The sequence below is a fragment of the Acipenser ruthenus genome, chromosome 25 (assembly GCF_902713425.1).
Source record: "Acipenser ruthenus chromosome 25, fAciRut3.2 maternal haplotype, whole genome shotgun sequence".
Taxonomy (NCBI): Eukaryota; Metazoa; Chordata; class Actinopteri; order Acipenseriformes; family Acipenseridae; genus Acipenser; species Acipenser ruthenus.
This window is the reverse complement of record NC_081213.1, coordinates 3,973,693-4,117,871: the sequence shown is the minus strand read 5'-3', so window position 1 is coordinate 4,117,871 and position 144,179 is coordinate 3,973,693. Positions and strand designations below refer to the sequence as shown.

Sequence of the window (144,179 nt, the reverse complement as noted above, 5' to 3'; positions counted from 1 at the left end):
CATTGATATTGATTGCATTCATCAGGGGAGATTTTTTTGTGACTTGTTCTTTTTTTTCTGTTTTAAGATCTGTTTAAATTTCCACATAGTAGTCACAGGGATATTTTTCCATATGTACTACTTTTTATGGAAAACTTCAAATTCACAATCCATGTACTGAATCTGTCTGTATGTATATCTGTATGTATGTAAGGTGTCTTTATATTGAGCTCTTTTGCAAAGGATCATTTTATTTCAGCATTGCAACATTGAACGAGAAACATGGAACTAGATGTCCAGACAACCGATAGCTTTGGGGCAGGGCCCCAATGGCAAGCAGGTTTTAAAATTAAGGCAGTGTATATATATATATATATATATATATATATATATATATATATATATATATATATATATATACATATATAACAATCCAGAAGCAGGGTTCGATTTTCAGCTATCAATTATCGATTATCAATTATCGGTTTAATTACAGCATTCATGATTTACTCAATGTGTTTATTAGCGTTTCTCTGCCTAATGGATGTAACTATTGTGTTCGAGTCTGTACTAGGTCCATTTACAGAACCATTTAGATTATTAAAGAAAACTCAATAAATATATTTCTCCTATATTTCACAACAGCAACAATTAAAGAGTAAAAATGAACAACAGGGTTTGTTTTTTTTCAGCTTGAGCGATTACCAAAATTAGGCCACTTAAAACAAGTATTCAATTAAAAAGTGAGACTCTAAAAATACACGACATATGTAAATTACCCCATAGGACATCAAATCCCATGTGTTTGGTTATTAATAAATGACTTGAGCATTTTTCTATCTAGGCTGCCCACCCTCCCATCCATTTAGCAAATACAAATCTAATTAAGGACAAAGAGAACACACAATGTTGTGAGGAAGCAAATGCTAATGTTGTCAGCTCAGCAAATATCAGGACTATGAGTAAAAACAGTAAATGTTAGAAATGGGATTCATTTTTGTAGGCATGGTTTTAGTATTGGTAGTACATTGTATAATATCACTAGCAAACTCAACTCTGCTATACACCAGGAGCGGTGATACTTGATACTGCCATCTAGTTGGAGTCAAGGGAAATACATCATTGTGCATCAACTGTGTTGCATAGTAACATTCATTAATGGAAAATGGGTAATGTTATTTAAAAGCAGCATCATTTAGTACCACGGAGTTAATCCACATGATATTATTGACACAAATCTAATTTACATACATTTCCTTGTATTTTTGGCCACCAATCTAAGCACCCATGGAAAAGAGGAAAGAGAAGATTTGTATTCTCTGGCGTTCGTTCATAACAGCATTTTTTTGTAATATAAATACACACTTTCTGGTGAAAGAAATGTGCGCTGTGGATTGGCAAGGTCAGTGACCTTATCTCTCTACACTAAAGAATTGCTACCCCTGTCATGCATAGCCAGCTGGGCCCATCACTGTACATTTATTAATCCAAGGAATTGTCTGGTAACAAAAGCAATGGAACTGAGAACTGATCTTCTTTTAAAGGGAAGACCGGAATTAGAATTGTGAAATGGAGAGATAGGCTGCAGCTTTGCTGATGCTAGTGTATCGTTTTGTATTGCTTTAATGTTTTAAAGCTGTGTTTGATAGTTGACATAGTCAGATCATCTTGCGCTCATACACTACATTAGCAGGAAAATTCATAATTTTTCAACCTACTGTATATGCGGGATACATTTAGAGCTCAAAAATATAAACTTCCAGTTGGATTGAAGTAGAAAAGCAGGAGAAAGTGATATAAGAGAGAAATATAATTAGCCTCTGTCAAGATGTTTAAGACTGCCAGCGATTATAAAGGAGAACTCATTAGAGCAACGAAATGGCATTATCTACCTGCATCTTTCTTTCCTATTAAAGGCCTTTTAATGTGTTACTGGTAATAATGACAGCAATGCTGGACCAAGGTTGAATTTAATTGTGTTCAATTGCTAGGTTTTAAATGCATAAACAGTCTATATAAAACCAAGTGTATCTTTATATATATATATATATATATATATATATATATATATATATATATATATATATATATATATACTATAAAAAACCGTTGTATAAGTATATTTTCTAGGTATTTTTAGGGGGTCCTAAAAAGGGGGGAGCGACTTATACACCAGTGTGACCTATAGGCTTTTTCCTGAAATTGTTGTCTCAAAAACGGTGCTACATTTTTTACAAACCAGTTATTCATAAGCAAAAGTCCTTCTCCCGTTGCTGCCTATCAAGTTGGTCTATAGTGCTTCAATGCCTTTTCACATCTGTAATGTCTGACATTACCTTTTTACTGTATATCATTTCCAGTATAATTTACTGTGAGAACAACGAGTTGGAAGTGCTCAGGACTGCACAGAACCCAAAGGATTTATGGCAGAAAAAATTCCATTTAGTGTGCGAGTCCATAGGAAAGCAAATGAGGAACTTAACATTAATTCAACGTGTCATATACTGATGAATATTCAATAAATAATGCACAGATACAAGTGCTTCTTTTGTTCTTTAAGGATTTTTTTCCCCAGCTTGCTTTCCTTTTATTTGCATGACTTGTCTGCTTTTACCATGTGTCATTCCAAAAGCTCAACTCTACATTGAAAGTAATATGCCAACCCACCCCACACACACAGCCAGACGTAAACCTATGTTAAGACTGTTTACTAAATTGGTTTGGAAGCCTCACCCCAAGAGGTTGCCAAAAACTATTCCAGTCTTTCTTTGCCGAGTGTTATAGTAAAAAGTTCACTTCAGTTCACCTTGCCTTGACTTTCCTATCTGAAATGCCATGGGCTCTATTTTTACTTGTAATTATATCTTGAAATTGTAATGCTACTTCAGGAGTAAATGCAATATGATTTTTTTTTAAGCAAAAGCAGGTATTCTCCAGCAGATGGCGACACGGAGTAAAGGATGGTTAATACTTCCGTCTTGTGACCACTGGGAAACGGCCACCAGTTGCCTTTTGATCTCCAAACAGCCACAGGGCTGGAGGGACTAGAAGTCTATCTCAGCCTCTGTGGCACAATTGAAGTAAGGACCAGACTTTAAGGTTAAAGTCACTGTGGTACCTGATCAAACAGAAAATCTGAACCAGCAATGCATTACAGTAAATGTGTTAGCAAATAAGCTGTTAAAGCATATAATAATGCATTAAAAGAATAATAATAATACATGTTTTAGACCTGGAATACTGAAAAAAAGGCAAACGACCTTGCTGAAAACAGGCTGGAGTACAAGGTGATACTTCTGTGAATGGTGCTCCCTCTGGATCTTTGCTGAGACACGTGTACAAGGCAGTGTTTGTGGACTTCTTCCTAATAAGGAGCAGATTGCAGCCAAGAAAAGCAAGATTGCCTTTGTTAAGAGTAAAATTGAAACAGCTGGAAAGACACTGAAAGACAACAACTCAAGGTCTTAAACTATCACTGAATATAGATCCACCTCCCAGGTGGTTTTCTGAAGCATTATAGAAAGAGCTTGACTATTCTGACAAAGACTTTACTGAGATCACATTTTCAACATTGTCAGATATAGGGTGTGTAAACCTAAATCCCACTACATCACCAGATTACCCAAGCAACTGTGTTAATGCATTATAAAACGGCCCGTGACTTTTATAACATTCACTCTTCTTACTGACGCTGTCTCCAATATCTCATGCTTTATTGAATGTTTTCATTTAGTTGTATGTATAAATATATATTTGTATTCAAGTATCATTACCCTCCATGGATCTTATTTGGTGAAATTTCCCACTGTTCCCTGGACTTTAACACACTTTTGTCTAACTATAACACCCTCTGTTTCAACACTAGCAGCGAGGGAAACACAAAGTCAAAATGTTCTCCAGTTACAGTTCAAATTGGTAGTGATATTGGTTCACAATTGCATTTACAAATTGAATTGACTAATTACCATGCAGTTACTATGTTACATGCACATGTATTTACTGTACAGTGTAAAAAAGCGGATCCCCACTTCAAATAAAGTCTTGCTGTGAACCCCATCAATCCCTTGCCGTCACGTAGTGAAATCGCGTAGAGATCTCGATCTCCGGTTTGTTATTAAACACAATTCTTCAACAAAGACTCAAAACAAATACACCCTTCTAGCAGGTGAGGGATTTAGAATGGCATTTTAGGCACTTGTCAAAAATATACACTGAAAAGTTCAAGCCCTATTTATATTTTCCATTAGGGTTGTGCTGAGACAAAATTATATCCTTACTAAACATAATACAATATTCATAGTCTATTTACAACTGTTCAGAGCACTGTGAAACGACTAAGGGCCCATTCACACAGTCTTTACATACAGTACATCTAAATTAGTTAAAGTTACAGCCAATTTGTAGTATTGCGCCACTGTGTGTACTTTCATATCCCATAGGTCCTTTAAAATATTTGAAATATGAAAAAAGCAAAACTGTGACTTGAAATACGTAAAATAGAGTTTGGCTTTGTGGTGTCTTCATAAGCTGAGGGTATTTCCATGTTAAGCACAGAATATTTTACCAGTGTAAGTAGCTTCTGCAGTAAAAAATATACAAAACCAACGTTATTGGTGTCAGGTTTGAATGGAACTACTGTACTATAAAATCAGGAGCAGGAGACTACTGAATACTATTGCAACAACTGTGGCGATTTGAAAGTATAAAAAACATGACCTACTGTTTGCATGCATATTTCTGTCTAATAAAATCCTGAAAGTCATGAATAACGTATGTGTTTGTTATAGATTGTGTCATGCTCCCCCAAGATTCCTCTAAAACTCAGCCAGCACTGCTCAGCATTCTCCAGCTCCAACAGCACCACACCAAACTGATGCCTAGCAGCTCTCAGTCCTGCCTCTCAATGGAAATTCTGCCACACCTCTCATAAAGCACACAGCTTTGGAACCTATGTGCTGGGTTCAGCACCCTCGATGGCTAAAGCCAGTAATATATTCACTACCCAGAAAGCATGAGACTAACACCATGAGGACCGACTGGTCTCTAACTGGCTTTCAGCTTGCTTGGTCATGGGTCTGTTATTTGTGAATTACTGTACTATGTCATAGACCAGGTCCTAGAGATTGAGGGAGAATGCTAGGTCTATGCAAGAGAATGTAACAAGTATAAAAAACTAATAGGATTAAGTCCCTACCTGACAACCTATTCCCAGCAGACATTTACACAATACTGCATTTTTCAAGTTGGATGCAAATAAAAAAAGCTGTTTTGTCTTGCAAGACGTCATTCTTCAAGTTAGACAGCCAACCTGTCATCCTGTGTGTACTGGTAAACATCTGATGGATAGAAAAGTGCAAGAACAGATTGCTAGTTGAGTTAAATGAATGTACAGTGCAACAACAACATGCCTGTCAACCTTTATGCAGTGTACGATCAAGCTGCCTTGTCATGGTCACAGAAATGCATTGCTTCAGAGGTACAAAGTTGTGTATCATTAAAACTAGAGCGCAAACTATTATATATATATATATATATAGTATACACATATCAATATATATGATTACTAATAATATTTTTAGTAATATTAGCATACTGTATAAGCTTCATGGAGAAAGAATATAGGCTTCATGGAGAAAGAAAGCCTGGAAGAAAGAAACTGGACAGCCAACAACGTCTTAAGGTAAACAATGGACGAATGGAATCACCAGGGAATCACATCTGAGTTTAAAACTGAACATGATTGCACCTGAATACCAACAGAGCACTTGAGCAGAGCTTAACCTCACAGCATTAGGGGTGGTTTTGAAGTACACAGGGGAGTCCTCTTACCAGTCATGAGCAGCATGGCAAGAGGATTGTTATTTTGCATCTCTGCACTTTATCTGACCTTGCTTGGGCTGAATTTAATGCAATAACAATGGCAATCATGTAAATCAGACATAAAATATAGAAATCAATTGCAGGCAAGCAGCTTGAACCTTATTAGCTATAGAACAGATGGGACCAGGAGAGATGTCTGTATGAAACACTGCATATTAAAAACTGGCTGCTGTGAGTCGGAGGGCATTACTATCGTAAATATAGCTGTAAGTACTTAGAATGATACTATGGCAATGATTTTTTTTATATATATACTCTGCTGTTCTTATAAGTGCTCTTGTTTCAGTTTTTAAATAGCATTTAAATACTGCAGTAACAGACATGGGCAGCGGTGCACAGTTTTGACTATTTGTACCTCAGCTATTCGATTCAATGGTCATTTTACCCCGAGAAGACAGTGAACCGTGTTGGTATGAGGAGGACTTGATGCTGTTCATCTACTTCCTTTTATTATTTTTTTTTAATATGGTAGATTTGTTTTTTTGGTAATCTAATGATACATGTTTGCAGGCCGCTGATTTTATGTATGTTAAAATATCCAAAATGCCTTTTAGTTTTTTTACCTTATATAACACCATTTACAAATATATGTTTAATTGTATAGCACTTATAGACAAAGTGGTAAAAACAGCCAAACGATGCTTGGCTGTGGGGTGACAACTATGACATAAATGCTTGGTTGTAAAACCTGTGAAAGCCTATCATATGGAAACACATCGAAACATATAAAGAAGTCAGTAGTTCTGGGCACCACTTCAGTGACAGTGGATCAATTACTCTTATATTGATTCTGAACTTAACCTATAAAATCCCCCAGTTTATTTAACCATGTGTAATAATCCTGTTAGTCTGGTGTTTGTCTTTCAGCTTCATCACTGGAGTTGGTTCCAGTTTACCTTGGCTCAGATTCCCCTTCTAACAACAGGGCCCTCTTCCATCCTCTTTAATCAGTGCATGCACATGCAGTCTCATCACCTGCATTCAGTCACTTCAGATTCACATTTTCTCTCTTTCACTGTGGCCCTGGCTTGACTGGCATGTCATCTGAAACTGTGACGCGGTTTGCACATTTTTGTTTAGGCTCAATAAGAGACCAAAGGTTCTCTTGGTAGGACCCCCAAGCCTTGCTACTGAATACATTCAAATTCGGTAGGGTTTGGGAAGCGGGGTTAAGATTCATGCACATGACTAATATCTGGAATGTGGTCCAAAGGTTTGTTCTTTTAGAATTTTAATTTGTAATAATGTACTTGTGGGGGATACCTGGTAAAGGCACAACCATGTGGTGTGCAGGGTGAGGTAAAATTAGCATGACCTCACAGCGGCTCGGCTTGGTGGTGGGATCAGAGGTCACACACTGACCTTCATTTCTCCTGAGCTGCTGTGGGGAGTTGCTGTGGTAAGGCAACTTAATTGGATTATTATAATAATCACACTGTACAGTTGACATCCATTATTGTCCCTCAATCCACTTGCCTGTCCTCCAACAATATTTGGCCCAGGAATTACCTGCTGGACAATAGACCTACAGCTATGGCCAAAGGTTTTGCATCACCCTGTAGAATTAACATCAAGTCGAATGAAACCTGCTGACATATTAACATATTGAATTACATACCGCTTTGTAGTTTTCCATATACTTAACAAAAACATTTAAAAATGTGACATTTCGAAATCTAACATGAAACACTGTGCTACTATTCTGGCTTCCAGTTTTGCGATATCATTCTGTAATTTATTTGATTACATGATGTTTTATAAAAGATCTACATTAAAATTCTAGGTGATGCAAAACTTTTGGCCATAGCTATAGGCAGTCCTGAAACCAAAATTTACTTCATGGACATTTAATTCAAGCATCTAGTGAACAAATACACCCTGTTGGCAGCTGCCAATATATATATTGTTACAAGAATAAAAAACAAACAGAATACAATCAAAGTTGGCAATACTGAGCCGAATGAAAAATCTGACTAACAACCTTAGCAGATAAGCCTAGTCCTTCAGGCTGGAGGACAAAGATGGTACAAAGGCATTTAAATGCCTGAGGTCAGGAGATAAGATGTTCCTGGGCAGCACCTCACCATACTGTGTAAGCAAATTAACATTTACCAAAATCAGGTTTTATAATAGCATAGGGGATCAAAGCCGAATATATTGAAGCCCATGCAGACAAAAGATTTGACATGTCATCCAAAGGTCTGGACTGATCAACAGTACAGTACAGCATCCCTACTCCCGAGGGCAATATAAACAGTTCACTGAAATAAATGGCAGGATTAACAGTGAAATAGGGTAATGCAGTCTCTTACCAGTTTTCTGCTGTGCATAGTTCAATTACATTGGCATTGATCAGGCAACCTGAGCTCCTCACAGGAGTATACCAAGGTTTGAATTAATTGTTAATAGCTTAACAGTGCCAGCTTGATACAATATTCATGGACATATACTGTATAGGATACAACTGACTTGACAGGGTTTGGCCCAAGACTACATGAAACAGATCTACTCTATGCAATATTCCATTTTGGAAGCTTTGTAAGCCTTTTACTGGTCTGTTTAATCCAAGGACACAAATAGCTAAGGAACAATTAATCGGTTTAATAAGCTGGGGACGGGATGTATTTTCATAGTGATTAAGTCACGCAGCTTGGATCCAATGCACATGTATATTCGTTTTTGTCTTCTCATTCCTTGACATATCCATGAACCCCCTTGGCTGGATCTCTCTGTGTTGTTTTCCTCTGAGACCTCTCCTGTTCTTTTAGAAGCTTGACTTGCGGCAGCTCTCTCTCACAGCCAAGGCTTATCATTTAGGACTTGGGGACTGGCAGTGAATGCTGAGATGAATTGGGTGTAAAGCCAGATTGCTGTGCTTTTGCCCTCCAGTGGCAGACGGCCACTTATCCGCTGCCATGTGCAATTGAAATCCGCAAACCAAGCACAATGCCGAGGGTTCAGGGTTCAAATCCCACTGCAGAACACTGCACTGGATAAACATGTTCTGCAGTACAGTTTAGTACACGGAGAATAGGAGAGAGAATGGGAAGATGAGAAGTCATTTAGAGGTTATTTAAAGCTTTACTCCTTTAATAGCGTATTTAAATGTTATATTAAAATATTATTTTCAATACTTCTTTATAGTATAATTTTGTTTTTAAAGGAGTGTAACAAAACATGTAACAAAACATATTCAGTCTCTAATTTTGAGTATCTGTAGTTTTATATAATTTAATTGCAAAAAAACACATTTCCCTTTTTTGTAGCCTGCATTTACTGTTTCTCTTGTCTAATCCAGTATACATGTTTGCCTTTTGACATTGCTAATACTAACATATTGAAACATTATAAATAGATATAGCTATTATTCAATTGACACAAATTAGTTTAATTAGCATCACCGCTTTAGGTATGCCTGTCTAAACTGTCAGAATGATTTTTTTGTTACATTTTGTTTCTCCTAATTATATTAAATTAATTATATTATTTTTTGTCTTCAATACGGCTACATGTGTTTTTGTTTTTTTTGGGTTTTTTTTAACATTTCGATTTAAATGATATACTTTTCTAAAATACATTTTTTTAACTATACCCTAAAACTATGTAAATTGCAATGTCAAGAAAATGACCTGTGTCTTCATGTTATCTTGTAACTACATCAGGTAACAAAATGTTTGCAAGGCCATTTCTATGTTGTTACATACTAGTTTTCAGCTAATATCAGGAATCATTGGTAATTCCCCAAATATAACTGTTTGGCTTTTCATGTTTTGTGCTACTACATTTTCCCTTAAAAAATGAGTTGGGTATATCCTTTCCTTGCATGATACATATTTCTAATAATTATACTTTCTGGAATAAATATGGTTTAACTAGGACAAGTATAATGAATTGGAAACAAGGAAACTTGATTTTGTGAACGAATAAGTGGGATTACATTTTGCTAATCTCTAATTTTCCAAACTGAATGCTGAATGCATGTAATCAGGAAGACAAAGCAAAGTTAGTTGACTTTTTAATTGAAAAAAAAAACCCACAACAAGTTAAACTGACATTCTGGCAATCCTCTGCTTAGCTCTGAAAATGCAACATAATCACCTCTATCTAATATTCACAAGCAACAAAAGGATCCTCACTATAAACTAGCTGCACTGCGAGGCTGCCAAGAAAAGCTCCTTTTTAACCAAGCACACTGCACAGCTCTTGTCAACTCAACACAGCAAAGCAATTTCATTAGAAATTAGCAAACTCTAATTCCATTTAAGCTCTTAAGGTTCTAATTCTAGTGCCTTTGTTACCTTGTTATTCACAAACAGTATGGCACCTCGGAAGAGGCTCCCAGTAGCTGAAACAATAGCACACGACCTGGCTTTCTCTCTTTCATGCAATCATCACATGGGAACGCATTGGGGAACATAAACCTCTTATATAAGATTCTAATATCCTTCTAAATCAATTTGGATGACAGCCAATGTGAGAGCCAATGTTCCTAATTGGTAAAGTCCTTGCTCTTCACCAGCAGATGGTTAGAGACCCTGGTTGACACTCCAAGCTTAAACTCCATGAGCAAAGTTTCAATATCAGCAAAAAGCAAGCAAGGCTTTTGTATGAATGCACAGATATCTCTTTAATTTGAGGATCTTTTAAAGTGTACTTATCAAAGTCAAAACTCTGGCAGCCTAGGATTAGCACAGAAACACTGTTGACAGCACCCTGTGATTACTAGCTGTTTTTTTACAAAGTCATATAGTGATGAAGTTGATTTGCTTGAGAACAAAAATGTTTTTAATGCCTTAAATATGCTGGTTTTTGTGGTTTTGGTGAGTAGACTTTTGGTCTTGCCTGCCTGTGCTTGAATACTCTATAGAGTTAATATCCATACCTAACCCAGGTATTTTATCTATTGGGTTTAAATACACATATTTAAATATTTACAGGAAGATATTCATTCATCACTGTTTTGTCCTGGTGTCTGTGGTTTACTCTGTCAAGTGCCAGTTATTACAGTTTTCTAACAAGGCTGACTAATTAGAAAAGAAGATGAATAGATCTACAGTAAAAGCACCACTGGAACAGTTACGTCTTGTAAATAGCTCCACCCCCCAAAAAAGACCAATGTAAAATGCTAATGGTTGCAGTGAGTGTGTCTTAGGTTGTAAAATACTGCATGTTTTTTTGTTTTTTCTTTCGGGTTCCCGTTTTGCCAGCGCACTGTATTTTATCATTTATTTAAGTGACCGGTTCCATCCCCTTAATATTCACACGTTCACATTGGGAGTGATTGGCTTTCATTTTAAAACATGAACGGATAGCTTTGAAAACTTTGCACTTTGTCCTGGTGGTCCTGAAAATATTCAGGAAACAAAATGAGGAATATAATACAGTATTTACTAGGGCAGCAGTGTGGAGTAGTGGTTAAGACGCTAAACTCTTGACCGGAGGGTCGTGGGTTCAGTCCCAGGTGGGGGACACTGCTGCTGTACCCTTGAGCAAGGTACTTTACCTAGATTGCTCCAGTAAAAACCCAACTGTATACATGGGTAATTGTATGTAAAAATAATGTGATGTCTTGTAACAATTGTAAGTTGCCCTGGATAAGGGCGTCTGCTAAGAAATAAATAATAATATTTAGTTGTGGATTTGTATGTTTTGTTTTTAAGAACAATATTATCCACATACATGGATTGGATTGGGCAACCGCTGCTCATTGAATTGCAAAGATTTTTCGTTTTGAATTCAAAGCTTGGAAAGCAGTAACAGTAATTAGGTATTGACTGTTAACATCCTAAGTGATCTCTGTGCACATTACATTGTGTTCAACTCACTAATGATGTGTTATGCCTGCTCTCCACCCAATCTCTATTAAACCATAGGTCTATAATCAGTTCCTTAACTAAAGAGTTAGGATTGAATTAATTTATCTGAGCTTTTCATTAGTAGCACTGTTACGCTGTGTATTCTCAACTCCCGTTATGTATTTTTGTAATGATTTTTTTCATCAGTTTGCAGCAGTAGTATGTAGGCTGCTTAATTTAGGGAGAGTTATGCTCTGCTCCTGTTGGTATTGTAATAAAGCTGCTTGTCTTTGCCAGGGGGGTTAGGCCTCATTGGGTCTCCCTTTTGTTTCTACAAGTACTGCTGCCCTGCCACCCTCAGAGCGTGGTTTAATTATACCTAAACAAAGCTGTTTCTAGACAAAAAAAGTTATTGTATGCAAAGATTTGGATCTCAGTAAAGAAGTGAATCCCCATTTCAAGCACAATGTTTTCTAATCCTGTTGTGTTGCCATGGTTGGCAATACTGTGATCTGCTGACAGTTCTGTTCGGGTAGTTTTCAAACTACTTGGTAAGGGAGTACAACATGTAGTGACTTGTGAGGTAAAAACCAAAAAAAAAAAAGACTAAATATTAAATATAGACAAACTGTCATTACAAAAGGTTTTAGAAAAATAGACCATATGAGAAAATGTGAACATAACCAGAACTGACACACAGCAGAAACTGTGTAATTAATCGCTAAGATTACACTGTAATATTTTAAATACAGGTATAATTTCCTAAATATATAATAATATATTACCATCTGCTATAGCTCATAGGTTACCCATGTTGACATTAATTAGAATAAATGATTACATTACCATCAGTACCTAACACTAAGATTAAATACTGTCTGATTTTTTTAAATTTATTTTATTTATTTATTTTTGCTTTGTTTAGGTGACAGGCAAAAGATGTATTGCCAAAGTTTTAAATACCCACGGCATTATTCATTTTTAATTGCTGTTAGCAATTTACAAACAACGATGTATGATATGGTTGATGATATATGGTTCTTACAAATCAGATACAAAACTGTTTCACAAGCACACACACACACACACGCACACACACACACACACACACACACACACACACACTCTTAATTAATGGTGGCTTTAATCAGAAGCTAGGGAAAGCTGGATATTTGTAGCTTCACTAGACCTGCAACTTCAAGATAACGATATGTTTGTCATTCAGTTTTAAGAAAAGCATTAGTAAATTTAAAGATTGACATTTTTTAAATAACAGTACAGGGCATTATTTATCGGTTTCTTCTCAACACGATAATAACATGGTTATTGGGCATTACTTTGGTAGTTGACTTTGTCTGTATGGCGCTGTCGACCATCATACAGTAATGTCCTCTAAGAAGGTTCAATTGCTTAATTAAAGACTGGACTAAACACAGGTTGTCGATTTGTCCAGAGCCAAATGCTCCAGGAACATACACTCCTCCAGGTGCATCCACATGTAAACCTAATCCTAGCCTTTAACCACAATTTTACATCTAACATTTAAGTTAATCCCAATGTTAAAGTCACTATTAGTCACTATAATTGCTATTTGATCCCCTTGGTAGATGGTAGAAATATTATACATCTTCACAACAGATGCTCTTCAAGGTGTTCGATGTGCCAGGAGCATTTGCCATCCGAACAAATTGATAACGTGCGACAACGCTTTGAGAATACAATCCGTTCAACACAAGACATGTGCTTTAAACATCTTTCAGATTTGTACAGTAGACAATAGCTGACGTTGATTTGTAGTTTTACGATCAAGTTTTGATAGAGCCCAAAGTCCTTTTATTTTCATTAATGGTTTCATATTTTTCACAAACTGCAGGAGTTGACATGGCATCCTTGGCCTTTTTGCTTCTATCAATAGATATAAGTCGGTATCCTGTATATGTCAAAAAACACACTAGTTTATGCTGTTGTACTCCCTACATTATTCATTAAAATTAATCGAGGTGCTTACATCTGAGGGAAAGCGACTAGAGAAAATACTCTTGTTCTTTTGAAAGATGGTTTCAAAGGTGACCTTTCAAAATCTGAAGGAAAAATATAAAACCCAAATCCTGCTGTGCTGTCTCCACGATCCATTATTAAAGCACTTTTAAATAGCATTAGCAGGAGCCCCTGTTTTTACTGTATAATACAGGATGAAAACTCTTTAATTAGTTCACTTTATTATTGTGGTTTATGCCACAACGATATAAAACCCAACAATAAGCCGATATAGTCTTATTTTTGGACATGTACTGCCAGTTTTAATGTTTCCCTTTTCAATTTTACACTGAAATATACTTCAATATATTCTCCCCGGTGTCTGTTCTTTGTATTTGTCTTCTAAACACCCTTTCAGAAAACACGCCTTGATGTGTAAAAAAACGTTTAAAATGTTTAACTTGCAAGGCTACAACATTTTTTTTATTATTATTCTGCTGCATTTTAATCTCTATCTTTAACAGTTATACATGATTCAAACCCCTATTATTCTCAATTTATAAAATCTCTTGTTATAGCAATCTGGTCATGAATTTGCAATAATTAGTCCCGTTGGCTCCATAAAGCCAACACAGAACAAATGGAACAAAAACAAAAGAAAACCCAGCTGTTCAGAGTGTTTGTTCTATAGTGAAAATGTCTCTTATGACCACTAAACACCCAAAACTAAGCTGAGCCGAATGGTTGTTTTTATCATGTTAATCACTGCTCAAACCACCAAACTAATTTAATCTGGATTCCTTGCTCATTCTGATTTCTAGGCCTCACAAGATAAGGCAAGGTCCAAAGCGTGTGTACTGATATAGTTTTCTAATTTATTATTTACCTCTTTCTCCTTTCTAATATGTATGTTTTTTCACTTTCAGTGTTTTTTGTGATTTTTCGTGGATTCAGGATGCGATGAGAACTGTTCCTCTGGTGTTTGGTCAGTGGAGTCCACTGTAGCATGGTGAGGAGAAAACAGTCCTTGCCAATTCTGTCTCCCTAATCATTGGGAGCGCCAGAGCCAATGCAGCTCCCTCTGTAGAAGCTCCAGCAAAGATCCCAACTTCACACAGCCAGGAGGTGAACCTGCACTCCCCTGACTGAATAACACACCACACAGAACTTTTACTGATAGCAAACTTTATTTTTTTAAACTGAGTTAGAGCTTTGTGAACAGTGCCTCCTGCTAATGTTAATTTTGCTCAGAAGAAACTCCTTGGTGTTTTTTTTTTAACCTCATACAAGGTGACATTTCCACCAACTTCATTTCCTCGACTGTAGATATGAACTGCTGCCCGTGCCAACGGGAGTTTGCTGTCGCCGAAACTTGTGAAAAAGTTCTCCCTGCGCGTGGATACTTTATAATCACCTGACAAAACTGACAGGAAAGTCAGTGGAGCAGCTCATGCAGTTGATTAAACTAAGTCTGCATACTTTATTTAACACCCAGTCCTCTGCACCAATAATTACTAAACATACTCAGTCCCTGGTGTTATATCCAAGTCTAATTGGTAATTAGTCAATTGTAATACACATTACTGGCAGGACACCAAGCAAAGTTTAGCTTAAAATGTGGAATACATTTGGGAAGTTTTTTTTTCTCTGTATCATGTTGCCTATGTACTATATGTGTTACTACAGCAGTGCATCATATGCAGACAGTATTATCCGATATTGGCCTGGCCCATAGTATTCTGAACAAACATTTGCAACTACTGTGCATAGGACACTGTTGTGTGACTTGGCTTTGGACTGTTTGGATACTTTTCATAGAAGGCCTCTGCTTCACCACCAACACTTTTCCAGAGACTTATGAACACTGAAATTGTTCCTGTTATGACAAACCACCAGTAAACCTTACCAGCTGGTTTCACAGACCTCGATTAGCCCTGTCCTTGGACTACTTTATCTAAATTAACATTGAGTAGTTTACAAGATGAGCGCTAATCTGGGTCTATGAAACCAGCCATACATGTCCACTGGTCATTCATATGGCTGGTTTAACCAAATACATGGTAAAGTTCACGCTTACTGCATTACTAGCGAGCCATCCCATATGAGATTCAATTTAACTTATTTAGTCAATTGCATTGATGTTCTGTTTTAACAATGGAGGCGATTTAAGTGGTTTCTATTTCTACAACATCTGTAATATTACTTTCACAAGCCAAATGGGGATTCTTTCAAAATACAGCATGAATGATGAAAACAGTTTTTTTTTCAATATGCAGTACGCAGGAGTCAATAAGTTGTGGGAGTATTAGAAATGTCAAAGGGGTGTTCCACAGTATATGGTTTGAACACATATTGCACTGAAGTTAAATGGCATTTGCTTTCAAATGGGGTAGCATTTATTGAGAGATGTGATTTTTCAAAGATTCAGTTCAGTAAAATGCTAGCTCTTCTGAGATGAAGACTGCAGACATGCTGGAAGACTGAGTCCACATCTCAATGAAGTACATGTACAGCTGATGACTGAAACACTTTCCAGATTCCTTTATATTCAGCTGTTGTTTGGTTTGAGTTGTGGGTCACGGACTGTTCTGAACTGGTACGTGAGCTGGCAGGCAAGTTACCATATATCATGCACTTAGCTAAAGCTTTCCAAAGAGATTCATACTTCATACATGAGATTATCAAAGATAAAATAAATAAACTTCTATATGAAAGATCTGTCAGGAAGGTATGGAATGCTGATCATTTCCTCATTGATATTTATACAACAAACCCGTTTTTAACATGTTATACCATGGCCCAAGAATAAAAGGGCCTTATTAACACAGTTGCAGCATAGCTGACAGTTAATCATTATTTAATTTAAAGAGTACCCCTGAGATACCTTTAATTTCCAAGGAGTCCCCAAGCACAGGCATCAAGCAGCGATAATCAAAGGTTTAAAATTAGTTTTCTTACTGTATTAGCACCTGCAGCATTATCACTAGTATCCTTGCTTAATATGTATATTTGAATGATAACAATGATGATTAACAGGTTCAATAGAGTCAATAGTGTATCGGCATTCAGACCATGTGACCTACAACATAGGATGCGATCAGGTGCCAGGGATTTTAATTGGGTTATAAAAATCTGAATACCTCGACTACAAATAAATAATAATAATAAAAAGCAAAGAACCAGAATACCAGAATAAAACAGGCTCCAGTGATAACGCTGTTTATGCTAATAATAATCTCTTCTAAGAAAGTAGATTCATGCCTCCCCAGCCCATTACTTCTGATGTTATGCGAATAGAGCCACAGAGTGTACATTTTATCTTAAACAAACAGAACAGCCTTTAAATTCCCACCACTGTGCCAGACAGTATTATCAGTACTAACGCCCTGAAACACTGTCCTTGTAACATTAGGTCTGTACGCAATGCTTACACTGCCACACAAATCTTACTATGACAGGATGCTTTTGCTGCTTCTTAAATACCACACATACCAGGGTAGAGCAGCCGAGTTTCTAATGTTGGCTTTGTAACACTGCCGTGTCTTGGTCTACATGATCCTCAACAGAATGCAAAACAATTCAAAATAAAACTATTATGTGCTGCAACCAGTAGATGGAGATATATCAATTGCCTGTCTCCCGATAGCTCTGTGCTAGAGACATAGGAGGATGTCTAGACCTGACGCTGTTCTCGTTTTTATCCACAACGTGCAAACAGGCAATTTTCATTAAAAAGAAATGACACAAAAAAAACAGGTGGATCAGTTTTTCAACAAAATCCATTTTCACTGTGAAATTTAAAGTGGTATAACATACATGTAAAACATATACGCATTGTAAATATGTACAGGGGAAATTGAAGTAAAAATAGGTCTAGTGGTTATCACATGAATTTTCTTTCTTTCTTTCTTTCTTTCTTTCTTTCTTTCTTTCTTTCTTTCTTTCTATTCAAACTGCCCAGTCTCATTATGCAGTGTTATCCATATGGTGACCATGTGTAACTACTCTCACATCAAACACTTGGCCTGTGACCTGTGAAACATCATGCTTCATAATGCAATGTAGTGTTATGGGCTGGCATATTGCAGGCTATTATCATCAGTCACTATGAGACATAGTTCAGGTTACTGCAGATCTAGGCATCTAGGCCAGCAGCTTTCTAGACCACCATTGCAACCATATGCAGCTCAACCACATGGTGTTTTAAATACACAGTGCAAATAACCCGAATCCCACCACGATAATGACATTAATGTAATACAGCACAGAACAAAAACTGCCTGAAATTAATCAAGTGCACTGTGAAGACTGTTCCAGGTTATACAGGAAATGAAGACCATAATTGAAATTACAATAGTTGACAAACATTTGGCCACTGATGGCACTATATGCAGTGTAGAAATAGCACTTGAAGTGAAGATATATTTCAATACACACTATATAATACCACATGAATTTTTGTAATATGTTCTGTATGCATTATCCAAAGCATGTGCATGATGTAGAGAGAATTGATTTGCAAAGAGACTGACCCACTTTTTAAATATTTCCCAATAGGTCCAGAAAATCCAGACTCTCCCAAAGCCAACAGACCTCTCTCTTATTATTATAGACAGGATTTACTAATTTCAAGAAATTGCGTAATAACTTATTGGTAAAAGTGGGACAATTCATCAGAGTAAATAGTTCAAAGTTTAACTTTAAGATCTGCAACCTCGTTGTAACTGCAGGTATAGTGGTATAAGATGTATAGTTACAGATTGGTTAAATGTCTGTCTACACTTTGCAGGTTTTTGTAACAATTGCATGCACTGTACAATAAATTGAGTTATTAATCAGGGGATCTTGACAGTGATACAACATTTACAGAGAATAAAATCAGCATGACCAAAAATGACATGATGTGAATAATGTACCGGTGATATAACAGTGACTTAATAGTGCATAACCAGACACACTTAATAAAACAAAACTTTGACAGACCAAAGATAGCTGAAACGTGTTCTCATTTGCTGCCTGTTAATGCAATATACTGTTGATTTAGCAATTCTGTATTCTTCCTATACAGCCAAATAGTCTACTGCCAGTGCTAACCTATTTTTCTTTCCACGTTCACAGTGTGTAATAATTCTTATAATGTTCTTTGTTTTTCAACACTGATGCAATATCTTAGACACTATAGCAACTACACTTACTTACATACAACTACATACTGGTCACATAAATACAAACAGGAAAATGTTAACATACTGTAACTATGGTAACCTGTAAACCAAAAGACAGTTTTCATTCAGAATTTTACCTGTTGCATTAGCTTTTTAAACATTTTTCTTTACTGTCAACGTTTATTTAGTAAAATGCCTACTATGTTTATGTGTGTAGCAGGGCTACCTATTGTCCTTATAAGAAATCTGTCACAATGATTATATGAATGTAAGGCCTGCGACACATATAAAGCTGCCATGAAATGAATCTTATTTCATTTTCAATTGTGAAGCGCCATACAATACTCCCCTTATACAGCATGTACCCTAGAGTCTGAGGCATAATCATTCCTTTCAGCTGTATTTACACTTTACAGATTATTTAGGTGTTAAGATTATGGGGAAGCGTTAGTCATGCTAGGTGCCATTTATTCATGAGAGCCTTTGAGATGTGTTCTGAACATAATATGCTTTAATACTTTCCTAATTATTCAATATGTAGTTTGCATAGATGAAAGAAAGAAGGGATTCTTCCACGCTTAGTTGGAAAGGTGTAATTCAGGACGACACATATTTATAAAAGCTTTTTGCAATTATGCCGACTATTCTGCATAATACTTCTTCTGACTAGTTGCCATTAATGGAATGTATTACCATATCCTTGAAGTCAAAGCTAGACTGATTTATTGTCCTAACAGTAGCTCAGCACTTTAATAGGGAAATATATTTGAACCAATTGATTCATCCCCTGTCAATATTAGCCGGTTCTTACCATAATTCATGAAAGGACTTTTTGTTACTCCAATACATCACAATGACACAGCATTATAATATTAATTAAAATGCGCGCTCATAGTGAGCTTGCTATGATGATGTTATAAATATTAACAAATGCGTTTTGGGAAAGCTGTATTATTTAATTTAATTTTGTTTTTTTTTAAAGTCTGAAATATAAAATACAGTTTAGCAGTCATAAAGGCTGTTTGTGGTTTTGTTAACAATAGTATAGTTACATTTTAGGAATATCAAACTGTTTAAAAATGGTGTTCATCATTTAAAATTGCTAAAAAGAGGATAAGGGGGACAAACTACTCCCTCTTACAACACTTTCCAGATCTAGCAGCTTTTTGTTCTTACCAAAATCAAACTCTTCCTAACACATCATTCTGGCCACATTGTATCTGATATTAGTACACAAAAAAAAGCATTTTTGCTTAAAGAAAACCATATGCAGTATATAATGTAGTTTATTATGTCCCAATAACATTTTAGGCCATACTGGACTGTATTCTCAGATAAAAGATGGCAAAAGAGTCAATGTTTGATGATTTTATCAATTTTCCCAATTTTCATATGCTCCTGTGAATACTTTAATGTAAACTAGAAATGCTTGAAAATTATTCCTATTGATTTAAAACATGAAACTGATGAATGGCTTACAAACACAGTGCCTGAATAATTTTGCATTGCCATTGATTTGCAAAAGGGCAGTGCAAATACTTCTTTGTACATGACAGCCATACAATAAATTGCTGGAAGTTGTACTGTTGAATAAGAATAAATTGTCATCTTTACATCCTGTTTGCCTGTGTTGTTTACTTATACACTTTAGTCGGATGCAAATGACAGATGCTGCCTCACTGTACTTATGCTCCAGGAAAATGTATTCTGAATGGCTATTGAAATAAAATATAAACAGTCCCCAGTGGCTCAGCTAGTAAAAGCACTCCTGTGTAAAGTGCATGGTGAGTCATACGATCAGGAGATCGGCACGTTGCCAGACTGCTGGTCAGACCCATGAACAGTGGGTATATCATTAGTCTCTGAAAAAATACCAGCCTGTCTGCTGCATAGGTGCCATGGCTCAGATGCTCATATTGCCCTGCGAGGTCTGTCAAGGGGAGCTTGAAACCAGCTGTCCCCTGGGAATTCCTCAATCACAAATCATTCTGCATCTCTATATCCAATATAGCCAAGTTGGGTCTTTGTCCTGTTTGAACTGGGTGTGAACTTTTCCTATGTGATCCAATGATAAACAGTACACATCGCTGAGGTATGTAATATCAATGTTAAAAAGCTCATTTAGGGTTTTCTATAAAACACACATCATGTTGTGCTTCATAAGATACTGTAGGGCCGTAAATATCAATAAGGTTGGGATTTGATTTGCTATTATTCATATAGAGTTTTATAGTGACCTTGTAGATGGGAACTGTTAATTGTGAGTGTGAAGTGATCCAATTGTTAAATTAAAATATTGACGTTAATATAAAACTCACTGGAGCAATAGTTATTGATTAGTCTATGCAGAATAATAACTTCACTCCACACCTGGAATTGATTGACCTAATAACAAAAACATTATTACCTGTAAGACTTTAATACATGGATACCAGCTGCATCCCTAGGCTGACTTTGGAACTTGATGAGTTTTATGGACTGTTTTTCATTGTGCAGATTTTCAAAATGGAATAAGGCATTTTCACAATGGCAGCACAGTGTTAACATTTTCATATTTCGACATCCATTGCAGTATCATATCTAACTCACCTCTCACGACCACTGTATAATATTTCAAAATCCATTGTGTGATGGTATTGTTGGTAATGTGGTGGTCTGTTAATGATGTGGCTTCTTCAAGGCAATGCTCCGATATTGTAACGGTCTCCCAATGGTCTAAGAGCCAGGTCAGAAGTCCTTTCTGGGTCAGTTGTTCCATCACTGATAGGATGACCCTGTGTAATTACTGACAGCAAGGTTCAGTTCAGCTGAATAACCTGGGTCTAGTCTTGACTCTTGAGGTGCCATTAAGTATTCTAACATGTATTGGATGCTTGAACAATTATTGTAGACAGAGAACATAGACAGGTTCATTAAATAATAATGTGGAAATGTGAATTTAGGCTGTATTAAGAAAGTACTATCAGTTATAATCTTATATATTGTATGCTTTATGCTAATTACAATGTACACGGGCAGCAGTGTGGAGTAGTGGTTAGGGCTCTGGACTCTTGACTGGAGGGTTGTGGGTTCAATCCCCGGTTGGGGACACTGCTGCTGTACCCTTGAGCAAGGTACTTTACCTAGATTGCTCCAGTAAAAATCCAACTGTATAAATGGGTAATTGTATGTAAAAAAAAAAAATGTAATATCTTGTAACAATTGTAAGTCGCCCTGGATAAGGGCGTCTGCTAAGAAATAAATAATAATAATAATAATAATAATGGTCACAACCGTCTTACACTGTAAATACATGCCTTACTTTCATGGTTGTACCAAAAAAACTACAGTTACCAAGTAATGTTAAAATAATGACTGTACTAATTACTTTGTAATTACTATGTTACATAGGCCCTGTATAACCATGAACAATTTTCCTTTGAAGAGGGAGACCCGATTTGTTTTTACATGCTGAGCAAAAATGAATTGGTCAAGCGCCGAAGTAGGACTCATACATTTATTTATTTTGTATCTGATTTATTTATTTATTTATTTATTTTTTACATTCAGATCATGATCATTTTGTGTCAATTCTAAACAAAGTCCACAATTTGGAGCCTAGACCTCAATATGAACTCTCTAAGCCTCAGACAATTATATCTGTCTACCAGGGATTTACTGTACATGCAAAATAGAAAGTAAATAGGAGTGCCTTCATAAGCCAACACAGATAGACTCAAGTATGTGAGCTCTGAATCTAAGAGCCTCCCACACATAAAATCAGGTTAGGAGAGATGATTCTTTTAAAAAAACGCAACACTTCCAAACCTGTAAAAGGAACAATGGAATTTAGCTTTGAAAATGCCCTTGAGTCCTTGCAAGCCTGCATATCAGTTTTTATAACTTAGGACATATTAAGTCCCAGCAAAGAATTAGAGTTCTAAGGAGTACAATAAATCATTGTCCTAATATATCTTTTCTTAACTGATGAATATCCTATTATGTTAGCTCTGCATGATTCTAGTTTCTGCTTAGATCGTTATTTGTATAGTTTTAACAAACATTCCAGTGGCAATTGCTTCTGAAAAGACCCCTCAATGCTGATTGTGGGGGGGAAGGCAGGGGTGAAAGTATATCAGTGAATAATTCTTTACCTATGGGATTCGGTTCTCAGCGCAACACCGACATACAATATTCACCAACATTATAATGTACTTTGGGAAAAAAATATATGTAACACCTTCAATAATTTATAAGTACTAAATTCAATGACAAGTCTTTTTCAAAGTGTGAATGATCTTTTAATGCAGTGGTTCTCAATCTGTGGTCCGCCGGCTCCCTTCAGGTGGTCCGTGGAAAGGTTACATAATTAAGGAAAGGAAGCGGCAGCATAGTTTATAAATCCCATTGCAAACACAAAATTTGAGACCTTAAAAACGGAAAGAAAAAAAGTGTTTTCATTTTTCAAAAAAACATTTTATTTTATATCCTTCCCTCAAACAAGGTTCTATTTTTTGTAATTAATCAAATGAATGAAGCCGGTGTGCTGGTCTCAATTGCTCCATAAACAGAGCTGACATAACCCGCAATGTTTGCCTTGTTAGTGACCAAGCATTTAAAAATGCCAAACATGTATTTTTGTTGATAATGAAAAGATACAGACAAGGAGGCAAAGACAAAGTTCAGTGTCCATGCATTATAAAAATACATTATTGGCATTTTTAAATGCTTCCACTAACAGGCTATCATTGCGGTATATGTCAGCACTGTTTACGGAGTGATTGAGACCAGCACAGAGGCTAACATAACAACATTGAGTAGCTTACTCTTGACCAGCTGAATTACGCACGGAAGCATAGAATCTTCCTGTTATGAAAAATAAATGTGTGTTATGAAAAGCAAACTTGAACCGTTCTTTAAAACTCCAATTTGCTCACAGAAACAGGCCCACCATTGCGTTAAAACAAAGAAAGATAAGTCTATGGTTATTCTTAATATTATAGTGATTTTTTTTATGTGCTTATTTTTCAGTAAGATGTACTGTTTATTGTGTGGTCTGCCGAGATAAAAAAAAAAATAATAATTGAGAACCACTGTCTTAATGGATCCGTTAAGGGGAATGTATATGCTGATTTTGAACGTTTGAGACATTAACTTTAGAGTAGTGTAATTGCCGCTAGTTACAACAGGTCACGTAGGCAATGAAAAAATCTGGTGAGAATGTTTGCTTGTAAAGCTGCAGTTGTTGCTGTATAGCTACAGCTGCCTACAACAGCTGTTATAAAAAACAAATTCATCAGTTTTACTTGTAATCCTGATTGAAACGCTGATTTTGCAGAACTGTCTGGAAGAATAAAACATGACTTGATCTGGATATACAGTATGTTCTATAATTACAGATAATGGTATTGCTGTGGCGTGCTACACGGTAATTATGGAACTCCCTAATCGATGATGTCAGAGATCAAAGGTTATGGCTGTTAAATGAGGGAGATATGTTATTACCATGGAACACACCACAGCAATAGCATTAACTTGTTTCAGAGATGTGTTATGCTTCGTCTGATTTAGGAGCGAGGTAAGTGCAGTGTTCTGAGCAGGCTTCACAATGTATCTTTGAATCTACACGTTTGAACAGAGAACACACAGGGTCTGATTTACGACATCTATGGTCTTGAAAGACAAACACTTGACCCCTAAATTAATCATTTTAATAGGAAGAAGACCAGAATGTGATCTTGAGTACCTATGATGACATACCAGCATACTGTTCTAGAACAAATCAACTGTTCATGCACCTGTTATGTCTATTGACCAGGTGCATAGCCCTGTGAAATCATTAAAAAAAACGTGGGTATTATAATAATGGACAGGCTGAATTTGAGGTATAAATTATGGTGCTGAAGTGCCACACAGCAGTTGGCTTTCCACAATGACAAAATGACAAATGGCACATTGCATTATAAGCCCATTAAAGGTTGAAATCAAAGTTAGCATTTACACCTAGCATTTATCAAACCTTACAACGTATTGTTTTACAAGTTTTAAATGTAATTGCATTGTATGCAATATCAGTTCTATCATACCAAAATGTCAAGTTCAACAAAGTGAGGAGAGTTGACAGGGCTGATAGTCTTGACTCAATGGATCCTCGTAGGTGAGTAGTTCAAACCAAATAAATTTCAAACTTTTGCACATACATGTTTTTCAATCCCAAAATGATAAAAGATGGCACTTAAATGTACTGTTATTTCAATGGTTTCTGTCAAGCCATTTAGACTTCTACACAGTATTGTAACCCATGTGCTGTTACCACAAGTCACCTGATGAGCTTCTAAATATTCTTGACTGCTTAAATGCAATGATAATAGATGTATGCGGTATAACCTTACAGTCTTTTACAAACACGCGGCTTACTGACAGGATGAGAAGTTTCTTTAGGAGACACATGCATGTTAGCGTCATTTTATTTTCAACGGATGTTCCTTACAGCATCCGAACAATTTTATAAAACTGGGATAAGTTGAATTCTCCTGTGTCCAGGTGTTCTATTCCTGTTCTACCCGAGGTTTATAAGCAAAAAGATGCTTTTTTTAAAGTCCGTGCTCCGACCAATTCATGACAGCACAGGCATCGCATCAGAATGCCAGGCGCAGTCATAAAACAGATAAATACCGGCTCTCCCTTGTGCTTTGCTAGCCTGGAGCCCAACTATTCCTCCCATCCACGCTGCTTTACAGCCCTTTTAGTTCCTTGTTGTGTCAATGATGTTTCCCCTGGGTCAAACTACCAGTATGGCTGGAAGGATATCATTTAACATGGCTTTGCACAAAGGGCAGACTTGTCATAATCTCTTTACCCTCCCTTGCCCAGTCTCACTAAATTGGCTGATTTTGGTTTATAATCTGTAGAGAACACAGTACATGCACACACCTGTTATCAAAAGACTTCCTTTTCACTCTTTTTTATTTTAACTTTTTTCATTCCCACTGGTGTTTGCACTCCTCCTTGCATTTCTGAGCCTTTTTCTTTTTGATATTCATATCTGCTCATTCATAGTGGCATTCTTAAAGCATGCTGTCTGTACTGGCAACTACAGTGTGTCTACAGGCCCCTTTTTCCTAATGTATTCCCCTTCATTGTAAGACTGACAAGCAAGTTGAAAAAAAGTCCAAGTCTATTGTTCTGGCATATTTATAGGGGTTCTGTTATAGGATGAAACCTGATTTTTTTTTTTTTTTGTTCATATGAAAATTATGTGAAAATAATGTGGCTATTAACAGGTAGTTTAATTAATGTCATGCAGCTGTTATAAACCAAAAGACACTTCTTAACCAACCTACAGGTATTTCTTATTTTATTGAGTGTGTTTGCGAAGAAATGTATTTAAATTATGTTTTAATTGTCAAGAAACCAAAAATATTTCTCTCAACCTTGATGCTGAATTAAAGTGTTTTTTTTGTTGTTGTTTTTTTTTTTTTTTTAAGTTTAAAAATCAGAGCCCATTCTTTTTATAGATTCTGTATAGATCCACTTGAACTTAATTCTATGTTTTAGGAACCTGTTCCAGGGTTTAACCTCTGGTAAATGATACAAATCCTATTATGATTATTATTTTTGTACTGCACACGTCACAAGGCTAGTGATGTAAAAAGAATCAGATAAGGGAAATGGCAACCTATTTTATAAAAAAGTGTTTGCTCAATCGTACATGTTAATCTAGGGCTTTCATTTCGGAGAGATCTGACTGATTAAGATACAGTACATGGAAAGGTTAGCTTTTGATCCTAGGTCGCCCCCCCCCCCCCCCCCCCCCCCAATTTGTCTCAGTTGTTAACCATTAGCCAGTTAATCTTCTTTTGCTGAGTGTGGTTTGCCAGGACAGCCATTTCAAACTCAATCCCTTTTGAAAGGCCTATTGAGGTATACCATACTGTGTCTTAGCATGCTGTGTTGCCCAGATACCTCTGATTGTTTCTCACCTTATATTACACAGCTGAATTGCAACAGCATGCTGCTTCTAACAATAAAATTACCTGCTAAGCTTCAGATGTCCTCTTTTCATCACTATACAGTCTGTTTTATCCATCCGTCATTCTTTTCCTGCTCGCAGTGTCCTGTAGGGAAAAGGAACAATAAACCATAGCTAGGAGTGCATCTATTCTGTGCGGTATGCTGGAGTGTCAAATAGCCCACCTCTGAGAGTCTTAACAGGATACCATCTGCCTTTATATATACCTTGTCCCCAATCTCAGCTGGCAGCCACCAATTGGAGTCAGTGAAAGACCTGAGAAACAATGCACACCATATGCTTCCAAGGCATTTTAACCAAACATCTTGACAGATATCTGCATTTATTTTTAATATACATTCTAACACAATTTCACGCCAAAGTTACACCATTGTAAACCGCAATTGACATTTACTGATAGTTTTTTGTGACTTTTTCTGAAGCTTTTGTTCCACTCCACTCGGCAAAAGAAGTACAATGAATTACATTTGAAGATATTACTATTTACGATATTAAAATAAATAACTAGCATCTTTGCTCTATGGTTCACTTATTTTATAAGAATTAAGATTAAATCCTCAGCTGTCCAAAGTTTACGCAAACCGTCCAGTGCAGTGCCAATTAGGGCTTCTTCATTGCATTATTTTGTAATTTAATTATTTTAACTAATAAGCTTTTCATGTACTTTATATCCCTTTGGGAGAGACTTCTGAGTTCTGGAGGTTGGTTCAATTAAAACCAGCAGCTATACGTATAATGTGCCTGTGTCCTAGATTACTAGTTAGCAGAACTGAAAGACTCAAAAGTTCTATAATTGATTGTTAGATCTTTATGAATTCAAAGTAGACAGCAAACTTTTTTTTTCATCTTATATTCAAAGATGAAAGTGACAACTAGCAGTATTCCCAGGTTATGAATATTTAACTCCAGCATTTGTTTATTAAAAAGCCTTTGAAGATATGCATTTTTTAACCAGTAGACCTTCACTTATGTCTTTTACAGTGTTTATTAGTGCCAAAGAGGCTTAGATTTTCTTTTGTGTTTTATACATTTTTTTCTTTCTCTTTGTTTATTAGCAAGAGCCTTTGCCTAGTTTGAAAATACAGAAATCATAAAAACACGCAACAGAAATGGTGTGTCACACTGATGTGTCCCTGCAGTGTAGCTGCAGGGACTAAACATATACTCAACTTACCTGGCTGTTCTTAAATTAAAATATAAATATCTTTTATCTATGTCATTTGTTTTGCGATTTTGAGGAAATTCAAACTCAGATGTCATATATTTTAGTTAGAAACCATTAAAGTCTAATAAACAGACAGTATCTAAAATGATAACACAAATTAATAAATGAAGGTTTACTGTAAATACTGTATAGAAATAACTAACATAAACCAGTATACTGTATATAAATTCAGCTATAAAGGGAAGATACAAACATAATACATTAAAAATGACATTAGCGCTAACGCCTGAAACTCTGTCTCATCAAACAATACGTTGCTTATCAAAAACTCTAAGCAATAGAGGGCCAAGATAAAGACAATCATGGCGTAAAAGCAGTGATGAGATTTTCTGTAAACAACCATTTTGCCAAACGAATCAGCATGGTTAAAATATGTGGCTGTTGAACGTTTAATACATTTTTTTTACATTAACCGAGAAAACTTTCCTTGTTGACTTTCAGATAAATTGGCAGGTGTCTTTTGAGTTGGGAGAACAGCACACATCAATCCTCTGGAAAAGAGTCTGGCTTCCTGATAGAACACTGTTTGAGGCCCTCAAATTTATAGGGGCAGTAAATATGCTTTCCTAGAGATTCTTCAGAGCTACCTGTCACTGTGTCTTCCTTATCTAGTGGGAGGCTGATAGATTTAATTCCAGGCTCTTTGATATAAAGTCACAGGTCAACCCTCCAGGCAATTTGTGTCTTCCCCCTCAGGTGAATGTAACGTTTCCCATTAAAATGCAAATTCAAATTCTTTCTGTTATATTGAATTCCCCTCTAAAGTTAAGCCAAACTGTGCTTCTTTTTATGTTCTTTATTTATATATTTATTTATTTTATTCCTGTTTCTTTCTTGTTTATATGTTAAATGCAAAGGCAGGAACCTTAGGTATTGTGGTCTGTTTTTAGTTTCTGGGAATTAATTTATGTAGGCAGATGTTTGTCAGGGAATGTCAACTTATAGTGTGCCTGCTCCTTCCCTGTAAACCGAGCGTATCAAGCAAGGTAAAGCATTATCACACAGGGGAAACTGAAACTAATGAACCAGTAGATTGCAGACACAGGCTGATAATATATAAAAACTCATAACTATGCGAGTTATGAGTCACATCCTAGCATTATTTGTAATCGCTGTTACTGACTCTATGGGTAAAGGGCTGCATAGATGAAAAATAATCAACATTCTTGAATAATCGGCCTCTATCATATTTTGTAGGTATTTCTTGTTTTTCCATTCTGTTGTTTTACAAACTTTCTCTTCCTGTTTCCTTTTTTAATATGAAATGTCAAAATTGATAGTAGCTGATGCACAGTAGTGTCAGCTGGATATGGAAGAAGACCGAACAGAGATTCTTCTAAGTCAAGAGCTTTGTGGACTACACACTATTTACTGAGAGTGAATGAAGATGCTTGAAATACCAGATTTAGTAAGTTTTTTTTAGTGCACAGTGTGCATTTTTTTTCTAACATGGATAAAATAAAAAAAAACTAAAAACATTGGTTCAATGACAAAAACAACTTACAGGACTGCTAGCCAATGCTTTAAAATCTATCCTCTTATTACAGTATTAGTGAACCCCGGTCAAGCCAGCATATTTCGTCAAGTTTCTCTCAAAGTCAGACAGTGAGCAGTCCTGGTTTGGGATACAGGGTATTATCCACATATCAAAATCTCCATAGGATTCTGAGGAGAGGCATGGGACTATTACACATGCCAGCAAACAGGACCTCATTAACTGAAAATGAATATAAAAATATGAGACTTCCCCTTTAATATGAAAAAGACATATACTTAAGTGTGGCAACAGGGGATTAACTAATATGCCTAATCTTATGAAGGCTCTCATTGTAAGACTACAAGTCTGTAAAATGCATAACATACTGGTGTCTGACATACTTCCCGATGGAAAAAGAATATTTAAGTGATACAGACTGCAGAGACTGTTGTCTTGAGGATGTCTGATGCATATTTAATTAGGAACGGCTCACACTGGTGTTTTCAGCTATTAATTGAAGATCTACTGTACCATCCACACATTTCTATTTATAAAGCATATAGATTCAGCTCCTGGGTATCTTTATAACCAGATACTGTAGCACTAGCAAGAACATTCTTTTTTAGTTTTGCTGATCTGCAGAGAGGGTCAGTAAAAGGGAGATATTTCACATCATAACAGAAAGCAGGGGCTGTAACCTTTTTTTCTAGACTAGTGGGAAGTCTTTAAAACATTTAACATCAATGGAAAACTACGGCAGGCAGTCATGAGATGGACACATTGAAAATGATTGCAAATTATAATTTGTTTAAGTTTCGGGTAAACGGTATTCAGATGTAATTCATGTGGTATTCAATGTAAGGTCTATATCTTAATGTTAAATAAACTATAATCTGAAGGTACGTCCACCTTGAGGCAGATATCAGCGACACCAGGTGGATTATGACTTAAAGATTTAGGCAGTTTTGGACATCATGTTGTTCTCCATGGCATGGCAGTACCACAATTATGCACTTTCTGTTACAGAATGTGTGGATATACCAAATTTAGGCTAGTCCTGTATACAACACTACATCCCTTGTAGTCAATTTTCTCAAAACTCCAGAAACGTTTCCACTGCTTCTCATAGTTACCCAAAATATGATCTTACTTCATCTTTTGCAAGGCTTCAGTTTCTTCTTTGTGTTCCACTCCAATGTGTTTTAAAGGCTCTACAGAGGCTGGTCTTAAGAGGCTACAACAGTGCCTGTGCTGCCAGCTGTCCCCTGAAGTGTACGTCTGTGCTGGCATACATTTAGTGAAGTTGGAAGCACACTCCTTGATTCGTTTGCAATCCGCAGGGCCCAGTGAGCTTTCTGTCATAATCCAAGATCACTTTTTTTTACGTGGCCTTACACCACAGGGTTGACTGAAATCCAGTCCAGTTGTTACTGTTTTTGCAAAGCTCCACTGGTTTCCAGTCAGGTATAGAATGGGTTTTAAAAAACAGTTATTCTGCGATAAAGCTGTAAACGGCCTTAGGGTTTATTATCTTCTATTGTTCAGTGGTTGCAGTCAGGTCTTATATTCATAATCCAAGCTAACAATTGAATTGCACCAAGATGTAAAATTGAAACTGCAAATTTGACTTAGCATATACACCCAACCAAGCTTTATATGCAGAATTACATCTACAGCAATGTATTGGCATCATGATCTGCCTCCATAAAATGTATGTGCAGAAATATATGTGACATACAGACAAACAAAAGGACAAGTTTCTCCATATTCCTAGAAAAACATATTTAACTGCACTGTAATAACAGAGTAATTACATAGTGCGAGTATAATGCAACCACTATCAGTTACACAATAGGCACAAATACATCAACTAGAAAGAGCATTTTGTGTTTGAATCACAGCCCTATACGATTGCACTGTAACAACACAGTCAATACAAATATGATTCTGTAGTTGCCATGCAACGCTTTTCTAGTAAATAAGTCAAATAACAGGGAAAAATAAACTATACTTATGAGTTACAGAAAGGCTTCTACCATGAGATGACCAATCTTTCATCCTATGCTTTCAAAACAAAAAGTTGAAAACGTGCTGCTAAGCACAACAAAAGCAGAAGTATGCCATCCTGGATAATGTCTCCTCCAATATGCCTGTCATGAAACCATGTATAAGAGCAAAAAACATCTTTCTACATGTACCCAGCCTGACCAAATTGCACTTGAGTGACGCATTGCTCCTAAGAGAAGCAGTTTGCGAATGCTTGCAAAAAAAGAAAGAAAAAGTAATGCTTGGAAAGTGAAGGGTAATGAAAGGGTATCACAAGAGACTATGAAAAAAAATGTAATAGTGATAAATAGGAAATTAACATCCTTGGATGGTCACCTACATGGAAATGAATAAAGATCCATGATAACCATTCTAATTCCTTTGCATGAGAAATTCCAATTGACATGGCTTGTCAAAGGCATTCTGTGAGCGGACCTCTGCAGAATTAATCTTTGCATTAGAATGAAAAATTAATAGCTGGAATACCTCTGAGAATAAAGAAGAGGTACGAAGGTGTAAAGGTGTGGGTGACACTGTTTTAAAGAGTATTCTTGAGAGCCACTTAGCAACCCAAAGGTTAGCCAAGTTAATTTCTCCTCCAACACCCTGACACATCAGTATAATTGCTTTTTTGTAGCCATGTAACACAATACCACAAATGAAATCAAATCAGTGTCTCTTATTACACTGTTATAACACTGTAGTAACATGATACTTACACATATGGTTGTGTTATATATTTAGAATACAGTTTTACCACACATGCAATTACTATGGAATTACAGTGTAATTAGAGACAATGTAAAGGATAGTCAATTTATAGGCACACGTTGTTGAAACATATTACTAGTGGCTGTACAGGTAGTAAAGCATTTACTTAATCAGTGACCCACAGTTTACAGATTAATTAATTTCATTGGTGTACATGAAAGCAAAGGCTGAAATGTATTGCGTTTACATATGTCGTGTAATGAAATGACAAGACAGTTACCAAAACATATTTAACTTAAATAATACAGGCTGTGTTCTTTCCATGAATTGGTGGGTACCAATATTCTTTTAACAACCATCATTATATATGGTGGTTAACATACTAAATGAAAAGCTATTTTCAGGTGTGAAAAGGCATTTACTGGAATAGGTTAATAGACATGCTCACCTGGTATTCCAGGGCTTGACTAATTAAGGCTATGAAGAGTAATGCCCATAGTAGAGACATGAAAGATCTGAGGGCTCAGAACTAGTTTTGCTGAGATGAAAGGCTTATAAGATGAAATGGGAAGCCCTTTGCTCTTCATGGAGTTAAAACAGTAAGCCTCTGGATTCCAGTGGAGTAAAGCTACATGTGTTGCTACTCATGTTAATACTTTATAAATCATGGCTGGGCTGCACAGTTTGGGTTCTATTTCTATTTCCTTTCCGAGAGGAATACATTAACCGTAAAGGTCTAAAGATTTCCAACACTTCATTCTGCAATCGTGAAAAGTCATTGTCAGTTGTTTTGTGTGTGTTGATCCTGAGATTCCTCAAAATGGCTGTGCTCATAGTGTGAAGATAAAGAACAAAAGAGTAACATACGATTGAGCATTGGTAACACTTTACATGAAGTGTCTCTAATTACTGTGTATTTACATAGTAGTTACTTAGTAAATACATGTGTACTTACACAATTACAATGTTATTGTGCATAGTTACAATGTTCTGCTGTTGCTTTATCTGAAGCCAGATTGCTCAAGGGGCATCTACCCTTTCTGGAGCATCTACACATAAACCAAACCCTAACCATGAAAATTACAGTTCTACCTCAAACCTTTCATTGTGTCCTAAACATTAAAGCCACACCAGATTACACAATTTGCCTTCAGTTCCCCAGCTGGACGATTGAAATAATATGTTCTGTACAATATGTGGGAGTTGTATCAAACTGGAAATGAAATGATTTTAAGTATCATGGTTCACTGGCATAGTAGACTGTGGGTCATATATAAAGGTCTCATAAGCACTTTAAAGTTGTTTTGTTTCCCAGTTTTGTATCATTAAGATTTTTTCCTATCAAAACATAGGAGGTAAAAAATAAAGACATAACTGTGCTACATACAACATTGCTATAATCTGTTACATCGGTATTGACAGGTTCATAATGATCTTAGATGGCCTTCAAAACCATTGACTTTCTGTCACTATGTTTAAAAGTTATTTAGTTATCCAGCGTGCAAGTGAATCTCCAAACCAGATTACGAGCCACATTTATGGCACTATTGGCGACACAATCATCTTGTGCCTTTCTCTAAAGGGCCATTAAAAATCATAGCCCATCTGGAAGTTTTTTTATAGTTCTGTTTTAATCCCTCAGGTTCTCTTCTACTGCATCTGTAGTTAAAGAATAACGAAAAGTCACGTCTAAAACATCTGAGCTACACCAGGTAGTGTAGAAAATGGGGTAGATTTCTCAAGCATTTACTCCTGGGCAGCATTTAGGGAAAACAAATGGTAATATGCCAGATAAATCAAGAAAGAACAAAACTATCAGTTAACTTACTGAAATACTTTAATATATTTGTCATTTGTTTGTTTTTTTCCATTTGGAATAAAAAAAATGGTGCAATTACAGCATCAGATTATCGATTAATATATTTGGACCAATGTATAACAGCATGAAAGCTAAAAACGTACTCAAACACACATTCCTAAAATAATCCACAATTGTTACTATCAAAATGTTTGCTTGTTTGACTTGAACTGTATTTGTAGTTACCCATCTTAAGAGCCCAACACACAGATTGCCAAAAAGACACCAGGAGTAATCAGTAAAATGCTAACCTATGCTGTCTTTGTCTTTTCTCAGCTGGAGCCTTAGCTTTCTGTTCTCTCTGCTACCAGCAGAACCTCTATTAATATAGCTTGTACTATAGTGTCTGCAGAGGTAAACTTACAGCATCTAACAATGTATTTAAAAAAACCTGTGAGAAACAAACGGAGCACATCCCACTATGACATAACTGTCCCAGTTATCATTAAACACAAGCCAGGACTCTCAAAGTGATACCCGAATGACTTGCCAAACACTTTTCCTCGATCCATTTTCTCAAAGAAAATGATCCAGCGAGATGCCAGGCAAGGAATGGCTTTTTGTGTACTGAAGTGCTTTCAAATCACTACCATCATCATCATCCCTGTTGGGGATCAAGAAGTGTGCACAAGTGCATTAAAAAAAAAAAAAGAATTCTGTTCTGCAATTAAGAACTGATCCTGTTAAAAAGTGCCAGCAGCAGCAGCTCTTGTGACCGCAAGCTAGCCTTAAGGCTAGTTATTATTTCTTGGATTTGACAAGTATTTCAAAGCTCATCAACAACATATTGATTTTTCTTCAGATCAATGTTGGGGGCTCCTGCTGTTGGCCACTCGGTGCTTGAATAAAAAAGGAAAGTCAAAAATAGAAATCTCGCACGCTTTTTGAATTCTCAATACTGTACAAAAATGCATAAGGGCAGAGGTGGTAGGTGTGGGTCTTGACCTTCGTTCAAATTAAAATACCTTGAAGGCAGACCTCGCGTTTTGTAAGTTATGGTATGCAGCTCGGCAGGAACATAAAACACAACTTACAGTTTTGGATTCTATTTCGTAATTTGTATAAAATAACAATTCTGTAAATGTATGATCTTGTGTAACTGGCAAATGCAAAATGAAACCTATTTTAAATTGCATTTGCACATGAGACTATGAATTCACAGTGTATCACTATGTTACCACAGATGCAATTACACAATTTGACACAATGTAATTTGAAGTTCAATTAAATTGAATTCAGTTTGAACCAGCTGTTTGTCAGTGGGCTGTATTCATAAAGCATAGGGTGCTGCTAAACTTAAAAGACTGCAATGCATTTATAGTGCACTGAACACTAATGATTACAAATCTTTTAGTTACCTGATTAATTACTAGACTTGCTGCCTTTTCGCACATATAGCTGATAAAAACTTAAATATTCTGACGTTGTCGAGAATGTTTGACTGCAATGCGATACAGACTGCAGGAAACTTGTTTTAAAAAAAATTGACTGGCATGCTTGTTCACTGGCCTACCTTTAAAACCCATCAGAAGATCAAAAGGTGTTTAAAGAAGCTCTCCACTTCTTTATTTGAATATGTTTCAATAAAAAACTTGCAGCTTCTCAAGGGCAGTGCTATGAAGTGTCAACAGTGAAGAAGCAGCTCAGGTTGAAAGTGGTTGACTCTTAAATGGCTGGGTCCAATGGGAAATAGTTTTAATAGGAAAAAGTACTGAAACTCTTAAATGTCATTAGAATTTAACCCATAGATTCAAGATGAGCCAAATGTCATTCAAAGTTTTAAAATCCCTTGTATTACAAGGAGATAAAGAGGTCTGCAATTCAGTTAATATAATTTTTCTCTAAATCAGCCTTTATCTGGCTTTAAGCTTGCCCATAGAATCCTAAGTGCCAGGACTAAATAGCCTACCCCATTCCTCTCAAATCATGTGACAATGTGACTTTTTACCCATCACTCACATTGACTGTCTTTATATATGCATAGTAGGTGGGGCTTGCAGAGTTAAAAGGTCAAATTTTCACATGATTTGAATGAAATGACAAAGGTTGTTCAGTCATGGCAGGTAACGGCAGATTTAGAGAAAAATAGAATTATCTGAATATAGGATTAACAGATCCCGGAACCACTCAATTGCAAACATCATAAACGGTAAAGGCATATGGGGGAAAAACTGTTAAATAACATTGGAAGACACTTACTCTTTAAGTAAGCCTTGTGCGCTAAATGGAGCAAGAAAATGCTGAGGCTTGCACAGCTACTTCCCCTGTTTCATGACCTTTAAAAACTCCTCTAGTAAGACATCAGGCCTTTTTTTTTTAATTAGCGTAACAACATTATTACACTGTCATCATCCATGTGTTGATATTATTAAAGTACACAAGGGATCATTTTTAACTGCCTTGGAGAATGATGAAACTGACACAGATGACCTTATTATACCCTGCTAAGGCATCAGCAACCCATATTTGAACAGGGAAAGCATCATGGCAAATATATATGGAGATTAGAAAGCCTACAGGATATACCAAACTAAATTCAATGAATTTATACCAAATCAAACTTAAACACTTTATTTAAAACCGAGTGGCAGCTAAATTACTAGCTTAAATATGTATTTGGTTTCTATATTTTTATATATAGTCAAATCCTACCGAAATATACGGTAGTATGCCGCTGAACTGCCAAAATTAATATTTATTCTAATTTAAAAGACATACAAGCACTACAGGGTTTTGATAATACTAGCATGGTGTCAAAAACCCTGTACTATTGTTTCACATGAGGTGACAGAAATGGAAATCCTAATTTTGCTGAACCGTTTATCTCCAGATCAAGTTTCTTTTACATTCAATTCAGTTAAAGTGTTTACACGTGTTGGCTGAATATGTGAAAACAATCTTGTTCTGTGTAGTAAAAGACTAAAGAATGTGGTTTTGTCGTTCATATTCCTGATACATAGAGCCCCGTGAAATTATTTTTAATTTTTATAATTTTTCGTTTTATTTTTCACAAATGTCGTTTTATTTCGTTTTATTACAGATATTAATAAAACAACTCAAATAGATGTATATCAATAATAGTATAGTATACATCATGTTTTAACTACATACATTTTTTTATTAAACATTATCTGCTTTTTTTAATTCATTTTTTTAATTTTTGACATAAACAGGCCTCGCACAGAAAAATAATTTAGTTACCATAATTTCTCATTAGTGGCAGTAACGGCAACGTACAGTCAGTCCCCCACTCTCATACACTTGGGATGTGGTCTTCACTGAGTTGTATACAAAATACAAACACTTAATATTAATTACTCTTGTCACATTATTTACCCAGAATCTTTCAGATTCTATTGGTTCAGAGAGAGGACAGAATCCAGAGGAGTTTATTTGCAGTAAAGCAGCTTCAATGCCTCTCTTGGGATTTTTTTCTCTTTCTTTTATGATTGTTTTCATGTTTTAGTGGGGTGACTCACAAGTATATACAGTACATTTGTACTTGATTAGCCACAAAATGTTATCTAGCACTGGCAGGTGATCCCTTTTGGTTAAGTGGAATAAATGGCTTTAATTAAAAGAGGAAATATGTAATTGATCATAGAATTCTTTTGCAGTACAGTGCTTGTTATTGTGAACACGTTTTGTTTGACATCAAGAGAAGTGGTCTGATGTCCTTTTCTTTAATAATGCACGTGATGCACAGATTTTGGGGCACACCAAGTAATGCCATATAAGTTAGCAAAACAATTGCATTGCATTGGGACAGTAGCTCGAGCTTGTCACTGAGATAGCAAAACATGACCTAACTGAGCTGCTGGACTAGTGATTCCTTTAAAGGGATCTCGCCTCTCTAGTCGCTGTCCATGGTGCTGAAGCACTCTGTCCAAGAACTGTGCATAATGACATGTCCTTTGTTGGGCATGTTTGTGCTGTTTTCCAATAAAGCAACACAGAAGTGACAACGCGCACACTCAGCCTCCTACATGCATTGCACACATTACATTGGCAGCCTTTTAAATTAGCGATTAAACAGTGATTGAGAAATTGGCTTGGATTTTGTCTGCAATGCTCTCTTGCAATCATAAGTTGTTGTTTTTTTTTTATTTCTGTTCAGTATTGCAGTTACTTAATTACTTCGTGAATGCAGGATGTGATTCATAGCCTGGTTTCCTTTGCTCCAAAAGGCTGACTCAGTTTCCTCATTCATTTGACATTCTGGGCCTGGCTGCTATTTTTAAGTTATTTACCCAACACATAATTGAAAGATAGCTGATACTGCAAAATGCACTTCATGCTACATTTATGACAAACCTATGAGTGACAATTTTTTGAAAGTGGAAGGGATTACATTTACGTTGTGCCTTACAGTTCTTGCATGCTTTCTGTTTTTTTTAATAATATTTAATGCATGCTTTATTTTTAACCAATTCCATCTCATGTTTAAAATGGTTTATCATCATTATTTTAAAAACTGTCACCATTTCGGTAGTATATGTATAGATGGAAAAAATACAAAATCTGGAAGCTAGAAAATGCAAAATAAAGGGAAAAGTAAACCAATCAATATATATTTTTATTGGCATGCATTATAGTCACAATAAGAGCCTCCACGGTGGCATTAGCCATCACTGTATTCCATTATTGTTACAGTGTAACACCCCTTTAAAGCCTTTTAGACAGCAACTCAAGCTTTCATTGAATTTAATTTAATGTAAAAGCAATGTGAACGTGCTGTGGCTGAATCAAAAGCCTTTTAAAAGGGTCCTCTAATGTAGCTCATGAAAAGTGTTTTTATTTATTCCTAATGTATTTGTATAGTTCCTCCTACAACCTGTTGAAGACAGCGGGAGGATTTTGCACTGCATTAAAGTTAATATACAGTGGCAAAGAGATTGAGCACACATTCCTACAGTCAAACACATGCCTCCGGTGATAAATCAATGTATAAGAATTTACCTGACATTTAAATGTGTCCCCAGTATTGACAATGTTAAAAAGGCTAACCAAGACTCTATTAGTTTTTGAATCAAGCAGTTTTCTTTGATGGTTATAACTTTCAAAAGGAGGTTAAAGACTGTATATTTAGAATCAGATTTCTTGAAACCTCACCTCCATTTGAAGGCATTCCCCTACTTGCCTGTTTCTAGCTGGTTTCATGAGACAGCTTTAAAAAGTAATAGAGTTTAGTTCTAAAAAATAGATATATCTTAAATTGTGTACTGTGGTATTCTTTGGACCTAAGAAAGATTTATGACATGGTCACAGACTATGGTTTCTCCACGGACCAGTCTTGTACGAGCATGGTTTGTCTTATCACTAAATTGTCAGAAATCACGTCAGTGTCAGCTTAACTTATTGTGAATCTTGCTGAAATTTCAATTGAATGTGTTGCAAATTTAAACATCTGTTAAAATAACTTTAAAGCCCCGAGAGCCCATGTAGAGTAAGCTTACGAGAGGGTTTGCTGTCATAATACGTTTACAGAAAGCTTATCAGTTTTCCAAGCAACAAATTCACAATGAATGTATTTCTCTTTGTGTTTATCTTCACAACAGCTATGTCAAAATGAATATGTTACAAAAAATAAAAAGTGTCTGCTTTAATTTTACATCTGGCTTGATATTTCTGAAAGCCTTGTCAAAATCGTTGTCCAGTCAGATGAAGTTGAAGTTGTTTACTAAAGCAATGCTAGTTTAAAATATAATTAGGTTGATACTCTGAGATTAATATATAGGCAATGTGTTTGCTTTTAAGTAAGTAATGAATTTATAAAGCAGTCATTAGTTTATAGTCCTACAATAACATCAATAGTCGTTAGTAACTGCTTTTCAAACTGTTTGAAAATGTTATCCATGTTTTATTAATATTTGAATGAAGTTATCATGCATAATATTCTTAATATTCTTGTGGGTGGATCTGTAGGTTATGAACTCTCAAAAGCAAACACACAGCTAATTAATAATATATATATATATATATATATATATATATATATATATATATATATATATATATATATATATATATGGAATATTTTAAAATCGAATATGAATATATTAACTCTTAACCTATTAACTTTAAAACAAGACTTTCCAGTAAGAATATTGTTCATCCCATATTGCATTGCACAGTGCAGGCTTAAACATCTGACTCTACAACTTTTTTTGTAACTATGTATTCACAAAATGCATGTGCTTAGAATTACTATACTATAAAATGACTGTATTATGAGGCCCTATTCACAAAACTTCAAGTACAGTTTTAAGAATGTTTTCTACTAGAGTAAATTACAGACACACCTGTATAAGCCGTTTGCTGGTAACAAATTGTCCTGCTAAATTGACTGTGGACCTGGTTTAAGAGTTGTTATCACTCCAGTCAGGCAACCAAATCATGAAGTCTTGTTTTCCATCTTGGTACAGTATGCTGTATCAAGTGACTTAAAAGTGTAGTCTTGCCCAACGACCTCTAATAAAATAGCCCCTTTATTTAAATAACAGACAGGTCCTCAATGTAAATTAATTCATTTAGTTTGAATTTGCATAATAAATATTTATTCCATTACCGAAATAACTCCAGTAGTTTACAATAACAAAGGATGGCATATGCATCTTTGTTTTAACACGATGCCTCTGCGCTGTGTGTTGACTTAAACCCAAAAAATAATGAACAATAAATATTTGATGTTTGTGTTAGATGACGTGTATATATTGACAATCTCTTCTGATGATTCAATACGCTGTTTCAGACGTGGTTAAACATGGCCATAGTGAATCTCACAAGATTGTATAATTGCACTTTGAACATGTTTTGCATTATGTACAGACCAGTAGATACTGTTGCAAGAATAAAGCGAATGATGTGATACCATGGGAAGCTCATGCAGTAGGTGGTTTAGCAGTTCAATTATAATACAGCGGTTGTGTTGGCCAACCATTGCAGGTCTGTATTGGTTGGTTTATCAATCATGGAGGTACACTAATTAGTTTTACTTCAGTATCACACAAGTTAGGTCATAAATGCCATGTAATCTATTTATCTCTACCTGTTTCAAGTACTTGCCCTCAATCTTCCAATCCAATCTTTCTTTTTGTCCCACATGTGGCGAAAGCTAATGACAAACGCCCAATCCTGACGGCAGTATCCTCAAATGTATGGTATTCGTTTCTGTAGTCACCTCGGAATCAAACAACATTCATGTCCTGTTTTGTTTAAAGTAATGGTCGTGTTTCTACAAAGATTTTGATATATTAAGTTTCTGAACCCTGGAGACAAGTTGGAGGATTTTTTTCTTTTTCCCATGCCACCACTTTTGACTTGTTTTGGAATTTTGCCAGAGCACCAGGTAACCGTGCCTGCTCACCTATTTTTTAACTGGTACTTTCATTTGTCCTTGTGACCATCGTCCTTCAAAAAACAGTTCTTGTCAAATCTATAATTCTCAGTATAGAACACGCACCCAGTGTATAACACTTAAGGTTAATCAGCCTTGGGTTTCATCCCTTGTATACAACATAAGACACAGCCTAGCGGTGACAAGTGGCTCACATGGACTGTATTGCAGGGTGAGTCATGCAAGCATGCTTTGAGTTCTGTTCGTGCTGACTTTCGGATCTTGGCTCAGCACCCAATATGGATAATTTTCCATTCCTTCAGTGTTAGGGGGGAAATCATCTGGGCATCATGCTTCCACTTGGCCCCACAAGTCCAGGTGGAGACTCCATAGGCTGGGGCTCACCTCTGGGGGGAGTAACTTGGTAACATCTGTTACTTTGTAACAATGGGTGTCATTTTCTATAACAACAGGACCCAGTTGACACACAAACACAGAAGTGTTTGTAAAATAGAAGTTTGAATGTTATATTTTTTACTGCAGGTGCAGGTGAAAGAGGTCAATGTTGAGTGAATGTGGAGACAGAACCACCCTCTCAGCAGAATAGGTAAGCTTGCAATGCCTCTGTACCGGCCCTATGGATAAATAGAAGACTTCTGTTTCTAAACCCATAATCCAGTGCCTTTACCAGCACCAAAATCCATAATCCAGTGCCTTTACCAGCGCCAAAATCCATGCATTCCGTTTCTAAACCTATAATCCAGTGCCTTTACCAGCACCAAAATCCATAATCCAGTGCCTTTACCAGCGCCAAAATCCATGCATTCCGTTTCTAAACCCATAATCCAGTGCTTTTACCAGCACCAAAATCCATGCAAAAAAAAACAAACGTTGATAATCATTATCTTGCCTCCCTTCCAAGAGGCTGTAGTTAAAAATCATCAGGGAAAATGGAGAGTAGCAGGGATTAAACCAGCCTGGAGCAAATGCCCTGAACAAGCCTGTGTTGTAGGTGATGTGACAGCAATAGCACCGTGATTATTAGATGCTGAGTTACAATGCATTTCAGGGCATTAAGAATGAGTCACATACTGTAGACCTTGAAAGGAAAAGTTTCATGAATGTCATATAGCTTTACATTTAAAGGGGTAGTTCAGAACGGGTGCCAGTGAAATCGGACCAAAAATAGGTCAGCCTAAGCACTGTAAGAAGTGAAATCGGATGAAAGTCCCCTGGGACCTACGTTAATTAGTATGTAAATCAATTCGGATGACGGTGAAATCAGAGGCTGGTCAGCACATTAATAAATAATGATCAGAATCAAAATCATAATTTCACTAACCTTTACAAAGACAGCGAGCAAATTGAGAGTGAAACAACTGTATAATACTACATATAATACTTCAATAATAATAATGTTTTTTTTTATAAAGTAAAGCTGCATGACTTTAGAATTTCAACATACTGTAAAGTGTCCTCTGTCTGACTTTAGTTAAAAAAAATAATAATAATAATTTGATTTCCATATGCTTGGACCACCAGATCTCCATTGAGCTAACCAGCCATATGCTATCCCATAAAATACTAACTGGCTCATATTGGGTTATCTGAGTCACACTTGTCCTTTTGGAGTCTTTGCAAACATCATAACATGAAAATAAAATAATATGAAATAATAATTATTTGAACTCGTTTCTTTGATGAGTGCAGACATCCAGTGTGAGGGAGATATAGTTTATTACTGTGAAGTCTACGCACCGGCTTTTGGATTTTATGAAGAAACTTGCTGTGACTTGAGCACAAGGGGTAAAGAACAAACATTCTAAACATCCACTTCTCAAATGCAATATTTTCTATTTACGTTGATCCTAGATACACATTGCTGGCCAGTACAACATCTAGTATTAGGATAGCTGCTGTGGGTCATTGAACCTGTGCTCGTTGTCATAACAAATGACCAGACACCCTGTGCTCGTTGTCATCGTAGTGTTTTTTTATTTGTCCAACCCCTGTATATACAAGATTACAAAAAAGACAGTGATGTTACAGTAAACCTAATTGTGTAAATCCCACAGGCCAGGACCCATTGGTCCGCAGCAGATTGTTTACCACCTGCATCCTGCTTTCCAGTTGAAATATCTTGAATCTACCCCTGGTAATTCCCATTTAAATGAATGGAAATGCAGAATGTAATGATAATGAAGCACATTAGCAGGTAGATTGGGGAATTTTCTAATGATGTGAGGCAATGCCACTCCGAATCCTGTCAAAACCCAGCAGCTGAGAAACAGCTTCTCACAGTTTTTGTATCAATTGGTGGACTTTTAAATGTATTTGAATAAATACCTTAAATTCCGCTTGTTAATGTAAAAGGGTTGGATAATCAACTTAATAAAAAAAAATACATATGTTCATACTGTTCTCAAGGGTAGATGAAACCGTAAATGATACTCAAATAAAAGTCCTTTAAGATACTGAAAATACAGTATTCACTTCAGAGTCTATTTAATTGGTTTTGAAATATTTTTGTGTGCAGGTGAGCTCACTGCTCCCTCTAGTGGAGCAGAAAGAACTTCAGTGTATGGGTTTGCATTGTTTGTTGCATGGTGAATAGCAAGACAGCATTTGCTAAGCATTGCACATTATATTTGCATAAATATTCTCTATTTCATCTTCAGGTAAGACCATAAATTTATTAAAGAAAATCCTATCTGTACTATATATTTGACAGCATTTGAACTCTGGTATACAGACAGCTGCAAGCACGCTGCAAGAACATAATTTGGAACTATTGGAGGGAGATCAATCTCAGATATATGCAAATGTTTTGCCAGCCCAGGGTCTATTCAGCCCCGGCATAATTTACATTCTAATTATCTTTACTAGATTTAAACTATAGATGCTACAATAATACTATTAAGTACAAGGTAGCCTGTTACCAAAGGGACTGAATAAATATAGCTGTTTATTGAAGGTGACACGAATTTACATTGAAAAACCAAATGTGGGGATCACGGGCTCATAAAAATAAGAATAAGTGATGGTTTAGTTCAGGTGAAGGTTCATACAGGTTTTACTTTACACAAATGACAAAAGGTATAGTATAGTACATAAGAGTATAATCATCAAAAAAATCCAAATAAGTGGTAACCTGTGAAACCAGATCACAGTCTTTCTTTTCCCTCTCCACTTTAGAATGTCTAATTATGTTCCCTCACTGCAGAAATCCACACAACAGCTCTGGAGGACTGAAGGTCAGTGGGCATCCTTCCATCCCATGACCAAGCCAACTGCCTCTTTAAAACAGCCAATGTCGACAAGCTACCAGCCCATGGATGTTCCCTCTGTAACCTGCAGGAGCACCAGGGCGACTGCACCTCATTTTATAATCCTCAGTAAAGACCAGCAACTTTGACAGCACCCTGAACCTGCATCCCCCTGGCTGAATGACTCATCCTTCACACCATACGGTCCTGCCTATACCGAGTGAGCCACTTGGAGACCTGGGTTAACTGGTCTATACATTACTTTTTAAATCACTCTTTAAATAACTCTATACTCTAGTTTTGTTTTCATGGTAAACCCTTAGACTTCATGTGATTGTCATTTTCCACTGGAGAAGAGTTATTACAGAGCTGGATGTGTTATAGAAGATTGCCTGGGATGACTTTTCATCTCCAAGGAAAGAATAAAGCATGGCTCTGACAGAGGGTGTCATTCTCAGTATCTATATCTGCAACAAGTGCACAACTAGATGAAAAAATAAATTATGCATGAATAGAGCCAGGTTCTTCTTCAATGCTGTACTAGAAATGGAGAATACCCACTTCGTCATTTATTGCTTTATGTTTTATTTGAACTCTTTTCAGATGGATTTTTTCAGCAGCTACATTTAAAAAAGTTTTGAAATCTTTCACTGAAGTGAAACGTTTGAAAAGTTTTTGAGCATAAATCTCAAGCGTTCATAGTAACAAGTGGCATTAATCAGTGTCATCTCATCCGGGCTGTGTTTAGCATTCCGTTATTGAGTAATACAGATGCAACACCTCATAATCATTTATTTCATCAGATCATTTCCAAGACTGGAAAAGTAAGTGGGAGCTTTTACACTCAAAAACACTACTCTTTCTGCCAGACACTTGCATGCATGTGTTATCACAGCCATACACAGGATGTAATGTAATTTCACATGCCTATTTGTTTTCACTTCAAACCAGAAGTTTTCATTTATAAGTAGCCGCATTCATGTAAACCCTGGGTTTGCTCTATGTGATTGCACTGCCATTGAAATTTAGACCATTTATAATGACTTTCATTAAGTGATACTCAATTATACTCAATTAAAATGAAAATGCACACTACACTAACCAGTCAAAGTTGTAGGATGCTAACTGCAGTTGTAACATTTGGACATTAGGTGGCACTGTATGCTATACAGAAATACTATTTCAAATGTTCGTAATTTTTCAATATATATATATATATATATATATATATATATATATATATATATATATATATATATATATATATTGCACGTTTTGCTTTTCTGTAATCCTTCATACATTAATATTATATATTTAAAAAAAAAAATTAAACTTAAGATGTACGGTTTCTAAATTTAGGAAATGAACTATAGGCATGATTGCATTTATATATATATATTTAACTTCATATTTAGTATTTAATGTATGCATTCATAAAATTATAAAATAATGAATGTTATAATCATCTTGGACTCATTAAAGATTTAGGATTGGAATAGACAGGGCTTGTGACTTGTAACAGAGAGAAGTGTTAAAAACAGCTTGGAATAAAGAAACTATTAGTCATTAAAATGTCTTCAAATCCACAGTGAAATATATTTAAAGTTATTACATTTGTTGAGAAACTTGGAAATACAATTACCTATCTAGAATAGCGCTCTAGAACACTGTATTGCTGACAACTTAAGTAGACAACATGGTGGCTAGTGCCTTCATCAATTTAATATCAATTTCAACATTTACCTCCATAAAAACTCTTTATCAAGATCATTTTCCTCCTGCGTTTTAATTTATTCTGGTGTACAATTATGTAGCCAATAGTTACAGCTGTCATTATCCAAAACAGTAAATCCGATTTTAAAAAATGTATTACAAATATACCGTACTGGTCTCTTAACTGGAATAAATGACTGTGTTTTAAATCCCCATTTTTAGTGAGGAAATTAATTATATCTTTTCATTTTAGCTACCCAGAAACATATTGTCACACGAGCTGTGCCAAATAAATCCTCCCTTCTTTACTATGTTCCTTAAATACTACAGTTAAACTGGTGTGTCTGCAATCCACACAAAGAGGATTAAAGATGGAATTGATGGATCAAGGTTAAAGTTATACAGTATTTAGAGCTGTCACTGTTGTTATAGTTATATTTTAAAAAATGGTCACTTTATTTTAAGGGGCACCTTCTTTAGCTTATTAAAGCTAACATGCAGCTTAGTATTATTATTTGTTTATTTAGCAGACGCCTTTATCCAAGGCAACTTACAGAGACTAGGGTGTGTGAACTATGCATCAGCTGCAGAGTCACTTACAATTACGTCTCCCCCAAAAGACGGAGCACAAGGAGGTTAAGTGACTTGCTCAGGGTCACACAATGAGTCAGTGGCTGAGGTGGGATTTGAACTGGGGACCTCCTGGTTACAAGCCCTTTTCTTTAACCACTGGACCACACAGCCTCCATGTTAACAAAAAAAAGTGTATTATTATATAGGAAACTATTGATAAGGAAATGGAATCGATAGCCCCTTTTTTGGAAAGTAAACCTTTTTTATTTGATACCTCCTTTTTTTGGAAATGAGCCCCTTTTTTGGAATCAGTATCCCTATTTTTGTAAGTAGGCAAACATGGCAGCAACCTTATTTAGCAACATAGCCTTAAACTATCACCATGTCAACATGTGTGGCGTTCATGGGTAAATGTGTACATAGTAAATGTTAAGCAATGGAATTGACACTAAAAGTATAATGATGCAGTCATCTGTTAAACATCAATAACCTGGGATCAGTTTTGTTATTGCTTCCCTGGCTCTCCAGAGGTTGAAGTTATTTCAATATGCTGCTTGCGTACAATGGGACTCTGTCAGAGATATGAATCACTTCTGTCCCCAAGTCATAAAAATAAAAACGTATCTAGACTCCGTGAGAAGGGTGATTTATCTGCTACAGCACAGAACTCCTTTCCTTCGGGTTATCACTGTGTGTACCTTGATTGTAGTAATCTTTTTTGTGCTGCCCAGCATACCAAGATAGTCAGACCGATCAGGGCTACAGGAAATAGTCCTTGTCATTTTGTTAAAGCACTGACAAAATAATCCAGCTCCCCTTTCTGTATTGCAGGTGATTCCAGAGGTGATTTTCCAGTTCTTGAGAGTCAGCACAAAGTTCTATGTCCACTAACACTTTCAGAGATAGCACAGATCTCTTAACCCGAAGCTGATCGGGATGTGGGTTATATTGTAATTTAACAGGTAATGAAGAAATGAATAAGCAATGGTTCAGTAATGATGTATTTGTTATGCATTTTCAGTTACATATACTGCAGATCATTGAGGGAAATGTTCTGTAGTATCTATAAAGGTGGCTTTTTTCTGTCACAATTATTACAGAATGCCATTATGTTATTAAGGATTATACATAATAACTGTTCCATTTTCTCTGTCACAGATCAGTTAGCTCTAATTATAACTCGATTATCACCCACAGATGATTTATAACTTCATGAATAGTATGTTATTTATTGATTGCTGTTTTTAAATGGTGATTGCTACAATATTACCCTCTAATGTTAGTTTAAGCACTGATTGTATGGGGCCATCCTTTTGACAATGTTACAGCAGATTTTTTCCCCCCAATTCCCTGCTTAAATTCTCTAGAAATTACTATCCTTTCTTTACTTTAAAATGGGTAACTTTGGCCTTTAGTTTGCCCAAGTCACTGCCTGTGTTATCTGCCATACAGTATCTCAGTGTACAGAACCACAACAATATAGATGACACCCATTTCCCCCACTTCACACTATCTGGTTTGTGATGGAAGTAATCTGTTATTGGTTGTCAAGAGACAATGGATAGTTCACATAAAAGGATTTAGGAGGGAGGCTGATTTATCTTGAAAGAACAATACCCAGGTGACAGTCATGCTCCAAGGAGAACTTTTGTTTTATTGAAGTCTTTCAAGATGAAATGAGGCTGATGCATAGACATTGTAGCTGTCTTTTCTTTTTAAACACCTCCAGCAGACAGTATCTCCCTGCAGCTGTGCTCACAGTTCTCATACATCAACCACTGAATGTCAACATCCTTTCCATCTATGAGTCCCTGTATTATCTGGGGGGTGGTCTGTGTCACTCTCACCCTCAACGTAAAGCCATTTTAAAACCAAATGTGTCAAAAGAAGATGTGTGTGTCTTTTCTACAAACATGTACTGGTCTGTAAGTAGCAGTCATTGTGGGAAATTCAAAACTGTTAAGACTACAAAAGGAAAATGTTGCTAATAGACTATTAGACTATTAGAAAATGTTTGCTTAGACTATTAGAAAACGTCAAGTAAAACAGTGAAACAAGGACCCCCATTCTATTGGTCCTCATCCAACATGTGTGGGTACTACATGGAAAACATTAAACACACCTACATATTTAATTAATCCTGTGAACGAACATGACGTTGGTTGATGCATTGAAAGCTTGTATCCTCTGCTCTGTGATCATAGTAGCTTCAGTGCCATGGAAACCTTTCCTGACCAAGACACATTTTTATATAGCGGTACCAGCAGTTTCCTGTGTATGGTTGTGATAACACATGCATGCAAGGGTCTGGCAGAAAGAGTAGTGTTTTTGAGTGTAAAAGCTCCCACTTACTTTTCCAATCTTGGAAATGATCTGATGAAATAAATAACTATGAGGTGTTGCATCTGTATTACTCAATAACGGAATGCTAAACGCAGCCGGGATGAGATGACACTGATTAATGCCACTTGTTACTATGAACGCTTGAGATTTCCGCTCAAAAACTTTTTTACTGGACTCCAATAATTATTTCAGACTGTGGCAGAGCAGAAGCCTGCAGTGTTATTTGTGAATGTAAGTTTGGTAGGGATGGGGTTAAATCCATCCTTGCCAACAAGCATAGATGGAATGTGGCCATTCCCTAATTAGGTTATTGGGGAATGACCACATGTATATAAAGGGAGGACAAACCCTTTGTTTGGTGAAGGAATTTGGGGATGAAAGTCCATTGAAGACACTGTGCAGCCTGATCAAAGGAAAGCGAGTATTGTGTTTTGTTTAGCTTTTAATTTTGGCCCCTGTGCCATGTTGTTTATTTGTTCTTCTTTATTTGTGTTTATTAATAAATGTGGGCAACAGCGCTTTCACTGCAGCTAGGGTTGCCACCTGGCCCCATAATTCCAGAACACTTTGGGACAGGGCAGGGTTCTGTCTCGCAGTGTTCCGGAATTATGGGGTCAGGTGGCAACCCTAAATGCAGCTTCCAGCCTCTGAGTCTCATTTCTGATGCTGTCCTGCTACACAGACATACAAAGGTAAATAAATAAACAACTTAAACTTGTTGTATAATAGTGATAATGGTCTTGCATGTACCTCATAACATGCTACAGCAATGCCACTATCCCTTAAATGACAGTTTAATTATTATACACCCTTCAGTTACTGTGTGTATAATTTTACCTTATTAAGTTTCCTATCTATATATCTTTTATAATGCAGATATGTTTTTTTTTTTTTTTTAATTTATTTTCAAAGTTATGGCACAATTTCTTCTTGAACTCCATAGAGTTCACACAAACTGTTTTAACATTTCTAAAACAAATGGATTTAAAACTGAGTGACCGATGGGGATATACTCAAGGCGCTTCATTATGCATGTTCCAAGTTGCTATATTGTGATTTTTGTACCTAAGAACTGCTGGAGTATGGGTACTGTTTCATATGTCAAAGTCTGAAAATGCTTATATCTAAAAACAGAATGACATTTAAAAAAACACCCAATGGAGTGAAGTAAAAAGGCTACTTATACAGCAATAACCTTAGCTGTCCCACGCTTCATAGCAAGTAAAGGTAAAAATGTCCCGGCATGTTATGTTGTTAACAAGATTTACCCGTCTGCCAAATCTGCAAAGGTTGTGAGCAGTCAAAAAAAAAGAACTTCTTCAACTCATGGCGTCACTTTCATTTTGTGCTGACATTGCAGTTACCACGAACCATGAATGGCTAGTGTTCATAAATGCTCAGATAGAAATGTACAAAATCCTGACCTTTTTATAACATTCTCACTACTTTATATATATATATATATATATATAGGTATGTGCTAGGTCTCCAGTAGGAACCGGTAAAAATTGCCTGAGGTAAAGCTTTGTGAATAGGGCCCACGATCGCAGCAGTTTTGCAATGGTCATTCATCAACTGGAGGGTTACTCCAGAAGCAATTTCACCAATTAGTCTTTGTAATCTATCACCATGTCTTGTTCAAAACGTCATATTACCGTACATTTCTGGGTACCGTAATTTGCAGAAAATAACCTGCACTCTATTGCAAATTCCCTGGCTGCTATTTACAGTGTTTTATATGAAATGCACAGAACGCTTGGATTATAGTAGTCTTCTTAGTATAATATGAGTTTGCTAGAGGAAAGAGGTATCCCAAGTTGCCCAGTCATCCAGGGTGTAAGCGATACATAGGGTTAATAAAAGTCTCTCACCCACATTGCTGTGTTCTGTGTTTTAACAATAGCTATGGTTGAGAAGGACTCACTTGCACAGAAGTGTGCAGCAGTACTGTAAGTGTTATGCATAGTACAGTGACACAAAACAATATAGTACTGCTGAGTTGTGCTTTTGCTTTCAGAATTGGGTGCAAGGTGATGCTTTCTAGGTGATCTGAATGCCACAACTGACAGTTTTTGTGAGTGTTGTAGAAGATCACAGGTTTGTTTACAAATTGGATCATGTCAGGGGCATGTCTTACTACGGGGGAATTTCATATTTCTTTCATGAATGAGGAAAGACCTCATTGAGACGCAAACCAAGAGCTGGATACTGTCAACCCCCCCCCCCCCCCCCCTCTACCCACAATGCTTCACAAAAGCAAATCTCACGTTGCAAGGAAAGAAGACACTTCAAGAAGCTTCACTGTCACTTCCTATAACAAGAAGTGCACAGGCATTGCTATTGCCTTTGTGGATTATAAACCGCAGGGCTCCATTTCTTTTGGGTGCTGCAGTGTGAAATACAGAGTGCAGTGGATGTTACAGTATCACGGGTGATAAACTGTCATACTTGATGTCCCATTCTTTGTGAGACATGACATCAAAGGACTGGGAAATAAGTGCAGCACAGACTAGGTGCCGACAGCAGTGATACTGCAGAGAGTGGCTGGTGATCTTTAATGTAAAGATGATACACCAATAAAACAGCTGAAGCTTAAAAAAAAAAAACAGATCCACTGGGGTCTGTATGTGTACATTTAAAATAAAGTATCCAATTTAAAGGTATGAAATAAGGTATCAGATCAGAAAGTACAGACCCTCGTCCTCAATTTCACCTCCTTTCATCCTCCCCTCCCTCCACCCCAGTAACAGGTTCCCTCAGCATGTGCGGTTTGACTGCCCCATAGTGGATGGCATCTATAATTGTATAATCCACCAGCAGAATTTGAGAATCCATTGTAGCGCATTGGTACCATTTTATTAGTGTGTTATTGTACCTGCATTAATTATTCCATATTGTCATAGTTCGGGAAACTAAGATATGTGTAAAAAGAGGTGCTTGGACAGTTTTCAGATAAAATGGGGTATTGATGATGCATGGTTATAATGGAAGTGTAACCCTCTCCACCCTTTCCAGTGATTGGTTGTACTGGTTATACTAATGTATAAATTCAAGACTTTCCCATCTCTTCGTGTTTGGAAGTTTTCACTGACCAGAGGTGTCACCTAAATTGACAGTGGTTTCCGTTGTGTAAAACTTGCACTGTGAAAGTTATTTTAATGTATTATCCCTATGGGGAATTCACCCTCGTAACAATATCTTATCTAATCATTTCTACAAACCCCTAAACAGATGGCCAGCAAGCCTCTGCTTTACATGTATCTCTTTATGTAAGCCGACTCCAGCGTGGTCAAGGATCCATGGCTTTGCATTTCACAAGCTATTCCTCTCTGCTACGCCACAAAGAGAGGTAAACAACATGAAAACTGCCAGTGGCCAAATCTTCTTAATGTATTAAATTATAAGATCAATGTATTTGTTTAAAGGTGGATCAATTGAACAATACTTCTCAGTTATGTATTAGACAGGGATGTCAATAATTTATGTATGCTGTTAGTAAAAAATAAAACAAGGCAAGATTCTTCATCCTATTTGCTTTCTGCTGCACGCTTTGCTCTGCATGCAGGTTTGACCTTTGCAGATCATTTAAATTAGACACTGAGGCGACCAGTTTATTGTGCAGTGAAGGTTTCAAGATATGAATTTATGATGAGGACTATAACATTTCTGTTTGCATCAAGAGACACGTGCCACTTTTATCAGCAACATAAAACAGTTTGTTATCACAAATGTAGCTTTGTGACACTGATATACTGGTAACATGGGCCGTTTTCAATAATATTCATGCTGTAAAAGGTACCGTTTTAAACCTTAGTCATCTGTAATCCTGGTATTCTTTTGCAAAGTGTGAGAAACAGTGTTTGATAATAATTGATATGTTTTTTTTGTTCCTCATTTTGGGAAGTTCTATTGCGCTGTTTACATTTTCTGTCACACACAAATTGTACGCAAGCTTGTCCCTTTATCCACATCATTTGTTGTGCTTGCTTATATGAACAAGATGCATTGGGTTTGATGAGTCTGACATGGTCTTGCAGAATGTATATTATTATATGAGATTATCACTTTGGGTTTTTGAAGTGCACATTCTAAATGGGTCTGGAAAACTACTTTGGAGATAATTGTTTTAGAAAGTTTCAAATTGCTGTTTTTTTGTTTTTTTTTTTAATCTGTCATATTTAATTGACCTGCTTTTTTTATATATAGTGTATTTACAACAAATAAGTCTTAACTATAATTACGGTGCCTGGCCTGATTAAATCTCTTTCTGGGATAAAATTATGAGAAACAAATAAAGTATACAATCATTTTGGCTTCATCAGTGCACATCTCTGTTACTGGAATTCTCAATAAGGAGGGTCTTATATAAGTTAACAGATCATGTGTAGGCTGTATTGTTATAGATGCAGTTTTGTGCAGTTACGAAGTGAAGCTGAGGTTTTCCTTATTTTTATATAAAGAGCTACATGGTGAGCATTTCAGCTTCCATTACCTGATATCATCGAAAGTTGTATCTAACTCTCTTGGGGCTGCCCATCTGTTATTTACTAGTCACGGTTACCATAGTGATTTTCAAAGTACCTACATCCATGCCCAAAATCATACCAGTGTTGTGTAACTACTTAAAAAAAAACAAAAAAACCTTTCTCATACAACCATTTACGAATGTATTATATATTCTTCAGCTTCTAATAGTTAATGATACCACATTTTGGGAGGGTAAATTGGCCAATTATTCAAAATTCAAAGCAAAGGTATCATTTTGTACAAAAGCACACCTCTAAAGTAATATGGGGGAGTAATAATAATGATAATAGCAATATGCACCTGTGATTTCATAAAATTGAAAATTGAAAAATCCAATATGGCAGCAGGAAATCAAATGAGATCCTGCAAAAGCAAGACTGGCACTGTGCAGATGAAAAGATTTGCTGTGTAAGTTAGTGTTTTTTTTTTAACATTGATAAAGGGGCTTAGGTAGCACAGCACAGATGTCTGAGCGTGTGGGGGAAAGCTTGAAGCTTACACTTAGTAGAGCACCAAACATTGGCAGTCAAATCAGACCAGATCCAGAGAAGACAGATGCATCTTAATTCAGGACACTATAGCTTCATTTCTGAAAGTCTTTGCAGGGCTGTTTAAGGTGACAGCAACCCCGTGTGTACAAATGCAACTGTTTTTATGAATGTGTTCATCTGTAGAGGTTGGTTCACGGAGATAGAATAACATGTTTACAGAAATGGGCTGCCTGGACCAATGATAAGTGGTTAGAAGCCTATACATGTAAGTTATTTCTACTAGTAAACAATAAACAGTGTATGACAGAGTGTTTACCACAGTATTTAACTATCATGTTACAAAACAAAAATCTGATGATGATAATGATAATTACAAACCACAGCAAATGCTTTGAAGATCTGACCCCTATCACTCCACCCGCACCACCCATGTCGCAATACAATAATGTGCTAAGGCTTGTTAGAAGCCAGTTTACTCTAAGAAATAAAACCATGACACTGCAAATGAAAACTGCAGATTTGTCAAGCGGAGGGTGGTCATTTACAAGGCTGGAAAACAGTTTCTGTTTTCAGCGTTAAATCACCATTTATTATATTCTAAGGTGCACAAACAACTCAAGATGTTCAATCAATATCAGGCCCTGTACAGTATATAAAATGTAGAGATTCATCAGATTTCAATGTTTTACTGACCAGAACACCTATAAACTATATCAGAGGTCCGTGCATTAAGGTCAGCAGGCTACATGAAACTCCTGGGTTGCCAAGGTGCAGCCCCCCTGCTATATTCAGCTAGCACATTTATGCCATTATTCATTTTGGTACCAAATGCATATGCATATAATATAATCAAAAGGCAGCCAATAGGCATTATAAATAAACAATAACATATTGCAAATAACCTTTTTTTTAAAAATTTAAACTAATTATTCTTCATTTGTCTTTTTCCCCTTCTATGAACTGTGATGATATTAGAAACAGAACAGGTAAGTTAGATTATTATTTGCTATCACATATTTTTCTTCATTTATTTATTTTACAAATGAGGCAAAGAATACCTGGTATGTTTTTGATGTGCTGAATCTACAAAGTAGGTCTCATTTTGTAGTATGTCTGTGCATCAAAATATTGCAATCCCAACATTGAAACCTCATGGCAGTGGTTGCATTTCCTTCAGAAAGTCACCATGTTAGCATGGTATATATGGTAATATACATTGATTCATCATCATCATCATCATCATCATCATTAGTTGTTGTTCATAAAGTTAACACAAACAGCTGGCTGGAAAAGAAATGGCTTTTTGGATCATAAAAGATGCATCAGTCAATATTTCATTTTTGCAGCTCCATCTGGATATCAGTAGAGTTAATTTTCAGTAGCTCTTGTGAAATTAATGGTAAATGTACAAGCTTGCCCAAACGGAATCCGCACTTCATAAATTGCATTGGACAGCATGTATCTAATGTGTAAGTGTACATGACTGCAGCACAATATGGTGCAGCCCCATGCACATAACATGGCCAGATATATTTGTTGGTTATATATCTAGGAGGTATATTAAAAAATGTAACTACCACCACCTGTCTGAAAACAGAGCAAGCCTTTTTGGCAATATTTTCGAAATTCCGAATTAAAAAATGATAAAGTGGTAGCTTTTTTCTTTGCACAGATGGAATGTATTGAAATATTATTAAAATTCACAAGGCTGTTTCTGCTCTCCGTGGCACAGCACATACTTAACAACCTTTTAATGATCACTGCCAGGAAAATAACACCTGACCCTGAGGGATACTGATTTAGAAATAATAATCATTATCAAATAGAGATGGCTTCAGAAACATACCCATTAGAATATTATGCAAATGTACCTATACCTTGAGAGAGTTCACCTTTATTTAAATGAAATTCGTAAAGAAGAAATATTCATAGAGTACCTTATAAATATTATTATAACAAAAGCACATGAAGAGGAGTCACGCAAACACATGGTAGAGATGATAATGTATTTCACAAAAGAGTAGGAGAAGGGGATTGGTAAGGTTAGCCTACACAATTTAGTGATAGCCACTGTCCTGAATACAGTTGCCACAAATTTTGCTAGAGCAGGATACATGGGATTTTACTCTGTATTCTGCATATTTTGGACAATGCAATAACTATACAAACCACTGACATAGCATTTAGCTATAAAGTCTATTTATTCTGGCACTAAAGAGGTTTGACTTAATTGCGTCTGTCAGCAACTGCATGCTTCGCCCAAAGCCTTTTCATTCACAATGTGGTTTGGTTTTTATTTGTCAAAGAATGCGATTACTGTCTGCAAAGCCTTGGCACATCCAAATGGGAGTCATATAATACAAGATCTGCAATATTAGATTTGCTAAATAGATCAAGTACAATATCCACCATAGTCTAAATGCATCTAACAGCAAATGAGTTTTATTTTCAAGATTGATTAGTACAAAATAAATGATGCAAATCATTATTTCTGAAAAAACAACTGATTACTTACAGTAATGTCGTTTTGGCCCGGTCCCAAATATTAAATTTCTTCCTAAATTCTAGTATTGATTTTCAATGCAATTGTGAATGCATATATATTCCATCAAGGAGAATTAACCACCTTGACTCATTCAGTGGTAAGTAACTTTACAGTCTTTAAAATACTTCATTGTCCAGTGTCATCAATCCAAGAAACGTATTAACCTTTAGACTGGGTTGTAAAGTAAGCAAGAGGTAATTATCTGCAAAACCAGTAATAGATGTAGAAACAAAGATGGGGCAGGCAAGTAACTCCCCTGTACAAGTTTATAATGAATCATCTTGAAGCTAGCTCTACCCAAGCCAAGTAAATATAAACCCGCCTCTCTATGCAGTCTGTGCTGTACTGTCCACCAACTTCTGGTGTCTGGGATTTTATATCCTAAACACCAAATAAGATAGGTCTGATATCAATCCATTTCATGTAGTTTATTGTAAACTGTATACAGTGTGATGCAATTTTAAAGAGTTTACATGGACTGTATGTTTAAAACATGACATGACAGGTGGTAAATTGATGGACGATTATAAAAAGGAATGTGTTAATTTCAGGTTCAGGTCACATTTACATAAAAAAAATATATATTTTCTCAATCCGTTTCCTTAATCATGTAGCTTCAACACAACACGGCAACATCCTCGTTGTGTATTCAGATTCATTAATTTCCTTTAAGAGCCTACCATGTGAAGTATATGTGTTCTTATTGCTGTCTTTAATTATTCTCTAACTATTACAAAAAAAACTCTAAGTACAGTAATAAAGCTCCATTGGGTACTATAAAATATAGAATATTAGCACTTGGATGGATGAGATGAGATGTTTAAATATAACGTCACCTAATTACCTCAAAGACAGATTCAACATGATTTTCATGTGGCGTTGATAACTGGACCATATTAATAGGTTGAAAAGCAACTTTGATGGATGGCACTACAGAAATAATAATTTGACAAAGTCATTGCAAAAGCCTGATTAAAAATTAATCATAAATGCACGGAGCCCATTTCGCAGGAAACAATTAGTTCTTTTTATTAAAATAAGAATGCTGAAAAATGAGCCTGACGTGAAAAGCCAGCAACACATCTATAGTTTGTAATTAGGTCATAATGAAACTTTTAACACTGGATTAAATGTGGTGCTTCACAGGAAGATTTAATGGGGGTATTATTCATTCATTAAAAGCAATGCATAAATCCATTGTTTTCCAATTATTAAATGAAAACAAGAGCCCTCCTATGAATACAAATAAATGTATCTAATGAGCTGTCTGGAAAAATCTGCAGGAACGGAACATTTGATGGACTAATGACATATCTAAACACACTCAGGTCTGACGGTTATGCAAGGTGGTGTTGAGATGTTTGTGTGTATATTTTTTGTATTCATTTACAGTAGTTCTTGGAGAACAAGGCAGTTATACTTTAATACTTTACAATTAATCATAAACGTCCCACTCAATTCAAATCCAGGTCCTTGAAAATGTAAGATTTCCTTTTAGTCAGCGTCCAATACCAACACGGACCTGCCATTTTCTCTTACTCCTACATCCAAATTGCTTTCCCACTCAGAAAATGAAAGATTGATGCATGCTTTTGTATCTTCTAGAATTGGTTATTGTAATGCTCTATTCTCTGGTACTCATAGCCATGTTATATCTCGACTGCAACTTATACAAAATGCTGCTGCTAGAATTGTAACCAGGACTAAGAGACAAGATCACATTACTGCTGTGCTAGCATCTCTGCACTGGCTTTTGGTCCGATTCAGGATAGATTTTAAGGTGTTGCTTTAAACTGATAAGGCATTAAATGGCACCATCGTATTTAAATGATCTTTTAATACCATATATTCCTAGACGCCACTCAGATCACAGAATGCCAGGTTGCTTACTGTCCCATATCAAAAATATCAACACAGCGATTTTACAATATCAGAAAGCAAGCCCTCTGCCCCCCATACTCCGTACCCCCCTGGATTGAAGATTGTGTGTGTATTGTGTCCTCAGAAAAAGGTGTGTTCTTTGTTTCTTATCGACCTGGGTGTCTCCTGGGTTCATTCCTCAGTGTTTGTGTGGATGGAAAATGCCCCTTTGTCTGCAGTTTGTGAGCTCTGCGCTGACGCTGCAAGATTTGTCTGGGTGTGAATGCAGTGCAGGTGTTTTCAAGGTCAATTTGGGCAGCTCTAGTGGTCCTTCTTGAAACACACTTTGCTTCTTAAGCATCACAGACTGCCAAGAAGCCAATTAGTGCTAATTGCATCGATGGTTTTACGTGGAGTCCTGTCCATTTAGAAAAGCAGTAAGACCACTAGAAAACATTCGCTTAAGAAGGGACCAGCTGTCATATACCGCAGAGTTTTCAAACATTGTTCCAAGTAAACGAAAGGTTTAAAAATGATCATTTCCTGGGAGCCATTCCACTAACTTTGGAATGGAATACTCTGTCTGCCAAGTTTTAGGTTTAACTTTGGAATTTGGCATGATTTAGATTCCACTTGAAACTATATTGCAGCTATTTCTTCATAGGATACGTGTACAGCGAAAACCTAATCGTGACCCCGCTGTATATAATATAGCACGCTTAACTGAATCAACTACTTTTTGTAAATGCAAACAAGCAATTAGCAAATTGCATTTCTGTGTAAATACCTTGATAAAGCTGGCCCTTGAACTCTACTCTGATGCATTATATTGCAACCAGCAGATGGGGACACTTCACTCACACAAAGCCAAGAGGAGGGGGGGGGGGGGGGGGGGGGTGGCCCACCCCTGACCCCCCACCCCTGGCTTGGAGGAGAGTGGAAGATGCTGGTGTTGTTGCCAGAGAGAAGAGGAAAGTGTACAAACTGTACTTTTTCTCCAGGCACTAGTCTCTTTTTAAGAAAAAAAAGACTAGTGCGTGCAGAAATTTTTTTACACAATCCTATTGCTTTTTTATTCAATTAGGTTACTTAAATCAACAATAAATAAACATATAGCTGATCACAGACCAGGCAACATAACTCAAGCTCTTTAACTGAATGATGGCAATGAGACACAGTGTCTCCGAGACGCAAACTATATTAATACTGACTACTTGCTGAAGGCGGCGACAGTGACTGAGTCTCCGACACAACAGTAATGGAATTTACTAACACTGAGTGCATCATTGTGACAGATAAAAAAAGCCCCCAGACACCTACAAGAAATTATTTATTGTGGCTTATTTTCCTGGAGGAAACACGGTCACCTGCCTTACTTTGTTATACCGGGGATGTGTCATGCATGGGCAGGGATAGGACAAAGAAATGAAAACACCTGCAGCAAGTATCTTAAGCTTTTGTGTTGATGGGTTGTCCCTCACATGTAATGTATAAAAACTGCATCTCCCTGTGTTCAGATTCACTCAAGAATTGTATGCTAATGCAAGCTCCAGTTCGGAGCTTGCATTCTAAAATTACAAGAAGTTACCCGTGAAGTCGTTTGCATATTTCATTTAGAATTGAAATCTCTAAAGTGTCTAAAAATTCAGGTTTCGTTTGTTTGATTGGTTATTTTTATTTATTTAAATTCAAACCTTAAAAACACGCTGTCAGAAAATAATTTCAGGTATGCGTAAACAGTGCAAAGTGGGTTTGACTGGATTTTCTCTCTGTTTAACGTGTTTTTGCAGAGATATTATGTCTAACTAGGCCCTTTTAAATATATTATTCTGCACCATTATCCTACATACAACAGTAATAAAGTTAGCCTATTATTGCACTGCCATCAAGTGGACTGATTTAAAATTGCATCCGGCATAAATTCGCACCAGTGAAAAGTATACAGTACTGTAAGTTTGCACAGCCGAACCTCACCAAATTCATAAATACAATCTTAGGTTCACGAGGTGGAGTTGGAATGACTGAAATAAATTAAAACAATCTGCTTGTGGTTCAATTTTCTTGTAAGCTACTGTCACCTACTGTAAAATGACCTCCAAGATCTGGAATGGATCCACACTGACTAGTCTAACGCAGGATCGACCCAGATGGAGTTCTGCATTAAAAATCAGGAGCTTGAATGAATACAGACAGAGGGAGTAGGTGAGGCTGACAGATATTAAAGGTCACAGGATTTGAATGGAATTGGAATGGCGGTTCAGTCTAGTTCAAACCCAGCTAAGCCAGGTACAGGAACATATTAAATTGCTAATAACTACTGTACAATTACCCATGAATAGAAGTCTCCTGATCCTTTTTTACACACCCGCATATTGATTTCTAAGAACAGTGACTGTATTTTTGTGGTCCATTATTGTCACAGGAAATGACAGTAGGATGTAACTGTTTATTATGCTTCTATATACAGGTAAAGTCATGTGCACTGAAAATCTCTTTAAAAGTAGTATACAGATTATCCACTAGGTGTCACTCGTGCTCTGCTATAAAAATACGGCTCCCGAAGTGGCAAGGAATTACAACGTACTTAATGTGTAAATCTTTTTGCTCAATACATGTACATAGTTGTATCAGAAAAAGGTTTAGGGTTACATCGTGCATTTATTACACATTAAGTACATTGTAGCTATGCATAATAACACTGTCATTAGGTGTAAGTACACATGTATTTACTAAATAAGTACTATGTAAATACAAAGTGATTAGAGACACAATGTAAAGTGTTAAGCTCTCTGCAGTTTTGGTCAGTCACTAATTAATGACAGTTAAAGTTAAACAACTAATATGAGTATGTTGGACTTCTTAATTACTTTCACAAGGAATACATGCTTTCAAGCAAAAGGCATATTAAACGAGCATTAAAAATTAATATACCAATAATAATAATAATAAAACACACACACACACACACACACACACACACACACACACAAAGGAAATTCAGTTTGTCCGCTGGTCTTGTTGTAAACGTCAATGCTTACACATACAAGTCTATTAAACGATGTGGAAATGATTGCATGCCTCATCACGCGTTCGTTAACTGTCTCTTCAGATAAAGTGTGAGCAGCCTTCTCGTTTCATAACATGACTCTCTTGATGCAGTGAGGCACGACTGAGGATGGTGATGCTGTCGTGTCATGACATACAATGATTCATTATGTTCTCATCACGTGGTGGGGTTTTCACTTGATTACAAGTGTTCTAAATGTAATGATACTGCAGGAATAGAAGTATGCTGCTTTGCTTGCTTTTGAGACATTTTGATGGTGCTGCTCTCAGAGCCTGTGCATTCTGACACACACACAGCACCCTTTATAGCACTAACAACAATGCCAGTACCATGCATCCCTTACCATGGCTGTACAATTCTAATTTTAGCTGTCAGTATGACGATAAAGGACCGTGACTATAAGAGGAATGAGAGGAAAATATATCACTGACTGATGTGGAATAACTTCTTTTGTTCTCAAGATACAGTTAAATGTAAGTGTGACAGATGGCTGTACAAACAGAAGGACAGGTTTATATAGCCCAACAACCTAATACCCCTAATAACCTATTCTATAATGTGAATAGCAAGTTTCATTACAGTTTTAAGTGTGATATACAGATGGTTGAGTATTTAAAGAACAATATTATTTTTGCAGATATTTGCTCGACTACACTAAATGATTAAAGATCAATGCTGTTTTGTTTTATGTATTTATATATATATATATATATATATATATATATATATATATATATATATATATATATGTATATATGTATATATGTATGTATATATATATATATATGTATATATATATATATATATATATATATATATATATATATATATATATATATATATATATGTATGTATGTATTTTTACTTTACTGGTGCAATGTAATTGCATTCTAAGTCCAGTAAGCCCAGACCGTTCTAAATAGGATATGTAACTGCAGTGAATGCACTGTCAGTGGAACCTTTGATTGTTAAAATAGAACAAATAGTGTCGCTCCCGGGGGTAGTACTGAAATAGCACTAAATACTCTGTAAACCTACGCCTGCGCTCCATCGATAAAGGTACCGTCAGTACAGACAGAAATAATTACCAATCTAATCTTATTTCATTTCAGACATGGACATACTGGAAAAATACTTGCTGTTGCCTAGGGCACAGGCAACCCAGATATGTACTACATATCTCTAATGCTTACTTGCAGCATCTCTTAACGAGGAACACATGCTACTGGGGCTCCAAAGAATCTCAGCCTCCTTAAATACATGGTTTATATAAATAACTTAGTTGTTCTAGTTAGAAGGGGTAAGCTGGGTCACTGCCGTCTAAATTATTCACATCACATAACTGCAGTATGTGAGCAAAATCGGCAATGTGACTGTTTTCTTTCTCACATGTTTAATACTTTATACCAAATGTGAATGTCAGTTTACAATGATATAGTCATTCATTTTGTAAATGGAGAACTCTATTTGATTGTAATAGAATATTTGAGGCAGTGGTTCCTATCCTTAGTCCTGGGGACCCCTGCGGAGTCTTCTGGTTTTCAATCCAACTGAGCTCTCAGTTACTTAACTAGACCTTTAATTGAACTAATAATGTGCTTAATTAGACCTTTTTAATTGTTCTCAGCTCCTAAAAAGTTGCAGATTTTAAGTTACTTATCAAATGTTACAGCTAACTTGAAATCTGCAACTGTTTAAGAGCTGAAAACAAGTAAAAAGGTCTAATTAAGCAAATTATTAGTTCAATTAAGGGTTTAATTGAGCAATCAAGCTCAGTTGAGAAGACACATGGGGTCCCCAGGACCAGGGTTGTGAAGCCCTGATTTAAGATGTAGAAAATATTTTGAAAATATATTAATGATATTAACAGTGGGGTGTATAAATATCACAAATATTTAGCTATATACTAATTAATATCTACTGTATGAAAACACTCAAAAGTGTTTGAACATTCACTAGTGCTAAATTATGAAAGACTTCTTGTCGAAACATTTGTCATTGAATGCATTAGCCTTCTTTTAGTATTTTATATATATAAAAAAAACTAAAACAAATACAAGTTTACACATTTTAGGGTGTCTATATTAAAATGGTTGAAAATATCACCTCTATTGCTACAGTATGATATTCATTTTTCAGAATGGGTACACAGTTCCAGATATCTGACCTGTTCTGACCTCTAAATTTCTAAGCAACAGATATTCAGCTACAAAGGAAGAAGAGTTACATGCTAAGTGGCACTGACCTGAAGTTTCAGTATTTATAGAACGGTCAGTTCTAATGGTGTAGAGTGCTTCAATACCACTAGAGGCCTGCTTGAGATTATAGAAGTGCACCTGGTCTGTGGTGATTTGAAAACTGCTTTAACCCTTTCATCCATGAAATATTGAAAACAGCTGAAATAAAAAAGTTGTTTTGGGCACATAAATATATTTTTCATTTTTTTCCCATTGCTTTATAATTTTGATATTTCACACCTGCCTGAATCACTTTCCGGTGGATTCCGCTGCCTTATAATAGCCTGCTTTCATTGATTTACGCAAGAAAGGTGTTTATGAAAGATGAGAAATGGATACAGCTGGTACTGGAGTCCTTGATATTTTCAATCAGCACAGAAAGCAAACCCTGCAGCATATATACAGACAAACCAGTAATAACCAGGAACTGCAATATTGGACCCTAGAATTCATTTTTAACTATGGTGCCTTTATACTTCAAAAAGTACCATACATCAAACACCGTGGTAACTGTTCAATTATGTATTACTATCACCGCATACAATGCACAGACTCACCACTTTATCTTTATCACAGTTTCGTTATTTGGCACTTTTTAAAGGTTCTGTTAAGGAAAGCGTTGCCATAGTTTATAATGTAGTTTTAAAACAATGTTTTAAAATGAACGTTCTTACATATTCTTAGCTTTATTAACAGTATTACTGTTACTGTGAATCTTTACTTTGTTTCACTTACTTACTGTATGTCTATTCATGACTTGAAAATATTTCAGATACAATGCTGTAGATAGAGCTGTAGGTCACATTATTTGACTGCAGCTGTACCACTGGATTGAGATTGACCTACATCCTTTTTCATACTGTACTTTAGTATTGAATGAGTGCCAGCTGAGGATGTGTTTTGATGTGTTTAATGAACTCCAGGGACCATATTTGAATTAACTCCAGACAAGATCTCCGTTAAAGTTGTCTGCATTCAGACACAGGCCTCGGAGGTAAATAGCTCACACACCAATCTGTTGTGTTACATATTCACTCTCAAAGGTATTTCAGTAATTAATTAATTAATTAATTCAATTCCATCACTTCCAAACTGTTCTTGTTCTATTGTTGTTATATTTACATATCATTTCCTTATGTGTTTTAGGTTCTCTAGATATAAATTCTCCCACACAAATGCTTTCCTCTTACACACTCCAAACACTTTACTGTTTTATCTTTAGCTCCGGTACTTTGCTTACATAGCAAAACTTTGTATCGACAGACGAGCTGCTCTGCCTAACTTATCTAACTTGAAAAAAGCTATAAACCTTCTTCTTTGTCGTGGGAGGAACTGCACTTTATAGCTTTGGGCACTCAAGTTACACTCAGCTGCTTTTTGTCTTTAATGAGGGCTTATTAAAATATGCCTTTAGATTTAATATTGTATTTATATTTTCCTAAATTTGTTACCCACCTCTGAATACCAACCAAATGATTCCTTCTAGATCTCCATATCTTTTCAAGTTGCCCTCCTTGTTTAATGACAGCGACAAACAGTATTTAACATGGCGCTTTCTTTTTTTACCATTCCACTCTCCTTGGCTTTCACCTTGACTTTCTGTATAGAAACCAACTCTCAGACAGCAGAGATATCCCCTTACTCTGTAAATGGCTGCATTCCACTTTGTGCTAATTAAGCAATTGGAAGCACTCGCAGTCTCCTGATCTTTGAGTCATAAGATGAATACACTAAGCTTAGGGCTTCTGTATTGCCACTAGTGTTACACTGTGTTTCCAGACACTGTGATTGTGACCTGGTTTTGCATCAGATAGCAGGAGGCGTTCTCATCAGCAAATTAAGGTAGAGTACCTGCTCCATTGCACTGATCTCAAACCTATTCATGTCATGGAGGCGTTTTAAGGAGCTCCTTCATTAAATAGTTATTCATCTCCTGTGTCAAAATCCAACCACACACACAAGGCAAGAAGCCACAACCACTCACATGGAATTCCAATTATTTGTGAGGCTGACAACTTTCATCCTGGCTCATTGTACACGCTGGGAAAGGGAAGGGCTGAATAATACTGAAGTGACAACTAACCGCACCCTTCCCCACTGATAACACTCTCCTTCGTTTACAGCATCTGACTGTGCTGCTCCCTTGGTCTTTTACAGAGAGCTGGATGGGTTAAGCTGTCCATTTTATAAAGCAAATACACTATGGGGTGGATTAATAAAGCATTTACGTGTTCTTTTTTTCCCTATTCCAAAAGGTTTCAAATCCAGAAAGTGGTGTTGGTTGTACACATGGAATCCAGTATGTCAAGAAATTAAGTAGGATTCAATGCATGTTAAAAAAAAAAAAAAAAAACTGGTTTGGACAACGGTAGTGTAATACTGTACTGTATACAATACCACAAATACAATCTAAATTACTCTGTGTAACACAAAGGAAACAAGCAAGCTATACTGTAATTTGGTCTACTTTCCAAAATCACAATTTGGATACAGTTTGAATTCAAAAAGGAGAGTTCAGTAGGCCTTGAATGAACGCTTTTTGACTAAAAAAAAAAAAAAGCTAGTGCATGCAGTAGTTTTATCTTTGCCAGTTGCAAATGTTTCTTTGCTTATTGTAGTTAAGGTACCTTAACCTACAGTATTTCTATAGCAGTATATCATACAGTAGACCTCAGCAGGGTTTAACAATCACGTGAACAATCTGACAGACATTATGAACATCGAAATTCATGCCAGTGCATCACATTCCTACTAAGAACTGAGTACTTTACAATTAAATTGTATTATACTGAAAAAGATGATAACACAAGGACAAAATCATTACATTTGATATGCTAGATAATGAAATTGATTCAGTTTACCATTTATATACGTTTAATGAAGACTGAAACTTTCAATTCTATGGCTAATACAGTGTCACATGACCAAAAATAATAGAGCCAATAGGCATTAGTCAAAGAACTATTGCCCTCTGACATCACAGGCATAATAACACAAATATTGACTGGTTTTCACCTTCTAGTGACCTCAATCTGGTTCTGGCATTCATGCCCACTGCCTGTCTATCAACCCCTGGAGCAACCCCATTCTATATTTCTATAACGTGTAAGGCTGATATTCTAAATATACGTATTGCACTTGATTTCACGGTGCTCTTTGAAAGGCTGTCCGAGATGCTCTGAAGCTTTAGGGATGACTGTCACATAGGATTAATGTTATGCTTTAATTCATTGACCGGCTCAGCGATAGGACTGAAATCTGAATTCACTGCATCATAAACTAGAGGAAAACATAGCTGTTCTGAAGCAGTTCTACATGGCCTGCTGTAGAATGACAGGAGTCCATTAGATGGTACTGAGCCTGTATGCTGTAGAATGACAAGAGTCCATTAGACGGTACTGAGCCTGTATGCTGTATTTCTAGGTTCTGGATTCACCTTAATTACTTGCTCAGGTCATTCTCTACCACTGAATTAGTGCTCCTATAAGTCAGTAGGTTTTGGACAGTGGATATTAATTCTGGAACAATTTAGTTTCACTATCTCAGCATGCAGCTATGGCCAAAAGTTTGGCATCACCTAGAATTTTAGGATTGATACATAATTTATGAACATAATTTAAATCTTTTATTTAACATTATGTCATCCAAGAAACTCCAGAATGATATCGCAAAACTGGAAGCCAGAATAGTAATATGTTAGATTCTGAAATGTCAAATTTTTCAATTAATAATTAAAAACATAAGGATATGGAAAACTACAAAGCGGTATGCAATTCAATATGTTAATGTGACATTATTCGGCAGGTTTCGTTTGACTTTATGAAGCAGAATGAATTAATGCTACAGGGTGATGCAAAACATTTGACCACAGCTGTGCTATAGGAAACTGTTTGAAGACGTGCTATAGTAGATTTATATGTGTTTGTCCAGTACAGAAGGCATTGGGGGACTCATTGGTTACAACAACCAAAATGAGAAATTATTGTGTTTCACTCTGCAGTCTTCTTGTTTGGCTTGTTTTTGTTTTCCATCCAGCTAAAAATAAGTATTGATTCAGCATAGTCTCCAGGGGAATGTACAGACTGGGAAGTCTTGTTAGAACATTTGATTATAGCAGCTCTTACATTTCTCTTATCCTCTCACATGTCTATTTGTCGTCGATGATGTTAGCACCATAGTATCATGGTTCCTCAACTAAAAACAGTAACAATGAATGAGTAGTTTCTATACAGAGCATGAAAAAAACATCAAATATGTCCGAAGAAAACCAGTGGGTAAACATGCAAATAAACAACATGCAGCACATAACCATCACTGCAGTCAATCATTACATGATAGACTGTGTGATTCAGAATCACATCAAATGAAAGAAGAGCATTTACATTTAGATAAAGGATTTTACTCCTGTTTCAGAACGTCCAATCATGTTCCCTCACTGCAGCAATCCTCACAACAGCTCAGTGGAAGTGAAGGCCAATGGGCATAATATCATAAGAGATAAGGACATGTATTCAATTGATTTAAATGATCTTAACATTAAATCCAAACCCAGTCATTATTATTGAAGAAAATATAGAAATAAATATTGCATCTGACTTCTAAAAAGACTTTTACTGTTAGAGATGTTGGGTTTCTCAAAGTCCCCTACTTTTAAACAATAGCAGTATTAGATAACTTGAACAGACTCAAAGGTGCATAACTTATATAATGTGTTCAAAGGATAGTTAGTTAGTCAAGTGCAAGTTTGTGCAGATTTGATAAAATTGGAACAATTCAGAGCATGCATTTTCCAGAAATTAATTGAAAGGATAACAAGCTCTGTAGTGTAATGAGATCATGTTCCAATAGCCTGGTTTAGTCTGGACATTTTTTGTCATTTTTTCTTTTTTTTTCTGTGGTTCTAGAATCCCCTGATACTAAATTAGTATTTAACAGGCACAGTTCACCTGATTTCACCTCTGCATTTACAGAACAACCTCATGTGCCTTTGGAGAATGTTAACAAACTGGAGTGTATACAGAGCCTGCTCCATGATAAAGCAGTTCAAACACACAGGCTTTATACATTAGAGTAAATTTGAGCGTGATTGCAGGAATTAAGGTGCTAACAAAAACAAGTGATTGATATGAAAGAAGCATGCAGTCAGGACATCTGCAGTGTCACAGAGTATTTGCAGCCGACAGATTTGTACACAAGTGCTCCCCATGGGATAATGTGAGTGGTCATTCATTTTTACAACTTTTGCAGCAACATGCTACATACCAATAAATCCTGAATCACTTTTCATGTCAACTTCCCTTGTATTATTCAAACAGCTCAGTGGTATACAGAGATTCTTTCATTGGAAGTATGATTTAGTCCTGCTAAAAATCAATAAGCTGATGTAAAAACAAAATGTGGGTTTAAACGCATTTCATGTTGCCTATAAATAACAGCTTTAGACGTTATATTTATGCATTCTGAGCATCTGTTCGATGGCGATATTAAATATCTAAGCATATGGCTCAGCTTGATTAACTTATCTAATAATTTCAACCTAAATGTTTCACTTCTTAGTTTTACATGTCTAACTATGAACATACTCACAGTAAATATACATGTAAACTGTAAATGTTTAAGCATACCTGATTTTTTTTACTAGTATTTTTATTTTTTTTAACTGCAAAATCACCATGGTAATCTTTTATAAAAACCTTCTCCCCTGTTGTACTTAAACAGCAGACGGGACTCATAAAATCCTTATTGGCACTGACTGCGCTGGCCTGTACAAGACGCTGTGGATATAAAAAATGAAAATGCATAATCTATTTAATTGGAGTTTTAGGAGGAATTCCAAGATTGTTAAACCTTAAATTAAAGAAAGCATCTTAGCTGTCTCCTCAGCACTTTCAGGCTGATTAATTCAGATCTCTAATGTACTGTGTTTAATTCAAGAAAGGGAGAACTGCCTGTTCCTTTCTACTTTGACTCACACTACTAGGATTACTTCCTTATCTTCTACTGCTTGCAAATGATATATAAATTATGCAATATATAAAAGACAAATGTGATGTAACTTGCAGTAGCATGTATAACTTAGATCTCTTCCAGGTATTTTGGCCTAACCAGTATTTAAACCAGAGACACGAGCCCTGGTCTTCTGATTGTCTTAACCACTGTGCAAACGTGCCAGACTGGTTTGCATGAGTATAAAGCGTTTTACTTCATCTACAACTCTGGTCAAAAGTTTTGCATCATGGAATGAACTCATGCAACACTGTACTACTATTATGGCTATTATGCAATATTGACTTCAGGAGGGATTATTATGCAGTGCAATTGCTAACATATGTGTTTTGATTGCTCAGTGAAAGAATCCTTGCATGTTTCCAATGAAGTCAACACAATGCTTCTGTAACCTACATTTCTTGTTGCCTTGAACATGTTCCGTTCTTGTAAACCCTTGTAGTGCTTCAATAATCCCTTGCTGCTTAATTCTAGTCAACTGCTAAAAAAGGGAGCCAGGATCTATAATGACTATGCTTATAATTTCCCTTGGGAAGTCTAATCTTTACTTTAAATCTACTTCTTTGCATGCAGTCATTAGGATACAAATAAATACATCTTTGGTCTCGCTTCGGGGAACCCCTGCCCATAATCTTTTCCGCTGATAAGTGGGGAAGCTGACTGTAGGGAAGCCATGGGCAGACGAAGCCAAAAAACAGGTGGAAGCTGGGGAGGAGGAGGCAAACTAACTTGCTGCAGGAGGTAATGTATCAGTAAGATTGAAATCCCTTCCTTCATAATCATTGGACAGCAATTACGTTGTTAGTGATAAGGTACTGCTATTTCGATTGACAATTTACTGTGATACATTTTTAATGGCGGAGATTTGCTAATAATTGCTAGCCAATGCTTTCAATCCTTTTCCCTACTTCTTCTTAGATTTTTTTAAATATAATTACTGTCCTCCACACCCCCCTTTTATGTGCTAAAAATAGACGTTTTTTTGAAGATTGCATCAGCAGCAAATAAATAAACAGTATTTATTTAAAATATCTCTATATGCTAAATAAAAAGTATAACAAAAAGAACCAAAAGGGGGATAATGTGGCTAGTGCTGAAAAGACATTTGATTCCCTTTAATTACAAAGGCTCCCAGAAGCATTTACAGGCCTGGTATTCTGTCTGTGACCTTGAGATCAGAGGTCACAAAGCTGTCCTTACTTTACATCTACCACCGTGGCTTACGTAGATTGTGAAATAGGAAGCGTGCAGGATGGACGTGTCTGCAGAAAGCAATGCATTAGATCGGCTAGACTGTTTTGGATTCCCAGTGTAATTCCTGGACGTTCTTGCCGCAGAATGCATTTTATGGAGTGTTTATGAAGATGATATGGTTCTTTTAATATTAAATAGTGATTTTGAGAAATGAAAATAATGAATTGGCTTTATGAAAAATAACCCACATATTCCTAATCACAGCTGTAATTTACAGGTTAAATATTGAGATTCATGAAACTGTTCTCAACTTTTGCTGGCTTCTTAATAACAGTCTTTATATTAAACATCCTTTAAATAGTTAAAGTGAATAAGGTCTAACGTGAATAATTATTATAATATTTGTTTTAGTTAATAACTGTCCAGAATTTAATTCTGCGTCTGTTCCAAAATCCAGCTGTATAAAGTACCGTAGATATTGCTACATACGTTAATAACATCCATTATGTATAAATACACAATAATCCATAAATATACTCATATTTATAGTATATATTATATCTATCGTGGTAGGTGTGGGCAAAAAAATACTAAAATTCTCATACATAATGTATATTACTTTTACCCTTTGTGACAGTGAAGACAAAAGCGCTGCCTCTCCACACCCCCTTCCCTGCCTGCATCACACAATGAGCCGGCGAGCTGGAAACGGCTCCACCTCCATTGGAATGGAATGGACAAAAGCCAGTTTGAATACAAAATTGAATACACATTTGGACTGCCATTACCACACACACACACACAGAAAAGAAAAGAAAAGAAGAAAAAAAACACCTCCAATATATAAATATATCTCACGGTTAGAATTAAACTCCCACGGCATAAAGGGAACCGCCGTGCAGTATGCCGAACTGATTGAGTGAACCCAGCTTGTTATAACGAAGCGAGAGATATAGAAACCGCTGTAATAATAATAAGCCATAGGATGGCAATGATGGTATCTTTTCGTGTGATACAAATTGGCGATCAGGAGCCACCGTCCCATGCTTGCAGTTCAGCTAGGTATCAGCCCCGAAGAGTTCAAATTAATAAGGTATCGGTCATTTTTTGTTGAAAGCTCATGCTTTCAGTGTTGATGTAAAGGGGCTATGATGTATACGACCTGACGTAAATGAAAGAAAGCAGGATAACCTGCACTATATGCGCACAAGGAAGACGACCCGTGGATTGAGGTAAAGTAAAATGTATTGTCTGTTTATTCTACGTGTTGTTTAAAACATGCATTGTATTATAAGTTATAAATAACCTACATGACACGGACACGTCGTATGTCATTTAAGTAACATTAATATCACAGTGATACTAGAAACTGCGATAAAAGAAAACAGGGGTTTATTGAAATATAAATATCTGTACATGTATCTGGCCATTAGGGCATTTTGCAATCGGCTACATCCGTTGTTTATTTAATATGTTTAATCATGTGTGTGAAAATGGTTCCTAGACCGTAATGCTTGATGCGGGAACTTATCATAATAAAGAAGTGAACAGATGGGAATTTTGATCTTTTTAATCACAAAATAAAAATAAAAAATCGGATTGTGAAATGAACGTAATGGCTCTTTAACTCAACATTCCTAGACATTCGCGTTTTATATAACTTCATGTTTAAACTTCTATGTTTCAGTGCGCTTGTTTTTCCTATAGCAGCTTGGCTAGATAGTAGACGGTTTAATAAAACCTAGACCAACAAAGATTATTTTTCGACTAAGTCCTATGTTTTCTTAAACAAAACAACACAACAACAAAAAAACATACGATATAGATATTGTATATTGCATATTCAGAGAAATATCCGTTGGACGCATTGATGTTTAGATAAATAGTACACACTATATAAATTGACGTCCTGTGTTCTGGTGTGTAATTAATAGAAATGTAACTCCCCCTCCCGCGTTATTTACTGTACAACCTGTATTCTGTTGATGTAATTCTTCCAGAGAGAAGTGACGCTAACAGGCAGACAGACCATTCTACTGAAAGCTAAGCGTTTGGACGGTCGAGACTGATCATGGCCAGATTGCGCAAGAAAGCTTGCGTTGCCCTGTTTCTGTTTACCTTGTTCATTTTTGGGACCATGATGGGCTTGAGGACATTAAAGCCCAGTGATGGCTTTTCGGATTTAGCTCCGGGACTGAAGTTACTGCCGGTTGCTGCTGAGAGAATGGACAGGCGTTCAGTCTCCAGCGAAGTCGTTGTGTCTCCTATTCATGTTCACGCTATAACTAACAGCAAAGTTGTCTATACGAATTCCAGTCCTGAAGGTGATATTTACTATGACGTCCATATATTTTATTACACGTGGTTTGGCACTCCAAAATTGGACGGGAAATATATACACTGGGACCACGTCTTGGTGCCACATTGGGACCCTAAAATTGCTGCTAGCTACCCCAAAGGAAGACACACGCCTCCAGAAGACATTGGCTCCAGTTTTTACCCCGAACTGGGACCTTACAGCTCCAGAGGTCCAGACATCCTGGAATCGCACATGGAACAGCTTAGAGCTGCTGCAGCAGGTATAGTATAAAGGTGCATTGATACTTCCTTAATGATTGGGTCTAGCACTATCAATAAAGATATATATTCTACAATGAAATCATTCTGTATGAAATAACGACGACTGTATTGTGCGAGTTTTTTGGTTGTTGTTTTTAAATATTACTCAACTATTATTATTATTATTATTATTATTATTATTACGATACGTGCCATGCTTTTACTGTACTTCGTTCCCTACAGGTAGTTTCAGCACTCCCTGATGTGGACAGCTCCATAACATGCAAACGCTTATTACTTCAAAAGCAGTCATGATCCATTATTATTTGAATTATGACAAATAACTACAGTTTACTGTCTCTAGTGACAGTTAGAGACACACGTTTCTAAGATAGCACAACGTTATTGTTCAGGGATATTTTTAAACACGGTTAGATTTTCTTATGCTTTTTAAGCCTATCGTTAACATAACGTGAGCATACTAAAAGACCAGCTATTTAGCACATACAAGATTGTTCTAGTAACTAAAATACAGCTAGGATACATGGATATTTTAAATCTACTCTCATTAATACAGCAAGCCCTGGGAATGAAGTTTAATTTATTTGACTTATCAGTGGCCGCTAGGAAACTTGACCTTCAGTTACATTTTCAACAGACGTTTTAAACTGGTTTTGAAGGATGTGGTGTTTTTTTTTGTTTGTTTTTTGAGAAACAATTTTCAAATCGGCACATACCTTGCCTTAAGCGGCCTGACTTTCAAAACCTGAATACAATGTAGTTCAATTTGAAGTATCAAGGCTACTTGTGAAGAACACCCTTCTGTGTATAATATTACACTACATAGCTTTCTGCCTAGGAAGCATATATCACTTTACCTCAGGAGCAGGACGTATTCGCAGGACATGGTTCTTTTATTACCTCTCCTTATCTGAAGTGATGTATTTGCAGAAGTTTCCAGAAGGTCAGGGCTTTTGCACTTCTTACATTTTTATTGTGTTGGCAGATGGGAATTGGAAGATAGAAGTAAGGTGAAGAGGACAACAAAAAAAGAATATTCTTTTAATTAAAAGCAGACATCAATAATTTAAAGATTCAAACATGCTTCCTGAATACAAATTATTCAGCAGGGATTCAACCACTGTTAAACAAGATAATCAGGCAACAACACATAGGTTTAGTTTCAACACACTGTATCAGGTTGTGCAAGGATTTTGTTTTATTTATTTCTATGTATAAATTACAAGCTGAGAAAAAGAGCAAATACACACTTTGGAAACACAACCTCTCTGTATACCGGTTCCTAGGTGTGTTGGTTCTGAGCTGGTACCCTCCAGGCATGGCTGATGACAACGGAGAGCCGACAGAAGACTTGGTTCCATCCTTATTGAATGCTGCACATCGGCATGGTATCAAGGTAAAACATGCTTCCGTTTTTTAATCAAAGGTCTGATGTGAACAATTTCCTGCAAGGGAAACCTCGAATACTGTTGCCCTTGTTATAACTGTACTGTTGTAAATACAAGGGCATAGCCAGGGACGACAAAAAGCACTCAGCCCTCACCATGGCTGCAGCAAGAACAAGGAATAAAAGCATCCTGCCAAGGTTATAGTTTTTTTTTTTAATTGAGGAAATGGAAGGAACAAAACACACACACAATCTTTCTTGTACTGCCTCAGAAACCCTTCAATTATTACTCATGTGGCAGCCATCAGAGAATGGATCACATTATAAAATGTTAGGATTCTCCTTCTCTTCAAACACATGCTATTTAAAGCTCCTGCAGTACCATTTAATAGCACTTTAAGTTGTAGATCAGCCTGCATATTATACAAATTCACTTCTAGTGCAAATTATGCAACATAGGATGTAGCATCAGCATTAATTATGAAGTAGTTTCTTGTGACCCTATTCTACTAGTCTTGAAAGTCAATTCTTATAATATATATATATATATATATATATATATATATATATATATATATATATATATATATATATATACTGTATATGAATGTATAATGCCAGAGAGAGTTTACTGTACTGTAGATCCAAAAAAATCAATACAGGATTAAAAGTATGCAGACAAAGAGCAATCCAGCTAGGTAATGTTAAAAGGACTGCGGCACAAATGATGATCCACCTTAAAGGTCACAGAGCTGTTATAATGATAAGAAAACTATTTGATAAAGAGGTGCTTTATCATCAAATAACCTGGGCCAAATGGAAGCCAACAATAATGGTTAAAAGATGCAAAAATGAACAAAAAAAGCATTTCATTATTTTTTTTGTTTGCAGGCCGAGACTTTATCTGTAACATCTGGATGTGTGTCTGCCTTCACAGATATCTCAAACGGCTTTTTAAAATTTTGTCTTTTCTCTGCACCTTTTTACACTTATTTTGTTGTTGTTTTTTACCGTAAGCTCATTATTATAAGATCAAAATAATTTAAAGAATAAATACTGGTGCAATTTCTCAGTACAGTGAGCAACCAACACAATTCAAATGGGTTTACTCTGAAGTCAGACAAGCTGAAATAAAAAGACAAATAATGCATAGCATGTGTTCATTCTTTATTGGTAACATGAATGTTCACTGTTTCGTTAGTTGACATTTCTTACAGTGTTACTTGAATTTGATTTGACTGTGATTTATCCCAGGTTATTTAAATTATCTTTACTTCACTGAACATTTTACTTTGGATGGTGACTGGTAGTAACAAGCTATTTCAATGCATGGTTAACACTATATTGAACAAATCAGCCCAGAAAAATGTGGTGCTTTTAATGATCAACCAATACAAAAGCAAGCCAAGCCATGTACAAATTCAGAGAGATATTAGAAGTCTGCAAGGTGTTTAAATTCTTCATTCAGGGTATGTGATCATTCCTCAATAATTATCAACTCCTATATAGATTCATTCTGAGATTTGTTTTACTTTGCATGTAGTGCCACCTGGTGGATAGGCATTGTATATCATTCCAAATTGAAGACCACAGCACAGAATCATAAAGTAGCATTGTAAGATTAATGCATTATTTTCTCCCAGTCACAGCCATTCTAGTTCCCTGTATGGTAAAATATGTTAGAAATATATTAACTGAATAATCCTGACTAAACAAGCTTCTATTCAAGTTATAATGATGCTCACGTGACCTGACATAATTAATGATGAGCTTTTGATCTGAAATTGAAGCTGGCACTAAGAACCATTAAATTCAGACGAGCAGCAGCCTGGATATAAAAATGTATCGCAGTGATTAAAAAAAAAAACCTCCTTGTCTTCTTTTAGCCCTGTTCATATTGAATGATGCAGCAGTGTGGAGTAGTGGTTAGGGCTCTGGACTCTTGACCGGAGGGTCATGGGTTCAATCCCCGATGGAGACACTGCTGCTGTACCCTTGAGCAAGGTACTTTACCTAGATTGCTCCAGTAAAAACCCAACTGTATAAATGGGTAATTGTATGTAAAAATAATGTGATATCTTGTAAGTCGCTCTGGATAAGGGCGTCTGCTAAGAAATAAATTATTTATGATAAAATTCTTTCAAATGTTTCATTCACGGTCGAGAAAAAAAGCCTGGTTTTAACTTTCCTTGAACTTTCCATTTTAAAATGCAAACACAGAACATGCTACTGTTAATAAGTATTTACAGTATCTCCATCAATTTAACAATGGCAAATTAAAGTGTACTCTTCACCCAGAAAGTGTTATGTAAGAGTAAAGATATAAAGATATTAGCAAAGAAGACCCATTGCCTCTGTTTGCGTATTGTAAGAAGACACTGGTGTACATGGTAGATTTGAGGATTATCATCAAGCCTTGCCATTTTGAGAATAGTTTTCATTTTTGCTATTGAAGCTCATTAAAAATCTCTTAGAACTCATGACACAGGAGAGGGCATTGGCTGAAATGTTTTCTTCCTCTCTTTAAATCTTTTTTTGGCTCTAGCCTTGTGTGGATTTTTAAGTCATTACTGGTTATCCGATGAGCGTGACATTGTGCAACTATCACTACAGCTGGCTTTATCTGACATTTGTTTTCATTAAGGATGTGAAGAAAGCACAATATTTCCTGCCTGATACTGGCATTTACTGTTTCCAGGGCCAGTGACAGTTTTATTCAAATTAGATTCTAGCATTGCACAGTGTCACATGTTGGCTTAATTTTCTAATTGCAGCAGGGACCTTAAAGAGAAAGTCTATGTTGAATTGTGAGGCCAGATGCACCATTTATACCAGGCTTCTTTTTTTTTTCAAAGGATGGCTTTAATCTGTCTTTGGTCTTAAAGTAGCATTTTTAGGAAGTGTAAGTAACCCAGCCTTTCGTTTTGCCTACCTGAAGTTAGACCACCTTGGTGTATTGGAAAATGGTATAGCCGTCCTAGCAACAAAGAGCCACGTTATGGGTTAATCCTCCAAGCCTCCAGCTTCAATGTCATAACGCCTCCGTTTCAATGCAACTCAGAACACTACATTTCTCCTCCATATATTTCAACTACAGAAAATACTGACTCAATAGCTTTTCCCTTAGGAGAGAGGTCCCTCCTGGGCAGGATTTAAACCAAAAAGTAGGGCAGACACTGAGTGTATCTATGTGGACTGTTTACCACCTACTCATGCATGTACTTATTACTGTGCCTGAAAGATCACACTTTTTGGGGGGGGAACAGACAATATTTATATTTAGTATTAAACAGAGAGAGAGAGAGAGAGAGAGAGAGAGAGAGAGAGAGAGAGAGAGAGAGAGAGAGAGAGAGAGAGAGAGAGAGAGAGAGAGAGAGAGAGTACAGTATGTATGTACAGTATGTGTGTATAGGAACTCAGTGGCTGCAAGCAGTTTTGTCCCTGGATAGATAAATGGAAGACTTTTGTCAGCGCTATCAATCTCTTGTCCATTCACAAACTTAAATCGTCTAAGGAAAGAAAAAAAATGAGCAGTAGCTTCTATTTTTCAGTTGTATATCTTTGTTATAACATTACTAGTCTTAAGAACAGACTAGCCAGTTAAATGTGGATATAACTGGTAAAAGTGTGGTTACCTTGCTATTTATTTAAGCCAAATGAAAACCACTCCAGTAACGAGGCATTCAAATTTCTAGAAATATTAAAATAGATGAACTAATTAACTCAGACAGCTTATTAAAAAATCTTTTAATAAAGAGGAAGCATATGTGCATAATATTTCAAATGACTTATTTTCCAAAAATCTTCCACAAACCCATTATCAAATGTGTGGCCTTTTTGGATGCTTCAAAGCAGAGATAGAATCGTGTTGCTGGAATCAAAAGCATGCAGTATAATTCCAGCTTTTGCATAAAAAAAGATTAAAGCTGAAATATTAAAACAGGCATTATGTTCGCGTCTTGTACTCTGCAACTAAAAGCTTTAAGGTAGGCTTTCTATAGCTTTTTAAAATCCACTTATGATTGACATCCAAAGTGGTAAGAATTGAGATAAGGTACAGATGCTACCATACAAGGTCAGCTATTAAGTTAATGCCTGATAATCAGGGTTTTATTGCGATTTGAAACTGGTAACCAGTGTCTTCACTGTTATTTTAAACATTACTTTCTTTACCTTTTCTGTGTTTTGCTTTCCAGAATAGATGACAAACATTTGAGCTTTCATGCACCATAAATAAGCTAGACATTCCATCTGAATGTTCTACAGCACTCTGCTGTGTGACAGTGCCCTGCAGTGGAGCTTTCTGATTGGTGAATGAGGTTTGTCATGTATCCCGGGCACCTGTAAAAATGAAAGATTCAAGCCCTAAATATAAATTCAGGTTATGCAGTCTGTTACTTTATTGATTTTTTTCTCTCTCTCTTTGTAATCCACTCAAATACAGAGATTCCAATTATGTAATTGAACCTTGACCCTTTCCCTGCTTGTGAGTTTGGTTGCCATAGAAGCGTGCAAAGAACAGAAAATGAAATGAAACCTCAGAGCTCCGAACGCGATTGTGCACCAGGCGAATATAGATTTCAATCTGCAGGAAACATACATTTAAGAATATTTTTGGTTTATGACAGCAGTAAATGTTTGAGTCCCTGAGTGTGTTTAGAAGGTAATTGGCCACCTAATTGTATTCCTTTACATTATGCTACAATCTGCATTTAAATAACCTAATTGAGTACTTTTAAATTCTAATTTAATGCTTGTTAGTTAACACTACCCAAAGGATGTCCCCCTCATGGGACAAGAGGAAATTCTTTCAAGGTTAAATAAATCTTAGATGATTTGCATGAGCAGCTCCGGTGTTGCCTTTTGCCAAATCGTGTGCTAATGTTTATTAGATTGAGGCTCTGATATGAAATCAATAGAGTTGGCTTCATTTGTTTTCTGAAATTAAGGCTGAAATTAAAACACAGATATTTGTGCTGCCAATTCAACTGCTTCTAGTCCTTGAGTATGATTTTGATTTCGATCTCTACAGATTTTCTCCCATGAAGAATAGGGAACCACTGTATTTCAGTACCCTGATCACTACACATTGTGCAAGAGTTTCAATTTTTTGTGAAAGCAGTGAAACATTCAGGACCCAGTGTGAGACCCACAGCCAAGATCAGTAACTCAGCATGGCCAGGATTAGAAACCGCAATCTCTTGATCGCATGACTAACCCTATACTGGATAGAGTTTAGTTGCATTTATATTTTCACAGAATCGCACACGTGGAAATATCTTATTTAACATAAAAACCCTCCTATTTGAATCCAACAGAAGAAACTTGACTTTTCCATTTAAGTCTTGGGACCCACAGAGCATTCTATTAACCAGTAATTGTATTCAGACTCAAGTTGTTTGTTGATAATGATGAAGAATACTTAGAAGCCACTTCTATGACATTATGCAATCATTATCTGGATAAGGCAGTGCTGTAAACCAGGCACAAATATTAATTACTTATTAATGGATACTGTATACCGTGATAGTAGGGTACCTGGACAATTTATATGTGCTTCCTTGCTATGACTATTTATAGCTGACCAAACTTATTATTCACGACACATACTTGCAGATTGTACTTGTCACTCTTCAACTTTTTGCAATTGATTTTGAGTGTCTATCAAATTTCTCATTATGTGCATAGCATCAGCCTTGCAGTACTGGCCAAATATTTGTAGCATTAAAATTTCCACTGCTAATTTTCTAATCTAAAATTAAAACACTTTCATTACCTGTATTTAATTACCTGTTACCCTGCCCACCATTTTAGAGCATTTTAATTACTGGTGTTCACCTTGAATTGTATAAACCATCAATCCTTGGTCATGAAAATCCCCTGGATGAAATCCCGTGCAAAGGGGATACAGTCGGGGTAGTCATATGTACAACCATACATCACACTTGATACATTTTTGCATATATCCAGAGGACCGCTTATCCAGTTGTCAATGAAGTTGGTATTGCCAGTATTTAGGAGTTATTGAGAACATAAAATCCTGGGAATGTATGGAGATGTCTGTCTGTCCTTACCTCTTACAAATTTGCATACATATCTAGAAAACCTCTTATCCAGTCGTTACGGTCATCCACTTTACCATCATACTGATGGCTTTGAATTTACAGCTGTGGCAAGGGAAGTATGTTACTATCATACTTGTTTTTTACTATCTTTAAAGTTTTCTTATTTCTTTTTCCTTCAGTAGCATTCTAACGCAAACTGTCTTCACAGGTAGCGTTTCACATCCAGCCATACAAAGGACGTACCGACCGCACTGTACATGACAACATCAAATACATCATCGACAAGTATGTGCTTTTTAATTAAACCTATTTACAGTCCACGCTGTAATGCTAATTATTACGGACAGGATGCTTAAATCTTGTGATCATCAATTGATATTTTAATTAGTAATTTAATTGGTAGTTAATTAGCAGAGGATTTTTCCCTTGATCGCAGATCTTGCTAGTAATAAGCAGCTCAAAATAAATTCGGAACACCTCTGATGTTTTAATAGTGGAACAGCAGGCAAAGAATCAGACCCAAGTGAATTGCATCAGCAAAGCCTGATGAACACAAGCTTGCTATTATCTTTCCTGCAGTTATACATTAATAGGAAGACCTAAATTGAGGATTAAACGATATGCTAAAATGTCATTTTTTTCTCAAATTACAAAAGAAGTCTTTACTTTTTTATTTATTTTAAAAGGTATGGAAATCACGGGGCCTTCTACAGATTCAAAACCAGCACCGGAAAGATCCTTCCCCTGTTTTATATTTACGACTCCTATCTGACGCCCCCTGAAGACTGGGCCAACCTTCTCTCCTCTTCGGGATCCCACAGTCTCCGCAAAACCCCCTACGATGGCGTTTTCATCTCCCTGATCGTGGAGGAGAGACACAAGGACGACATTGTGTCTGGAGGCTTCGATGGCATGTACACCTACTTCGCTTCCAACGGATTCTCCTTTGGCTCATCCCACCAGAACTGGAAGGCCATCAAAACGTTCTGTGACATCAACAACCTAATGTTCATCCCCAGCGTGGGCCCGGGGTACATAGACACCAGCATACGGCCTTGGAACAACCACAACACAAGAAACCGGGTCAACGGGAAGTACTACGAAACGTCTCTCCAGGCAGCGCTCATGGTGAGGCCTGAAATTGTCACCATCACTTCCTTCAACGAATGGCACGAGGGAACGCAAATAGAGGCGGCTTTGCCTAAAAAGACTTTGACTCGGATGTACTTGGACTACCTGCCCCACAAGCCTGATTTGTATTTGGAGCTGACACGGAAATGGGCAGAGCAGTTCAACAAAGAGAAAGAACAGTGGCTGATGTGAGACTGTTTTGAGTGGCATTGGTGTAGAAAACCCAATGGCAGGAATGCTCCCACATGGCCTATGCCTTTGATTAACATGTTCATTTATTCACTACACACACACACACACTCATTCACTTACATTTCAAAACTTGATATGAATTATAGTGAACTAGCAGTAAGACTACAGGAATACAATTTTGTGGATGTCATCAACAGAGACATGGTATTTTTATTTTTCAGTCCCCTGCTCACCAATATACATTGCCTTGTCTGATCTGTTCCATGAACGAGACTGAAGATTAGCAGTTTTAAGATTTTTTTATTTCTTTCCTTGGTTAGTAGGTTATCAAGGGGAATAAGTCACTCTAACCCGTCACAATCCATATCTATTTTTTTTTGTTTCTGTGTTTTAGTTCCAAGGCAAAACAACACTACTAGCTGTGAACACATGACCTGAAGATTCAGATGTCTGGTGCAGAATAACTAGCATTCAAAACTAAGATCCTGCAGAACAAGGGTAAAAAAAAGGAATCAAACATTTATAATCTGTTTCATTTTATTCTGAAACTATTTTCAGAGACATAATATTTAATTCATTTTGTGCTCGAGGAAAGATGCAAACCAAATGAAAGTCTCTGAAGAATTTGTCAACGTTTTAAAAACTTTTGGCTGAGGAGCAAGAAGTTATAAGGAAAGGTGCATAGCTTGAAGACTGTAAAGCGAGGTCTGCAGTACATTGTCATGGTGTGAGATTGATAGACAGTTTTAATTGGACTGTGCAATGAATTGGAAACATTTTATTACTATAAGACTAATGGCATAATTTCATCACTAGCCTGAAAAGGTTTATTTATTGTACTTATTTAGCATATTGGTGGTTAAAATATAGAATTTATCTCTTCAGTAATCAGAGGTAATAATTCTTCACCTAGCCTACAAGTGCATTTCTGTTATGCCGCCGTTATAAAAAGCAGCAACAGTGCATACAAATGCAAACTCTTCAATCACCTTTGCTACAGTTGTTGGTTTTGTCATTTTGTAATAATCCGAGGGCTACCCTTACATACATTTAAAAAATAGTGTCGTTCTTTATCTGGTCTTTTATTTCTTCTCATTCTTTATGATGGTACGTGTACAGCAATGGTTGGAATTTTTATGGTTTTAACTGTGTATTGAAATTAAATACGTAACAAAAAACATTTATACGAGTTTTGTGAAAACCATCAACTACTGTATTTATGTAACTGATCCCGAGGGGGGTGTATGTTTATTTCAAGAATAAAAGAGGATATCCTCCCCTTTGTTATCTTTTACGCACAGTTTAATTGTATTAAAGTACTTGACTTTGCACTGATTACAACGAAAGCGATATAATATTAAACATACATGATGGCAGTGGTCGCCAACACTTCATATCTGTAACATTTGATACTTTGCCTAACATACTGTACTAATTTAAAAACAGAGGACTTCAGTTTGTTTCTCCATGTCTGACCGTATGGTTACTGAATGTACCAAACCAACCCAATTCTAGATAGAACTTATTAACAAAAATACATTTATCATTGACTAAAATCAACACCACATCAATTCCTTCATTTATTATCCAACTTACTGGCATATGCTGGTTATTGGTAAATTAGTTCCCAATTGTGACTTAATAGCTGTACTAAACAATGTATTTTCTATTGTACTGATAAAACAGCCACCGATCTAAATACAATTAATAAAACATACAATAAATAAATGATAAACCTCATTTCACCAGTATGCAATTTCTGTACATGATACTGTACTGAAAAAAAGTGCTAAAAAACACAGTCAACCCACACACCACCCAAAGCAATTTGCATGCAATTTTAAGAACACTACACTAGACTACCAATGATCATACTTTATCAAAACTCTTTCAACAAAATACTGATGTTAACAAAATTCAGGAAGTACGAAATGAGTCAACCTGTCCCATACAAACAGCAGACAGAAAAACTTTTAGCAAGCTGGACAAGTAAAGAAAAGCGCTCTACCGGAATAAGAACAGAAATGATTAAAGAATGTGGAGCACTAAAAAGCACTAGACTCTTCAGTGGAGAAAACAAAAGGAGCATTTAACAGCTCTTTCTTATTGCTTCAGGTCTTATAATCTGTATCTGCTTTAGATTCAGGAGAGCTCCTGAAAAGGATTTTCTACACTGGAGATTGAATCCTACTGTATGTGCTTCAATATTATATGAAATCCATTTCCCACTAAAATGGCAACAGATAAACTATAAGGCATTGTGCTGACCTACGGAAGTCCTGAGGTTACAGAGTTTTATTCCTTGTGCAACACATACGATGTGATTATTATACAAACCAAGGAAGTGATGATCTCTTGCATTGCACAGAGGAGGTGTAGCAATACTTACATCTACAATACTCTCCAATAGGATTGGGACAAAACATGGATTTACTTATAACAAAAGAAAAACATGAATGCTTAATATTAAACACAGTATGCAGGTCACCAGCAGATGACTGTTTATTAAAATTAAAAAAAAAAAAACTCACATGTGGTCTTAAAACATATTGAACATTAAGAGAAACAACTGTTGCTGGTTAAAAAAATAGAATAGCCCATACAAACAAAATGCAAGTTCCCGGTTTCAATGTGAATTACATTATCCCAGCCACATCTCCAGTTTTATAAAGTAACGTCAGGATAAATCATGGCATTAATAAATACAGAAGAGTACAGTGATTTAGCTGCATTAGATCTTTAAAAACATACAATAAATACAGGCACTGTGCTCTTACAAATTATATACAAAGGCATTATGGTCTGAGAGCAGCAGTACAACTGAACTCAGTTGTGACAGGTGGAGGGGCTTTTTCATTGTAAGCTAGATATTTTAGGGGGATTTAATCTATGTGTAGCTCAGATATTTACTTTTGGTCTTTTTTGGAATGCTGCCAAATAAGACACGCCTATTGAATTTAACAGTGCTGTCCTATGTGACTTCAGTCATGCTATTGTTTTAAGAATACAGCCCAAGGTTTTAATTCATGACTAACCCATATCCTGTATCTTTTTTTTAGAATAAGCAGCTGTTTGTCCTATAAGACAAATACGGAGTGTCCAATCTATATGCATTAATCTTTCCATCACATAACATCCAACTTTTAAACAAATCGCTTTCATCCTTTCTAATAAGATCTATGTCCAAATCACCACACGATTGCCTGACATCCCTACAGAACAAGGAGTAACACTTAGTCACTAAAAAATATGCATCTATAACTATAGTGGCCATAAAGGCAATGTGTGCGAGTCAATATATTACTAGTTTAACTATAGGAGTCATATAACAAAACAGAATAGGATCATCATTTTTTATTTTATTTTTTTTTGTCAAAAAAGTCTTCATTTTAGCCCTCCAGAAGGATTTGCAAGTTCCATCTGCTACTGTAGTGGACAATGGAAGATGATGTTCCTTTATTTTGCTTGACTCCCTCTTCAAGTATTCTGACATTTTGAAAGCTTTTGTAAGTTCATGTACAGTATATATAATAGTAAGGGTCAGTTGTGCGTTTTGCAGTACAGTACCGTAGAGTTAATTCAGTGATCCGGAGTCTCTAACAGACTGTATTTGTTCTCAAGGATTTCAACTGTAGCCGTAAGTGCACTGTAAAAAAGAAATGAAAGAACGAGAAAATAGTAAGGAGGCAACAGGGAAAGCACTTTTCACTAAACGTTTGTAAAGATGAAGAAAGAAAATTCAGAAGGCTCTTTTTTTACTTCACTGGCGTAATTCAGATCAAAAGGAAAAAGCCATCCCTGTGGTTTTATGCTTTTAAAAAAATGTTTAAAACCTTGCTTCTTTAATGTTTTATTCTTCTGTAAAAGGGTAAGAAGTACCTATTTAAGGGACACAACAGCAACAGCGGGGATGGATACTCTTTCAAGCGTTATGAACTGGCCTAGATATTCCAGGCTTGACAAGTACATAGAAAGCACAGCGTGCCAACTAGAAATGCTTTAGAAGAATAATGTAGATGGTATTTGGAAAACTCAGCATAATGGATTTTCTTTGCAAATAGACGCACTACAAAAGCTCTTGAGGGACAAAAGAGGACAAAGCAGCATTTATTTCATCCCCTTGCTAAACTGTATTCAGAGCTTCAAAAGGGCTCTGCTGGTGCTCTCCCGAGCTGATCTCAATACGTGATTGAAAGGGCTTTTGGACACACAGTTTCCACTCACTACAGGTCGACCGGTATGTGACTCTCAAGGATAGGACATTTTAGGGAATTAAAACAGGATCCCCTGCCTGACACCACTATATAATACAAACTAAACAAATACACCGTGTAACATTTTTTTTTTTTTTTTTTTTTGTTCCTGGGTAGTAAGTGTTATTTCCTAATTGCTTATGCCTCAAAAGTATAGAAAATGGCTATTATTCCCCATAAACTTTGCTTTTGTGACGAGGACAGTGATATTTTGAAATGTACCTATTTTCTAGAACATTCCAGATAGATTCAGTGCTGAGTAAACTTGGAGTAACTTCTAGAACTTTCCAGTAATATAAATAGTAGTATAAATACAGGGGCCTTAAGCCCACCAGTTCAGTTTAGTTCCAGCTGCCTAAGTGGATACATATCTGCATTTTTCTGAGATAGCAGCAAATCAGAGAGCGAGGAAGATGTTGTAGATCCAGATGACAATTTCAGAGGTGGAGCTGAGGGGAGAAACCCATACTACCCCAACCAAAAAGACCTCAACGACTTGATTAGAGATCTTGGTCTCACTAATTCCAATGCCGAGCTTTTGACGTCTAGGCTCAAGCAGTGGAACTTGTTGGATGAAAGTGTGCAAGTCGCAGATCAGAGGAAGCGTCACCAACCTTTTTCCAGCTTCTTCACCCGTCAAGATGGGCTCTGCTTCTGCCACAATGTGACCAGACTGTTCGAGGCAATCGGAATCTCCTGTAACCAGAATGAGTGGCGCCTCTTCATTGACAGCTCATCCAGGAGCCTCAAAGCCGTGCTGCTCCATAATGGTAACAAGTACCCGTCTCTTCCCCTGGCTCACTCGGTGCACCTCAAAGAGGATTACAACAGCATCAAGACCTTGCTGGACGCCTTGAAGTATGATGAGTACGGCTGGGAGGTCATAGGAGACTTCAAAATGGTGGCATTCCTGATGGGTCTCCAAGGCGGTTTTACCAAGTTTCCCTGCTATCTTTGCCTTTGGGACAGCAGGGACACCAAGGCGCACTACCACAGGCAGGACTGGCCACAGCGGACCGAGTTCTCTGTGGGGAGGAACAACGTCAAGTGGGAGCCACTGGTGGACCCCCGGAAGGTGCTGATGCCACCACTGCACATCAAATTGGGCCTTATGAAACAATCTGTCAGAGCTCTAAATAAGGAGTCGGCAGCCTTCAAGTACCTTCAAGACTTCCCTAAGCTGTCCGAGGCAAAGGTCAAAGCTGGTGTCTTCGTCGGACCACAGATAAAGAAGATCCTGGAGTGCAATGAATTCCCCAAGAAGCTCACTAGTAAGGAGAAAGCGGCTTGGAACAGCTTTGTCGCAGTGGTTCGGGGCTTCCTGGGCAATCACAAGGCTGAAAACTATGTGGAGCTGGTTGAGACTCTGGTGAAGAACTACGGCACAATGGGCTGTAGGATGTCCCTCAAAGTCCATATCCTTGATGCTCATCTTGATAAATTCAAGGAGAACATGGGAGCGTACTCTGAGGAGCAAGGCGAGCGCTTCCAACAGGATATACTGGACTTTGAACGCCGCTACCAAGGACAGTATAACGAGAACATGACGGGAGACTACATTTGGGGGCTGATTCGTGAAAGTGATTTACAGTATAATCGTAAATCTCGAAAAACTACTCACTTCTAAATCTTTTGTAGTCATTTTTGTATTACTTTAGTATAAATACATGTTAATTTGGATTCATATGTTGTTTTTTTCTGACTATGTGAACGCAGAGACACAAATTCGCCCGTTTTCTCATTGAAAATAGGTAAATTTCAAAATATCACTGTCCTGGTCACAAAAGCAAAGTTTGTGGGGAATAATAGCCATTTTCTATACTTTTGAGGCATAAGCAATTAGGAAATAACACTTACTACCCAGGAACAAAAATTGTGTTACATAGTGATATTAAGTCTAAATTGTTGCTTGAATAGTAAAATCAAAATGAATATCTAAACTGATCTAAAGCTCAAAGCTACCTACCATCCTGGTCTTATGATGCTGTATTGTCCTGGTGTAGATAAGTTTATCACTGTTGATCCTAAACGACACTCGGGGCTCATAACATCACCGATTGGTCCGCCATCAATAACAAGGGCTAACTGAGGCAAAAGATCACGGAATTCCTGGAAAATAAGGAAATGCATTAAAGTACTGTTTGATTGAAATAGACACAATTAGCAAAAATCTGTTTTCTTCCATTTACTATAAACTAGGCAAAAAATGTGCAAAGAAACTCATGTTCTAGACAACTTACATTTTCATTTAAATGTAAATATATGACCTAAGAAGTGAAACAAAGACACACAAGGGCTTTCTTTTAGTTTGTTGAATACCAAAAATACATGTTTCCTGTAACATAATAAAACTGCATATTTGAGACCTATACAGCAAATGGTGCATGCACATGTTTGGAATTATATTGTTAGCTAGAATCACCAAAAAAAAGTAACTAATAATTGATTTATTTATTTGATTAAATGTTTTTGTACTTGCTAGTACTCTAAAATGAAAAAAATAATAATTTGAGAATCAAAACGTACAGTATTGTGTAAAATTAAGAAACACTTACATCTACTGTGAGTGTGCTTGCCTGGGAGCTGATGTTGGCACTGGTTAGAGCCAGGGGCTCGTCACACTTCTGCGCTAAAACCTGCATGAAAGCATGATCTGGAATGCGTACTCCCACCAACTGTAAAAAACACAACATTTAAAAGTCAACTTTTTTGTTGCAACCTCATTTTTAAACCATCTGAGGCACGAAACGTCTTGTAACCAGAACCCATGTTATCTATTATGCCTGGTCTCCACCTGTCTGTACAACTCAAATCAAATTGTCCAAAATCTAAACTGTGGCCACACATTCCACCTGCGCTGAAGCCAACAGGACTCCTTTCAAAACCCTTTCCCCTCAATCCAGAGGCAGAAAGACTGTGTTAATGCCCTGGTTAGACAACTGCACCTCCACCCATTTCAATTTGAGATCATCTGCAAACGGAACATCTACTGTCTGATAGTTCTTACCTTAGTGAAGGGATTCAGGTCTTTATTCAGCTCATCAGATCGCTCTAAAACTAGCGTTACAGGTCCCGGGAGGAGGTCTCTTAGTAACTGATCTGGGACAGTGACTTTACAGTATCTGAGAATCACAAAAAAGAGTATATTAGACTCCAAGTACACATTTAAACAAGCTCCATTATATTATTAATAACAGTGCACTAGAATGGACACGGGTTATATTTTAATGAAATGAAATTTAGATTTTACAAAACCACTGAATTTGGCCTATTGTTTCTGAATACACACACCACAGAAAGTAGCCTGGTTTTCTTTGGACTTACTTGTAAATGTCTTCCACCGCTCCCACGCATATAGCTAAAGGCTTGTTTCCATTTCGTCCTTTCGTTTCATAAATCCTTTGGATGGCTTCTGAGTTTTGTGCGAGACAAGCCAATCCGTACACGGTATCAGTTGGCACGGCCACCACATTCCCCTGCTTTAAAACACTAACCGCGGTGCTCAGAAACTCCTTCCAGGCTGAAACTGAAGAAAAAAAAAAGAAAAAAAAAAGAAAACTTACCGTACCTGTGCTGTCTCTCTAAAGGTAACGCTACACAATACTAGGGTATGGTATGTGGTAGCACCAAATGCTTTTGAAATAGTTGATACTGTCAAACTACAGGGGCCATCCCAATGTGTTATTGCACTTTTCTCGATGTTCTACTGCTAACACAGAACCAGAAGCAAGCCTTTAATGTTGCAAGTTAAGGGGATGGAAGGTATGACATACAAACTGGACTGCCAACAAAATCTGCTTTTGAAAAATAATAAGTGTCCAGAAATCTGTGGAAGACTTTGGTAAACACGTGAATGTACAGCAGTGCATTAGAGCGTAACCACATCAGTTTTAAAAAGGCTGCATTTCACTTATAACAAGCGCCTCGATTGCGCTGCACGTGTTTGTATTCCAATACTGCTTGTCACCGTGGTACACCTTACCTTGCACCCGGTCCCCCGACTGCTTTACGGGCCCGGCGTTGGCAATCCCCGGTACTAGCTTCAGTATTCTGCACTTGAGCTCCTTGCACATGTCTGTTTTAGCTGAGTTTGTAGCACGGATATCTGAACGTATCAATGCATCAAAAGCAACATGAGACAGCCTGGTTAGAAACAGCATAGAAACACAGACAGCACGGTCCCTGTAACATGGCTTTCTGATGTAACCAGCAGCAAGATCCTGGAGTTATTTCCGGGTCACTCGTGTATGGCTACGTCAGCACTCTTAAAGGGGACAGGCTCGAAATACTGATCAATGCAAGTCAAAGTAGAAGGACTTCTCTGCCATGTTTGAGGTGTTTAGAAGAGTAATCGCAGAATGTAACAGTGTGCTATGAATGTAGGTTTGTATATTTTCACAGGGGTTTATAGCTGTATTAGATTCAATGGTGTTTTAATTACTAGTAGGCCTACCCTACCCTAATCATTATGCAGTTGAATCTCTTAGACTTTATTATGGTCATTTTGAAATTACTTTCAGATGTCTATTTAGAATATCGTGACATTCTTCATCATCATCATCATCATCATCATCATCATAGTAATAATAATAATACGGGTATTTATCAATTAATGTGTCGAGCGTGCAATTGTCCAGGACATTTATTTTAGCATTTTCAAATCTTAATAAAACAAGTGTGACCCTATCTAAATGAATAACACTACTACCAGCACTACGCTAACGACTTCGTATTCACCTAAGTGGTACTGATCGTGGTTCCATTAATCGCATTCTGCACCGAGACAGGTGCTTTATTATGAAAACTCAACAGATCAAGTCAACTAAAAACCCATAGCTTATCGCATTTCCCTTTTTCATTGTGTATGTAGCCAATCGATTTACAGCAAGGTGGTGATCGTAATTGTAGTTAATTACATACCGTACAGACTCCTTTAAAAGCTGCTTGAATTCAAATCTAGACTGAGTTAAATTCTGGTAACTTACAAGATGGAGACAGGTAAATTGAATTGTTAAACTAACAATTAACTTGCAGGTTATGTACCAGTTTATCTTACTTAAAGGTTTTTTTGTTATTGTTTGTTTGTTTGTTTGTTTTGAACAGATAAACAACTAATACAAAATAATGTTTGTTTGTTTTTTTTGGGGTTTTTTTTGACCAGCTGTAGAAACGAAAGACTCAAGAGAAAGCAGTTCAGCCCATGGTATACAATTATTTTTCCATCTTTTTGTATTGACTGTATTATGTTGCAGTCTTATAACTGCTATGTACTGACTAACTGTGTCTTAATTGTAGAGAAATGCTGAGCCTGCAAATGATCCTGCTTAGATTCCATCAAAATAAACACAGCAGACCCTTCTGGGATGATACCAGCCATCAAGATGTGAATAAGATGCTGGCCAGAAAGGATCGCTGGAGAAATACAAGTTTTAAAGCTGCTACAGATCTTTAAGAAGCTGGCAGTTTTCACACAGACTAGAAGTTATTTGCATATTATTGTTAATTGTGTTTATACATTTTAAAAGGTTTATTTATGCAGGATGTTAATAAATGTTGACATATCAATTAAAGATGTTTTCTTGTGTGAATTTCTTTCCGAAGTTTGGATATCTGCTTCAGGAGTATTCCGTGTATTTCCAAATTGTCTAAAGTGGGTAATGTACTGTAGAAATTGGCCGACATATATTCTGTTGAAGAACTCTGAATGTACGCGACCACTGATTTATCTACCAAAGCTTTGAGTTCAACTGGGCTGAAAGGGGATTTAAATTAAATTGTTGAAATGCTAACCTCTGAAGACTGCATAAGCAACATTCAAGAGGGGGAGGAGGGGTCCCTTGACCTTGATTAAACAACAGAGAGAGTTGAAAGGTCATCTGTGGATATTACTGACTGAGGGTACTCCTGCATGGCTGGAGGTTTTCATTTTGGAAAAACGTTATGAAATGCAGTGTATTCATTTTCAGACCTTGTCCTGGCTGATTGCCTATTGTACTTAAAGACCATTCATGTCTAAGGCTAAGATATTTGCCAGCACCAACATGGGCGTTAGGAGGCTCATAATTCACCAGTAAATAAATGGTCTTATTGGACTAAAGTGCTGAATGGTGTGGAAGAGTCTAAATGTTAAACATTTAGACTCTTAGAACATTTGAAGTGCAGATACAGCTACATTTTCACAAATCTGTACATCATGTATGTAATTTGTGTCAATCAGATTAAACACAATTTAACAGAAATGCTTTTGTATAAAAAAAAAAATAGCGTGAGGTTACATGCTTCATCTACAGCGTAATGTGAGTGTCCTCAAAAGAGAAGTACAGAGATCTGATCTACAAGAAGAACTTTAGTGAATTCAATAAATCTTACAAAAGCAATCACAATTAGATAAGTTAGTATAGGATTTAATTGCTTTCCATTCCAAAAATGTTAAATTTCCATTATTCAGCATTTTAAACCATAATACAATATAACTTTATACAAAACAAGCAATTAAGCAAAACCGGTTTTTCACATTTTACATTCTTTAAAAATACAAATCCTTTACAATGTTAAATCATTTCACTCTGGGTTGGGAGACATTGTCTTCAGTTGGAAGTATTTTTGTTTTTCAACATCCTTTCACCCAAGTGGACATATTCAAAAGATCTGAACACACCTATTAGGACAGGAAGTGTTGAAATGATTGCATCTCCATCACCTGTACTAGAACCTTTACTGTTTATCTCCCCCCACCCCCAATCAATTTCAGCAGTTCAATTTACAACACTACATTGTGAAGACTAAACGACAGGGCTCAATACCTCTAAACCTTAAGCCAAGCAAAATTTCTGGCAAGTATTATTGGTTTACAAACATCAGTAACTGAAGAATTAAACATGGAGACTGCACAACAGGTCATACTCTCTCTATAGAATCTGGTTAAATCTGCATTATATATATATATATATATATATATATATATATATATATATATATATATATATATATATATATATATAATTTATACATACCAAAAAAGTCAAGAAAAAAAATGGACAAGTTATATATAGACTTATCTTTCTTCTCCTCAGGAGAATTAATTTGTCCCATAAACATAATATAACATAACAATATAATCTTTATTAGAACATGCAAACTGACCCAAATAATTCTTATAACAGAATTTTGTTTAAAATTTGCAAACATCTTTTTCGACAAATAACCAAATTTGTTTTCCCAGTACCCTTTTCTTAGAAAAAAAAAAAAAAAAAAAGTGCCTTAATACAACTGTCACAGACTATGGCTAAATAATAAATGTATCAAACTAAACAATTTTGATTTTGACCTTTTAACACAGATTAATGGTGTACTTTGGAGGATTTGGGAGTTATACTTGGAATCACTAGCTGTCGTTAACTGTATTTACACTTGTATAGAGTGTTATCAAATAACCTTGTTGATTTTATTGAATGCTATCAAATTCTAAATAATCATTAAAGAAAATATATCTAGGAACATTCTTTTTTTCATGAAAAAAAAGTTACACACGAGTAACATTTGTAAATTATTAGTATTAAATTAATAACTGCATTACTGAAATATTGATAGAAGAATATGCTGTCTAAAACCACATTGACTGCCAACACAGAAACATACTGCAGAGTTTTTAACTGTGCTTTTATATTAAAAAAAAAAATATGATTTTATGGTCCAGAACAGATACAAATGTTAATCCTTTAACATAATAATGCATACTGTCTCTAATTTTGCTTTTAAGGTACCATACATATTATCAGGTTAAAACATTTTAGTACAGTACATATAATATACAGTTAGGATACTTCAGTCAGACACATCCTAACACATTAAGATTTGAACTACATAGACAAGATGATGTGGAAAACATGGATCTCTGCATGGCAAAACAGACCAGCTGCCATCCCTCGGTTTGTGATAATTCAAGGTCAATTTGATATTTATATACTCATAACATGTTGTCATTTGCATGTGTGGTATGACTTATTAAACAAACACTGATGGTTTGAATATAGGATGTTTGAGAAGAACCCAAAATCCAATAATCCATTAACCATAAACTAAATCAACATCAAAATATAGTTTTAAACAAATATACTGGTAATTAGTCCAAAATAATAAATAAAATAAAAAAAACCTGCAAATCTCAGTGTTCTAAATCTACAGGTATTGTTTACATTTAGGTTTCAGGAATCATTTCTAGCAATGCATTTTGTTAAATAAAAAAATGCAAATGCTGACAAGAACACGGTTGGCTTCAATTGAAGAGAGTGAGAGAGAGAGAGAGAGAGAGAGAGAGAGAGAGAGAGAGAGAAAAAAAACCCTTTAGCTATTAGTTTCAACAAGGTTTGCATAGATTATTTAATTCTGAAGCTATAAATATAAAAGGTAGTTAATGCAGACCTCCAAATATGAAAAAATATGTTGTTAAATGTTACCAATTTGAACCAAAACTTGTAGAAAATCTGTAGAATAACTCTAATTGCATTAGGAAAATAGATGGGCAGTAGTACCATAACAATTTTGATTCTGTATTGGAATACATTTTTCCTTTACAAATGTACTGTAAATTACATACAGACCCAGATATTCTGCTGTGTTGCATTTTAAAAACCACAACAGTCACATCACATGACTGATTTACGGCAGGACGCTGTCATAAATATTCTAGGAAAAAACTTAACACTGAGGGTTTGAAAGGCAGAATATCTGTCTACAGGGAGAAGATGTGTTGCTGCAGCACAGGAATAATGATATCTTTGCACATCTGCAAAAATGGAACTTCATTCAAAAATGCTAAAAATAAAATAAAAAAAAATAGTTACACATACACAAAAACAAACAAAAAAAACTTGAAAGAAATGTCCATTTAAATGGTGCAAAAGTCATCAGTTGCCAGAACAGATATAGTAACTTAAAGTGCTTGTATGCCTCAATACTAGTGCATGGTGCATAACCTGGCAACTCACATTTCATTCTTACCCAAAGATTCCTATCTCATAGATCTAGTATCTGTCAGCTGTTTTAGATATCCCAGCACAGGTGTGACCTTCAATGCTTAAGAATATGTATTCTTTACATTTGAATTAATCTATCTTGGTTACAAAATTTCAACTGGGGCCACCCAAAAGCAGCATAGTATTTAATTGAACTGAATCATAGGTGGCCTTTGTGCCATGTCAGCTTCCTCTACTGTTGGTACCAAGCAGTCGGAATCAAGGTAATCTAAAGGTCTTGCAACCTAAATCTACCAGTTTCTCTTGCCGATTGAAAGTTCAAACACTACTGTTTCCATAAAGGATAAAGCATTTTTCTTTAGAGAAATATCCAAACAGATCATTTAAAATGTTTCAAAAGGACTAAGTATAAAGGACAGTATCTATACAAGTCTCCTACATTTGTCACAGTAAGTACATACTTCAATTTATTTCTCCCTGCTAGTTCAAGGTCAGGTGAGGCAATTATTTTAGTTCAGGGTTTAAAAGGAAACATTAAATGAAATATAGCTTTTTCAAACATGTTTTTAGTTGATCACATTACAGACCTGGGGTCAATTAAAGTGTAAGTGTGTAATTTGTAATTAATTGCAATTACAATTGTAATTGAACCTTGGCACACCTGAGTAATTGTAATTACCATATTGATCAATTACAAATCAATTACACACCTTTCCTAGCTTTATCATTCACAGTTTCACACTGAGCGAACATTCTTCTCATATTCTCAACCACTTTCAGCGACCCCATTTGTTTGAAAAAACATATAGTGTGTTTCTGAATTTGTACCCGTGATTACCGCTTGGTAGAATAAACAGAGTAAACACTAATGTGTGCAGCTATTTATGTAACTTTTTAGTGCAATACTAGTTATAATTGCAATTACTGCAGCGTAATTGTAATTGAACAAACTAGCATTGTAATGGTAATTTCAGCCAACAATTATGCTTTAATTGTAATAATTATCCCCAGGTCTAATTATATACTATATTTGTATTGTTACAAATACCATTTTAGGCACACACACAGCAAGACATTAGCAATAAACTATTTGAATTCAGATTTCTGCCAACAGATTCCATTGTACTTAACAATATGTCACACCTAGAGAAATTAAAATTTAAGAGAAAAACACACATAGTTTTATAAATTAAATTTAAGAGAAAAAAAAACACACAGATCATGTTAAATGGATTTTGAAACAGGCAGATTTTCTTGTAGATATAAAGGCCTCAATCTCCCTTCTCAAAAAAATAAATAAAAAAAGGCAAAGTTTCAATCAAATGGTGAATAAAACAGGTTACTATATGTCTTACATGGTTAGAATAACTTAAAGGACCATAGGTCTAATTTATTTAGTACTGCAAACTTTACAGGGTGCTGTATTATAAAATATTACATATATTAATGTTACATATGACACATATGGTAGAAATATATTTTTTTTCTGGGAATGTATTTTTTTTTCTTCTTTTAACAGCCCAATAGCCTGCAATTGTAAATAATGAACAACTTCTGTCTATCTAGTTAGGGTTTCACTTTACAAAATGCTTGTTTGTAATGGAAACATTAAAAAAAATCCTTCCTCAAACAAAAATAAAAAAGCCATCGATGCAGATTGGCTTATTCTCGTGATGCAGACCTCCAAAACCCACGAAGAAAATGAGACTGTTACTTGGAGAAGCTGTTACCGCTATTTCCACCAACATTAAAATCATCGGCGACCAGCAGTAGTGCTTCAATAGTGCTTATATGTGAAGGAGTCTCCGGGCTCTGTAGAGACAGGAAGTCAGACATGTCCATGTTTATCAAGGTGTCTGTCTGGGGGTCTGGCGGTTGGGTTCGGCTGCTGGGTCCCTCTGAAGTAGAGGGGACTATCCGAGGCGGGGATTCAGGATTCGTTTGCTGGAGTGAGCTCTGTGACGGTGTGGGGAGGTCCTCCTCATTCAAAGGGAGAGGGGGAGGAGGTGGAGGGGGAGGTGGAGGTGGTGGAGGGGGAGGAGAGGGAGGTGATGTGTCCTTCTTATTAGATGCCTTTTCTTTAGCAGAGTCCCGGCAAGAACACTTACACTGACAGGATTCTTCTTGCTTTATAATGATGACCGGAACGCTGAGACCGATCTGCTGAACTGGGTTTCCTAAAACATACAAAGAATAAGAAAAGCAATAAGCGACAACTCTTCACTTACAATTACCACTAAAGTGAGGATGCCTTCTCTGGTGAAGTCTTATTTTCTTCCGAGTCTCTCTTTCAGAAACTGTTACACACCAAAATAAAATTAAAAATCCAACAGTAATTAAGTTTTCTTTATTCGTACATAATTAGACAACTACCGGATGACATCTTTACAAAGCAACGTTATTAAATGCAAAATAATAATAAAAAAAAAAACTAAATAAACAAATCCATCATACATACCTGAAATTCCTCCCACTGGTATTGCCGTGGTAAAAAACAATTTTTCAACCTTAGGAGCTTGCTGCTGTGGAAGGTAATTTAACAAAAAATGTAAATGGATATTAAACAATGTAATACAAATGCATCCCACAGCTTCTGAATGGTGCTGTGAATACCAGATAAGCACATCTATTATTAACAAAAATAACCGACAGGTAAAATGTTAAAAGCTTAGTACAGTGCCTCGTTACTATTTGTATTTTTCTTTTCCATTCAGTTGTAAAAAATAGGGCACATTTAGTCCTTAAGAGAATAATAATTTGTCACCGATGTAATATCCTGGCATCGCATTATATTTCTTTTTTACTGTGTACATAAGGTGAAAAATGCACTGCAGTATATCATTTGCATTCGCATCTACAAAAATGCAAATTCAGATTTGGATTAAAAGACACTTTTAAATTAGAGTAAAAAAACAAATCAAGGCTTAGCACTTGCTTATCCTGAATGAAAATAGCAGGCATTTGGTGTTATTTATATACAACTGTGGCCAAAAGCTTTGTATTGCCTAGAATTTTAGGATTGATACATAATTAAAATAAAAAACTATATAACTTAGATCTTTTATTTAACATTGTGTAATCAAAGAAACTACAAAATTATATTGCAAAAGTCTACCGGAAGCCATAATTGTAGTACAGTATTTCAAGTTAGATTTCGAAATGTCACATTTTTCAATTTGTCAATTTGTCAATTTTTGTTAAGTATATGAAGAACTACAAAGCAGTATACAATTCAATGTGTTAATGTAACATTATTCAGCCAGTTTCATTCGACTTCATGAAGCAAAATTAGTTCATTATATAGGTTGATGAAAAACTTTTGGTCACAGCTGTATATGTAAAAACATTCAAAACAACAGGGACTCCTCTCTCATTATGTCCTGTTGCTTGTTTTTTTGATTTAATAATGCTCTTACCGATTGGTCAGAATTTTGCTGGGCGTTTGCAGCACCATTTAAAATCCATTGCAGGTTCTGATCTGCCATTACAATGCTTGGCTGGAGAATGCTGGTGCTCTGAGTTGGGGTGATTGCTATAGTTGGGTTACTAGTCAGGTTTGCAGCTAAAGGCACAGTTTGCCCCATGGCTGGCAGTGGCTCTGTGCTAGCAGTGGCACTAGTTCCCGCTATCACCGGAAGTCCTTGTGAGACGGGCTGTGTAGGCGGAGTCTGCTGAAGGAAGTCTTGCTGACTGGCTGGGTACTGTTGGGAGCTCGAAGGGACAGGCACTTCAGGTGTCTGCAACACATTGGATGTATTCCCAAACAGGGTTTGCTGTGAGCTGCTGGCAACAGAGGTGGCTGGAAGGGCAGTTGTAGGTGGAGGAGTTGGCTGGGAAGGTTCCAACACATTTGTTTGCAATGACGTTGGATATTGGATCGGAAAAGATAAAAGCGAAGTGGAGTCTGCAACAGTAGGAACAGTGGATCCAGTCGGATTGTCAGAGTTGAACGTTTCAATCAACGCATCTGCAATTACAAATATGTACGTGTATATCAGAGTAGAGGAAGAGTTAGAAAATATTCATTTACAACACCTAGTTTTCATTACTGCTGTAGTGAATAGTTCTTTAAAGTACTGAAAAATGGTTAAACATTTTAGTGCAACGTGTGTTATATACTCACCCATGCAATTATAAACAACCTTTTTATTTAACATGCGAATATTGTTTTTTCAATGGTGTAAACGCAGTTGCTTAGCAAATTCTGCTATACTTGCCTGCATGTTGAGAGTCATCTTGATTAACACTGTTTTCTGGGCTCTGAAACATCAACTCAAATACCCTCACCGGTGTAACACTGTTTAAATCCAGACCTTGGGACTGTAACAGAAATGTTAGACACATTTAAATGTGTTTAATCAGTACAGCAGTTATGAACTGTACAATATTAAAAACAAATCAAGTTATTACATTGCAAGCATCGTGCATTTTTAATTTGAGGCTTATACAGAATCCATAAAAATCCCTTTAGATCACATGCAGAATAAAGAATTTAAGAAGTTTCTCAAGGCTTCCAAATAATATATTGTTTGTTACAGCAATGGTCAGGGGGTCAGCCTTCTCAGCCTGGGGCTTATCAATTATCTGTTTCATTTAAAATGTACACTTCCTTTTTATATTATTTCACAATAACGCATGTAGACTTACAGTGTTTGAGTTCTCTCTGATTTCTGAGTCTGTGGAAATCAAGCTTAAATCGCTTAGGCAAAGTGAATGATTTGCATCCTGTGAAGACATACATTTGAAACGTGAGTAATATCCATTGATGAAATAACCAAGGGGAAAAAAGGATCTGTGTTATCATTGTTCAACTCTAGTGTCTAGTACTTGACATGACTGTCAGTTATCACTTTATTTACTCATCAACACAGTACAATACAACTTCATAAAAACAATACAAAATAAGACACCTGGCACCCAAGATACCATTAAAAGGCACTTACACTGCAGGTACCGTTATGAAAAGTCTAAAGAATTTGTTATTTGGTACTGCGAAGTGCAAGCATAAATTTATAGATACAAACAGCGTGCCAGTAAAACAAATTTTCTCAAACCACAGAGCTGGTGCAGGCACCAGTCAATGAGCAACAAGACATTTATGGTCCAGGGGGGCACTGTAGCTGATGACACCATTTTGATCCCGAGGACTATGTAAGAAATCTTGTCGTCAAGATTCTGGGGCCTGAACCTGCTCGTTTTAATTACTCGCCTGCAAACGACTGCATTGTAGAAAATAAAACAGTGGCTTTATAGGTTGCCACTCTGTATACCTTGACATACTGTACAGTACACTAACCTCTGATAAGGAATGATTGAGAGCTCCCCCGTAAGGCTGTCCTTTGTCGTGACCCTTTACATGACTCTTCAGGCTGTACGGAGAACTGAACGTCTTCTCACAGCCACCACTGGTACAGAAGAAAGGTTTTTCTCCTGCAATGTTTAGTACACGGTTATACTAAAATCCCTTCTGATATTGTACAGTTTAACTTCAGCACATTCAACATGTAACAGGAAAAATAAATAAGCCTCTTCACCAACCTTGCTGAACTTACCAGTATGCGTTCTGACGTGAGTTTTAAGATGGTGACTGGCAGCAAAGGCCTTGCCACAGCCATCATGGTCACACCTAGAATCAAAGCACATTGTGCATGTTACAATGCACACCAGTTAAAATAACTTGAAAAATGTTCTAAGGCTATATATATATATATATATATATATATATATATACACTGACACAATCCTCAACCAGCAAAAAAAGGAAATAAATCAATGTACCTAAATGGCTTTTCTCCTGTGTGAGTTCGTATATGCTTCCTCAGGTCACTGAGTGTAGTAAAGTACTTAGTGCAGCCTTCTGAGTCGCAGTTAAACGTCTTCCCCGTGTGAATTCTCTGATGTGCTTTCAGTCTGTAAACACACAGGCAGATTATGTTATTTCTGCATTAGATTCATACTTCGTAAACTGATCCAATATCAAGTTCTAAAAAAACAATCCTTGTTCCAAGTGAATGAGTCGTCCAACATTAAAAAAGGGTGATTCGTTTTACCATTTCACAATAGATCTGTGGTCAGGTTAATGATTGTACAGTAGGACAAATGGGAATCAAATTCAACATATGGAGAACTGTACACGCCACTTAAATGGCAACTACCTAGACTTGACACTGGTCTGTTCTGGAAAATAATGAACACTGTTTACATGGAAGGAACATTACCTATTATTTTAAAAGCTGTTCAAATATTTTGTCAAACTGCCTGAGCAACAAAGCTGTGCTGTGAATAAATGCACATGTTTCAACTAGAAATACAGGTGACGTAGGATTTAGTTGTACTGCCTCAATCCATGTCTCTGATAATTTTACGGTAGTTCTACTGGTATTTAGAATGGAACAGTTAATTGCATGTTGTGAATCATGATACACTACTTGCATATGAACCTTGAATATGTATTGTACAGTATAATTATATCAGACCACCATTAACTGCATGAGAGAGAGAGAGCGCGCAAGTATTTAGCAAGTTCACAGAATCAAAAGGTTGAGCAGCATGATGACACTAGCAGACGCTGATGAAGCATCAATTCATGGACCCTGAAGGTTTTGCCAGTTTCTGAAGGGCATGTGTTAGTGCTGGATTCAAATCAAATACATTACAAAAGCAACTGACCCTGTTTCAATCCAACGGAACATTACTTCAGTGTTTATGGAGATGACCTTTAAAGCACACAGTTTCAGAATAACTAATGAAAACGGTAGGCTTTTTTTTTTTTTTTTTTTTTTTTTGAGTAAGGCACATACAAGACTTGAGTGTTCGACATAGTCCAGTTACAAATCCAATTTAAATGCGTAACATGCTTTCAAGTTTTAGAGCAAGAGGTGTGAACCAAGCACCCCCGGAGCCAAGAATCGAGAAAATCTCACTCCAAAAATATCTGCTGGCATCCTTCATGTTATCATTTCAGCAACAAGCTTGTCTATTGATTAAAAGGACTGCTCAGGGATTTCCTTTACAGGCTAATGAATATTAATGAGGACTGTGCATTCCAGTGATAAGTTCTTCACAGCTGTAATAGGCATATTACACAAGTTCCAAGTGATGGCGAAGTGATTATCATAGGCTTTTCCATTTCACCACAGGAAATTATAGTTTAAGAAGTAAATGGTAGGAATAAATGCAATTTTGGCTATTAGGAAATATAATACAATTCCAAAAGTTGCAGATTTGATTTAAGCTCAAGAAAAAAATAAGTTTGTAAAATGTGTTTTTGCAATAAAAAACCAGGAATGAAAAATCTCATATTTACTAATAATAAGAAGTGTATCATTTATACTAAAAAAAGGGTCAAAGTGCAAACATCAGTTCCACAGATCATACTTTTATAAGGGAGGGAAAAAAAATCCACTTTAAGTAATTAATGGGCAGAGTCAGCTGTTTGAGAAACTGAGCAATTACTGGTATTAACAATAGACATGAATCTATCCAAAGGAATGATCTATTTCCTAGATGTTAAAACCCTGTTGGTGCTTCCTTACCTGTACAGTGTATTAAATGCCTTTTCACAGCCCCGAACATCACATTCAAAGGGCTTTTCCTTTGTGTGGACCCGAACGTGAATTTTTAAGCTATAGGAGGTAAGAAAAGCCTTGCCGCAACCTTCCTGATTGCAGACAAATGTATACTCCCCGCGGTGCGTCTTCTGATGAGTACGCAGATTCCCTGCTGTGCTGTAGGTACGTGTGCAGCCTTCAAACATACACTGATATCTTTTAACCTGCAAGACAAGAGACACAAAATCAAACCAGGAAAAATAAACTCAACGGGACTGAGATCTGAACGAATGTCTGCAAGTCACCAATCATACGATTCTGAAGAGTATCTGGTTGGGAGACCCTTCCTCCAGGAAAGAAGCCAAATAAACTACTTTATGAAAGACCAAATTACACTGTTGGTTTGAGATGCAAAGCCAGGTCCATCTATAGATCACCGGAGGAATCAGGCTGTAAAGTATATGCATCTGTTGTCATGGCAACGGTGAACAGCTCTTCCTATTGGCAAATCCCTTCGTGGATAAACACTTCTGGGTGCATGTAAAATACTCATGTGTACTGGGGCCTCAAGCAAAAATCAGTGTCCCAAAGTGATCCAGAAATGCAAAGGGCAGAGCAAGGAGTTAAAAAAAAAGAAAAAGGAAATCACACTTCTCCCTTATTGAGTGAGTGGACAGAACAGCAGCTTTCATCAGAAGACTGCCAGTGGTCTTGGCTTTTAACACCCAGCCGACAACAATCTCACAATAGTTTTAGTCTTTCTGCGAACAGTTGGCCTTTTAAGGTCTGGAGTGAGAGAGACATTTCTTTATTAGGATCCAACAAAAGATGTGCAAGTTGAAACTTGTACTACGTGCTTTTTACTGCATCACATTGTGCCATGTCTAGCCTTAAGAAGGAACCAGTCAAAGCAAAAACAGAACCTCTCAGTACACACAGTAAAGTAATACAATTGCAGCTTGTAAAATTGTATTTTTAAATGGCTGGCCAATTGTGTCACACCCTATTAGATTAGCTTCTGCCAATATAAAACAGTTGTGGATCCACCAACTTACTGGATGTAGTAGGGTACTTTTATTCACAGTGCCTTAATTATTTTTTCAACGATGCAATGTTTGTGTTTCTATATGGAAGTCTTGAGTAAGAACGACCAAACATACTAAATCAATCTGCACAGGCCACAAAAGGACAGCTACATTTCTTTCAAAGTAGATAAACATTATACACAATCTATGTTAATATAATATCATTGTGAAATACTGCAGTAGGCTTCATGTTCATTAAAACACAGCTAGTCTGTCTTTATACTTTGTTGGCTGTAAAGTAGCTGAAGTAACCTTTTTTGCTACAAAACAGACACACATAATTAAAAATACAAATGAACATAAACCTTCACTGCTGTAGGGCATTTGTTTTCTACAGCAGCCTACTTCTGTACAGTAACAACAGGAAACAACAGTTTGTGCCAAACCCTTGCACAATGCTGTGTCACGACTTCCAAATGCTCGCCATTTCTGTTCAACCTTTTGAGGTAAAGACACATCAAAGGTACCGATCAATTGGGGGGAATTTTAAGCAAATTTTATGCAATTGGGGGGAATTTTATGCAATTCAATTCTGTTTTTGTCAGAGATTACATTTGTAACATGTATAACAAAACATCAGTTTCTTTGTGGAGTCATTTTATTTGGTATGAACAAACCTCTCTTTCCCTTAATCCCTCCTCTACCGTACTGGCAAAAGCCTAAAGCATTCCACACCGCTGCAGTGCAACTTGTGACTCGCTGGTAATGAATACATTATATTTTCAGATCGGAATTATATTAAATTAAATGCAAATGAACTTGCTGAATGCAGTAACAGCAATAGAGATCTGCTTGTTTATAATTGTGCTTTATTTGGTTATGTAGTGGACTTGAATAGGGATACCCAAGCAGGCTTTATTGATTTAAACCAAGGCACCCTCAATGGATTTTTATCAGCCTTCAATGACCTAATCTGGAGGTAAACAGATATAAACAGTGATGCCCCAGCATGAGATGGAGACCACTGTGCTAATCTAGATTTGCTTGGATGCTTTTATTATTGTGTTCATACAGAGATTTGTTAGAAAATAATTGTTTAAACAGCACCAGCACTCTGCAATTAACTTTATAGAACCCCTTTGCGTCAATAAACACCCAACACAGTCCGCAAATCCTCTGCAATAAACAATAGCCTACACAGCCTACTGCATGCTCAGTTAACAAAATGAATGAAGTGCAACTGGATGACAAGTGCAAACAGAAAGTAGATAAAGTTACAATTTCTGGTGCTCTGCTATAAATGACAGAACAAGTTGGTCAACTGTAACACAAACTTCTTATTCACAATTACACCCAGTTTCTGCAGCTGGGGAGACAAAAGTTTGTTTGCTTTTATTTTGAGAGAACCATTCATAGAGAACAGCATACTCAATTGAACAGTGACAGTATACTGCAGCACCATCTTTTAATATGAAATGAGGACCAAACCAGTAACTACTTTAAAAAACAAAAAATACACTTGAGAGACACACACACGTACACTGTTATAGAGGTTAGTTTTCATTAAAAGATTGCCTTTCAAAAACATTCTGACTATGGCAAATTGGGTGGGTAAACTGTAACCTTTCTAAATCTTTTGATAGGTTTTTAAAAAAAAAAAAAGTTTCCCCATGAGCATTTACTGTTATGCACACAATAGGCTATTTGCAGCCAGGAGGTAAAGAAGAAAGGTAAATTAAGTCAAATGAACCTACTTGTGCTTTAGGTCTGCCAGATATAACATTTTCATATATTGATTCCCTGCACAAGGGACGTAGGATTGCACACTTTTACAAAAGACCTTTGAAATGCTGCTGCTTTATCAAAGGGACATATTAAATGTATGATCTTTTCAAAGCCACTTTGTTACCCATAGGACAAAAATGTTTGGCAGAAGCAATGTTGATAGCCATTGCAAACAACTGCATTTATCTCTATGACAAATACTAGACAATGGACACAAAGCCTTACCTACAGTATGTTTTTCTTCTAGATGTATGAAGCTTGTTACTCAAGAATCCAAGCTGAATACAATCTCTCTACAGTAGGTCCAGTATATCAAACACACTATTTGGGAAAATGCCAACTGTTTTTTTTAATGTACATTAGAATGCTTCATTGTAATGTAACAATAGACAGTAGCAGACAAACCCTTAAGTATACTTCATGTAAATGTAACATTAGGACAATTCACTTTGAAATGCACAGTATAGATATATATTTAAGGGTATATGACATTATTAAAACAGGCGTTGCTCTGTTTCAGTACCCATTGCCCATTGCAACTTCGCATGCCACCTTCCTAATTTATCACTTTCTCTGCAGTCATCCCCAATGATTATTGTATTTTTATGCACTATTTATTAATTTATCAAGGACGATGCTGACTTGTCATGCTAAAAAACTAATTATAGCTGCTATTGGGTCAGAGGTCATTGTCACTGTCACCAACAAATTTGTAGTGTTTTTATTTTATGTCCACATACTGCATTGACAATGGCATTTAAACTTTTAGAGCTTTAGGATAAATTTAACGAGGCATTCTATTTTTGACACACAGTATAACTGGGAAACAAAAGATGAATATAGGGGGCAGGCATCTGGAACAGGGAAAGGTCACTAACTCTTCCCTTGCATGTCTAAACAGCATGCATACTTTATTATTATTTATGTATTTATTTAGCAGATGCCTTATCCAAGGCGACTTACAGGAGACTAGAGTGTGTGAATTATGCATCAGCTCCAGAATCACTTACAACGTCTCACCCGAAAGACGGAGCACAAGGAGGTTAAATGACTTGCTCAGGGTCACATAGTTAGTCAGTGGCTGAGCCTGGACTTGAACCGGAACCTCCTGGTTACAAACCCTTTTCTTTAGCCACTGGACCACACAGCCTCCTATGTGATGAAAGACAACTATGATCTTTATCAGCAACAAAGCACATACTAAGGCTAAAAGAGCTCAGGTGTGTCTTATTAAACTCATGGTAAAACCAGGAATGGATCAAACTGCTATGCAATGGGAGCTGCATTTCCATTTCTACTTGAGTTATGTTTTTTTTATTAACCTCATTTCCATTAATTTTTTCTTTATTTTAATTTGTAACCACATGTAAGACACACCCACCTGGTAATTTGCATAAACTCGGTAGAAAATGTTCAAAACAATATTTTCAAAAAATGTTTTATGAACCTTTTTGTGATTAACGCTTTACTGAAAACCATTATACACACACACACATTTCTATGCAACACACCTGATTGGCCAGTAAAGCCATATTGCTTCTCGCTACATTGATTCCACCAACAAAACAATGGCACTGAAAGATGCCAGCCACTGCTGAATCACAAAAGGGGACATATGACCATTTGAGAAGTTCAGAACCAATGGCTGGTTGCAAAACCCATGACATGATTTTTCTTAACTTTTACCTACTACACTAGACAGCTGAATTTTGAAACAAAAACGTAAACCTTGAAGTGAACTTGCAACACAGGCCATTGTGGCTCTGAACAGTGCGGTAGAAGGAATTAAAATCTTACTTAACTTAATGGCATCTTCTAGGTAATAATGATAATAATAATATGAACCGTACCTCTCTCAGCTTGGTCTCTGGACACTCTGAATGTAGAGTAAGGGTCGCTCCCTCTATGTTCCTTGGCATAGGAGTAGAACCTGGGTTAATAATGAACTGGATCTGATCCGGAGAGATGGTGTGATGGACATATCCTTGCGACATTCCTTCATGATCTGCCATGAAAGTCAACCTTTCCTCAGACCCCTCGGCTAAAAACGTCATGCTGTGGTTCTCACATTGACCATCGTCGTCCTCATCGTCCAAGCTTATAGGGTCCTGTTCGATGAGAACAGTTGTCCGGTCATAAACTGTTCCAGAGGAGGAGGAGGGCAGCAGCCCATTCTTATCAAACTCTACCATCTTATCCTCGTGGGTCAGTTCATCCTCTTCCACCTCAACCTCAAAATACAGGTTGTTTTTGTGTGGGCCATTCTCACCCATGATCTGATGCCTTTTAGTGCAAGCCCACCGTCAGAGCTCTGCAGTTTTCTGTTTAAAAGGAAAAACAGAGCCGAATGGAATAAACTGGAAGAAATCTCGTTTCACTTTATAATGTTTCATGTATATGTCATGATTCCCTTATGTAGACAGAAAAAAGATAAACTGACAGATGCTTCCCCTTTTATTATCACAATTGCACAACACCATTTGAGTAAGCTACCAGGAGAGCAAGTAAATATTTGATTTTGAGAAATGCTCAAAATTAGTTTACTATGTCAAGCATCTCCTGTTAATAGCTAGATGTCACTTGTGTTAAAAATATTTTTCAGCATTGTACTTATATACTGATCTAGCACTATATAACCATTAAAATGTAAATATATACATTTTCTGTTTACTTCAGCTTTGTGCAAGATTGGTGAAACGGTATGTTATTGCATCTCCATTTTCGTCGTGCATCCCTGAGCTTCAGCATACCAGCTTACATATCCATACTGCAGTGCCTGATTGCTCAGATCACAGTATCAGGAGACCAAAAATACACAGGCCTCCTAGATACAAGCGTACAACAAATTCATAATGCAGAGTTTCAGTTTCATTATTCATACCAATTTCTAACTTTGACACCCCGAACTTTCTCTCCACCATCCATACAACATATTAAAAACTGAGGACCAGTACTACGATGACATCTGTACGACTAATGCACATTCCACGGCTTCTGGGGTTTTTCTTTCAAACCCTAATTTGCAACAATACGGTTTCATTTTAGCAAAGACAAAAACGATACAAATGACCAGCTACATTAACTGTTACTGTACGTAAATGGTGTACTCAATGTATTTGTATCAAGTACAGTGTGTTACAAACCCAATAATCGCAGCGCTTCCATTGAAAACATACTATGTCTGCATTTACAGATGTGTATATTAACAGCGTTCCGTCTTTTTGAATTTGAGGTTTGTTCACAATAGCTGCAATTTACACAACATAGGTTGTAGTATTGTAGTTTTGCTGTACCATTGTTTACCTGGGGTTTTGTCGTACTCGTGTATAATTCTTCATGGTTTGTTGACAAAAAATTCTGATAATGATATCACAACCTTTCACTTTTATTTATAACCAAATAAGTGTATAACTGATCTAAAACTAAATCAATTTAACTTTACGTAAAACAAACTTTACGAAAGCAAAAAGACGATGTGCTACTTACTGTGCTTACTATTTTTATTATACCGAAAGCTCCAGAATAAAACAACACTGCATCGTATTCAGTGAGCACTACTGCAACTAAAACCAGTCGTTCCTGGAACAGACAATCCACGTAAACAAAAGCTGGGGTTTAATGAAAACACAGAGTTTCTTTAGAACAACTTTAATAATTGTAAATCATTTTACCAGTGTGTTTGAGATGCCGAACCTGTCTGTATTTCGGGTTGCCTGCACTTTCTTCCCTTCCCCTCCCTAGCGGCACCATGATTAAAATAACAACGTCACACAGACCAGCTTCCAGCTTCCTCTTCAGAGGCAGCATGGGAAATATTTCGTTAAAACAATCGAATAAAAATTACAAGTATTCTGTATCCACCTCATCTTTTGTTGTTTATTATTAACAACTGGGTAAAATTGAAAAGAATGTATCTATGAATATGTATATTGCTATAGGTTGCTATAGTAACTGGTTAGTTATCTGACCCACCCCCAAACACACATACACATTTACAGTAACTTACTTGCAAACTATTACGATGGTGGCCTATCCCTTAACTTAAAATGTGTTGTTATTATTTGAAAGTCATCTTACTTTATAAAAACAAAAAAGTAAATATAGTGTCTTGACGAAAACCCAGTTCAGTAAGCAGTAACCGACTTCAAATGTACGCGAGGGGCACTGTCGGTGTTTACATTAATGACAAATGAATAATCTATCAACCACGGGTTTTCTCAAATTCCAGTCACCGCCAGTCTTTACACCACAAGGAATTTTTAAAAATGATATTCCGTTTTTGAAAAGAAAAACAAATAAATCTGTGGTGGAAACACGTAAATATGAAACACGGTGCGGTACGGTATTAATATGCTCTAATTTAGACATATATCGTCGCCCGGAAATACAGTAGCGTGTCTTTGCTCCACATTCCCATTTCAACTACATTCCCAAAGTCACCACACAAACGTCACGTAATTTATAGTTTGCCGAGTGGATGCTGGGAATTTTAGTTTAAACAGAATGGACTCTTTTTCTGGCGCTAATAATGGAACGAATGAGATGTAATTATTTAATTGTCCACTAACGTATGTTGTTTATTTGTATTGATAATTTTGGGTTATATGATGTTGAGTTTGTCAGCAAAAGTGTGTGTGTGTGTGTGTGTGTGTGTGTGTGTGTGTGTGTGTGTGTGTGTGTGTGTGTGTGTGAGAGAGAGAGAGAGAGAGAGAGAGAGAGAGAGAGAGAGAGAGAGAGAGAGAGATTGAAACATAACTGCTGACACAGTAGTATTTTTTCTAAGGCTTGACATTAAGATTGATGATAAAAAAATAAAAAAATAAATAAACAAACCTTTAAACACCACATTGCAGACACCCACCACTGTAATGACAGATAGGACATAGCTACAGTACATTTATAATGCTTTAGTAATAAAAGTCCCGCTCCACAACCTATCCCCACAGGCAACCCAGCAGTTATTGTGGTTGCCAATTACCAGAGGCTCATATCACATAAATGTGTATTATTATTATTATTTTCTAATATGATATCCTGTTTTTTTTTTTTCTCTCAAAGTACAGCTCTTTTTGACATACAGTATTTATATGTCCAGAGACCGGCAGCTAATACAACAAACTTGTTAATTGGAAAGATGCAGCATTGGTAATACTGGGAGTGGTCGTTCTAGGAGTTCGTATTTTCTCCCAGATGATAAAATAAGCAATATACTCTACAGAGATGGAAATAGAACTCCTGTTGCATAATAGTTTCACCCATTCCAAGTTTTAATATGAGTGTGATTAGCCACAGTGTATAGGTAACAAGTGCATGTGTGTCGTATGGGTCGTGTCTCAGTAAACCAGGAATGGGTCAAACCACTATGCAATGGGAGTCTTATTTCCATTCTTGCTGTATATATAAAACCCATCACTGTGCCATTTGTCCACTGTTTGTTTACCATCAACAACATTATGACAATTACATTTTCACGAAACAGCCTGAACCTCACTACAGTCAGATAAACCCAAAGTCTAGAACACTACTGAAAAAGCATTTGGATCTTAAGTTTCTACACCATCAAAAAACTAAACTTTTTTCAATGCCAGCAAATACAGTTGTTTCTAACTAGTAAACAACTCCTGTTTCTGTTTCAGATCAAGCACGCCATCATGTTTTTGGATGCACTGTACCATTCCAGTGATCTAGGAAATATGACCTTACTCATAACAAATTACTGTAAGGGGCTCTACAGAGCATTAGTATAGGAGTTTTCTGCTCCACTGCTGATGTGTTTTCACTATAATTCAATTGCATTTAGTTAACAATGGGGTCATTACATCACCAGTGGGATTAATATGAGCAATGTGGTTTTAAGCTAGCAGTATATACACAATTGTTTTACTGCAAAGTTTCTACTAGTGTATATCTTTGATGTTGGGTTTAAAGTTATGGGTGAGTACGCAGAATAAACTATGACCAAATGTATCACTCCTTCTATAAATGAGTTTCAATAAACTAAATAGTGAATAAATATTGTCCTAATTCTTTATGGTCCCATAGTAGTTCTCTATATCAAATGCAGTTTTCATACAATAAAAGATAAGTTATATTTATGAAGTGTACATGCTGGTTTTACATGAATACATTCAAATGTCTTTAATTTCACAAACAAAATCAAATTAATAAAAATCGTTTATTTTTTATTAACCGATAAATAATTCCTAAAAACTTCTAAAAATGTCCGTTTTCTTTAGATGCTCCATTACTGATAAACAGGCTTACACACTACTGGCAATACAATAAAAGATAAAACAAAAAAGTAAAAATTATCCATCAGGTATAAAAAGAACCACCTCCATCATACACATCCCCCCCCCTCCATTACATTTTATGTATATATAAAAAAATACTAGAGACACTGTACATTCATTTACATTGTTAAAATGTCAGTCTTCAGGATGACTCTCCCTCTCTGAGGAGGAAATGCTGTATGAATTCCTGTGCTTTCCTCTTCTCAACAGGGTCTTGTCTGGAACTCGAGGGAGGATGCCTTAACAGCAGGCCTCCAAATACACTTCCTGTGAAAACAAAAGTCATTATTAACTGAACAACCCTCTGTACAGAATGGATGAATATATACATACCACTTTGCAGTTATCCATATACCGGTACTGAACAGAAATCCAACATGAAATACTCTACTACTATTATGGCTTCCGGTAGACTTCTGCAATATCATTTTGTAGTTACTTTGATTACACGATGTTAAATAAAATATCTAAATTATGTTCTCATAGTTTAAAAAAAATAAAATAAAATAATAATAATAATAACTAACGTCTCAATCCTAAAATTCTAGGTGATACAAAACTTTGCCACAGCTGTATATACTGAATGAAAAGGTTAGCATTTCTAAACTTATAAACATAAATCGCAGTAAAAAGAAAACTCTGTACTGTTGCTGTCATAATCTAAAGCTGCTAAATAATTCATTGTTGTCTATATGGGCCAGTGAGAAGGGATAATAACATCAATATGCAAGTACAGCTACTGTGCAGCACATTCTACAGCTCTACATCCCTCGAAGATAAATTCTAAGATCTTTTTTTTTTCTGTCCTGAAAGCTTTCTCAAACAGAACAATCAACATTAATATGACAAAAGGTAGCACTGGCAGCCTGTTTGTTTTATACAACAGAGTCATCACGGTTTAGTGTTTCTTTATTTGACAAGTACTTAGTGATCCTTAAATGCAGAACAATATAAATATAAAAATAGTGACACACTTAATACATCTTACACTACATTGAATATTGCTTTCATTATTTCTTGTGCTCTTATAAAATGTTTCCTAAAATAAAGGCAAGTCTAAAATAACGTATTTGTTGTTTCACCAGAAGAAATGTGACTAAAGAAATATTTGTATAAGTTATCTAGTCTGTATTCAGCTGTTGATCTCTCTGCAGTACTACATACAATAGGGTAGGCTAGTTTTGGAAAATAAATTTCCTAGGGGAATGCTGCATTTTAGAAATCATTATATAGGTCTATAAAGGTGATCCTTTGAAAACAGCAAAACCCTTTATAGCCTTATTGATGCAGCCTCATTTATTCCATCAAAACAGCAAAGCTGTTTAGTTCTATTGGTTATAGGCGGTTGGTTATATTTAGTTTTATTGGTTATTATAAATGGTGACCAGCAATCCCTTTCCCTCAGGACAGCCTTGAAATAAAAACCGTCTCTGCTTACTGAGAATATCGACATCCAAGTGATTAAACACACAGTTTTTCAGAAGCTCTCGAAGGAATGCCATTATATAGTTGAACGTGTTTTCATGGCACTGAGGTAGCATGGAGACAACCTGCAAAAACAGGAACCAAAAAAAATATATATGATTATTAAAAATTGTAATCCCATCCACCTCCTGGAAAGAACGGTTTGTTTTGTATTTCATTTGTATGCACAAATGGTCGGCATTTAAATAGGGTATTTTTGTGTACCATGGCTATGAAAATCAAAGATCATTGTGCCCGAGTATCAAGTAAATCAACAGAATAGATCCCATAGATGTGTTTCTCACTGTAACAGGATCAGCTAGTCAGGTTGACTACTGAAGGAACTCAGGAGACTTGGTTTAAGCATTAAATGGTGCATTTCTATTTTTAACTATGGTGTAAAATGCCCCAATAGTCTCGTAGGCTCTCTGAAATACACTGCTGCACTCGTTTAGCGTTCTACAGAGACAACACAAGGTTCTGTCGCTTCCAGCCAAACACCATCTACACTGTGGGTGGAAAGGCAACTGATTAACTGAACAAGTGTAGATCCAGTCATTCTACACATTCTCATGTGGGGATTTGGCAGATACAGGCAGGGAATTAACCCTTTATCTATCAAATAGTCTGCAGGGTCTTTCCACCCTGGGCCATCTCCTCTTGTTTCATTGCTCTGCAGAGAATTGGTTTTCCCACAACATCAGTGCAAACCAGCCAAATGGTTTTTACAGCACAACCACTTTGTACAACAATGGATTAAACACTGCTCTTCGTTTATGTAAAATCTAGGGACCCAAAACACAAAACTGGAAAGTATTCAAAAGCTGCCTTTTTTCTTTTCTTTTGTTGAAGTTTGTCGTTCATGAATCATAAAAAAAATAATGAGCTAACTGCAGTTATGAATAAATATATTAATACATTGAGAAGACAAAGCAGCACACAGCAAGTATAGAGTTTGGGTATTCTGTGATGCTTTTAGCGCAGCATATTCCATACCTTTTTGCAAAGTGTAAAACTACCCGATGCATCCAGACTCTGCTGGTAAAGGGAATAGCAGATGACAGGCTCCGGCAGGGCATCCAAGAAGAGCAGCAGAGCTTCAGCTACGGAGTGATTGCTGCCAGCTGGGCGGATTGTACATTAAGGATAATTACATTCAATGATCTTCTTTGCTATGCAAATACACAAAACTGCGACAACTACACAACCAGTTATAAAATGCCGTGATAAGAACAGCTAACGTGCTCTTGCAAAGTCTGGCTACTTTTTTTTTTTTTTTTTTAACCCCAAAAGCAAGAAATACATTTATTTATTTAGTTAGTTATTCTTAAATACACATGAAGGATACGAAGAGAATCTGGCATCCCTGTGTCTATGCAGTCCCTTATTTCTTCAAATTCGGCTCTCAGTCCTGGCTGTTGAAAGAGGTCCTCCTACACACACAAAAAAAGGAATAGCTACTTAATCTTTATAATCCTTATAAGGAATCATGGAGGGTATTAGTTTGCTTGCTAATCATGATTAAAAAGGTTAACATATAAAGTAAAAATATAAGGCCAACAATTTGGGACAGTAGATCTTGGCATGTATAATTAATGGAAGACCAATTTTTCTTTCAGATAATGGCTCTGTGTCGTGCACACTGCTTGTGTGAGCGGGTGGTGTATGCAGAACAAAAGCAACATTTCATCCTGGCCTTTGGTTTGAAGAGAGTTTAGGTGCAAACCTGCTGGCATGCATTACGGTATAGGTGATCCACCATCATCCAGATCTCTTTAGGGATTTCCAGGGGCTTTTCTGTTACAGAACTGATTCCACCTTTTGGCTGCAGAGGCATTAAGGTCTTTGTAGGGTTTAAGACAGAGAAGAGAGAAAACAGAAGTGTTAAATCTCTAGGAAGCAAATAGAACACTGATACTGCTTGGTGTAACAAGTGAAGCCACCAGTGTTCTTTTTGCCAATTATCTTGCAAGTGGCACCAATGGATTGGTAGGAATGGTACTGAAGTATCAAACTCCTCCAAGTAGTATCAATGGTACCTGATCAGAGCAATAACCTGGTATATCCTATTACAATCACTGGCTCGGCTTAAAAAAAAACATGCGCCAATGCCTTTTACTGACAATCTTATACATTATATGGAATAATGCTGTTTAGATAGGAGTTCAACAGGAAAAAAATTCGTTACATTTCCTTTTATTTTCAAAACACATGGCTCAAAAGATTTTTGTTGTTGTGTCAGCAGTTTACTTACATTGCTAGTAAACCTAAACAATGCAGTAACCTTGATAACATATACACTGATGGCGCAGGGGGGAGGGAGGAGGAACAGTGCAGGTCCGTTTTTTAACTTTAGCTTTGTCCTACCTTAAAAAATGTGGATCTATTAGGAAGAGAACTTTAAATATTACTGGTGACACATTCTGGCACTTCCATTCATGCTGCAAATTTGCAATTGAAATGACCAGCTGGCCTTCTGTCTTGGGTACTGCTTGCACCAGGCTACTTGGGGGACAGCAACAGCCAGTTTTAGCTGTACTCTCTACTTTTGAAACCACCACGCTTGCATATGCACCACGCTTGCATATGCGTTTTGCTCAAGTGAAAACCTGTTTTCCAACTAAAGGTTGCAGAGGCTTTTCTTTTTTTATATGAAAAATAATTCAGCCGAAAGATAATTAACAGATTTATTCATTACGACAGCTGCTGCAGCCCTGCCTGCCGTTCAGGAAATGCATTTATTTATTTATGTATGTTTTACAAAATATATTGTGTTAAAAAATGTATGAAAACTGTACAAACTCTAGTAAAAATGTGGCCCAACATCTATTACTGTACCTAGAAGATCTGACCGCTCATGTACATTTTCAGACAGGTTTTCAGGGTTCATTTTGATCATTATAACAGGGACTTTGAAGTGCTTTCCATGACTTCTCACAGGATAATTTCCAGCATCCTTCCAAACAACGGCCTTAGCTAATTACTGTTGCATTTAAGAAAAATATAAGGCTAACCACTGATGCTACATGATTGAAGCTTTGTTGCCCAAATAAAATATAAAGTAGAAATCAGGGTTTTTCAAGACCAGATTTTATCAAGCACTGGTATGCAGCCCGTTTTTAATTAAAATGACAGAGACAAATGTTGCTTTTCTGCAAGCTTACCAGCTGGCGTACTGTTTCTTCAGGCATGTCTTGAATGGGTTCCCTCATGTGGCACAGCGTTTGTATTGAGGCTCCAAAGCAACTGGGGAGATAGTTGCCTGACACAGGCAGGAAATAATCTTTGCCCTTCTCCAAGTGGAGAATTAAAATATCCTCAAGTTTTTCTTCTCCTGAGTTTAATGCCGTAGCAGTGGATCTATTTACAAACATTTCGAGCTCAATGTCCACTTTACCTCCTGAGAAATGCAAAAGAAAAAAAATAAAATAAATAATACTATTAACCTCTGTAAAAGATCACCTCTTTGCAAATTCAGCACAATTTCCCTTGCAGTAAAGTAACAATAAAGTACATAGCTTGTGCAACCTGAAAAATAAATAAGAAAAATATGTATTTTATATGAAAGGGGTGTTATTTGGGGACCAGTGTTTCCTCTACAGAGAGATTAGATTTCCTTGAAGTATAGGTATATTATTTCTGCTAGGCTCAGTACTAAACAGAAGACTTTATACACAGTAGAAAGGAGTTTTTATTAAAACATCAGATATCTTACACAAACATTTCTCCTTGATTGCTTAAGATTTCCTAATACTTTTGATAGTGTAATACGTTGTAAATGTTTATTCTGGTCTGTTCACAAATCCAGTGTATTGTAGATTGTATTAAACATTCAGAATGCATTTAGAGGTATAGTCTTGTCTAACATTTTAAAAGAATTATGCAAGGGCAGAGCAAAGTGATCTATTAGCTTCCCAGGTTGCCACAACACTAAGTATGATGTGAAGTACTTGGTCTTCTCTCCATATTAAATTTCTGCTATATTACAGGTAACAGGAGCCTTCTAGAACGAGGCTCAGGTCCTATAGCCTGTTATGCCGGAAGGAAGTAAAAGATAAATAACAAAAGACTTGTGATACGGTTGTTACGCTTCTAAGAGGCAAGAACATTATTTTATTAAAGCCAACAGGGTTACAAATTTCAACAGGATGAGAGAGATTAATGTGATCACTAAGCAGATGCTATAAAGAAAGCTAACATCATATGCCGGTATATATTTTCATAAGCACGGTATTTTCAGCCATTAATAACTCCACTGGTGTGCTCTGTTTGGTTTATCAATTAGAAAACTGAATTGGTGTAACTTTGTCGGCATGTTCATGTTTAATTCCTACCTTCAGCGAGGAATCCCTTACAAGGATTTGCACTGAGCCATGGTTTACAGTAGGCGATCTCCTCCAGTTTCTGTATGAATTCAAACTGACAGGGAACCTGTCCGTCATTGTGAATGGTAAATGTTTTAACCTGATGCTGCATAAACTTCACATCCTTAAAACAGAACTGGAAATAAAAAAGAGTTGGATTACCAATATATTAGTATTATTTCATTCAACGTATTGGCCAAAAAAAACCAAAAAACAAAACCTTTAGTATGCATTGGATTTTATTATTGCATTTGGAATGTCAGCATGTTCTATTTTAAATGTCACCATGCATAGCGTCTGTCTTGGCTTCTAAATGATTCAATAACATTTTGAAATTGCATTTCCTTTCTTATGCAGTAGTAGTTCCCTGACACAACTGATTCATGGGCCTGTCTAAGCAGCTTGAAATCAGTTTTCTGTATTATTTTGGGGTTATTGATATATATATATATATATATATATATATATATATATATATATATATATATATATAGTGGAATTTCCTTGCACAAAACATTTCAGGAAAATCACACAGGAAATATTAACCTATATAAGCTTAATTACTGTATCTTTTTGGAATTGTGTGTGTGTTTTTTTTTTTTTTTTTTTAAGTAAAAACAGTAGTTTTAACACTGCATTTGATTACTAAGCAATACAGTGAAATGTAATGATATATAAATTCAAAACACAATCAGTATAGATCACGTGCAATTCCATACCTCTCTTTCAGAAAGTGATACTGAAGGAATACATTCATTTTCCATTTTATCTATTGACCGCACAATCTCTTCAAATGTCTTCCGGTGCAGCTCATCGTTCACAACCTTTATCTAGAAGAAAACAGTATTAATATTCTATAGTCATGAAAGTATATTTTTCTATACAAAACAGAAGCACCAGTTTGTTTTTTAACATCTAAAAAGGTATAATTATAGTACATTACAGAAAGCATCATTCAGTAAAAACAAATTAATCTACAGCTATGGCCAAAAGTTTTGCATCACCTAGAACTTTAGGATTGATACATAATACAAAATAAAACTATATGAACATAATTTAGATATTTTATTTAACATCATGTAATCAAAGAAACTACAAAATGATTGCAAAAAAGTCTACCAGAAGCCATAATAGTAGTACAGTATTTCATGTTAGATTTCGCAATGTCACATTTTTCCATTTTTGTCAGTTTTTCGTTAAGTATATGGAAAACTACAACGCGGTATGTAATTCAATATGTTAACGTAACATTATTTCAGCAGGTTTCATTCAACTTTAAGAAGCAATTCTTAAAATTAATTCTATAGGGTGGTGCAAAACTTTTGGCAATAGTAGAACTTAATATAACCTCACTTAGCATCCAAACACTATTCGGACTGTATTACTTGATGGCGTGTGTTGTATCCTATAGTACCGTCCCTTTTCTTACCCCAATCTCAAAATCAGAGCTGACAGGTTTGTGATCACTGGTTTTCAGAGCCATGTGACAGTGATAATGCAACTGTTTGATGAGCTTTCCTTTCCACAAGATCCGATCACACCAAGCCGGAGCTCTGCATTTCTCACTTTGAACAAAAGTGAACAATGAAAGTTGCTATTATTATTATTATGAATTGGTCATTTTGCAGATGCTTTTATCCAAAGTGACTTACAGAGACTAGAGGGTGAACTATGCATCACAACTGCTGCTATAATTTACAATAGGACCTCGGCTTAACATCTCATCCGAAATACGAAGCACAAGGAGGTTAAGTGACTTGCTCAGGGTCCCCACACAGTGAGTCAGTGGCTGAGCTGGGATTGAACTGGGAACCTCCTGGTAACAAGACCCTTTTCTTTAACCACTGCACCACTAAGCCTCTTCTTTTTGTCAGAATATTTTGTTTGCATTGTTCAGTTACTGCACTCTCCCCTTTTATCAGCTCCAAACCAAACCAAAAAAAAAAAAGCAAGCCATCTACCTTGTGTCCCACTGGTCTGATCCTGTATCATACTTGTACGTCGGCTGAAACGTGATTTCTCCCTCTGTAAAGCCTTCAAATACTGCCTTCTCCTCTATTTGTCTCCTTAACTACAAAGAGAACATGTGCGCAGTTAAATAAAAAGCATGCAGGTACATTAACTACACTGTAATAACAAGCTGAGCAATGCAGCAATAGATACATTTAATAATGCTGTTTCTGCACTAGGTGTGTAATCAACGTTTTTACCTGATCATACTTATAAAGTGTCTGAAAGTCCTTATCCTTAATGAGTTGTTTAACCCGTTCCACCTCCAAATCGCTGATTCTGTAGTTTAAGTCACCAAGCCACAAGACCACACTAGAACAAAAAAAAAATGTATCCACATTAACATTTATATTGCCTACACTATTTTTTTTTTTTATTAAAGCTGAATCGTTTGCATTTGGTAATTCTAAATAAATACTATTGTGCATTTCATTAATCATATGAACTTACATGTTCCCAAAATATTTCATTTTAAAGGGTTACAGTCATCGAGAGTAAATTTGTATCCTGATCCCCCGGCTACAAGTTGTCATCAAACTAAGCTCAGAGCCACAGACAATTATGCATAATATTTGACCTTTTACGGTTATTGATATACTAAGCTGTCTATATTTATGTTTTATTTATTTCTAACAAAACACCATCAAGTGTCCCAGGTAGAATCAAGGGGTGAAAGCGTACCTGTGTTTCATGATTGGAAGGGGTGGTGACATGGGATCTTGCTGGCGAAACAGCAGCCGTGTACAGATATCTTTGTAATCCTGGTTTCGTCTCTCAAACTCTTCTATATGAGCTGCCAGGTGAGAGTTCACAACACAGATTGTGGAATTGTGGAAACTAAACCTTATAGCCACGGCACCTTTATTACCCTGGAAATACCACAAGAGAAAAAAGACGACATTAAACCTGGAGAATATTGGGAACAGAGACCCAGTAAATGACACCACACAACCCATAACCTGAAACATAGAATCGTCTTTCCCTTTACTGTTAGTTTCACTTTTGTTTAACCCTTTCATGCTTGAAATAGCATTGCAGACTAAAAAAGAACAGTATTCAAATATGCTTACATGCCTAAGCTTCACTGCATTAGTTGGAAAAAGCTTTATTTGGCCAATTTCCTTCCAACTCTAATGCACATCACAAAGCTAAAGACCATAATCAATTTGATTGACAGAGGTCATTAAAACACTCATCTTCATAGTAAGAGGCAGCTGATCTATTCAGGCACTTTTAAATTATGTTGTGCATGCTGTTTTATTATGGTATTTAACAGCTGTAATTGAAAAAAGCCTCATTTTATGTTCAAGTTAAGCTAATATAAATATGGTTGACCAGAGTCAGGGGAATCACATAAAATGTAGACAACAGCAAAATAAAACCAAAAAAACACAAAAAAACAGAAAGAACAGTTTACTGCACAGAAACAGCTAGTTTATTATCATGACAATTGTTCTGCAATTCGGGCTCAAAGATAAGTAGTACAGTATGTTCTCTCAAAATGAATGTGGGAGCTTTTTGACATTTAGGTCAGATTGGAGCAATATCACGGAACTTAAATAAAACTATTTTAACACCATACTCTCCTCACAAAACAATTTCTATACAGACTTATGGATTATTTCTCTCTCTACATATATATACAGATTTTGTTTGAGGCCAAGCTTTCTAACAATTGCAACACATCATCTATCTACTCCAGTCTTACTGTGAGAAATTATCTGCACTCACATTGCGATGCTTTCTCTTTTGTGTTCCATTAATCTATGAAGCAGAGGGAGCAGCTGAGTTTCATTGAAGCTTCACTGTATATTGCAAAACTGGTTTAAATTCACAGATAATCCCTGTGTCGTACAGACCTTCAAACCACAATATCTTTGTGGCTTTGGGGGTGGAACACCAGAAGAACTTTAAATTCTAAAGCATTAATAAACTCTTCAATGGGTGCTACAGCAACGTGAATACATTTAAAGAAAGCAATACAATAATAAAACCCACAATAGAAAGACATTTGATAGTATGAAAGACTTTCAACAACACCCAGTTATGCTTATACAGCTAAAGAAATAATTGAGTGGGTTGAGTCAGTATCTGGGGTTAATGACAGGCATATTGATGTGCACAGCACACACAGCCACTGGTGGTTGAATGTTGTAACTCTGGTTATTTCAAAGATTTCAACAAAGTGCAAACTGCCACCTGATGACCAAATGGAGAGAATCTTATCCAGATGATACACAACTTAAAGTAGTGATGAGAAAGTCAAAGCCACATTTTAGCATAGGAGGTGCATCTCTTACCATTCTTCCCATGATTCCAGTCCCTACAGATTCTACCTCAACGTCTGAGATGTACTCTGCATGCTCCTTCCTCACGTAAAATATCAGCATGATTCCAACCAAGCGGATCAGCTTGACCTGTAACAAAGCAACAGCCTTTTCATACAGGGAACAATGAAACAGAAGCAGTAGACCAGAGGTTCTCAAACTAGGGGGTGCAGCCAGGTTTCAGGGGGCGGTCGTGAAACAACCACCTCACAAGCAGACCACTTATTTATTTCTTTGTTCGTTTTAGATTTGCCAGGAATATTCTGTGGATAGTTGTGTTAGAAAAGTCCTTCCGATTAAGAAAAATCTGTTTGTTTGTTTGTTTTTCTCAACAAAAATCTACATAGTTATAGGTGTACGTCTATATTAATATATTAAATTAGGGGTGTCCCAGTTAGAACACCTTCGAGAATCTCTGCAGTAGACCAACAAATGTCACAAATCAAAATAATGTTATTGCCATGCCCTATTATTATTCAAGCTTGCACCCAATTAACAGAACTAATGGGGCATCTGCTACAAAAATAATGGCTGCTAAATATGGTGCATCCAATTGTAAATCCACAATGCGTCCAAAACTTGCAGAAAACATTATTACACTTGTATTTTTCTAGTAAAGAACAGCAAAGAAAGGTTTCACTGTTATATTTGTGCTGGCTCATTCTACAGAAAGAGGAGTACATAACAGTGTGAATGAAAGTCTTTTTTACCATGGCGTACTTGGCACCCGGATGGAGAGCCTCAGACACAGCTTTGGACCACTCCTGCTCTCTGGGGGTGTCATTAAAGAAAAAGGCTTCTTTACTGAGGTCCAGCTCCTGGAAGCTGTGATGTAAAAGAACAGTGTCTTCAGAATACATTGCCACTGTTCTATGAAACACATCAATCCACTGGTAAACTACAATGCATGAAGTATTACAAATACTGTGACGTTGTTTCTATACGTTGTCCTATGACAGATTGTGCCTCTTAATAATATGCAACTGACAGGTTGGATTGATTTGAAAATGTATGTACAGTATGTCTTCATCATGAAAGCAGTGTGCAGTAGTGGTTAGGGTTCTGGACTCTTGACCGGAGGGTCGTGGGTTCAATCCCCGGTGGGGACACTGCTGCTGTACCCTTGAGCAAGGTACTTTACCTAGATTGCTCCAGTAAAAACCCAACTGTATAAATGGGTAATTGTATGTAAAAATAATGTGATATCTTGTAAAAATTGTAAGTAGCCCTGGATAAGAAATAAATAATAATAATAATAATAATAATAATAATAATAATAATAATAATAATAATAATAATAATAATAATAATAATAATGAAAGTGGAACAAAACACTTGCAATTGTTCCAGCAAAGCTTTCTCCCAAAACACCCATCCACTGGAGATTAATAGCTCTAGGGGCACATTAGTCGGATTTCTTGTTTTAGGGAAACACGGCATTAGATATTATAATCATAACAACTGTAATTATATTTGTTTCCATGCTTCAGGCGTCTAACTTCCTGCCCTCTGCTTATGTACAGTCATGGTGAAAATATGTGTTTGTTCACCAGATATATAAAAAGATTGATTTTCTTTTTTAAAAACACCTACCCCACACAGTAGACATCTGGAGGATCGGTGCCAAAGCTCAGCCATGGCTGTAGACTGTCCTTTGGACACTGGCCATTAACATTGTAGGTACCAATAAAAAACCTGCAACGGAAGCCGACAAAACGGGAAGTTGGTGAGGTTGAAGATTTCATGCAGAACCTCCTACTGCTTCAATTAGTAGAAGGAAAATGCCTATTTGACACACATAGTTCCAAGGTAGCGGGGGTGGTTGTAATGTAACTGTCAACAAGGCCTACTTTCTAATAAAGAACATCACACAAAAAGTCATTTCAGTGCAAGATTTTACATGATTGTAGGGCTCTGCAGCATTAAATTAACATAACATTTTTTTTTAAAGTCTGTATCTCTAAATTGCAGAGTAGCTTGGTGGTTCTAAATAAAGAGCTAGTAGATCATGGGTTAAAATCCCAACTCAGCATCTTGACTTGACCGTGTGACCTTGAGGAAGTCTCTGTATCAACTTGACCTACAGTACAGTTCCACCCAACTGAAACAATAACATGCAAAACGTGTAAGGAAATGAGATGCAGCACCAGGAGCACATGGATGAATTCAGCACTATCACTGCTGGTACAGGAAGACTTCACAGTCAGCTGTCATTAGTAACATGGCATGTAGATAAAATTATTCTGCCAGCAGAGGGCATCATGTGTAAGAGAGGTTGCATACAGTACTGTATGCAGTATGTGGTAGCTGGTACTATGCAGAATATCACAGTAGTGCACAGTATAAAAAAGCATATATTACTCATTTGTCTCATCCTCTGTCACAATAGCTACTTTTTTGAAAACAGTGGTGGACAACTAGAACACATTTGCATACTGTAGCTTGTTTCACTTCTGTACCCATAGACCTACCTGAAGTTTCTGATGTAGGTATAGGTCTCTTCCCTTTTCAAGAGCTCACACTTGATAATGTTATCTCTCAGTCCAAACTGTGGCATGGCAAGTATCTGTGCTTTGTTTGAAACCGTGTGACTTGAAGATCGCACCATATCATTCCGTGCTTCCACTTTCACTTTTCCCTGCCTTTATAGCAAAAGAAAAGGGTTATATTCATTATCAATATGAAAGAGACAGCAGCACAGTTAATGCTGGTCAGTAGGTGGCACTGTGGTACTCCCACGGGGAATGAGACAACATTCTACTCACACCTTTTAAAAGATGGAGATTGAGATTTCGTGAGATATCAGCGATTTAGCGAGAATGTGATTTACAAAAAAAGTTTTCTAGTTAAAGTGTTTATATAAATGATATACCGGATTCATGCTATCCCTGCAGTGGTTACACTATTGTCCACCCTGCATTATCTTGCCTCTGGGTCCTTTCAGGGGACTGTCGCAGCTGTTGCTGGCCTTTCCCAGTCCGCATTTCCTCGTGCGTTGCCAGTTGTGCTCAATGCATTTTTGAGGCGAACACCCAAATACCTATTTTTTCCCTAAAAGCAGGGTGTACTTATAAGCCTTGAAAACAAATTCCTATGACATTTATGGTTTCCCCAACGTGTTGGGAGCAATAGACTGCACACATGTGCCACTAACCTCTCCAGCTCATTCTGAGCACCTGTATAGGAATAGGAAACACACCTATTCTATTAATGTGCAGGTTGTTTGTGATTCATGGGCAGCAGTGTGGAGTAGTGGTTAGGGCTCTGGACTCTTGACCGGAGGGTCGTGGGTTCAAATCCTGGTGGGGACACTGCTGCTGTACCCTTGAGCAAGGTACTTTACCTAGATTGCTCCAGTAAAGACCCAACTGTATAAATGGGTAATTGTATGTAAAAATAATGTGATATCCTGTAACAATTGTAAGTCGCCCTGGATAAGGGCGTCAGCTAAGAAATAAAATAAATAAAATAAATAATCACAAATGTAGTAGCCAAGTATCCAAAACACTTGCCTCTGCTCGAAAAACACTGTTTCAGGCAAGAGTGGTGTACACGTTATCCTTTGGGCACCCTCTGCTTCAGAAAAGCACAACTCAACTACTGCTATTTAATCGAAGAAATATCGCACTACTCTCGCAATGTTAGAGATTTCGCTAAGATGACACAACAAATAAGACAAAATGTATAGTTTGTAACTGGCCCATCTTAGTACATCTACCCCTCAAACAGGAGTACTACATCTAAAAGAAACATGTTTCTTTAGAAATGTATCTGTGATTAATCTGTTTTACCTGTCGGCATTATTCTCTGTATTGTCGTTGATGTGTCTGTGATGATTTGCCTGTTCTTCAGTGTCCTTTATTTTTCCATCTGTTGCAGAATTTCCTGAAAAAAGAAGACAGATACTGTAGAATAATACAAGCCACAGAGTCAGGCCATCTAATGAAGACACTTTAGAACAGAGACAGTGTGTCCCAGTGAATCTCAACTACCAGGGAAATGTCTACAGTATCTATGAAAAGACATGCAAGTTACAGTAAAGACAGTGACCAAAATAAACCTCCAGGTCAAGTCTGAGTTAGCAACAATGTATTATGTAGTACACAGAGAGCAATGATATTACTGTAACATAACAGATACTGTAACATAACAGTGCTGCAATGCAACATTCCAAAAAATGAGTACAGTATCACACAGGCTGAAACCACAACATGTTTGTCGGACAGCTGTTATTTCATAGACAGAGCTAAAACAAATGCAAATCACTGCAAACGCATAAAAGACTGGCCAATTCAATTTCACATGCATTAAAAACCAAGGTAACCACCAATACGAATGAACACCCAGTAAATAGTTACGATACCACACGTTCCAGATAGTGATACTCTGGAGCACTACTGTTGGGAAGTTCCTAGAGACCCTGAAACAGATTGGAAGTATTTTAAAAGTCTCGTTGGAGAATGATTGTACAGTAAGCGCCAGCTTGTTTCATTAACAGCTCCCACACAGAGAACTAGTGTCACACTGGAGTGTTTGTGAACAATAAGGCTCTAATTTTGTCAGATGGCAACTCCTCCCTTCTCAGACTGTTTGCTTTTCACAGCACACCTTTCTACCCATGAAACAATCCTGATCAATTATTTTTCATCCATCACAGCAATGACAAGTATTCATGACACATCTAGTATTAAGCCAATAATAATGTTCTCATGCGTCATTCCACGTTATTCTTCTTTCTGCAACAGTAAAGCCCACCGTTCTGCCAAACCATTTAAAATAAAAGCTTGTGATGAAAAGCTTTGGCTACAAGACTCATTCTATTACATACACTGTACTTTCTATTTATAGTGCAGCACAACGTTATCACAAACGCACTAATACTGTGGCACAACCCTGGTGAGAATCAGCAGCTCCCAAACAGAATCCTACACCTTCTCCATTTTGTTCAAAGTTGCAAGGACAAGGGCAAGAAATAAAAGTGGAAATGACTGCCCCTATGAAATATGCATACCAGAAAACTAGCATGCCTTTGATAGCCTTACTAAGCATTTCATAGTGCTCCTGCTGTAGTTGTAGGTATGATTGCAATGTGTATGGGTAGCTGGTGAAAGCAGTCCTGCCTTACAGGCATGGACCAGGGATCTGCTTGATATTTTGACACTGAATAAGATGACAAAGTCAGGTGCAGAACACTGTTAGTTGTGGGGTTTCTGTAATGGAGCAACAGCACATACTGTAGGTCTACGGTACACATTTGCACAGCAGCGATACATCAAAACTACTGTCTACTAATGGTTAGTATTACTGGACAACAGTGTTTCAACAATACCCTGTAATTACTGCATGTCGTACGATCACAATTAAACCCTGTGAGTTATTAAGCACATTGCCTTTTAAATAAGAGTTGTCACACTAAGGTTTAATGTTTAATGTTGTTTTTAATGTTTGAAAATCTAGCCGGTATGTTAATGCCCAAGCTCTTAGTGTACATACTGTACAGTTACATGCTACTTCTGTGACTTTTTCTCCCCTCATATAAAACAAAACAGGGTTACCCTTGCACAACTGCAGAGCAAATGGTTTGTGAAGCTCATTCATTGTACAGTAAATGTAATAATTCATGAATACCTCTAACTCTCCTACACTGTAGCATATCTAAAAGATTGACTTTTTTTCTGTGTATTTGTTTAAAAAAAAAAAAAAAACATTTATATTAGGTGAGCAACTTTAACTAAAAATAAGGTTACTTCTACTAATATTTTATTTATAAAAGTTACATTCTAACAACAAAAGTGACACACTACACTTAGTTGACATGGGTTTTATACTACTGTATGGCTGCAATTAAAGTATCAAGCTCAATTTTATTTTAGCTGAATAAAGCGGATTCTAATAATCCTGTGCTTTGCCCAGGTCTCTCCCTTTGGCAACACAGCTCTGATCTAAAACAACCAAAAACTGCTGACAGTTTGAAATGTTGTTTTGGAAAACTAGAAAAGCATTTAAAAAAAAAAAACCTTAATAGGATTATTTTGCACATGTCGACAACGGATTGAAAACAGTGCATTTTTCTTTTCTTCTCTGAAGGGCACGCTGAGATTCAGGTTTTTTTCTAAAAACAGGTCCCGAGATTATTCAGCTCAGCCTATTTGTGAAACTAGATTCCATGCAAGACAGTTTTATACCACGTTCAGTTAGCTCCTGTAATTCAAAGCTTCGTGGACTAGTGACCTGTATTTGCCACTTTCCATTATTAGGTTGTGCTTAAAATAACCCAGTTTCAAGGGATAAGCAACATAAAAATAAATGTAATGAAAGGAAAATACAAAAAGATGTGTAATTACAGAAAGTGTGAGTATAATTACTGCACGGTGGAATATAGGGGCCTGTATCCAATATGATTATTAGCTTGTAATTTCAAGTAGCAAATATATACTGAAAAAATTCTGCATTTAACTTCTGTTTTGCTTCCCCAGCAACGACAAAGCTTTAAAACCTACTGCTCTTAGCAGAAGAAAAAGCAAGCCTATTTTCTTCCCATACTGTCGTGGAAAGTACTGCCCGTTCAAGGGAGGTACAGCTAGAACTTCTGCTGGGGAATGTAAAACAGGGCTGTCAAAACGGTTTCTGATGGAGTGCCCAAGGCTGTGGAAGAATGTAATAAACAGATACCAACGGATTAGATTTTAGTGAAACAAGACTGAACGGCACCCTTTAATTGGTTTACCTATTCCAACTCTCCAATTAACCTTTCCCTGAACAAGTTGTACATTACATTTCAGCTCAAGTAGGCCAAGTTTTGTGGGGGCGTTTCCTCCATTTATGACTGATGATACATGAACCACACATCATGGACTCTCAGTGTTTCATTACAGATGCGAAATACATTCCAAATGTGATCCATTCACATACTGAATAGTTATTTTTGGTCCAGCATATATGACACAATGACCTCTATTCTACATACAGTATGTGCATAGTTTTTTTTAGTAAAGGAGACAAAAGTAAAATGATGTGGTTAATATTCATGTAAGGGGGTTGAAAAAGAAAAAAAGAAATTCCAAACTCTAAAACAATTCATTTTGACTTAATACACTTTCATAATTCGACAGCTATTGGGCCACTTTTTTGCCATGAAACAGACCAGGTACTGTATAGTAATATCCATGCATTCTGAATGTGCTAGTAACCTAGTCACAGCCGACATGCTTGATATGAGACCGAAATACAGTAATAAGCTACACAATGTTTGCAATTTCACAGGTTGATGTAGACTTCCGATGCTACTGTTTGAGAAAAAGAGTGTTGGAAGTTTTTAGGTTAATGTGTGAGAAACACAAAGTGGTGACTCATAGCGGGAAACTATGTTTGTTGGCACGGCGATATGATTTCCACAGTGGAGGAAATCGGAACGTTCAAGAGGGAATTCCAGAATAATAAAAATAAAAAAAATTCTGATTTTTTCTTTTTTTTTTTTTAAACCCATATTCCCTGCTTGTTGTACAGAAGCTAGGAAGTAGCCACAGCCTACATGTAACTTACAGAACACAATAGTCTTTTCTGGGAAACACAATCAGCTTTTGCGGACGAAGTCCAACCCAGTTTCCTGTTGTAAAAGTGAAATGGAAAATGCTGTTAAACAGTCTTTGCTGATGAGAGTCACAGCATATTTGCTAAGGTAATCCTGTCAGTTGTCTTGTCAATAAACTCAACGAATACCTTCACTTTTAATAAAATCAGTTAGCAGGCACGTGGTCAGATTTAATAAGAACTTGCTCTAACAACAGACCTTCGATTTTTTTTTTTTTTATAGAAAAAAAGCAAGTGGCAACCAAGGAGTACAGAACAAGCAAACAAACAAACAAAAAAAACGCCAACTATGCTTTGTCCCGTCAACTCAAAACTCCTGTAGTGTACTATCAAATATCTGGTGCAAACTTTGCATCAGAGTACAGTAAATTCTTCATGAACTAGGTCTAATGAGAATTGTTTAGTGGCAAAATGTCTGTTTAAAGGAATTCTAACCATTATATATAGAAATAGACCTGTATATTTGTTCTTTTGACTATTTGCTTTCTGCATTTTACTTTCATATATCTGATGCATGGGGTGAAACTGCACTGTGGGTGCAGGATACATGGATTTCACCCTAGACAAAATAAAAATGAATTCTGTGAAACTTAATGATCTACAGGACAATAATTAGGCATACTTCAGAATGGTTTTATTTAAGCCTCGGTTATAAGCCTAATTCAAAACCTGCTTCCTCCTACTGTAAAGTATTAACATCTTCTCTGTTGATAACACACGAACACCGGAAAAAAGCTCTGCAGTGGGGCATGTTTCATTTGATTTTATCTAACAGGTTTGTACTTCATACAGGACATATTGTAGTCACTGCTGCATTGACTGACAAACCACAGCGAACGTCTAGCGAGCGAACGGAGGCATGCATTACAGTAAAACGACTGGAAGCGGTGCGTGGAAAGATGTTTGTGGTTACAAGTGCCAGGGTTTGCCTGCATAATATAACAATGACGATGCTTGTACACTTTAGAAACTATGTTTTATTGGAGCAAAAATGGAGTAGGGTGGGTATTTTCTATTTGCCATACAGTATGTATCCTATGGAAACACTTCTTTCAGACAATTTTGAAGTAATTGTTTCCTGTGAAGCGTTACCTGCGTTTATCAGAAAAAAAGCAGATCCAAAAGGAGACTCCTGTGTTGAAATAATTGCTTCCATCACATTCACTGGCTAAGTTAAAGTCCATATTTCTATATATAGAAATCAGTGAAACAACTATGACAAAGAGGCTACATGTAAAGTGCCAGCATAATACAATTCAGAAAGGAGACATCCACAAGATTTGAAATAAACAATTCTTTATTGCATTCTGACAACTGATCATGCCCATAATGAAACACAGCATAATTTGGCCCATGGCCTTGTCCATTGGAGCTCGATAGCCACTCCTACATGCCGGCCGAACTGTGATGCACTGTAATGTATATTGATGGATTGTTAACTAATGCGAGCGGGCAGGACAAGGTGCACTGCAAGGTGGAGGCGAGAGGTCTATTTATAGGAACAGTTTGATTGCGTATGTGAATAATGGGTGGATTCCTCTTTCAGAAACACAACCTAGTTTCCAAAGCAACAATACAACACTGACACTGACATTGCTGGAATTGCAATAACAATTACAATGCTATTCTGTGCAATTACAATTATAATTACACTTATACTAAAAAGACTAACATAAACAACAACTGCCTGTACCCACATTAACATGTAAACTCTATTTATTCTAATTATCCAAGCAATAACCACAGGTACAAATACAGGAACATGTATTTAGCCAGTGCTGGTTACCTGGGGAACTTCCCAACTGGTCATGCATGTAGCAAAAGTCAGGTTATGCAGTCAGCAGGCACACCTGCATGATCAAAGGGTTGCCCTATCCAGCATTTGCCATGCAAAACCTGAAACCTGTTTTACTCACAAGTTCAGGTTTGGTGTTTGTTTTTGTTTTTTTTGAGGAGAAACAAAGTCTTATAAAATGAACTTACAGAGTCAAACTATTGCAAGTGCACAGGGAACACTACAACACTAAAGCATACTACTTAGAACAGATTCATAATAGCACAATGTTTTCAGTTAGCCAAAACAAACAAAGCTAAGCACAGACGTTAAGGCCCGATGGCTGACTTACGTTTTGATTTTACATGTTTAAATGCTCAGAACTAAAACGTTTGTTAGTTGTTGTGCTTTCAGTCAATAACACAGATTAAAATGGAAGTCTAGTTTTACACTACTTACATAAATGAAAGCAGAATTCCCCCTCGATGAATCATCCTACCACACCATTAAATTGTGTCAGAATCCTCTGCTACAGTTAATTTTATTAACCCCTTAAGGACCACTACCTCTATGGGCTTCATATTTAATGTTTTCTATTTTTTTAAAAGACTGGAGCGGAACACGATGCAATACAGAACACAGAACTGTTGATTTTGCCATATCCTGGATCGATGCAAGACATGCAGCAGGAGTCCACAAAAGGACAGATGTCTTTGCTAATTGTATGTAACTACTGTACATTTCAACCACAAAAAGAGGGAACTCGAACGAAACCATCTGAATTATTGTACATGGTTATTTGTGCTGATTACTTGCTAAGAACTTGTGTTTTCTGTACTGATTAAGCCATGTCTCAGTACGTGCCAAACATGGGATTATTTTTATTCTCATCTCAAGTCTGCAAGAGTATTACGTTTCTGGCAAGAAATCACTTGGCTTACAGGCAGAAGTGTGTTGTGTTTACTGTATGTCTATGCTGGGCCAACACCGGGATTGACAGAAACCAAAACCCCACATATGTAGTGAACTGCCCAAATCTTAAACTAAGTTACTACTGTAGTTGTGCTAAACAGAAAAAAAAAATGAAACCACTGAAAATAACGAAAAGTACTGAAGTGTCTTTCGAAATAAACACCAGGTACAAACCTTAAATCTGCCAAACTAAACCCTCATTTGCAAGCTAAAGCTGTTAATCTGAGGGGAAGGGTCTTTGAATCACTGTACAGTGTTTCCAGAACCAAGCTCATGTTAGAATTTTGGAACATCATGTTCCTACAGTTTTGCACCCAGCTGTTTCCAAAGTCACTGCAAAATCACCAAAAAATAAATGAATAATGGAAATAAATAAGTGATGTTTGAAAAACGTTCCAGTAATAGTGCCTACTGTATACTGTATTGGTAGAATGTATATCCCCTATCCTTTACAGTTCCAGCCTATTTAAACACATTGTAAAAATTAATCACTGAGAATCCTCTGATAACAACTGTATATGTAGTACTCCTGTTTGTGCCAGAATAACCTACTGTACTAAGTACAGTATCCACACACATAGTAAACCCTACTCTGTATTCACTCGGACATAGTTTCATGTACTGTACTATTTTTGTTTGCGTGGTAAACTCGTAAAAAATAAGCTGCCAACATCAACATTCAGACAGAGATTAGACGATAAGTCTAGTATTATAACATCGTGACGTAGGCTAAACAAATTGTAGGCGGTTGTTAGGTTTTTATTTTATCGGTCGTGACTTTGAAATAGCACAAAGTTAAAAAAAATAAAATAAATAGGCTGACTAAGTAAAAGTTTGCTTGCAAAATCAAAACATCTCAATTAAATGAAATATATTGTCAGGTTAACCAATTACACAACGTACAGTAGTTCGCAAACTCACGAAGTGCTGTAATACTAGTCAGTATCTTTAAAAGGGAAACGTTCTTATAAACCAAAACGCGGCACGTAAAAGAAAGACAAATAAAGAAAGTATTTAGTTACCAGATTCCTTGTTTACATGATACATTGTCCAGTTCTCACTCGCATTTTGTAAAGCTTTTCCAAACGAGGGACCTGTTCCTGCTATGTAAAGATTTCAGTGACATCACACCACTCGCCGAGGAAAAGTAAAGCACCACCTGACCAGGCCAGACCAATCAACTGACAAACTAGATTACAGTATACGAGATGTTAAACACAGACAGGAACAGAAGCGAAACTCGCTGTGGTACACACAAGAAATTTCGAGGCTAAAATGTTCTTGAAGTACAGTATATATATATATATATATATATATATATATATATATATATATATATATATATATATATATATATATTTGCACGAAAAAGTATGCTGAATCAAATCTTAAAGTTCAAAGTTCGAAAAAAACAAACAAAAAAAATAATCGATTTGACTTATCGCAATTGACTAGTTTTTACGGGCGCTTTGATTACCCTGCAGTAAACTGTCCTTATGCGATAACACATTATTAGAACCTAGTTTATTTTTCTTTTGTATATAACAATATCACTCACATAATACACATTATAGGAACCATTACTATTTTAATAATCACTTAAAATACCTATTGTTGTTTAAAAAACAAACGCAAGTGTGCCGTGTGCACCTGGAAAAGCAAACATTGTCCACTGTGTTTATATTCTTAGTGAATATTACCAGTAGCTTTCGCTGCAGTTAACTTGTATTTTTCATGTTTCTAGACCAACCACTTCCTCAGAAGAGTGTTTTTTTTGTATTTCCTGTGCAAACATAAAAAAAACGCATACATTTTTTTTATATGTAGCATTACCCTTTAAAAATAAACACCAACATGTTTAGTGACTTTTAATATTATTATTATTATTATTATTATTATTATTATTATTATTATTATTATTATTATTATTATTATTATTATTATCTGTGGTGGTGTTCACATCACAGGTTTTGCAAGCAGCACAGAGATATACCGAGGCATCGTCACAGAATTGGCAGTTAAAATCCCTATGTGGCACTTACTCGCTTTCTTCGTTGTGCTTATACGGTCAATGTCAATGCCCTTGTGTGCTGGGGTCTGGCAGGCTTGTCCTTTGCCTGGAGCGCAGAGGGGCTGAGGGGCCTTTGGACGGTACTTGGAGAGCCATTGAAACTGGGAAGGACCAGCTCCAGTGGGAGAATGTTTAAAGACGCCTATGCAAACAAGAATAGATAACAGGTGGGCTGCCATGAATTCCAAGATCATGCCTTCAAGAGTATGACATCATAAAGCATGAGGAGATAGAGGGTTTAATGATCTAAATAGGGGCGGATCTTAACACCACTGCCCTTCACAAGATATTAATATTACACATACAATAAAAAACACATTGATATGTGTGTCAGGTTCACAAATGTTATGGCAGCAGTATATTTAGATCCACTACAGTTTAGATCTTTAAACTAGAACCCAGAGTGGAACTATAATTCATATTTAATGGAACTTTTCATTTTAATTAACTGTAAATGAAGATATCAGGTTTTCTAGGCTTCTGTTAAGTTATATCAGGTTATACTGAAAAACATCACTTACTTCTTAAAAGATGCAATAGACACTAGAGTCACCTTATATATATATATACATACACACACACACAGACACACAGACACACACACACACTGCTGTGCAAAAATATATACTGTATATAAATATATCAATAAAATCACCTGGAAATGTCTAGATTACAAAAATAAAGTACAAGTCCTTTAACCATGCATCCGGTAACATCAACAACAGTTTCTTCTTGTTGGTGCACTTTAAGCTGCTAAAGCAACCACAATGCCAAAACCACAGCATTAAAAAGTCATTGAGAGCCTCTAAGCAAACCTCATTTACAATCAACGAATTCTGCAATTCACTGAAGACATTCAAATGAACCCCCATTTACCTCATCATTCTTCCCTTTCAAAAAGAGCATCTGGTAAAGCTAACCGATTGCTCCTGCACACTTGACAGAACCAAACCTACCTTCCGTGTCTTTGATTTCCTCCTTGTCAAGGCTAACCCTTTCTAAGACTGTTTCCATAGCGCAACAGAAAGTCTTTGTCCAGAAGGTATTTTAAGCTGTCCGGCAAAGATGCAGTTTCCAGAAAGTTGGGAGCTTCAGCAAATTTTGAATAGGGGAGTGGTGCCGTGGGAAGCACCACTGTTCAAACAAACGTACCACCGCAAAACATAACACATAGTTACTGGAATGCCTACTTCATGGTACTTGGCTGGTAAACCTGGTCATTTGTTGAAACTGCAGTTTGCAATCTGAACAGACTTCATCCTTGTTTTGAGCTAAAGATACCAGTCTAAGGAGACTCAATTCCTTGCCTATGCTCTCTGCTACTGTAGCTGTCAACGTTTTCTCATTTGCATCTGTTTTGCAATTTTCTGAGAAGAATGAACTATAAACTCCGCCCCCATCAGTGTGTCCCACACTCAAAAGATAAGTTAGCAGTATGACCTTGGAGGGAACTCAAAGATACAGAATACTGTGGATTGAAATGCTAAGCTTGTTATGCATCAGTTTTACTGCTAAGGTGGAAACCTCAATGTTTTCTGAAAATCCTACTTATTAAGTCATGCATAGTGATATGCTTATCTCTGGTCTCTGTTGCACCAGCCTATAATAAACATATGGTAACTGTGATCACAGAATCAAACAGAACCATTAGCCAGCCATTTCATTAACAGCAATGTTTTTAGAACAAATATTGCACACTGGTGCTAATATTCCACTACGGTGTTGAAATGAATTACCTGAGTGTACTGGCTCATATCATTGAGATCCAATTGTATGTAATGATATCAAAGTGTTGATATTCTACTATACCAAGGGCCTCGTAAAAGCCACAGCTTGTGCTACTATAGCCCCTCAGAATACAACCATTCCAATGGCACTGCATAGCCCTTCGGAGATAATTTGATTTGGGTTTAAAACCTGTTTTTCAGTTCCAGTGCTATTTTAAAGTCCCAGTGGCTCACAAGTGACTCTGTATATTGTGTACCAGCTCTGTATACAGTCAAAACAAAGCGAAGTCAAAGCTGACAAAAACAGCAGAATGTAATTTGTATTTATTGTTGCTTAGAAGATAATCTAAAAACAATGTATCCCCATTTTTTTAAAATTGTTAGCATTTAGGTTCATCTGAGGAACACCGATAAACCTGCAAGACAAGAACATGTGACAAAGAAAATGCAAATTAATGTTTTCCTGCCCGACTTTAAACCTGGTTGCCCTTTTAAGACCAATGGTTCATGACAGGAATTACTAATCCAATCTTAAGGTGTAATAGCAAAGAAAGCAGCAGGGGGGCTGAATTACGTGTGGACCAACCTGAAGGATAGGTCTGTCAATGATTCTTTAAAAGGTTAGTGGGGGAAAAACATCAGAGGCCAGGTGCCCAGTGAGCTCAAAAGCAAAAACCGGCTGGCTTTTGTCCTTCCTGTGCAGGTAGCCAACATCGCTGTGGAGCTCCTGGGTGTAAAGAGGCAATTGGTTTGGGGATCAGAGGACCCCCACTGACCTTCAGTACTTCTGAGCTGTTGTGGGAATTACTGCGGTGAGGGAACGTTAAAAAAATAAAAATGAGGTTAAAATAATTGGGCACACTAAAATTATAAAAAAAAAAAAAAGAAAGGATGGGTCCAGTGACAATATTAGTAAAAAATCTTTTTTATAGAGAAGCTCAACTGGGCAATGATATGGAAGAGTGAAAATGTTGGGAAATATATTTCAAACCCTTAGGTCTATACGTTAAAGATTACAAATACTGTACAGTGTCACACAGCCAACTAAACAAGGGCACAGACCACTGCTTTATCTGCTCGACTTCCTTGCACACAGCTCCAGAAGATGCTATCTTACAAATTGGCGCTTTTGCACGTGTAAAACAATTTGCTCTAAAGATGTTTGCTTAAAAGCAGAATGCACAGGTTTCTACTACTGCGTCATTGAACAAGTAAAACCTAAGATAAAACTTTTCTTTGGTAAAAAAAATAAAATAAAATACAAGACAAGTGTCCAATTTGAGCTCTTTTGTAAAAAGAATACATCTCACTTTAGTTCCCTTTTAGCAGAACATTTTCTCAGCAAACACTTCCAATCCCTATATAGGTGTTTTTTTTTAAAGATGCTTTTCAGGAAATCTATAACGGTTTCACTTCCTAGATCATGTCACATCAGTAGAGGTTAGGCTGTTACTGGCTGCTAAGCTGTGAATCAATAGGGGAAGCAGCTGGTTAGTTAATAATCAAGGATGGTTAAAGAAGGGGTTTTCAGATTAGGCACCAAGTAGGTTATGGTTCACACACAACCACAGAGTGGCATGTATGACTAAAATGAAAAAGGTCTCTGAATACAGTATGTATAACACAAGGGAGTCACAGTTTTTAGTCAGTCATCTTCTGGAAGCTTGACCCATCAATAACCCAGGGGTGGCATCTTTCAAACCATGAAAACGCCCAGTTTCCTCACTACGGTTATCAAGATTGATGAACTATAATTGACCAAGAGGCAGTGTTTAATTTACTGATACCATTCCAATGCAATTTATTAGCAAAAACAAAATAAAAGTGACAGGACAGGTGACCCCTTAAAACTGAATCCTGTTAAATATGCAACAAGCATTTTAATTTAAGGGTTTGCACAAATGACAACTTTCTACATAAATAAAGCTAAATGAAAAATGTATTCACAAGATTGTCCTGCCATCATACATTGACAACAATTGCACTGCATTTCAAATGTACAGCCAGCGAACACACCCAAACTTGCAAGCTCCAATTACAGCATTTGCATATTGCCAAGGAAATGTGTTTATACTGCAAGTTCCAACATTAGGCAATAGGCAATACAATATTTCTCATTCTGTTATGTTACCAGTTTGTGTAATACAAGGGTGTTTAGATACAGATGGACCTTTGCATAATTAATTTAAACCAGAACAAGTAACAAACAGAAACATATTCAGTTCATATTTCTGTTGAAGAAAGTGGTAAACATGCTGTCCAAATGACACAGCTTGTGGAAAACTGTCTAGTGCTTGTAATAAAAAAGATTGGGTTCAGTACCTTCCCGTTTAGATCAAATTGTCTAGAGCCAACGCCAACTGGGGATCTGGTGCTTATTAATACAGTTTAAGGACACTTTGGTTGATCTAGCCTGTGTCACACATGTCTATGGCAGGACACTATAACTGAAGAGCAGCTCCTGCACACTTTGTTGAAGCAAAACACAATATTTGAGTAATCTAAATATGAACCACTAAGAATTACTGGAAACACCACACAGCTGTAAAATATAAAACCAGGTCATTTCATGCTACTTTCTCTTTAAGAGACCTGTTCAGACTGTTCAGTGGAGGTAGACTACCCCTCAGGCCACTACACATCAGTACAACAGTATACAGTAAGATACACTTGAGGAGACCTGGTTACAGAAGGTCAGTTTTTCTGTGTTAACCTCTAAGGCAAAATGGTTGTTAAAATAGTTTCCTACCGTGACTGGCCTTGTTCATTTCCTGGATAAACATCCGAGTGTGCCAGCCAAAAGGCAACAGCAGCTCCAACACCTGGTCTTGTGATGTGATCCTTACATTGGTGTCTGAGCCTTGAAGGTAATAAAAGGGTTCATAAGACTACTGCCAAAATAATGCTGCTAAAATTGGCCCCAAAGGGGAACTTTTATGCATTTTTGCAAAGCTGTATTACACTGCTGTATTACACTGTATAATTCCTATACATTTTATCCTAATATATGATTTATCCTTAATATTTGTTTTAATAAATCATAGGTGCACAGTCTGGTTTGGTGAATACTTTATCATAGGCTGGAGATGCTAATTCGTGCATATATTATTTAGCAATTGCCACCTGTGCATTTTTATGCACTATGCAAAATTAAAATGTTGTTGCCTGAAGCAGTCTGGTATAGTCGTTTAGTTTAGTACAGTACCATGTACTTCTGAGAAATTTAAAAAAGGCTGAATTGAATTAAACAAAATGGTACCACTGGTTTCCTGTTGATTGTTTTCAAAGTATAATAACGTTACTTACCCACAATTGGAAAGTCATTTAATGGTGGAACTGAAAGAGAACAAACCCCAGAGAATATCGGTGTGTGCAGGTCATCAGCATACAGCACATTGCTTTCATTCCCTTCTCTTTGCACAGCAACACCTTTTCATATCTGCAGCTACACCTGGTGCACTGTATTAAAACTAATGAGCAATTATGGATCAACTCGTTTCCAATTACTTTGGAAGTAAGCTGTTAAAGGCAATGCTATCCAGCAAAAATAAGCCTGTCTGCTTTTAGTTTCAACTTTCCCTTTGGTATGACTACCCTGCTCTCATGATTCATGTGGTTCACCAAACAGTCTTCACATTATTTACCATACGTGTGTGTGTGTTTGTGTGTGTGTGTGTGTGTATGTATGTATATATATATATATACACTTTTTTGCCCTGTGCTACACTGTTAAATATTTCTTCATTTCCAGTCCAATGAGCAGTAGTTATTCTGTTTTTCCTTAGGGCAGAATTGGCTGCTGATGCTGTGATGTGTGCACTGTCCTTCAAACTAACACATTACCAATTACACTGAGTACTTTTAATTAGTTTGCTCCTGTTCAAGTATTGGTTATTTCAAGCAGGCAGTGTCTGAAAGAGACTGTACCACAACAATCTGTAAATTAAATTCAATACTGTGCTACAATATTTTTCTTTGGTGATGTTTATATTTGGTGGTATATATATATTTTGCATTAAATGAAGCTCACAGTAAGAAGCACAGGATTTACTAGACTAAACATTATAAACAAAAGTGTAATTCTCATTCCTTTGTGTTCATATTCCAATCAGAAACTAGACATGGCACTTTGAAACATCAGAACTATATCTGTGATATGCATTATGAGGGATGACAATGATAAGCAAGCAGTTATTACTAGAATCATGACCTACCTTCTTCAAAGGTAAAGTCTTCAGTAATAGCAATTACTCGCTCCAGTGAAACATCATCTCCGGAAATTGCCATTCTTCTGTGAGTAAATACAAATATACTACAGAAAGAAATGTATAAATAGTTGAATATTCTTTTCTGTTACCACAGAACATCCCTGTACTACAAGTTGGGCCGCAGTTCTTTATAGTCCCCCTCAATCCGCAGCCACTTGGGCAAACACTTTAGTTTGAACTAATTAAACAAATAGCCTATGTGCAGCTAGCATTAAGCAAGCAAAAACACCAGCTGTGCATCTTTTGATACAGGTAATTTACATACTGCCAGTTAAACTACAGAAAATGACAGAACACATACTGTATAATTGCATACTAAACAGGCAAGACGGTAAGTTATTACATAAGATAAAACAACGCTTTGCATGCTTGTGTTGTATACCAATAAACATTAAAAGAAAAACAGGTTTGCTGCTATGATGCAGGAAGTTTGACAGCTATCTGGCGAATATTTATAAACAATCAGATAATACTGTGATAAGAGCTGATATCTTCCCATGTCATGCACAACTCAATTCGTAAGGCTTTTGTGTTAGGAGTTGTATTGAGTTGGATCAGTCTAATAAAGAATACCTACGCTTTTTCATGTTTGCATTCCACTAGCCCAAGCAGTCTGCTTTCTGTAGCATTGTCCAAGATGAGAAGACATTGAACAGCATGGTTTTAGTTTTTTAATTAAGGAATAAAACAACAGGAGGTTTGATAATATACGCTATTTTGACAGCCCAATTGTTCACACATTGCACCAGAAACCACAATATACTGTACATGGTTAAAAGCTAACACTGTGTTCTGTTGAACGAAAGGTGTGTTCTTCACAGTGAATTGGTGACTGCATTCACCCTCCGTTACTCGTATGGGCACTATGCAGACTTACTGTCTGTCCAGTTTGTTTCTATGTGTTAAAGGTAGTTTCAGCTGCAGGTACCTTAACGTGGTAGAAGTAGATTGAAAGTTGGAATATGTAATGTATTATTGACACAACACGGTTAAATTATTACATTAAGCAAAGCAAAGCGCTGGTATGATGTTGCCATCTGCTGGATTAATTTCAACACTGCACATAAATCTGTTGGGAGTTTACAATTTTGATGATGTGTTACTGTGTTTACTGAGCATGCTCACAACACTCTACTTAAAAAACTAATGAAGTTTTGTATTATTATTATTATTATTTTATTATTTATAGAAATGTAATTAACACGATTTACAATGCACAAGCAACAGAGCATGCGTCGTTTTAATAATGACATGTCTATCCACAGCTCATATATGAGCGAGATCTTTCGTGTAACTTAAACATCGTAGTTGGTCTTTGACCAGAGGCCTAGGATGCACCTTTTTGTAACTACCCCTACAGAAAACCTGCTATTCCTCGCCAAATAAAACCTGCAGGGATTTAGCTGCATTCGTTGCTGACTGCACTTAAAATCTTTAGAATCGTTTCTTGCCCAACTAATATGAAGAAAACGTAAGGATACTGTAATGCAATTCTCGTCCTCCGTCAGGGTCTCCTGGATTGCAACAGACTGATCCATTTTTAAAAAATATATACGCTTAGATTAAAGTGTAAAATGGCAACGTTTTCAGTAGCAGATATTACAGACAACGTGCACTAGCCACTATCAATTCAACCAGTTCTTTTAAATGATACAACTCGCTAACAAAAGTTTCCAATTGCTTTCCGCTGTACATTTTGCAATATCCCACTGAGATCCGAGATCCAGATGTTCCGTTCTTCAAGTTCCATACGCCCTGCAGATGCCACGCTGGGGTTTGTGCAGTGACGTAACACAGTGCCGATAAGCATTCACCTTATTTCCAACAACATGTTTAATTGACTTTTAATGTAGGTTAATTACGTCACCTACCATTTGGGGTTTGCCACATCTAGATTCATATGCAAGTTTGCAACGTTGGAAAATCAGAAGCAAGATTTAAAATGACGGAAGCGCTACCAAAAACAAGAAACTGCTGCGGTTGTGCAAATAGCCTAGAATTCACAGAGATTAAAGGAAAGGAAAGGACTATTAAAACTGTTATTGCAGACACTTTTTATATCACTTTACATATATTATATGTTTTAAACTAAAACAACAAACGTCAGTTTGAAAAGTTGCAAGTAACTTCACAATATATTATATATATATATATCTTTTGAAAAACGTAGTTTTTTTTTTCCTGCTAGTTGCCAAAACAGCTACCCTGTTCGTCTTGAGCCTGGAAGAATTCATTAAGTGAAGACAGTGGCTCACAGACCTAATTTGCTGCTGTAAAATTAGAAGAGCGGGTATAATGGATAAGGAGTCTAGTTTATTTGCATTATCCAAAAAACTTTTAGCTATAGGCACATTAATGTCTCCCCCTGTTTGCCAGTCTGTTACTCTGTATAGCCAAGTTATTATTATTATTATTATTATTATTATTATTATTATTATTATTATTATTATTATTATTATTATTATTAATGTATTTATTTATTTATTAGCAGATGCCCTTATCCAGGGTGACTTACAATTGTTACAAAATATCACAGTACAAATTTTCCGGCTACTACTGCTTTTGTTATGCTCATAACATTTTACAGGGAACATAAATAGGACTTGACTTTGCAACAATTATTTAAAAAGTCCTATCTTTATCCTATTTCAATAAAACAATATAGCTGTCCTGATAATAATATTTTTAGACCAAATAGTCTTTTGCATTGTTTTATCTTTTTAGAAGAGATAAACACATACAAGTAAATAACTCTAAGTAATTCATTCTTATAATGAGCTGTGTGATGTCATTCTTTGGTGAACATAGGGTACAGTTTAAAAATGCAAATATTGAATCTACTGTATTATAAATATGCTTTTATACAAATTGTGTTTCCTTTTTGGAAAGGCTAGAAAAATGTTTTAATGGGTGTTATTGAGCCATTGCAATCCAGTCAATGCAGATACAAAATTATTCAGTTAATTTAATTCAAGACTGCAGTAAACAACATATTTTTTTTCCAGGTAAGGGATTATGCAATTGGATCTCTAGAGTTACTGGGTGCAGTTAAGAGTGCTTATCATTACCATGGTAGCACAAGCTAGTTTTATTT

At 36.5% G+C, this 144,179-nt stretch overlaps 4 protein-coding genes and 1 long non-coding RNA gene across 10 annotated transcripts; 2 read left to right on the top strand and 3 right to left on the bottom strand.

Moving 5' to 3' along the window:
• Nucleotides 1-72,012: 72,012 nt before the first annotated feature.
• On the top strand, nucleotides 72,013-83,943 carry LOC117413882 (glycoprotein endo-alpha-1,2-mannosidase-like protein). The gene is made up of 5 exons (XM_034023285.3): nucleotides 72,013-72,514; nucleotides 73,283-73,861; nucleotides 75,149-75,258; nucleotides 81,523-81,599; nucleotides 82,001-83,943. Exons 2-5 carry the CDS (start codon nucleotides 73,354-73,356, stop codon nucleotides 82,635-82,637), a joined length of 1,332 nt encoding a protein of 443 aa, XP_033879176.3. The 5' UTR covers nucleotides 72,013-72,514; nucleotides 73,283-73,353; the 3' UTR covers nucleotides 82,638-83,943.
• A 1,160-nt stretch (nucleotides 83,944-85,103) lies between these two features.
• On the bottom strand, nucleotides 85,104-91,121 carry LOC117413912 (threonylcarbamoyl-AMP synthase-like). The gene is made up of 6 exons (XM_034023366.3): nucleotides 90,873-91,121; nucleotides 90,215-90,416; nucleotides 89,898-90,012; nucleotides 89,446-89,565; nucleotides 88,857-88,999; nucleotides 85,104-86,283 (listed from the first exon to the last, which is right to left on the bottom strand). The coding sequence occupies exons 1-6, from the start codon at nucleotides 91,048-91,050 to the stop codon at nucleotides 86,217-86,219; spliced, it is 825 nt and encodes a 274-aa protein (XP_033879257.3). The 5' UTR covers nucleotides 91,051-91,121; the 3' UTR covers nucleotides 85,104-86,216.
• A 48-nt stretch (nucleotides 91,122-91,169) lies between these two features.
• Nucleotides 91,170-92,441, top strand: LOC117413913 (uncharacterized). Its single transcript, XR_004546111.3, has 3 exons — nucleotides 91,170-91,269; nucleotides 92,052-92,093; nucleotides 92,186-92,441. It is a non-coding gene; the product is annotated as an uncharacterized LOC117413913 (long non-coding RNA).
• An 837-nt stretch (nucleotides 92,442-93,278) lies between these two features.
• On the bottom strand, nucleotides 93,279-110,041 carry LOC117414179 (metal regulatory transcription factor 1-like). Of its 2 annotated transcripts, none has more exons than XM_059000083.1 (11): nucleotides 109,897-110,041; nucleotides 108,076-108,546; nucleotides 103,401-103,639; nucleotides 101,644-101,775; nucleotides 101,418-101,491; nucleotides 101,162-101,295; nucleotides 100,513-100,590; nucleotides 100,083-100,185; nucleotides 99,282-99,832; nucleotides 98,324-98,387; nucleotides 93,279-98,042 (listed from the first exon to the last, which is right to left on the bottom strand). In XM_059000083.1, the coding sequence occupies exons 2-11, from the start codon at nucleotides 108,496-108,498 to the stop codon at nucleotides 97,576-97,578; spliced, it is 2,265 nt and encodes a 754-aa protein (XP_058856066.1). In that variant the 5' UTR covers nucleotides 108,499-108,546; nucleotides 109,897-110,041; the 3' UTR covers nucleotides 93,279-97,575. The 2 variants fall into 2 exon arrangements, with proteins under 2 accessions (XP_058856066.1, XP_058856067.1); XM_059000084.1 differs by lacking the exon at nucleotides 109,897-110,041 and adding an exon at nucleotides 109,712-109,759.
• A 2,209-nt stretch (nucleotides 110,042-112,250) lies between these two features.
• On the bottom strand, nucleotides 112,251-141,735 carry LOC117413669 (type II inositol 1,4,5-trisphosphate 5-phosphatase-like). Of its 5 annotated transcripts, XM_034906057.2 has the most exons (21): nucleotides 141,663-141,735; nucleotides 141,032-141,129; nucleotides 140,124-140,153; nucleotides 139,567-139,677; nucleotides 126,475-126,568; nucleotides 125,155-125,325; nucleotides 124,277-124,378; nucleotides 123,394-123,508; nucleotides 122,657-122,773; nucleotides 121,038-121,225; nucleotides 120,557-120,668; nucleotides 120,308-120,417; nucleotides 119,776-119,911; nucleotides 119,066-119,176; nucleotides 118,317-118,482; nucleotides 117,147-117,382; nucleotides 115,709-115,825; nucleotides 115,331-115,415; nucleotides 114,979-115,106; nucleotides 113,957-114,068; nucleotides 112,251-112,785 (listed from the first exon to the last, which is right to left on the bottom strand). In XM_034906057.2, the coding sequence occupies exons 2-21, from the start codon at nucleotides 141,102-141,104 to the stop codon at nucleotides 112,661-112,663; spliced, it is 2,439 nt and encodes an 812-aa protein (XP_034761948.1). In that variant the 5' UTR covers nucleotides 141,105-141,129; nucleotides 141,663-141,735; the 3' UTR covers nucleotides 112,251-112,660. The 5 variants fall into 5 exon arrangements, with proteins under 5 accessions (XP_034761948.1, XP_058855991.1, XP_034761947.1 ...); XM_059000008.1 differs by lacking the exons at nucleotides 141,032-141,129; nucleotides 141,663-141,735 and adding an exon at nucleotides 135,062-135,232 and having other exon boundaries at nucleotides 140,124-140,178; XM_034906056.2 differs by lacking the exons at nucleotides 139,567-139,677; nucleotides 140,124-140,153; nucleotides 141,032-141,129; nucleotides 141,663-141,735 and adding exons at nucleotides 135,062-135,232; nucleotides 136,047-136,342.
• Nucleotides 141,736-144,179: the final 2,444 nt, after the last annotated feature.

Bases quoted from the DNA above. Each gene is read 5' to 3' on its own strand.
- LOC117414179 (XM_059000083.1), bottom strand. From the start codon at position 108,498: ATGGGTGAGAATGGCCCACACAAAAACAACCTGTATTTTGAGGTTGAG. The intron at 100,591-101,161 runs GTTAGTGTACTG...ATGTCTTCACAG, and splicing joins TCAATCATTCCTTATCAGAG to GATGCAAATCATTCACTTTG. The intron at 98,043-98,323 runs GTATGTATGATG...TGTATGTTTTAG, and splicing joins ACCAGTGGGAGGAATTTCAG to GAAACCCAGTTCAGCAGATC.
- LOC117413912 (XM_034023366.3), bottom strand. From the start codon at position 91,050: ATGCTGTTTCTAACCAGGCTGTCTCATGTTGCTTTTGATGCATTGATA. The intron at 89,000-89,445 runs GTAAGTGTTTCT...CTTATTTTCCAG, and splicing joins CAAGCACACTCACAGTAGAT to GAATTCCGTGATCTTTTGCC. The intron at 86,284-88,856 runs GTAGGTAGCTTT...TCTTTTTTACAG, and splicing joins AGCATCATAAGACCAGGATG to TGCACTTACGGCTACAGTTG.
- LOC117413669 (XM_034906056.2), bottom strand. From the start codon at position 136,104: ATGGAAACAGTCTTAGAAAGGGTTAGCCTTGACAAGGAGGAAATCAAA. The intron at 126,569-135,061 runs GTAAGTGCCACA...TTCTTTTTTCAG, and splicing joins AAGCACAACGAAGAAAGCGA to GAAATTCTGCAACAGATGGA. The intron at 119,177-119,775 runs GTAAGAAAAGGG...GTTTTCTTCTAG, and splicing joins GCTCTGATTTTGAGATTGGG to ATAAAGGTTGTGAACGATGA.
- LOC117413882 (XM_034023285.3), top strand. From the start codon at position 73,354: ATGGCCAGATTGCGCAAGAAAGCTTGCGTTGCCCTGTTTCTGTTTACC. The intron at 75,259-81,522 runs GTAAAACATGCT...CTGTCTTCACAG, and splicing joins CACATCGGCATGGTATCAAG to GTAGCGTTTCACATCCAGCC. The intron at 81,600-82,000 runs GTATGTGCTTTT...TTATTTTAAAAG, and splicing joins ATCAAATACATCATCGACAA to GTATGGAAATCACGGGGCCT.